Raw genomic sequence first — 138379 nt, 5'->3', positions numbered from 1 at the left:
ACGTTAAATGTCACTTACCGTTCGAACGAAGGCACTTGTTTGCAGAGTAATTTCTATTTATTGTTAAGCTGTCACCCCCGGGGGACCAACTATCAAACTTCGGGCCGATGTCTACTTCGATGTCTCGATGCGAGGCCCTCTTTTGGGTGCATTTATCTTCTTGCCAGCAAATGGCTTTTTGATGGCCGCCGAAGCCTGCTTGATGTCGAGACCGAGCAACGGCGCCGCAGGACCCGTTGCTATGCGCATAGCACCCATCCTAATCCTAAACGATTGCGGTTTTGTCGGCTGCGTCCGCAACTCGGTATCATGGCGGCATTACTCTGCTCGTCTGCCTATCTGCAGCGCTGCCTGTCATGCGTGTAGTTACTCCAATTCGACGCGTTAAAACATTCTCCTGCGCAGCAATAATCCGCCGGCTAGTGGCCAGCGGAATGGCCGACGAGTGGTCGAACCCGTTTCGGCGACTCCAGCGGCCCCGGCGAAGTCTCGCTAATGAACGGACGCGTTGGCATTTGGTTAATCCTGTCCGCGCTAGCTAGGAGCTATCAGCAGCAACTTGGCTAGTATAATTAGATTCATGCAATTGCATGCTACCAATCGGTGGCTGAGTGGAAAAACCGGCCCCGGGGGGGTTCGTGTTGATCAAGGACCGCGCGACGCCTGGCCCCCCCGGCGGGAACGGTTGATGCATTGTTGCCACATTACCGGCGGTTTCGCCGGGTTTCCGAAACTCCGAAACTTCATCACGCATTTTCTGTCAGCCCTCGGCTGTCAGTCCGGCCGGCCGGTCCGCCATAAATAAAACAGTGCTACTTCATTATCGAACGTTATAATGCCTCTTAAAACGCATTTAAATTAATTTACGTTATCTTTGCGACCATATTAACTACATTATGTCGACTACGGGGCTGCGCCAGGCAGGAAGATTCGCAAGGTTGCCCGGTCCAGGACCATTGGGCCCAAACTTCCGAGCAGTGGCAGTGGCTGGCCACTCTGCACCGCGGCGGATGGCTGCTCTACATTTGGCCCCCTTGGCGCTTATCGAAAGTGTTTTGTCGTTGAACAGAAATCAATTTCGCCAAATCTGATGCGGGTCACTTACACTCTACGCTTTGCTCTCTCTCTCTCTCTCTGTCTCATTCCTTTCGTTCGTTCTTCCTTGGACATGCAAGAAAGTACTTGCAACATTAGGACGACACGACAGATACTGCCGGACCCGTGCTTCCCAGTCCCACTTTCGGTCCCATCTTCCCGTGCTTGTCGCCTTAAATGTACCTCCCATTACTCAGCTTACTCGTTCGTCCGTTCGTTCTTGCCCGCCGGGCCCTGGCATGGGGCCTTTATTTTCTCGTGCGGTTTGCCGGCTCACACGAACCCACCCTCGGGGGGCTGAGGCTGAGGCTTTGGCTTCGGCGAAAGACTTAATCCGAAAATGCACCATAATAACAGCCAACCCATCCCGTTTGTTGCGCCGCTCGCCGGAGTGCCGGTGTCGCCTATCTCCGTTTCACGCGGCCCGAGCCCGACGAAAGGATGCATTAACGGGTGTTTAAGTTTTACTGTGTGTGACCCTCCAATTTAATTGACGATTACCTTTTTAACTACTGCTTTTTAAGCCGTCGAGCCGGAGTCGAGTTGCTTAATGCGGGCCACGCCACGCGGTGACGTTTGCTTTAAAGTGTGCCATTAAGCGCGTGTGATACGCGCGCGTGATCCTCGTGACTCTTTCTTAAGCCAATTCCGTCAACCGGGGTTCTGGGCTTCGATTGCGCATACCAACATTACACCGATCTCGATAAAATCCGACAAAGTTTCGCTTACCTTTGCCCGCGGACGGCTCGAGGCTTGCAGTGCGAGTGCAATAACAATATTTGGCGCCATTCGGTGTTATCGTAAGACACAAGCGTGCGTTCGGTTGCCAAGTCGGATCCCAAAAGGACCTAATCGGGCAGGCCGTGGGTATCGGCCGTTTCTTTCCGAAATAATCCTACGGCGATGGCGCAAGAAAGAGCGGATCAAAACGGAAACCCCGAACCATTCCATTCCGTCGTACACACACACACAGAGAGGGACCCCAAAGGAGCCCTTCTTGTAGAGGAAATTTGTTTCCAAAAAGCGTGGCCCGAAAAGGTCATCGGAGCGGCATTTAATTGGGAGGCGTTTCAAGATTTCACCATCGGTCGAGTCTGAGAGTCGAACGGTCGCGGTCTCGTTCGGAATTCCACCGGCCGCCCGCCGAACCGAACAACGACTGGAACATCTTGTAAATAGTTCGGTAATGTTGTTGGGCGCGGCGCAAGATAAGCACGGTGCGTCGCTGACGACGGCAGGCGCAACTGGTCCGCGTCCGGATGAGTCACGGAGCGCACGAGCCCCGGCGCGGCTGTTGCTGGTAGGGGGCGCGCGATCGACGCCCCGACTGCAACGGGATGCGCGCGATGCGATAATGTTTCACTTCCGTTTCAGCGACCTGTTTTCAGCTTCCTTTTCGCTAACCGATGACCACCTGGCCCTGCCAGTCGGGGTCTTCACCGGCGCCCACCTCGTTTCGTGAACGAGAAGACACTTGGCAGTGCGTGTTTGGGATCGAAACAAAGTCAGCACCAGGTCGCCTTGCCTAGTATGTGTGATCAATGGAATCATCCATCAGGGTCCTCCTCAGCGCCCACTCGCTCGCCTTCATTAGGCGAATCGATAAATCATACGTCACCCGGATGTTACGGTAAGGTGGTCCTCGGAACAACCGAAACTCCGCTATCACGCTATCCACCAAACAACCACAAGCCTGGCGCCCAAAGAGGTACAAAGTTCCAAATCTAATTATGCTCCGAGTACCGAGGAGCCACCCCCCCGACGAGGGGGCATCGCCGGCCAATGATGTTCCATTAAAGGCATAAAATCGTTACCAGAACCGTGCCGTCGTCACGGGCACGGGCGGCAGTCGGGTGCAGCTGCTCCAAATTGGTAGCGGTGGTCTGACAGAATGTGCGAAAGTGACGGCCCGGCCTCCCCGGCCGCCCATCTCCCTTCCTGCGGTGGTTGGCCGCGGCTTTTTCAATTTAATTCGCGATTTCACGGCCTTCTCGAGGCCCTCGAGTGGTGCTCGAAAATAGACTCGAAACAAAATCGCCCGACCCGGCAAAGTGGGCTCCGCGTGCTGGATCAGTTCCGCTTCCGTGTAGCCCGAGCCTGAACGGAACTTCTAAACTAATTTAGTGCTCTACGCAAACAATGGCGGGCCCGAATGGAGCTGTTGTTCCCGATCCTGGCTAGGTGTTGGTTTCATTTAAATTTACCCCGGCCACGGCAGGCGATCGGTGACGATGACTCGACGACGCAATTATTCGGTCAACGCTCGTGGCTGTTTATTTGTGGGCCCTCTGTGGCGGTGAAAGGTGGCCATAGCGAATCGCGCGTCCTAAATTGTGGCCCACAATCCTGCGCGATTGGACACGTATCACACGCATCGCCTTCGCGCGCGGGATAATGATGAACGCAATGGCGGCCCGACCGATTGCAGCAGCAGGACACCGCCACAACAGGAAAGGACACCGCCGACGGGGCAAACCATTTTCTAACGGGGGGGGCTTTGTCATTCAACACAGCCCGCCGACAGCCCCGACGGTAATTCAACTGTCCATGTTGATATGTTGCGGGCCAGCTGCGATCAGAATGGCAGAAAAAACATCCGTTTCGTCCGCAGGACCGAACGGCCGTTCACACACACACACCAGCACCGGCAGTGGAGTGGTGTGAAAATTGATTAAACAATTTTCAACCACCGTCGTCGTGCCCTCGCGCTTATCGGAACCCCCTCAATATCTGAACCCCTAAATGCTGTTCCGGGCCAGGGGTCGAAGGTGTTGGCGGGAATGGTTTCGCTAAATTCGATTTGATTTTAAATTTTATTATATTCATTAGGGTGGGGTTGGAAGCGTTTCGTGGCTCGACACGGAAGCGTTAGCTGAGTGTGGCCAAAGTGCTAGTATGTAGCACGCGCACGTTCAATAAACAATTGACAGGCCGGCCGCCTCTCGGCCCGGAAGTGTGTGTGCCGAGTCCTGCAAGGGGTACCGGTACCGGCACCAGGCTGTTCCGATGGGGCCCGGAATGCTTGCCGGCGAACAACTTGATGATTGATTTTCAGCTGGCGTTACGCTGTAGATCTAATTTAATTTAAGAACACCATTTCTGTGGCAGTTCGGTGCCGAAAACTTTACAATACCTCAGCCGCACACACACGAACAGAAGTTAACTAGACATTCGGGCAAAAAATGGCGCCGTTTGTTTGTTTTCAATGTCGTACAGCCCTGCGGCCAGCCGATAAACACGTCGCCATGCTAACGAGTTGAGTAGGCCGTGGAGTGCCTCGCCAGTGTTAACGGAAGATTAATTTAACGCGCGAATATAAAAGATTGAATTGTTTCGTTTCCATCACCCATCGATTACAGCTCGTCAGCATGACCTTTACAGTATTTGCGGCCGACGGAAGCCCGATACGGATACCGATGACTAGCCGGCAACCCACACCCACCCTATGCTACTGCTAAATGTCAACAAGGTGATACACACACCAAAAGTAAAGGCCTGCGCAATCGAACTAATGGCCAGAGCGCGAATTCGTTCCATTCGATCGAATCCGAATCAATGATGTGTGTAATTGTGTTCGAAATGAAACCAATCAAACGCCAACCCAAAAGCCAACGGGGAAACATCAGATGGCGAACATATTCTGTCGACGCATTTCCGACCGGATACCGGAATTGTCATTGTCGATTTGGGGGGGCAAGATTTTATTAAATCAACCACGCAAAACAAACCCGCGCTTGGCTATTTTCGAGCAGTTAGGAAACTACAGGGTGGTTAAATAAGCGTTCTCTTTTCAAAATACTCATTATTTGACTTTTAAAATGTCAAACTTGATTCTGGAAATTGTAGACTAAATTTGAACGTTTAGAAATTTACGAAATGGGTCGCTAAACACTTGAAGAAAACTGAGAAATATTAAAAACTTACTTCCAAAGTGGTAGGTCTTACCTCAAACGGTACGCTATTTGAAAAGCTCATTTCCACCTCGGTGGCTATATTAAAAAGTAGAATTGTCGTTTTTGGGGTTCGGAAAACCCACAAGTCGTGCAAGAGAAACCAATGCATTCAAAACGAGTGACTGTTCCGTGCGGATTTTGGTCTGGAAGGAGCCGTAACCGTAGATGGCGTACGCTGCCGAGCAATGTTGGTTGATTGGTTCTTCGGCGAAATTGAAGCTGAGAACTTAGCATCGAAAAATATTTCGTCGTTTTCATTTTTAAACCAAATAAAAAAGGTAACGCTTATTTGACCACCCTGTGGATTATCGGAGCTACTGCTCGAAATCGATCGAAAGTCGAGAAACAGTGACCTCAACCCGGGTGGGGCATAAATTAGTTTGCGCTGTGCTGGGCGGTGGAAAAACTAGAGATAGTTAAGAGCGTAAATGGGTGCATAATTTTTGCTTAAATGCACCTCACACATTCCGTGCACCTGATTTTCGAACCCCTCTCCCGAACCCTTGAAGCAGGCTCAAGGGAAGTGAACAAGTGAACACTTCTTCGTACGTTCTAAGGGGGTGTTTTTATCGCAGCAATTACCGTGCCAAAGTGCAAACAGTTGCAGCACACACACTGCAGTGTCAAACGGCACCCGGCCGCTTCAGGGACCCCACACGCGAATTCCTGCCCCTGAGCGCTGGGTTTTTATTGCGCCCTCCGCTCGAGGGGCACTCGAGCGTGGCTACAATAAGCATCATTACGCTTTTCAAATGCACTGAAGGTGAGGAAAATTCAAATTATCGGGTCCGTGTTTTTCTTTCCTGTGAATGGTTTTGTTTTTTTGCTGTCTTTGCAAACCCCCTCCGGGTCCATAAAAAGGACCTCGAGGCCGGCTGACGCACAACTTGCGGAACAACAGCGGTCCCCCCCGCAACGAGAAGGGGTTAAGTTTTAAATTTAATTTGGTTTTATCTGCCGGTTGTTTGTTCGTCCTCCTCGGAGGTGTTGCAAAGTGAGCTCACCGTGAACAAGAAGGGCCAACCAGCCAGAAGGGTAATGTTTTGAGCCGTTCAGAATACTCCTCCAAGCTGCTTAACTCGCATCATCGCGGGCCCATGGTGCGTCAGTGCGGTGCGTTATCGAAGCAGCAGCGTAATCAACTGGCAAAATCACTACATAAAACCGCATCGCAAACATCAAGGTTGATGCTCTACGCGTCATAATACGTCACCGTCCGCTGAGTTTAGGGCGAAATCCACTTAAGCAAACATGGCCACATGATAGCTTATCGCACTCGCTTCAGGGATGCGCCCTGCGCTCTGGGGAACCCTTAATGGATCCACCAGTGCTATCTTCTCAATCAGTTCGCGCCTCAACTCTTATCGCGCTAATGAAATAATCTACTGAAAATCGCCAAACCCCTGCTTCGGTGTGTAATTGGAAACACTGCAGTGGCTCGCAGTGCGATTGAATGTCGTTCGCACGAAACGTTCGCTTGTTGATTTAATTGATTTTTCAACCTCGTGCCTCGCCATCCTCATCCGGATCTTCCGGACAGGTGCGCAGAACACTTCGTCGTCCCCCGTCGACCTAATCCGCTTACCCGGGGCCCGCGAATTCGTTTAATTGCGCAAATCCAATCAACGGCAATCGGTTTGCAATTTTCCAACCCATTCCAAGGATCGCGATTTTTGGTCGAATATTACCCGGATGGTGCCCGATCAATGTTCCGACATCCATCTGCGCTCCAAAGGATTCCAGTTTGTCGGCCAATTTCGGGCGCACGCACAAAGCTCAATTGATGGTGCATAAAGTAACCATCTTTACTACGATCGCAGTACGGCGCTAGTGATCCTTCCGCCGGTATCGCCGGAGGCTCCATTATTGAGGCTTAAGTTTCGCTAACAATCGACCGGAATAACGGAAGGGAATTAAAAATGAACACAAACGGGTCGGATCCGGCGAAACGCATCCAATCATCCGGAACACTGTGCTGCGTGCAAGGCACAGGATGACCACGGAGAGGTTCACTCGTTCTCGCCCCTCGTTCCCTCACCAGTTAAGCTGATTAAACGCATCTTTCCGTCCATGCTGGGGCCGACACAAAAAAAAAAATCAGATCTCGACGTCATCGGGGAGAACGGGTATCGATCGGCGCAAACGGTGCGGCAAACAGATCAATTAAATCGATCAGCATTCCTTAACCTAACTTAATTACCGATCACGAGTACGCGCGCCCGACTCTGGCGCGTGTGCTGTGCTTGGCTTTGAGTCTTTCATGGACCTGAACCCGTTTCGAAGGCGTCCAACTCTCCCCCGAGCACCGCGTTTGGTGCCGCGTTTGCTGTCCCAAAACGCGCCCCGGCAAAACAATTAAACTAATTGTCAAACGTTTCCTGCAATTAACCGCGCGCTGCGATTGAAGGTTTAATTTGTATTTATTTATTTGTGTTCCCCTATCGTACACCGTCTTGTGGCACTCCGGTTCGTCCGTAATCGATCTGAAAACTGACCTCCGTGACTCGAGCGGAAACAGCCGGGCGGACTAATGGACCGTGGCGTGGACGTGGACCTCGGTGTGAGCATCATGTTATCAATTTAATATTGTTTTACTTGCTCCAATCTCAAAGGGATTCTCTAAATTTCCATTATTCTCTTCTGATCTTCAAAAAGCTTGTGGCGCTATAATCAATAACCGAATCAAGGTCACGGAATGTTAATATTTGCCTATCATCGCTCAACATCGCACGGCGCCGAAGGCGTTCGGAGTGCAGTCTCCGGTTTCGACCAGCGGAACACGTGTCCCGTTTGCTCAATGCACACACAGAACACCCGGGAGGCCAGGATTTATGCGCGATCGATGATTGTTATCGCGTCGCCCGGGATTGTGGATGGTACGCGTTTCAGTCCACAATTGACCTTATCTCCAATTAGTGCACCGTGATAAGGCGCTGGCTCCGGACTCCGGACGTGCGTACCCTACTCCGACCGCAACTCCGTAATCGATTTATGTCAACATGAGTGATGGTCGATACACACCCGCTCCAGCCGAACCTCTCCCTCGATGGGTCCCTCGATGATTAACTATAATCGACATTACCCGACATTACCCGGCTGCGGTGCGGTGCGTGCTGGGTTCGTTATGCTGGGTCCGTTGTTTTTGTTTATCTGCTTAGCTTAATCCATCAAACAGTCCCCTGGCCTGGCCTGGCTCGGTCTGGTCCGGCACCGATTCGTCACCGACCCCACCTATTGTGGGTTTTTGATCGATTGGGGAGGCCCCAGTTTTGGGGCCCCCACGGCTTATGCTCCCTGGTAACCAACCAATGGCCAGACCGGGGGCCATCTCCGGTTAATCACAAATCGGTGCTCGGAACCGGGCAACGATCGGGTGACGGAAACCGATTAACCGGTGGCCCCCGGTGGTGACCGTTGGCCGATTTAGTTGACTTTTGCTGAGCTCATGTCCGAAATCGAAGTCGCAGCCACCCAGGAATGCGATCAACTCAATGGGGTCCGCTCCGTTTTCGGTGGGAACCTCCGTGTCCATTACACTTCATTACGATTTAATTGGTTTTTGCGTGGCATTTGCTCGCTCCATTGTGAAATACTTGAACAAAATTCAATTTCCCGATTGCGGTGCGATGCGATTTCACAATCAGCACGATGATTGGATTGGATTGGCCTGTGTTATCACCAGCTCGGTGCTCGATTGGCAGGATTACATTACTCTTGGCCCTTCTTTACATTAATCACCCATCCAGGTCCGGCTCGAGCGGTGCACTGGCCGCGTGAGCATCCGGCCAACCTGAAGGCTGTCTTGTGAAGTGAACAGTTGCTTGCCCGAGACCGAAGAGCTTTTTATTTAATTACAAAACTGAAGCCTGTCGCCTTGTCCTTGTCCACCAAAAGGCTTGCGATGCGTGCGGGTGCATCGGAGCTGTCCGTGCCGATTGCCATCGATTCTCGTGCCCGATCGCTTGTTAACGGTTCAAATTAGACCGTTGTCCCGATTGCGTGATAACCGTTCTGCCGGAGCGGAGCGAATGAAGTAAGGACACCAAGCGGTGGGTCTTGTACCAAACTCCCCGTTGTACTCCCCCCCCCGTTGCGGTGCGTCCAAACGTAAACGTTAATTTGATTAAGCGATACCGCGTGTTTTTACGCGATGGCCACGGTCTTTTCCCGGGCCCTCGGCTATCGCGACACGAAACCAGCAACCGCTACCAGACGGCGTCGGCGGCGGCGCTCCCGTTTGGCGTGTGCGTGTGGCTCCTGGCATTCGACCGACCTCGTGCGGTGCACTTGTAGCCTGTCAAAATGTATGCTCCGTGTACAATACTTTTCACTTTCGCCGCCGCCCGACCCAGCAAATCGAAGCCACCCAATCGGTCCGCCATCATCATCGACCCATCAACCGCGCACCGCGCAGGCCCTCCCCTCTCGCGGGGGGGTTTCCGTCTGCACGTGTGGGCTCCGTCGACGGCGGGCCGTCGGCCGCACATTACTGAGTGGGTGCCGTAAATTAAGCAAACAAACCTCGCCGGCGGGCTCGCGATAGCGGATCGCTACTGCCACTGCCATTTCCGAGGCAGAAATTTATTGCTAATTGAGTTAGGAGTGGCCTCGGTAAGTGTTATTGTGCGATTAAACACACGGTTTGTTGCCAAACCGTTTAACCCGGGTCTTGAAGCCCGAACCCGTGGGGTTGAAGGGGTCACTAGGGAATTGACACAAAATCAACAATTTACTCGATGACAGAACATTCGCTTACAATGAGCCGATTAAACACACTGATTCGATCTTCAAACGACTGTTCGATTGTAGGTTTTTCGTGTTCCAAAAACTAAAAAGGCAAGTAAAGAAGAGCTCACCATTAGACACGGCGAATTACATTGAAAGGAGCTTCCGTGTGACCGGCGCCCGGTGGTGTTAGTACCGTAATTAATTAGTCAAGCCCCGTGTTTACAAGCTCATTAGGGGCAAAACTTTATGGCCTTTGCTGACGCGATACTGTTTGCGCCACTGTCTTACGCCCTCGCCGAACGGGTTGTGCGCGCTTAGCGAACTCGCCAGCACCCGCCAGTTCCGTCGCCACATCCCGGCCCGACCCGGCCCAAACACGCGCAAACAAAATGGCTTCCGACAAACGGCGCGGAACGAACGCCCGGACCCCGGACTCCCCGTTGACAGGACGCGCTATTCAGCTCGCCACTGAATGGAGTGTCGGCGCTGCTGTATGTGTGCCGGTGTGGTGTGATGCCGGTGCTGCGATTCAAAACGTGCTCGACTTCTCCGCAGCTCCACGATTCGCGCCCGCGCATAAGCGATTCAATTTAATTTATGTTTAATTAGAATTTATTATTATGTCGTGTGTCCTCACGACGGTTCTATCGGGGGCCTAATTGCTGGAGAAGTTGTGTGTGGGGGGGCCGTGTGCAATCAAAATGGCACCACACAAACGGGTGGCCTCCGCAAATCGCTAAATGAAGCTCTGTGGAGAGCCTCTAAACTCTTCACCGATTCCGTCAGAGCCACGGAGCGCACACGCCAATCTCACGTCCATCTCGGCCCGGCCCGAACACGTGTCGAGAGCCAAGGGCCCCCGTTTCTTTTATGTTATTTAATAATAAATAACGAAAGCAACGACGGCCCGTTCAACAACTCAACCATTGCCTCGAAACGGACACAACGTAAAGGCGCTACATCGCGAGCGCTGCTCCGGGTGCGGGGCACTCGGTGGATGAAAAGTTAATGATCACATTTCAATTTTCGAACCCCCGCCGAGGTAGGGCGCCATTTTCTCGGAGTTTTCCGTCCGCAGTCGCGGACCGCGGACCGGCGGGCGGGAAATCAAGGAAGTTCAAGCCTAATGATGAACATAAAAATGTTATGTTTACCATTTTTGACGGGTGTGATTAATGGCGGCCCATTTCGCTTTTCCCGGCGGCCGTTGCATTGTTTTAGGTGGAGCGAAACGTGGAGCCACCGAGCACCGAGCGGGGAAAATGTTTAAATCCAACATGGACAAGCCGACGTACCGACGAGAAACCGCGACGAGAACGATGGCCACTTCAACACTGTTTCTGAACACCGTGGGTCGGTCAGCACGCTGGGCTAGTTCAGGCATTAAGCCTGATGTATTTAGATCCTGCAGTTTAAGACCACAATTTCCATTTTTCGCCACACGCGGAACACCTGAAAGGAGGAACGTGGCGCGAAGGAGAAACGTTGGCGTCGTCGGTGACAACGAGGACGACGACAATCAATTTGGCTTAACATTTACAATGCTAATACACCCGGCACATCTAATGGGATTTCTCTAATGGATCCTCGATATCGCAGCTCTACTTAGTCACACTAATGAAATGGCATCAAGGCTCCGCTTCCCGGTCTGATTTTAGATTAGCTGGTGTGTGTGTGTGTGTGTTGAAAATGGCGAGCTAAATTTGGTCCACTTCATCCTCTCGATGCGGCGATTCCATTTTGAGGGGATGGCCATTTTGGAACGGGACCAATGTCCGCAGCCACAGCTCACATGTTTACATACACGTTCCTTCCTTACGACTCGGTTGCTCCTCTTTTGCTCTCTGTATCGGGTTGCCAATTGCAAGCGAAGCACAAGTTCTTGTCGTTGTCGTGCATTTTTATGCAGCTGATTTGCGGTCGGATAGCTGGGAACGGTTGTGATTAAGAAAATTGCGTAATTGGAAGGATTTCCGGCGATGATTAACTCGTTCCATTCCGGACGTGCGCCAAACCGCAGGATGAAACGAAAGCTAACGAACGAAACTGCATGTCATCGGAGCCGGGAGCCGGGAGCCGGGAACCGCCAGCAGCAAATATTTACACGGAGGAAGAGCAGTCTTAGGAATATTCCCATTCTTTTAAACTATTCTTACCTTCTTAAGCAAATATAATACGCCGGCCACGCACGATCGGTTTTCACTGCCGCGCACACACACGGAATCCTTCGGAAGTGGTGATAATTGAGCACATTCGTTATCACAACCAGTCAGTAGTGTATCTGGGACTGCATACTACTTCAGTTTGCAGCTCACTCGGTGGCGATAAGGCTCGCGAGCATTTCGCAGCTAATTGCGGCTAATTGAATACCGAAGCACTCGAGAGGGAACAGGGCAATATTTGCGCACCATATAGGCCAATTGCATAATTCACTTGAACCTTCCCAATCTCGCCCAGAAACACACACTCGCTGGCCTGGCTCCTACACACGCGCTTGAAACTAGGCCCAAAGCGGGCTCGCGGGGTCGCGAAAGTTAACTGCTAGCCGGTACCGTAACTGTTGCCTGTTACGAGAGGTGCTATATTTGACACTACTACGCTCTTCGCACCACCAGCGACGCTAACCGGACGCCGGGTTTCGCCACTAGGTACTTGGAAAACTGGAACCACTTTGCTTGCAGAACACTCGACGGATACCGGCAACCTGCCGGCGATGACCAGACACGGTACCAACGGGCTTCCAATATCACTCGGGCTCGCGGGAACGAAGTCTACACGTGGGGTGTCAATTCAATTAACCGCCAGCTAATTGCGTATTTTCTCCCGCTCAAGCGCTGGTGGCAGTCATTCTTTCGGGCGTACCGTTTGATCTCTTTGAGCTGCAAGCTGCCTGACACGCTAAACAGCCGGCCAGTTGATTATCAGCAGTTATCCTTTTTGCGTATGGGTGACAGTCAATGCACCGCGCGCTGTGCAGTGGCACTTTTCCTGGAAGCGCACCGAGGATTTCCGAACCTTGTAGCACTTACAATTTTCACCGGGTGCACCAACGAGCACCTGGAAAACGGTGGGCTCGTCTCCCGACGGGCACAAACGGACGAAACGGAACGAACGAACGGGTTGACGAGCGCGCGTCGGGCAAACTACGCAAAGCGAACGTCAAAAGCGAACTGAAATATTGCCCTCACCTGTAAACAAGGTAAACCCGGCACAAAACGACGGGGGTTTTGTTTTTTTTCCGCGGCCGCGACCGGTCGCGTGCTATCTCGCTCCAGCGCACGTGGTAAATAAAGCACCATGTGTTGTCCGCCATAACACATAACACAACGGGACGACGGACGCACGCACACAACCCTGCGGCGAAGGAGAACTACTAGACCACGCCCAGTCCGCGGCGCCAGCCATCCAATCAACGGCGAATAAATCCGCGAGGAACAATTGAATTGAAATATGTGCCGTGCATTTATTGGCCCCTTCCAGGGAGAGGGGTGGTGGGCCACGGAATGCACTCACACAAAGCCGATTAATTTTGTAGAATGGTGAATGTTTTTTTTTGTCACGCACTTCGTCACGGATCGATCGCAACAAACAGGCGTTTTGATAAGTTGTGATTAATAATGCTGTGTGCTGTTCGTGGGTCCTTCGTTCGTGCGAAGGATCGCAGTCAATCATTCATCGATGCACGCCTCCCATCAACGCACAAATCATTTCCAATCGAACGGCGCGATGCTTTATGGTCCGGTACTTAGGTACCGGCTTTATTTGTTTTCGAATGTATTGCTTATCGTAAATTAAGTGTGGTTGACTGTACTATCACAATTTTATTGTTTCTGATTATGATTTCCTGGCAGGCGACTTTTGAACTATCGGTTCAAAAGTTGTTGGACGCTTCACAAAGCTCAAACAAAAAAATTTAATTTTTCTAAGAGTGTTTTAGACGTGTAGGAAAATAATGTATTTTGTCGACTACACTGCCGCCATGATGGAATATCACTTACTTCAGCATCGGCTTGGTAAGATCAATCACTTCCTTTTATGAAATGAAAGTACGCGTCGCAACAATGGGCAAATGTAAACTATGCTTCTTGCACTGTAAAGCTATTGATGGGAAGGTCGGATGCGTGAATAAACGAATTCGAAGCACTTCTCCAGCGGAAATTAAACGCTCGTCTGATAGCCGCTAAGTGATCTTTTTGATGCTGCCAAACAACAAAAGACGATACATGCTTTGATCGGTGAAGTGCCGGACATTCGTTAGAAAGCGTGAGAAATTGTGAATGACAGGTCGTAAATGGCCCACTTCCATTGTAATGCTTCTGCATTGAATGGGTTAACAATAATTCATCCCAAGTGTTTATAGCGACAAAAACTTCCCGAAACTACATCCTGAGTTTCTTTAGTCTAACTGATCGTTTCACGTTGCACTTCTGCAAATGTTGTAAAACACTACTTGCGAGAGCTCGCGATAAAACCCACCACATCCTGTTTGGATCTATAATTTGGACCGGGTGAGAATTACAGCTCCTTGATAGATGATTAATATCCTGAGAGCAAAGCAGTCCTGGCAATTGATAGTATTCACGAGAAAGCATTAGGTGTGCGTAACCGGACCCAAAGTTTCCACAAATGACCACAAAAGGTACATAGTCCAACGTCGAAGATATTAATGATCAGATAATGAAATTTATTTTCGTCGCATTCCCAACACGGCTGAACATGATTGGTCAGATTCGGTCAGTTCGAGATCCGGTGAGCTTATCACTCTAGTACATCTTAATATATTTTTAATTTGATGTTAACTAACAATCGCATACGCGCGTGTGACCAAAGGCCGCTAATTATACCAATGGCAAGTGGTGCTGAGGAAAGCCCGGTATTGTGTTTTTCGTCAAGGTATGGCTACGAAATCTTTTCAGGTTAATTTATAGACTCGGTTTGTCAATGTTGAATGTTGGCTATGGTGTTTTTATCACATGCCACACGAAGGATGTCAATTAGACATTATATACATATTTTCCATCCAGAGCTTAGGTTTTCGATTTGTATAAGAACAAGCCAAAAGTGTAAGTAAGAAATATAAAAATATATCCATGCTTTTGCTTGACATCACCACCACCAAACGAAACGGAGCGAAAAGAAAAGCATGCGATCTTTTATCCACAAGTTTGATCCACAAACATTGGGCCTTAATGAACTTCAAATTAACGCGATCACCATTGCCCAGCGGTGGTCCCTCAACTGACGCGCGCACAAATCAACAAATATCAAATTATGACAAGCTGTTCGAATGAGAGGGAAAACGAAATAGCAAATCGCGCCACATCAGGACGTTTCAAGCTTTACATTTTCTTGACCACTGCTCCACCAAACGGTGGAAGGAAAAGGCAGTCAATAAAAGGGTCCAAAAGAACAGCAACACCCCAACTGTAAGGCTCGCTGTTTGGAGTACGAGACCATAACGAAAGAACGAATAATAAATGAACAGACCGAAAATAATTAAAATTTGATATAATGTGTCGTAAAAAACACATTAAAGTAAATTTCTTAATGCATTCAACGGGCGACGGTTTCCAACCGCCCATTTCAAAGATAATTTGTGTTCGCGCGTTCCGATGAGGGTTTTTGGGTGAGAGAAACTATAATTGTGGAATGAACTTTTCACAGCACAATTGTTCATTTCAACTCTTCTCAGAACTTCGGTACTAACATTATGTATACTGCTTCACAAAACATACTGAGCTCAAACATAATTGAGCTACGCGATCTATTTTAACTTCATCTTCGTGCAACAAAAGATCGAGGATCCTTCCTCAAACAAGCGATCCTCAAACACCTATCTAGTGGCGCCGTCCTAGCAGCGGGATACGGCCCTAGGTTCCGAATCAATTCGAGCCCGTGAATCGCATCGAATCGCAGGATGTGCACGCTCCGGCGCAGGCGTTACAAGTTAAGCAATAAATCTAAATTACATTAAAATTGGATTCGCTTTCTTTCCACGGCCAGCCAGCAAATGGAATTCTCACCCTGTATTAATGTGTTTTTTTTATCGTAGAACGGTGATTTCTTTCGGATCGTCTACCCGGCCAGGACTCGAACCGATCACCGGTGTACACAAGCACCGACTTAGCAATCATTAATAGAATGACGCAGCATCGATGGGTTCGGGAGCTGTAGCATATATATTGTTGAAGGTGCTACCTATCCGCCCGATTCCTTAGGAGATCCCTGGCGTCTGTCTGGACATACGAACAAGCCCGTGCGTCTGGGTTTAATTTCCTACTTCACCTTCGATCTAATCTCATCAGCAACCAGTCCACACTGGTATAAGATCGAACACGGACTAACCCGAACCGAACAAGCTCGTCAATAATATGGCTAGTTTCCGTTGATTCAATCCATTTCTCTAATACACTGCTTTTCATAATGATAGCCTCACCCGATTTTTTAGACTGAGGCTAAGATAAAATGCTGAACCTATTTTTCGTAGATGAGGAATCAATTAGTTTTGCAAAAAAAATAATATCCATTGTTGGGTTTTCCGAAATAAAATTTTTTTTGGCTTAGGGAGCCGAAAAACGATAAAACGGCTGTTTCAAAATGATAGCCTCGCTTGTAAAAGTCAGTCCTAGTCCAGTCCTACTAAAAGTAGTTGAATTGTCAAGTAACTGAGTTTTGTTATCTCAGTAGTCTCGCATATTTCCTGTAGTCAATTGGCCATTTTGATTAAAAATGGGTCGTGGAACTCAATTGGGAGAAGGCGAAAAAACGAATATTGAAGCGTACCACAGTGTTGGAAAGTCAAATCGTGAAATAGCCTCATTAAACCTCACTAAAACGATCTCCAAAGGCTGTCAATAATTACTTGAAAGATCCATCGGAATATGGGACTCGGAAGTCATCTGGACGGCCAACACTACTTAACCCTCGAGATGAACGAAGAGTAGTTAAAGCTGCGTCTGACACTACGAAAAGTTGTCGGCGTATTAAAAGGGAATTGCATATGAATGTTAGCTATGCTACAATCTGGAAAACTCTTAGTTCCTCTGTCAGCAGAGAAGCATTGTCAGAGAATCAATGAGAAAAATTCCAGTAATGAAGACACACCACAAAGCAGCAAGATTGCAATTTGCGAACGAGCATATGTCATGGATAGATGAATGGAATTATGTAAGCTATCGATACATTGAGTTTTATTTTAAGTTCAGGTCGTTTGGAGTGACGAAAAGAAATTCAATCTCGATGGGCCGGATGGTTTTTGCCACTACTGGCGAGATTTGAGACGGGAACCTCGCTTTTTTAGACGACGGAATTATGGCGGAGGTTCCATCATGGTATGGGGTGCGTTTAGCAGCCAAGCTAAATGTAATTTAGCAATAGTTCCTTCACGAATGAACAGTGAAGGGTATATAGCCATTCTGGAGAGTAATTTGAAGCCATACCTGCATCGTTTCAACCACCACCAGCTAATTTTCCAGCAGGATAATGCAACTGTCCATGCAAGTAGAGCAACAAAAGCTTACTTGGAACATTTGGGAGTAATTTAATGACCTGGCCGGCTGTTTCTCCAGATCTCAACCCTATTGAGAATGTTTGGGGAATTCTAGTTCGACAGATCTATGCGGATGGCAAGCTTTTTTGGCTCCCTAAGTCAAAATAATTTTTATTTCGGAAAATCAAACAATGGATATTATTTCTTTTGCAAAACTAATTGATTCCTCATCTACGAAAAATAGGTTCAGCGTTTTATCTTAGCCTCAGTCAGGAAAAACGGGTGAGGCTATCATTATGAAAAGCAGTGTAGTTCGGCACTGTATTAAATGCATGTAATTTACGTAATAAAAAAAATATCTCTACTGGAATAGTGGTAATTTGTAATGGCAATTACAAACTAGTTTGTCACCGATTCCTCAACTGAACGAAACAGTAGAAGTTAGCTTAAGGACCTATCACGATAAGATTTGAACTTCGATCAAACCAAGATAAATTCCTGTTGAAAGCACTGTGAGCTTCCGCCGGACCCGATGGTGGTGGTCCTTAATCAATAGCATCCCATTACAGGCTCATTCATCTAGTCGCCGGCCGAGACCTACTTTATCCGATTGGCCCCGTCGGCCAACGGCCAACAAACCGGTCAACGGTCGATAAACAAAAATTCAAATTTCTCTTTTAATTACCCGGGACGACGCTGCCGGACCGCTGCGGTCGCTTTGGAACACCAAAACCTCCTTGCACCGGGGCGGGGGACTCCAATCCAATTCCCCAGCATGAGACGCCAAAAATCGCTTTAGACACACTCGCGGAGTCTGTTTGTTCACTGTCCGCGAGCGTACAGGTTGTGTTCCCCGTCGAAAAACGGAACGCTGGTAGGAAAGTAAATCCAATTAACATTATCTTATAATCTAATCAAAACAATGCTTCGAATCATCGGGCAGACGCAGCGAAAGGGCAGCCCGGAGGGGCGATTGTTTGTACAAAATGAAACCCAAACCAAAGTGAACCAACTTACAGACTCCTCCCTGTTCTTTTCGATACCGAAAACGGGCAGCCACTTCGACAGCGCTGAATTGATTACTCGCATTCGCATTTCGTGGGGGGACATAGAATGGAGCACCGGGCCCTGCCGAGAGCCTGCCGAAGCCCGATCGACCGAATAACAAAAAACACGGAACGAGTATCTAATAGGCGGACTTTAGGCCCCAAACGATTAACCGAGGGAAAAATCTAATAATACCGAAAACTAATGTCTATCAAATCGCTTTAATGCGGTTCCGTTGGCTCGCCGTGCCTGAGATTAGAAAAGGGACGGAAAAGGGAAAGGCGAGCGTAGCAGCTACCGACTACGGTCCGGCTACTGTTCGGATTCGTTGATCGAAAACAGCTCAAACGACCCGTCCTGGATCCGGGTAGTCGGGCGCGGCTAAAACAGATCAACTCCGGGTCGGGTCGGCTAAGCGTTTCGCTAGATTAAACGACTCGATGCGCAAGTGCTGCGGCGTGAATAAATAAGCGAGGCCCGATTGATAAATTAAAAAATTCCATCGCCAAATTAATTGCCTACGAAAACGGTGGCAAAATGGACATTCGATTCGTCGGGCGGACCCCACGATCCGAGGCGATCGGGAGACGAAAACAACCCACGGCAGCGTAGTAAGGTAGCCCGGTCACTATCATTTGTCATTTTTACCCTATAGCTTTACACGCACCTAGATTATCCAGGGCCGCCTCAGGCCCTGATTGGTTGGTGAGTGAGTGTGCCTTTCTGAAAGCAGACAGAAAAGTTGTTTACTTAACTAACAAACCAGGAACTCAATTTCCTGCAAGAGTGATATGATCCGTGTCTTTGATTGTACTCTGTGCGTTGGCTTACACGAGATTTTGTGTGGTCTCCTTAACTCTGTGTTCTGAGCAGAGTTATTGAATTATTAAAACCCATTTGGTCGTTAAGCGACCCCAACAGATTCCGTCAGGCCGTTTTGTCAACCAATCTTGCCCAACAAATCACTTTGATCGATTCATTGCCCATCAGACAGTGCACTAAATGTTCTCTCATCACCCACGGGTTCCTGGCCCCGGGAATTGCATCATCATTGAGCTTAACGTTTGTCACCTTTCCGAGGGCGCGTGGGTTGCCGCTGAAAAGCTATTAAACTCACATTAAAACTGCCCGCATGTTCGCGTCGGTACAAGATCCCCCGTTGGTGTGAATATCCGTTTATGTTAATGTCCCTCGGTCCGTGTAAGGCAACACAAAGACAGGGACACAGATTGGGCATCTTCTTCAATCAAAGTCCAAAGTTGGACTCCCATAATTAGACGCCATACCAGTACCAGGCTAGAGGTACGCCACGTTAGTCTGATGATTTCTCTTGCTGGCCGGTAGCACCATATGCGAACCATAACTCGAATGCTCATCAGTGAAACCCGAACAATTGTGTAAACTCCTTACCGCAGATAGCAAACAAACCAACCCATATTCCATTCGCCTCAAACACTATTATCAAGCCCACTAATTTCGCCTTAAACGTTAAACGATTTCGGTTTTACTCGCCTGGTCTGGTTACCGTGGCCGCTCGCCCGGCGAGCACCGGAGGACCTGAGAGTTAATAAACGCACCGGCAGGGGGCCTTTAAATTGCTTAAACTAAATACAGTAAAAAACGATCCCGCGCAACTGAGAAATGATTCCGTATGCACCCCGGGGCCACCATTCAGGACAATACCCGCTAGTGGGGTCCTTGTAAAACCGAGGCTCCATAAACGGAACGCACGCATCAAATGGCTGCTGCCTTGTGAATGGAGACCGCTGAATGGTCGATAGTCGAAGGCCGCTTGGCTCCCAAACATTCGCACCAATTTTCCAATTCATCCTCCGCCGGCTGCCATATGCATGTGGGATAATGTGTGGCCATTTTCTTATTAGCATCCACTAGCGCCGTGGCTTTGTTAATCAGAACCCGGCGGATCTGCCCGGGTTGTGGTCGGCCGGTGGAAAACGATGGTTAATGATACCGCGCACCAATTGAAACCGGTCAAACAACTGTTCGCAGGCAAATTATTTAAACAAACATTGCGGTTTTAAATGTCCGTTTTGCGCCGTCAGCTCGATGCGTGTAATTTGTTCATCCGATCTTTACCATTCATTTGCCGGCCCGAGCGGTGCACCGATCGATTTGGCATGGGGCGAAAAAAAATGGTACGGTAGATAATTTGAGTTTAACAGATTTTATCGTACGACCCAAAACAATGTGTGCCAGCGCATGAGATATCGAAGAAATAATTTATGATCCTAACCGCCGGAACCGGAGCCGGAGCCGGAGCCGGAGCCGGAGCCGGAGCCGGAGCAATTGTTGGAAGGAAGGCTCGATTAACGATGACGGATGGTCGTGTGGTCGCAAACCCCGAGCGGTTAACCCATTTGAGGTGGATCGATCGGCACCAAACGAGATCATTACCGATCCCGGGGGACGTGGTTTGCATTTCCATACGGCAAACGCGGGCAACCACGGGTCCCAAACCGCAGCGCCGGACGAAGTAAATGGTTGACAGATGGAGTTGTGTGGTATGGTAATGGGTAATCAACAAGATATCACGTCCTGGCCGCAAACAAGATGAAAATCACTTATCGATGTTTTATTGCGAACGGTTCCATTTGCCAGTGGTCCGCCAGGTTCCGAGCCTCGGCCGGTCGGCCGGCCGAGACGCCAGGGCAGGAAATTTGATTATTTATAAAACAAATGACGGAATTATCGCTTATTACGATTCCCTGGCGCGTGATTGACCACGGGTGTACGAGGCTCTCGTTTACCATTTCTTGATCGTTCGCTCGCCGTAGCGTCAAATCGGGGAAGAAGTATCATTACCTCAGCGAAAAGGGCTCCACCGAGGGATGGATTCGATCGGACGAATGCAATTGTTGTAATTCGAGCAATGGCAAGCAAAATGCATTGTTCCCCTGACGCCTTAGGTGAACACTGACGGGCTAAACGAATGCACACTCTTACGGGACGCTCAATCTTCGATCCGATCCGATCTCCGACGCTGACGCTAAAAAACCGTAAAAGATCATCCGAGCTAAGGAATTATCAATTACATAAATTATGTCCATCCCGATGCCAAAATTGCCCTTCGCTTTCACTCTCTCCACCCCGCCGAATGAAGCCCGAATGTAAATACGAAAATATTATGATCGGTTCCTGCGCTGTGGACCCCATTAAGTCCGGAGCGCAGCGAACTCGAGAATCACAACCGAGGAGTCACCTCACCAAACGACACCCCCTACGGTGTGAAATTGTAATCGATTTTTGTCCGGCCCGATTCCCCGTGCCCCGTGCACCATTTTGTTTTTTCGGCTCGTGATAAATGACGAATGCGGTTCATTAGGATTAATAAATGTCAAACACAGCCACACAGTCCAACGCTTGCTTGATCCGCGCGGAAACTAATTTCAGTTGTCGAGATCATGGCAACGTGTCAAAGCGGGCTAACCAGGCCCCGTTCGTGGTCCCCCCCGCACGCCTGGATCCCATGTTCCGTTATTTATTGGCTTCGGTCCGGCAAGATTACGGGCGAGATAATTTCCATATCGCTTACGGAGAAGCCATCGAACACGATTTAGATTGAGGTTTCTTCCCGCGTCCCGTGTACCCGCCGTCGCCGGTGTTTGTTTTCCCGCGCGCGGCGCAAAAGGGCCTCGTTAGGGCACGGTGCACAAAACGGAATTCCTAATCAAACACGTGTTAACGAATGGAGCATGTCCATCGCGCGGGACGAATTCTGCCCCTATTCGCCGGAGCGGGTGATGATGGCTTATGTTGCGCTAAAGAGCGCACGTCATGCTGATGAGATGAAGCATTAAACTGGCCACTGGAAGTGGCATACGAAGATCCGATTTATTGTTGAGGTTTCGAAAGTCATGCTCGTGTCTGCCCGGGGTCGCGTGTGGCCGACGTTGCCCGGTGGAAGGTGGTTTTCCTATTTAGGACAAAGTACCCAGCGGACAGGAATGTGTGAAAATTACGCCGTTCTATAGCAAACAAATTTATTTCACTATGTCCCGCCACTGGCCTCCTAATCGGGAAGACGGTTTGCAATTAGCAGCTCCACCGGGAAGCGATCGGTTAAACTGACGGCAACTGTTGCCTATCCGTCAGGGTTGTTTAAAATTGTACTAGTTGTTGATTGTATAACATCTACGTCCGTGTACAGCGGGATCTAACCTTCATTACAGACAGTGTTGTAGTGTGCAGAGTTCCCTCAACTGTTATTATTGCATTAACTTTACTCAGGTTTCAATTACTAGTCGCCTATGGGGCCGAGGACGTTTTGATTCAAACAAACAGTATCTCGTATAAGTATAACTGTGTTCCACGACAATTATTTGCTGTTAGTTCTCATGGTTTCAACAAACACACATGTGATGATCGTCCGTTGGACACACACGCATACCGTAAGGCCCAGCCCACCCAGCTGTGCTCGTTTTAATCGCTCATTATCTAAACCATTGCCTTCAATGACTAGTGCCGCCATAAACGTAGAGATGTTTAACGAAGCCGCCCTACTATTACGTCTATCGACCACCATGCGTTTCCGTAATGATTTAATTTGGCCACCCCGACCCGATTGCCCACAGTGTCCACAGAGTGTGTGTTTTTGGTGATTGTTTTGGGGTCCAAATCAAAAGAAAGTTGCCGTCCGGGGCGCGGCGGTGTCTGTTCTCTGCCGAAACAAGGAAGTTGCCGATAATTGCGGTGCGCCAGCCGGAACTGTGGACGGAACGGAACTGTGTGTGCTCTAAACGCCACAGAACGCCCCGAACGCGCTTCGAACCGCCCGCCCGAATGCTGCGAAGCCGAAGAAAGTCAAAGATCCCGCAAAGCCGCATCGCGCACCTCCGTTTGGCTTCCGGTAAAGGTTCCAATTATACCACACCGGCCGGGACCAAGCTGCGACCCGTACACACTGCATCTGCTGCAGTGGGTTCCCAAAGGTTAGCGACTTCTAGAGAACTCCCGGAAAAGGACCACGGCGAACGAATATGGTCACATATGGCCACAGAAATCGATTAAAAGAAGGACCTTGGAGGAAAGGCTTTCGAAATGGCACCATGACTAATAGGTTGACTCGCAACGCGGCAACCTTTAGTTTTGCATAATAACGGCACACTCGGAACTGCTCCGTATCAGCTGTTAACTATTGGAGAAGGTGTCCGGCTGTCCGATTGTTTTTCGATTGATTGCGATTTGTGAAATGGGTTTCGTGGTTTTAACGGTTCGTAACGTTAACGTGGACCTATCTCAAGCATTGAAACTAGTGCCTAGTTCTGTTTTTAATCATATTTTTCCTGATCACGTTCCGCGTTCCATTCCATTGCTGAACTCCTCCGTCTAGATTGATTGCCTTTCCACACCAAGTGCACGGACGCCAACGAAACAAAAGATGAAGAAATCTACCCGGGGAAAGGCTTCTGTCTATTTATTATGAAAAGCATTAAATAGATCTCATTTGCATGCTTCTCAAATTTCGAATGAGTATTTAGATTTTGAAATAATAGCCCAGCCCAGCTTGTGGGCCAACACATTCCGCCGTTCAAACATCGGCATTTATTGCAATAGCCCTCGGCCATGCTACGCTCCAATGAGTTCCATTATCCTGTCGGTAGCAACCAATCGCACCGTATTGAATTTTCCACCGATCTTATCTGATCATCCTCCCGTGAAAACGCTTCAAATAGTGCATGAATTATGTGTATAGGCTCGGTGGTTTTTAATGCTTTTCAATCACTCGCCACTGGTTCGTGCTACTTTTTATTTGACTTCAATTTCACATTTCCACACCTTTATGCGAAGGGCGTATCATGAAGTTTAGAGAGATGAGTAGCGATAATAGGAACCACGTGGGGCAGATTTTACGATACGATCTCTCGGTTGGCTTTTCATCGTAACTGTCGGCAGATTGATTAGAAGAATTGAGGTCTTCCTGTCCACATTGCTACACTGCAGAATTGTGGGAAGGTTTATTGAATTTCTGGGACCGTTTGTTTTACAATTAATGGCTCATTCTAGTCCAAATTATTATTCACTCCATGAAATGGCTCAAGCTCTTGCTTTTCTGTACCGTCTGCAACTACAACACGGCCGCTTCAAACAGTTGCAACCGTAATCAGTATTTTAAACTGTTCTTCGAACTCCGTAAATTAGCTTCATCGGCTCGTTTTGTTTTTCCTACGGTCGGTGAAACGTGAACAAGCTGCCTCAAAAAACTAACCCTTAGGAAACAGAAACGATCTCACTAACGAACTCCTGCGGTCAACTCGGGGAAAATGCAGCCTACATGAGATTTAACGCTCGTAAGGATGGCCCAAACACTTTTTTATCCGACTCAGATCTGACTTTTCGCATGGGTCGCAAATGGCCGCCTACCTACGTGAAAAAAAAACAAACGGGACCAGTTAACACTCTCGTAACCAGTTCATTTGCTTATGCTCCCGGGAAACAATCAGAGACCCCTTCGAGAAGATGCACCGGTCCGTGCAACAACAGAAAAATGATGGCTTAAATTAAAACAAAACCGAAACTCCACGCTGCACTCCGCTCCGCAAGGAATTACAATAAGCCGCACGAGAAAAAGAAATACTCGCCGTGCAATCATCATAATCAAATGCATTATACTCATTAGTGGACGGTGGATTACTTGTGCTGTCCGTGCCGATTTAATTTGCTGATTGACACAGAGGATCGTGCGGGAAAAAGTGCAATCACTCTCGGCACTGCGTTGCCGAGGATGCCTTCGTGGTCGAGGACTTGTTAATCAGTTTTCAGCTGAGGAAAGCGTATTAGAGACAAGAAAAAAGATAATTTTTACGTATGTTTACGAAATAATAAAGGGAGTTTGCCAGTATGATCGTTATATGTTATCGATCGTTATATCTCAATTTACCCATAGAAATGTATGTTATATTGAAAAAAACCTTTGCTGGACCTTCGACGTAATAATATTGGCGAATACGGGAAGAGCCGGAGTTCCATGTCCCGGTTTTAATTAAATCAGTTTAGAGAAATCATTAAACTAAAGTTTTCCCTCTACTCCATTTACAATTTCATTGTTTCTCTTTTTGCGGTTCGTCGCAACCGCTAAAATGCCAATCATTTGGCCACGCCATTAAACACAAAGCCGCGAATAAACCGCAGCAACGCCTGTAGCCTGCGGCATATTTCTGTCGCAACTTTCTGCGCCTGGCAGCCTGCAAGGTCCTCAATCATTAATCTTGCCAACACCCTGACAGCGGGCTTTCGAAACATTGTCGTCCACGAAGATCCGCCACGGGCCCGGCCATCCAGCTTTTCCGATCGTTAATTTCCCCTTCCCAAGTACGGCGATCAATTTTCTAATTAAACAAGCTTCTGTTCATCAAAGGGCCGGTGAAAACTTTTGCACCGCCGGGCCACGGACGACTGGCCAACAAACGTAAAATCCACTCCACCATGCCACGAGCCGCGCCATTCACGGGAGCTCCACATTCGACAGGCTCGCGGACTGCCCTACTAATGCATGTTTTAATTAGATCCTCACTGGTCGTCCGTCGACGGCCACCGGCTCCGCATCCGCAACGGTTCCCGGGGGCTACAAAGGCTGTCCGCTCGTTAGGACCCGGTTAGGCGGATTCTGTACGATGTGGCTGAGTGTGTTTAATCGAAAACTCAAATATTTAAATTAGAAACACTAGCCCTGTCTCGCTTCTGCACGGCCACCGCACCACCGATCGGTGGCGGATTGCGGTCTATTGTGCCGCGCCACGATTGAGAGGCAATACAGCATTTTAATTGCTTTAATGATCGTTCGATTCGATTGATCCACTCGGCTAAGATGATGCCGCCGCGTTAATGTTTTCCCCTGCCGGGGGTTTTCCATGGTCCGTGCCTCGCATCAAGTTACGTTCTAGGGCGTACGTGGCCTTTCGCTCAGCCACTTCACTCCGGACAAATTGTTTTGTGCGATCCCATAATTTTGGTGACTCCTTCCGTTGTTCTCATAATTAAAAAGACATTCAATTGTGGCGCGGTACGAAACGCGCCGATTGAGGGCATCCATCAATCTCGGCGCGGCAAGCCCGCCTTATGTAAATGTCTCGGAACCCCAACCACGTGGTGGGGCATGATCGCAAGTGATTATTTTTGAATTAACCCGTGCTTGAACGTTTTATTTCGCATGACCAAATTAAGTCAACGCAGTAGTGCCGCAGTGGTGCTTTGCACCCATGGCAATCAGATTGGCCCCGCTCCGAGTTCCACTTTGGGTCGTTGCTCACACGCGGCGGCTGGGCTGCTAGAAAAGGCTGCTATTTGGCAACTTATCAGTGATCAGAAAGCAGCTACCAAATTTTACCACCGAATCGGAACACGGAACACCAGCCAGCCAGCCAGCTAACGACAGACGGCAAAGACGAAACTAATATTTTCATTGTTTTCCGAAAACCGGACCGCGGCACCTTTATTCATCCCCTAACTCTCGCCTCCGCCGCCGCCGGGGGCCCTCTAATTATATTACAAACGAACGATTAAAGAATAATTTGTTTCCTGTTGACATTCGGCGTGGCCGTGTGCGCTTTGAATATGCTCGCTCGACGAGTCAAAGCTCACCACGGCGCGGCTAAACTGTGGGCGCAATTAGGCGACCTCATTATTTCGATGGTAGGATCAATTTCGGCTGAAGCCCGTGGCTAATGACTTTTGATTATGATACTTTCCGAACCAAGCCACACACACACACACCTGTAACGCGCCCCGGTTCGGTTTATGTTTGGGAGGCCGTTCGCTCCACAAAACAAAACACCGGACCGAACCGAACGGGGCATAATTAATGGCCATCGTGGCGCAGCGAATATTCCGTTAGATTTGACATTTTGACGCCGCACGGAAGTTAATTACGCCAAGATCAAACGCCAACCGGTGTGGCAGATGGGCGCCATGGCGCCTCCCCGGGGACCGCGGCACCACAGTGACAAGCGTGCCGTACCCGGTGGTCCCCGGAGAAGTTTGCGGCCGAGTTTCGGAGGTGAAACCGACGTCGGGCCAACGTGGACGAACGTAAGATTCACATCCTCCTCGGCCGAGCCACCGATCGACGGATGGACGTATGATTAAAATATCAATTTCCGATATTATAACATGCTTCCTCGTGGCATTTGAACGGCACCGGGCACTCTCGGTACGCCTGCCCCTCGCCTGCCGCCCCTTGCCAGCACCCATCAATTATTATCTTCCACCTCATTTAATAGAAGCAATTACCCGCCCCCCGATGGCCGCCGGGGCGATGAAACGGGGCGACTTGGGAAACTATTACTAGTTCCGTGCGCTTTGTCGTCACACCGTCCCGGGGATGGGTGGGAAAGCGGCTTCGGTTCTCACATTCTGTTTGGAGCACAACACAAAAAAAACGATTCCATCCCCATGCAGACACAATCAGTGATACGTGATTGAGTTCCATTTATGCGCCTTTCCAGCCCAAAGTGTGGGATGTAATCAGTTGACCCCGTTCGGTACTGTTTGAAACAATTTCGTTCAGAACATGACACCGGTCGATTGGGAAACCCAACAAATTAGTGAATTCAATATTTTTAGGATCCCAACACGCAGCGTGCACTGTTGGGGACGCCTTGGAACCTTCGGATTAAATGTCGTAATTGCCAGCGGCGAGCGCAAATAAAACGAAACAAATTAATTTAGCTGCCCATCCAATTTAGCACACCAGGGGCCCACGGAGTCCCGGCCACGGAAGGCCAGCCCGGGGCCAATTTGCTGTTTAACACTTTAAGCACCCAAAATACCTCACCATAATGAGCAAATCAGCTTCCCCGCGCCCGCTCTGCGGTATTACCGTTCAGCACACACCGATCCGATCGTTGGTTAGAATCATTTCCGTTGCGCGTTAAACGTTCAGGCAAGTAACGTTCGCCGATTATGGTAAATACTTGGGCTGCTCGCCTCTACGATCGCTTTTCATTGATCATCCAGCAGCAGCAGCAGCAGCAGCAGCCCTCGGTGCCCCGGTCCGGGCGGTTCTGAAGGAAAGCTAATTTCCCCATCAGATCAGACGGAAATTGACTTATCTTTGGTCAATTTGGCGGTTAAATGTGGCGGTGCGGTCCGTCTGTGGGGCCGCCGATCGACCGAGGCCCCGGGGTGGAGGGAAGTGGATCGGCACCGTCTCTCACCGTGGGCAGGTGGAAGACTGGAAGCAAACGGGCAAGAATCAGTAATCAAACAATATAAAAAGTGGCTTCTGCTGCCGCCATCCGCCCTGCCCTCCGCTGGCTAAGCCGGGACACGGTCGGACGAACGAAGCCGTCAAATTGAAGCGTTTATTTTATGATCCCTAAGTGCAGCGGCCTGCCGCGAAGCGAACGCGTAATCCAAATGGAACAGGACAGCGCAGGGCGGCTTCAAGCTGTCCCCGGTGTCTAATTGGTTAACGAAATTGAATTCAATTTTAGCCAAGTGCAGCCGGATGCGGCCGCAGCAGGACGGTGGACCCCGGAGCCCGGAGCCCGTGTTGTTATTCGTTCACACTTTGGTTAAACACAGAATTGGGAAGAACGGCTGGCCTGGAGGGAAGCACTGGAGCGGGAAGAGGCCAACACTGCCGCACTGGGACGCGGCTAATGAAAATGGATCATCTTTTGCGTTCGGCCGGCCGGATACGCAAACCAATCATCCCGCGAAGCCACGGTTGATCGAGCGGACTCGATTGCGGGGAATGAGGGGGGGGAGAAAGCACGAAGAAAACACGAACTACTCTCGGGGCCCCTGCGGGATCGCCCGAGTGCCGAGAGTTAATTGAAAAGTGAACGGGTCCTTGGAATCGAGATAAAATTATTATTAACCATAATAAAGCCGAGGCAACCGACCGCCGACCGGATTGGTGTGCCGCTGAGACAGTTGCACCGTGCGACCGACCCGGGCCCGGGAATTCGAGATCGCGAAACATAATTGATAATAAACGCTCATAATATTATCTTCCGATGCGTCTTCCGGAGCGCATTTGAATCATTGCTTCCCGGAGCAGCGTCCGTCGCGTCCGGCGGCAGGACAATCCGCGCGACAGCCTATAATTTGCAGCAATTTAAATAATTCTAAACAATGTAATTTTAGCGCCGCCGCCAAGGGCATGCTTCTGATAAGGGTAATGATGCTGATAATAATAATTTGGTGGCCTTTGTACAGCTTCGTATTGAGTTCAATTTTCAATTTGTTCACACAGATGAGGCTCGGCGACCTGAAGCTAGAGAAACGAGACATTGGTCACTATGGATCGGCACGATACGCACCTTCTAAACATTAAGGCGAGTTTCTGTCTTGGCGCTGGCGCTGGTTCGTGCATGGCGCGGCAACCCCCTAACAGTTGCCGGAATTCCAAGAAACCATGAATGAAGTACGGATGAAACCGTAAACCGTACCTAAAGTGCCGCCTAATCAAAACCAACGCGAAGCAATCATTTTAGATATCGTTTTACGGGTTGCCGACAACCTTGAGGCTGGGCTTTACTTAACTCCGGATAGCATTTCAAACCATTGCTCTTTGCGGGGACGCCATTTTTGCGTACTTGGGGTTCTCACTTTGTGTCCCCCCCTCGGCACCCCAATCCCACACACAGAACATTTTGGTTGGCCAACACCGGAACTCACACACGCGCTCAAAGGCGCTGCCTTTTCCCATTACCAGTGAACTGAGCGGGACGAGTAAATGAAAACCACTCGTTGGGAGGGCCCAGAAAAAGGGCAAAAGATAAGCATTAATTTAATTTTTCCATACTTTAAAACAGCATAAAGATAAACAACACTATTACGAGTTTTTCTTCCATTTCCACAAGCGCCGCTGGCCGGTTCGCTGTACGGCGTTTTAATTTCTTCTCGGAATAGGCATAAAACGCAACTTGGCCGTGCCACGGACCGGCCCGAAGGCGGTCCCTCCGCGGGTACTGTCGATTCGAAATGTCGGCGTAATTACGTTAATGGTCGAGCGAGCCGTCATAATATCGCCATTTGCATCAAAACGCTCCGATTGCTTGCGTTGCTTCATGAAGCCAGGGGCAAGAGTTGATGAAAATGAATTCCTCCTGGGAACCTCCTTGGTTGGGAAGGAATATTTTGCACGCTTTTTACCCGCACACCTTGACCGGTGGTTGGTGACCATCGGCGGGTACAGAGGCTTTATTTTAGTCCTAGGACCATCCGGTATCATGTGACATTTATGGTGCAGCCGTGTCGCTGCGTGTCATTTGTAACGATCGTGCGCTTTATTACTGTGCCAGAGAGACAGAGAGAAGGAAAGCAAGAGAGACCTGCCGGTAATCGGTTGACGACATGTCCGCCGAGGTCGGATCTGGTTTTTCAAAAATTAAATAACGTCCCGCAATTTGCATTACACACACAACGCTAACGCTAATGAATGATAAATTTAAATTAATTACTTCCAATCTCGACCATCAGCACCAGGCGTGTCATTTAGATTTCTGCAACCGCCAGCCGATCGGCGTTGCCCCACGCTTCTTTCTTCAGCAGTTCCTGGGGACCGCCAAAAGCTAAACCGGTGCTCAACCCGCTCCGGCGGTATGGCCATGATTAACCGGTTCCGGAACGAGTGCAATTGATTTAACATGTTGTATTTGGTTTTATTACGTGGCTCCTTCTTTCGCCTGGTTTCCTTTTCCGCGCCGGTTCTCTTCTTCGGTGCATTGTTAAAAGCATTTAATTTTTTAAAACCATTTACAACAAACACTAACACGATACACAAAGTAGGCGGTGCTTGGCATCCCCTCTTCGGTTTGTTTTCTTCCCCTACGCGGAGTGCTTTGTTTTATGTACAACGAATCGCGCGGATGTACAAAAATTAAAGATGGCACCGCTTAGAGCAACAATTACTCGTGCTATTGCAACAAATTGCTCTATTATGATGTTATTTCCGTTTTTATTAACTCGTTTCAGCTCCGGGAGCGACGAGGAGATTGGTCTTATTTAGCACTTTTCTGTAGAATAATGCATGGTGGTCATGCACGCGATAGCCGGCAACAAAGGCACAATAGTTGGATGTTCAAAATGTTACTGAAAGCGCTAGAGGATCGCTGAGAAAATCGCTATCCCTCGGCAAAGATTATTTGTTTCAATGCCCACTTCTCAATCCCAAAATCGGCTTTTCGGATGATCAAACAAAATGCTCTAGTCAGCTGTATTTTGAGGAGGAATTAGACTTTCTTAGATGTTTCAAATCACCATCAAAACGCATCAAAAGTCAGCAAATAAAATCAATAAATTGCGACTAAGAAACGAAAGCCAGAATTAAAAACACAACGCTTACAGACAATAACACACGCGCGCGCGTAAGAACTGCACTCGTTTCTATCATACATACCGTTGGCGAGACTGGCCGGCGGTAGCACGTAGGTAGGAACACATTCAGCGTGGCTGGAACCTTAGCTCCTAGAACAGCGTCGAGAGCTGGTGTCAGGAAACGCAGTCTTTTTCGCGAGGAAACTGGGGCATCGGCAGATCCTTTGCAAAGCACTTACAATTACAGGACGTCACCGGGCACTCGGTGTTTTGATTGAACCACTCGGTCAAGTGCTCGGTGTGGCCGCCGTGGCGGCAAGTCTGGCACCAGCTGAACCACTTGGAAAACGGCTTCGACTGCCAACCGATCTGACCCTGGATCGCTTGGCTCTGCGATATGGCGCCCATCGTGGTACCCATGTGCAGCAAGCAAAGGGCGCACCGCGGAAGTGGCTTGCGGCAGTGTGGGCAGGACGAAAGCTTGTGCATGCTGGTGGCATTGCCTCGCATCCGCGCATCGTCCTGGAGGGCCATCGAAACATTTTTACCACAGAAATTGCACAACAAAAACACGGACCGTGAACTGCGTGGCGGTGTCCGAATGCTGCCGAGTGTGATGTCCAGCTGTGCTCGCTGTTCCCACAGGCCCCACACGTCCAGCATGTCGCGATACGTGGCAATCCAATACTGGACGCGATAGTCGGTCAGCAGTTCGGACGTGAGAAACCGTGCGGCCACAAGCGCCACCGTCTGCACGTCCTCCGTACGGTCCAGGTGACTCTGGAGCAGATTGATCCCGTCGTTCGTTGCACCCGTCAGCAGCAGCCCGTTCAAATCTCCCGTCTCGATGCAGTTCGCCACCATGCCCTTGGTGTACTCGGCCAGCTTCAAGTCGGACAGAAAGTTGCACGCGAACGCCATCCGATCGCTGAGCGAAATCTGCGTCTCGTTCGTCACCGTTTCGAAGCCCTCCTTTTCGTGGGCCAAAAAGGAAAACATGCACCTCAGATACGGATCATCGATCTGCGTGCGCGCAGCACCGCACTGCTTGCGCCACAGCTCGGACCGGTCGGCCGAGAAGCCGGACAACGCGATGGCCGCCACACGCAGCAACGAGCTGGGATCCGACGCTTGATCGGCTCCCCGACCCAAGATGTCGATCGCCAGCCGGACACGAAAGTGAAAACATGCCAACAGGGCCGCCCGGGTGTACTCGCGTTTGGTGCAAAGTTCATCGAGGAACGCACCAAACGAGCCCTCCTTGTCACGCTCGAATGTCCAACCGCACAGTAGTTGGGCAACGTCGCGCTGCTCACTACGGTACACCACCAGCCCGCTGCACATACTGAAATCGATCCACTTGGTATTGACCGGTTCCGACTGGGACATCGGTGGACCATCCAGCGCGCTGCTCACACCGAGAATGGCTTTCAGTCCTAGCTTGCAGTCTTCCTTCACCATGTGGCTCAGCATTCGCCAAACCGACTGCAGCCCATCGTTCTTCTCCACCAGCTCCCCGTTCCGATGCAGATCGGCCATCAGACCGTAGTTCTTCAGTGCCCGGTGTTGCATCGTTTCCGCAATATCCTCCTCACAGCTATCCATCGTCCACTGGTTCAGTGAATCGGTTGGCGTTGAGGAACGTGTCGGTGTCGCAAATTGACGCAGATCGGTGCCATTATTGCCGAACAGATTGTTGTTGTTATCCCACGAAACGGCCACCCGTTGCGGGATACGATAATCGCAGATATTGCCCACACTCGATAGAGCAAGCATTCTCTCTAGCTCGTACGGATGCCACGACAGGTGCGCCATCGACGGTATCCGGCTGGTTGTGATCGTATTGGCTGTCGTTTGAAACGGCGAAACGAACCGTTTAACCGAGTGCGGCTCACCACCGTCCATCTCCGAGCCGGGCCAGTGCAGATCGATGAGATTGATCAACGGCGAATCGCGCTGCAACGTGGACAGGACGGACGATCGCGTTGGGCACCAGGCGAGCTGGCTGATGCTTTTCTGCATCTGTATTTGGCTAATCGGTTTCTCCAGTGACCGCAGGTCCCACAGATTGATAATGTTTTCGACATAGCTTGCCAAATACCGACCATTGGGCGCTACGCAAACACCGTTCACCGTTCGCGTGTTTGCGACCGTCGTCACCGGTGGATTCTCTGTGGAGCAAAAATTCAATAAGATGTACTTTTTGCTGCTAAGGCTTGATAACTATGAGAACTCACGTCTGAAATCCATCATTTTGATGTACTTGTGGCTCATGCCGGCAATCAACACCTGCGGAAAGGTCTTGTCCCAGCAAACGGAATGCGCCGTTTCAGACAGTCCCACCATACTCACGATTGCTACAAAAGGACAAAAGAACATTCGTAAAGACTTTAGAGTTACCGAAAGAACGCTCCTCTGTTACTAACACGATTGATTCGGTACACCGCGCTCCGTGTCCCAAATGGTGATACAATTGTCCGACCGATTGCGATCGTGGCCCATCGCCAGAAAGTTTGGTTCCAATTCGCTCCACGCAATGCACGTGCACGCTCTCGAGATCCGGGGCGCTACGCAGAAAAAACGGGATCCAATTAGCGTCTATCGCTTACGACTCCGGGCCACCGGCAGAACCGGTTTACTTACTGAATTCCACATTGTTCTCGGGAGCAAAGTTACATAACGCCACCTTTCCGTTGGGCAACCCGGCAGCGAAATAGATGTCTCCTCCACCATGGTACGACGGGGCTACGGTACGCACGAACTGATAGCGCGTCTCGAAGGCAATCAACGTGGCAGTGGTCGTTTTCGAGATGTCCAGGTTAATGTCTGTCGAGAGCGATTGCAAAAACTAATCAGTTCTACCGAAACCATTCAGTGACGAGGGGCCCGCCAAGCGGTTACACTTACTTGTTTTCTCTCCATGATCGACGAGATCGCGCTTCACCTGATAGAGATTGATTTCGGAACTGGCCGCTGTTAGGAACCGATCCGAGTACTTCGGGAACCAGTGTAGCTCCACGATAGTTTGTGACATTCTGTAGCAGTGATAATTCTAGTGCATCGCCAGTCCGACCCGTTGTGGCAGTTTTCGTTTTATCAGTCGCGCAGTACAGTGAAACTCAACTGATAACACGGCACGCAGTTTGTTTTTATTATTCTCGCCTCACACTGTTTTTGCGGAGTTTTGTTTTTGGTTCACTGACAGCTGCGAATCGGTTGAATGGTGAACCGGTTTGCGTGCGACAGCGTTTGAATAGGAACCGTTACGTTGCAGGCGAGCTTCAGGTTGGAAATCATTTCGAGTTTACACGTTGATCCGTTTGATTGAGAAAAATGTAACTTCTTTTATTATTGCGATGCCTTACGCTAAGTACTATAATTACAACAAGAGTTAAGAACCACCAACAAAACGAGTCTTTGTCCATTCCCTAAGAATTTTCCTAGCACTTTCTGGCCCATCTACCAACAACGCTGACAGAGCTTCCATTCAACTATTCTATTCGCTTTAAAAATGCTACAACTGAAAGTGACACTTTAATGCTTTTTCCTTCCACTAACGAGGCACATTTTTTAATGTTGGCAATTGATTTCACGACCACCGTCCGAAACAGAAACCGAGACAACACACACTCTGCGGAGAACCGCCACAATCAATCATTGGGGACATTTCTGACTAGTTTAAGCTGTTTAACCGGACACTGTCTGCCTGTTTTTTACCTAAATGCATTGAACTGTAGTGCCCTCGCAAGCGATCGCTGTGAAACGTGAAACTAGCGCGTGTCCGTGTGTGTTTATTACAAAATGAGGAAAATTGAGTGCACACGCTTCAAAATCTTAACTACCGTAACTACCCCACTAGGCCTGAAGGGCGAATAGAAAAGCGATGTACGCGAGAGAGTAAGAAAGTTCAGTCAAGTTTTTTCGAGCCCACGGTTTCGGGTCTGGTTGGCACTTCCTGTTTAACGGCATCGTTCGATTCCTGCGTCAAGCCGGTATCGGCAAGCGAATCGGTTGCTTCCTGCTGTTCAGCCGTTTGCGGTTCGCCTTCCGTGCCCGCCGTATCGCATACTTCGTTCGAGGGTGCTAGTTCCAGTTGTCGCGCTTCTGTGTTTTGAAGCTCCAACTCAGATTCAACTGTGAAAGACACCGGAAGGTATTAGTGCCAACGTGTGCAAAGTGGCCGCGTGCAAAGATCAACTCACTTGGTCCTTCCTCTCCAACACCCGGACTACGGGGTTCGCCCGATTGGGACGAGGCGGACGATCTATCCTCACCCTCCTCTCCGTCGGAACTCTCGCTTGATTCTTGCTTCGCCTGAAGCTTGTCAAGCTGATCCAGGGAGAGCCGCGGGGCCATCGGACGCTGCTTTTTCGCCGGATTGAATGTACCGCAGAATGCACAGCGGAACGCCGTGTACTCGTACTCTTCCTTGAGCGCCATGCCTTTTCGAGGGCCCAAAAACAAATATAAGTCGGTTAAAGTAGGTATTACAACGCCCAGCACGGGCCGATACTCACCATTGTGCATGTAGCATTCACTGCAGATCATCGCGAACCGGTGCGATGGACCATCACCGACCAGATAGTCGACCATTTTCTCCACCACCCCTTTTGCGTTTTGATTGATGATAGGGAACGGTGTCCTTCGGTACGGTGTCGGACTTTGGCGACCCGAAAACGGTTGCTGGAGTGACGGCCGTATCATCATTCCGCCCGGAGCCGTCCGTGACATTTGCATGGCCATTACCGGCCGGCCCTGTGGCGTCATCGGCGTTCCCATTCTACCACCTCCCATCGACGGTGGTGAGACCTGTCTCTGCGGCACGCTAGGTGCGGGAGGGCGTGGCGAGGGCATTCCTACCGGGATTGGCTTCGGTGTGCTGCCAGTCACCGGCGAACGAAGTGCCGTTAGGGTAGCGTTAAACGCTTGCGTCTGCAACCGGTGCGATTTGTCACCGTATTTGTCCAAAATCTCGACCGCCACCTTGTACGTTTCCTTGTCCATCACCTTCTCGAGGATTTTCTTCTTCTCCGTGCGCAAGTCTTTCAGCTTGTTCGAGTTCTGGCGCACCTTCCTCTCGTAGTGCCAAGCGAGAACGCGCTTCACGATGAAGATGCTGTGGAAACGTAATTAAATAAGAACCTAATATTAGCTGGGATGGCAAAACGGCAGAGTATCGTTCATTTAGAGGAGTACTTACATGATTGGACAAATGAGCAGCGGAACCGAGTGGACAATCCGTTCGTTCCATGTTGGAGGAAAGAACACAAAGTAGAACACGAGCGACCCGAGAATGTACAGCACGATGGAGGTAACCAAAAATCGCCCAACAAACCGCTTTCGCCGCTCCTGAGTGGTTATCGTGTACGCTTCGATGTCTTTTATCTTTTCCTCCAATTTATCCAACACTTCGAGCGTAGTTTTCTCTTTCTGCGAAAAGAAAGCAAAAGAAAGAGTACCGTAAAAAATGAAAACCGTGATTATGAGATGAGTCGACTACCGGGACGGTCACTTAGTGCCGAAAGCTGCCACGCTCCGCTAAACACCGATCGGCGTCAATTGCTTAGGCGGCTTAGTGAATGCAGCCACGAGCGGATCAGCGCTGAAGCTAGAGTGAATGTGCCACCGAATGGTGCGGGGCCAAAGTGATTGAATATGTATTTTTATGCCGCTTCGAGCTGACGGCGGAAAATGTCGATGCGAATTTAATTAAATGTCGAATTTTGCCTTTTACCGTACGGCCGGCAAAATACATTCAAAAGTCTCCTGTGCGAACCATGAGAAAATCTTGGTACATGAGGGCAAAAAACCGCCCCGAGGACTATTGAACTGCTTCTATGTTACGCAACATTGCCTTTTTGCTATCACTGATAGTGCAGCTTGATAATTCACTTCTTATTCAAAACAACATATCATTCAACGTTTGCAACGCCATTTGCATCCACTTCCACGGTCAACGCAAGCAACAAAATAAGCGGCACAAAAGTGCGCATACTTTAAACAGCCCTACTGACCCTAAAAAACAGCCTCAAGACCAAAGTCTCCGCAAAAAAGAACGTATAAATGGGCTGGCGGCTAGCTGGCTCTACCAATATCGGCGGCTATTGGTAACACTCCCCCCCAGTACGACGACGCGGTTGTCGGTTGACGTCTTCGTACGATAGCCTGCTAGCGGCTGCCGCGCCTGACAGTTTGTGTATTGTTTACCTGCGCTAGCTTGTCTCGTCTGTCAGGCTGTCTGTTGCTGTTGTTTTCCCGCTTCTACGTTACGTTTTCTATCAACACGTTCGCTATCAACCTCTCTCCCTGCTAATGCCTTTGGTGAGGCCTGATTATTACGTATTTCGCGATTTACTAGTACCTCTCTTCTAGGGTTTTCGTGCGGCCTCGCGGCCTATGCCCTTGCCGGGCATCCCTAATTCTATGCCCTTGCCGGGCCGGGTATCGTTCTTGTTTGGGTTCGGATGGCATCACGTCGAGAACGGCGAGTTTCGTGACGGGTCGTACATAAGTGTTTTTCGCCGTCCTGACGCTTGCTGATCTAACCTGTCCGTCCCGCTTGCTGACGAACACTCGGTCCACCGCGCCCTTCGGCCAGTAGTTTCGGGGTAGCTTGGGATCGGCTATTACTACCACGTCACCGATGGAAGCCGCTAACGGCGTCGCTAGATTGTCCGGGTTCATTTTAAGCTTATTGGACAGCAAAATCACAGCCACGAGCACGAAGTCGAGAACGAAGCGCGGAGTGGTCGCCGTAAACATGCTCGACGCCGTCAGCAGTATAGCATAGTCGAAGACAAACTCGCCGCTTATGATCGAACCGACGGTGGTCGCAAAGATAGACACAATGAACGCCGCCACGATCGCTTGCACCTGTACCGACGCTATGTTGCCAGGGACCATTCCGCCGCTCGGGTGGCTGGGATCACCACCACCTCCGACCGCATCTCTTCCTGCCGCGTCACCATCGCCATCGCCACCAGCATTGTCCAGCTGCGCCCGCTTCGCCACGGCCATCGCGCCATCACCCTCACCGACATCAAGACCAGCCAGGCTGCCGGTCTCGGCACTGCTGATACCGCCCCGGTGGTCCGTCTCCGACGATGCGATCGACGTCGTGATGATCGAGGTTGGTGAACCGCTCGCCGATAATGGATGATTCGGAGACTCATCCGCTCCATCACCGTTGTTGCCTTCGTCACTCCGAGACTGAGCTGCTACTACGTTCTGCCTCTGGTTGGTGCCTCCACAGACGGTCCATCCTAGGCGGGACTTGACCGCTACCGGCGTGTTTGCTGCGCCCTCTCGACATTTCAGTACCAGCCCTACTTGAAGGTGCCCAATTCCGATGAGGAGTCTTGGGCGGGCATTTGAGTACGTGTCCAGTGGCAGGCCCCGCAGGTGGGGGTAATGGGCTTGTAGGGCTTTGCCGTCGAGCGATTGCTCCGGCAGGTCCAGTTTCCGCACCGTCTTCACTCCGGCCAGAGCATACTGGTGCCCCTGTAGCTTGCCCGAAACCGTCAGTGTAACGCTGCGCGATGCCTTCTCCACGCGAGTGACCCCACCCGTCCATTGTAGGTGTAGGGGCTGGCTGGGCCCCTCGAGGCCGAGTTCATCAGCGAGCCCGTCCTCCACCAGCGTGAAGGACGACCCTTCGTCCACGAAGGCCACTGCCGTAACCGGTCCGCTCTTACCGTATAGTGTGACGGGATGGTACCGAAACCGGGGGCTGGCATTGCAATCCTCACAGGTTTGAACGCAGTGCGTTGCGTGCTCTCCTGCGGCTGACGACGGCTCGCTAGCGGTGGCCACCGTAGCCGTTCCTTCGCGGTGCAGTAGGGCGTGGTGTTGTTCCGTACACCCCTGGCTGCCACATGACCGAGCTGTGCATGGGCCCTTATGCCGACGCAGGCAAACGAAGCACAGGCGACTCGCCCTGGCGACCTTCCACCGGTCCTCTATGCTCGTGTTGATGAAGCGGCCGCATCGATCTACCGCACGGCATACCCCTCCGCAACCGGCACACGTATTTGCCGGCGGAGTGGGCGTGCGGTTTGGTGAGGCCGTTCTGGGAGCGGGGAGCGGTCCCTGGCGTGTGGCCTGACTCTCCGATCTCATCTCCGGCGGTGAGTCCTTGCTTTGTGTCCAGGAGAGGGGGCTGAGGGTTTCTGCTGTCGCGTACAGCCATCGGCTGAATGTGGTAAGGTTCGACGCCTCTCCAGGCGACTGCATCACCCACATTTGCTGCAGCGAGATGGGCAACTTCCCCAGCAACTGGTGTAATAGGGTGCTGTTGTGGCAGTACTCCTGTGCCCCGCAAATTCCGATATTTTCTACGCAGTTCTGCACCGCTACCGCGAAGTCGATGAGCGCCTCCCATTGTCCTTCCCGGACCGGCGGCAGTCGGTTCATCTTTTCGGTGAGCAGGTGCACTATCCGCAGGGGGTGACCGAAGCGCATCTTCAGCGTGGCGATCACTCTTTCCACGTTGTCGGGGTGAAGTAGGAGACACCTCACCGTCTCGAGCGCCTTCCCGCGCAAGCTCCTCTCCAACCGCATGAGGTTTTCGTCTGCGGTGAAGCCACACCTCATTGTGCTTCGGTTGAAGGAGGCGAGGAAGGTTGGCCACTGTTCCACGTTGCCGTCGAAAACGGGTAACTCCTGCGAGGCGGCACCTTGTCTCGCGGCCACCTGTGACCGCGACAGTTGGAATTCGCCCGCTGAGTCTCCCCAGTTGTCGTAAAATTCCGGGTCGGTAGCCATCCGGATCGCGGTTGAGCTGGCTGGCGGCCGACGGGCTGGCTCAGCCGGGCTCTCTCGGGGGCTCTCTCGGGGACTCGGGCAGTAACGCACTGGGTGCCGTGGTACGCTGGCTCGGTCGCTCATGTTTGCTCGTGACGAGCCGGGTAAGGATGACTTACACTCTAACAGTGTGCGTTGTCGATCCCGGAGTCTCCGGAACTCTCTCTGGTGCAGCTGGATCTCTCTTTCTAGGCGCTCCAGCTCCAGCAGCTTCCTTTCGTTTGTGTCGCGTTGCTGAGTGCTTGTCGAGCCTCCCACGCTCAGCGCGATCTTCGGCGTGGCTTCTCTCGCGCTCAGCACTGGCCGCTGTTTTGGGGTCAGCGCCCCGAGCTGTCCCTGCGGCGGCGTCTTAACCTTGCCCGCTTTCCTACGGGTTCCTCGTGGTCCTTTTGGCGCCTTCGCCGGGGGTGCTTGCGCCTCTGCCGAGTGCGGTGTCGTCGCGCTCGCCTTCGCACTCGTTCCACTCGCCTTTGCACTTGTTCCGGCCTTCGCCGCACTGCCCGGGAGATCGTCACTTCCCGCCATCGCTTCCAGTTTTAAACTTCGCGCGCGAACTCACTAAGCGTACGCACTATGGTTTGCCCTTACCGGGACTTGGTTGGTTTTTCCCTTGCCGGGTTTTGATTTGTTTTGCCTTTGAGTGTTACTAAACACTCTCGGATATAATTTTGAGTGTTGAGTAATAGTCAAACACCGCGACCGTTCCGTATCTTGAAGTCCTTTATTATCGATCACGAAAGAAGCGATCCGAAAGAAGCGACTCAAAATTAGTCCGTCTGGTCCGGCGTTTCGCTTATCACTCCTGGTTCTTTCGTAATGCCAAGAGTGTCCCAGAGAGTGTCGACCGATGATCCTACCTCTCTCACTCGTGAGTCGATCGGTGATCATCTCTCTTGGCTCGTTGGCTTGGCTTGGCTCGTATGCGGGTCTTCAGCTTGTTTGCAGCCTGGCATGCAAGCTAGCTGGCTGGCTGGCGGCTAGCTGGCTCTACCAATATCGGCGGCTATTGGTAACACCTACTGACCCTAAAAAACAGCCTCAAGACCAAAGTCTCCGCAAAAACAAAACGTAAAAATGGCACAATTGGCAAACGTGCTGCGTCACGAAGCGTCTTAAATGTTTGGGCGCCCCATTGGCGAGCGAAAAAAGGGTGTTTTTAATCATTAAATCCTAGTAGACTAGATCTCGAAGCAATAAAAAAAGCAAAACGTTTCTTATCGTACACCTCGGCCTCTGATACCACCACAAGAGCAGTTGGCGATGGAGAGCGCGCGTCACACAATTCGAACCAAACCGTTCATTGGCGCGCGTGGTGGCCGTGAAAAACAGCAAACGACCCCCCCGGCGGAATACCTACCCGAAATCTTGAAATAATAACCCCCATCGTGCAGCCGTTGAATCAAACGGTCCGTTCCGCTGGTGACCAGGCACCGCCAGTGATCCGTGCGCGCTCTGTAAAGAAGAGAATTTTCCAAACGCATTACGTCGACCGCGGACCAATAACGCCGATCCCATTCGGGCCCCACAAGTGGCGTCTGCTAATTTTAAAATCCAAAACGCGCTGAAACACACGAAAAATCCGCCAAAAATAGACCGAAAGCCGATCACTTGATGCTTACCAATGTCGTTTGAAGTGGAGCGTCGTAGACGGATTAACTGTGGGGCAGGTTTGTAACTTGATCAATTTTTGTCCTTCAGATTTGCGTCACTCAAGCTCCATATGATCCTTGCCAGCTTCCGGTGCACCGAATTGGCCGTCGAAAGGTTAGTTCTGACGAAAGCTTTCTCCGCCACGGAACGATCACCAACAGTTCACACAGCGACCAACGACCCTGAACCGTGTGTGGTATCTGGCCTGGGGGAACGATCACGGTTTACCAGCGCATGTTTACAATTGGAGCACGCCAGCACGGCTCACGACTCGATGATTCGTTCACCAATTATGTGTCCCGCTCGGAAGTGTTTTGATTCGCGATACGTGTTTGCCACCTCTTCTCGCGGTTGCGGTCGGTTTGTTGCCTGCTTATGGACTTGTCAACGCTCGGAGCAACCAAACTCCGCGTCGTCGGAACCATCATTGCCAGGGCAGTGTTGCCAACTTAGCGTAGATTCTGTCAAAACCGGTTCGCTGCAGGTTTTGTATTTGAATGTTGACTTTCAAAGGACGGTTAGAAAACCAATGGGATCAAAAAATTTGGAATCGCAATATCGCAAAATATTTAAAATGGTTACAATTGTTTATCAGAAAAACTAATGAGAACTGTTGTATGAATGTAGGAATTGTACGATAGTTTTCACCGGGCATCCGGTAGATGACGGTTGATCAAACGGCCACGATCAAAATACGTTGCAATGGACTCTAGAACGAATTTATATTATCACAAAAACGTATTTATGAACCACGTTTCTTTGCTTAAGTAGCGAGTATGGTTTTACACGGAATTATGATTGGATTAAAATGTTTTATTGAATAATTTTAATTGTTTCAATGATGGTAGTTTTCCTCGGCCAAGCACTTTGGTATTTTTCTATTTACACTTTATTTTAAAATCGCACACAAATAGGTTTATATCTAACCGCTAACAGTGATCATACATCTTCCAAATATTATTCCCACCAGGATCGACGGCAGGGACACACTTGCTAGGGAGCTTTGTCCACTTCTTCCTATCTGCGGTTGAAACAGTGCCACATCTTCCATCGAAGAGCTCCATCCGATGATCTACAACTCAAAGTTTGGTTAGACCGACCTTGCCACACACTCTATCGGGATTCGTTACCTCTTCTGCTCGATTCTGGACCTCTAACCAAGCTTCGAGGGGTCGGAAAAATTCCAACATAGGATCCACCGTCAGTCGCGATGTTTTCCCACGTGTCAGCAATTTGATGAGCTGAGTCGCCGGTAATGAAGCTCCCTGTTGCATCATGTCACTACAAGGGGACGAGATCGCATTAATCATGAAAACAGGCTGATCCTAATCCGGTTCTTACCTTAAAATGCGGCCCGCTTCACGTGATCGATAAAAATCACACGTGTGCAGGGGACCGTAATGGTGCGCTGCTTGGCACAGTTCGGCGAAAATCTGAAACTGCAGCACCGTGGCCACAAAATACTTGATGTAGTCCTGATCGGAAATCACGTGGAACTTGGCACCGGCATCGAAATGCTCGAAGCCCCGACCTGCCGGTGGAATCACGCCTTGGTACCGCAGACGAAGCTCCCACCAACGGGCATTCATCCCGACTGGTCCTTTCTCGAAAACATACCAACGCCACTGTAGAAAAAAGTAAAAACATTTGGCTTATTACCGGCGACTGTTAACTCTCCCATCTGTGTACCTTTTCCAGTGCCAAACTGAATGCCATGAAGGGCAACTTATCCAGTGCCAAATTAAGCAGATACTCTATGTTGATCATCGTGTTCCCGTTTGCCACGGCCACCGCACTGTTGAGCAGTCCGATTTTCTGCAAATGTGCCGGTCCCCCAACGCTCAGCGTAACTGCGTTCGCCAGCGCCTCGTGAAAAGCCGGGGTCGGTCCTTCGCGGTACAGGAACGGTTGGCTGGCGTATTGCATATAGTACTGGACGTGTGTCATTTCGTGGTGTGCACTCACGAAATCGTCCAACGTCACCTGGGTACACTGCTTGATCCGAAAGTCTATCTTGTTGCAAAAATCCCACGCCGAAGCACTGCACTGTCCCGCCCCGTCTGACGGGTTTTGGAGCATCGAGTTGCGCCAAAATTCCGGGGCAAGCGGCGGCAGACCAATGGAGGTGAAGAACTCTTCGGCCGTCTGGAACATCTTCAATGGTGTGTAACCCTGTCGGACCATCTCTCCCGTCACGTCGGGCGATTCCGGTGGGCCCGGTTTGATGATGTCCATGATGTTGCGCCAGTTCTGGGCCCACATGTTTCCCAGTAAATGGGCCGGTATCGGGCCGTTTCGCCTGATGACGTACTCCCCGTACTTCCGGACCAATCCACTACGGACGAACGTGAACAGTTGCTTGTACAGTGGCTGCAGCTGATTCCAGAGATCGTTGACGGTGAAGAAAAATTCGCCATCCTCGTACACCGATCGCATCTGTTCTCCCGCATCGTGAAACCCGTGTCGTTCGGCCGCCTGATTGGCCAGGTCTAGGTAGCGCATGAACGTGTTCCTCACCGGTGGGCCCGTCTTTTCGCGCCACGCAATCCAATAGTATCGCAATTCGGGCTCCACACGACTCGTCTCCATAATACGCGCCAGATCGGGACTGATCTTCAAGTCACAGTAGTTGCTGCCGTAGCCATTGGCGTAGTTCGAGCTTTCATAGCCAACCGACGATCCCGCCGACGAAAATGTGCCCCTCCCGGTGGAGTCCACCCCCCGGAAAGGGCACACTTTCGCACTGTTGTAGTTATCCTTCAGCAGGCTCAACACGTGCTGCAGCTCTGCGTACTTATCGTCGCCCAATCCACACCGGCCCTGCTGTACGATTCGTCCGATCTGACGCCGGATGCTGGGGTCGATGATTCGCCCCAAATCCAACGATTGCACCCTTCGCCAGCTGATGCACTCGAACCGCTGGGCGAGATTTTGTTGTTCCCGCATCCGCCGCTTGTTAAACTCCGTCCCGTTGGTGGAGAAACGCCACTCGGCGTTGGCCACTCGGTTACACATTTCCGCCGCTTCCCGATCAAACTCACGAAGAAACTGAATCGCCTCGCCCACATTATCGTTGTTCGTCTTGGCGTAAATTTAGAAAGAAAAATGAAATCAATCAATGCCACGTCAGGGAAATTTTTGCACAAATTGTGATCCTTTAAACACAACTAAACAACTGCAAAACACTTCAAAAATTTGAAATCATCAAAAAAACAGTCAATGCGAGTTTCGTTAATTTTTCACATTCTTCTATTGATTCAACAACCACGAACATTTTAAGAGTTTAACAATCTCTTCACTCACTCACGCCAATTAATAACTTTAACAATCAAACATTTAAGAAATATGTAGAACACCTCGAACACCATTCGATACCTCTGTGTAACGTAGATCGCTGATCTGGCCGCTCACCAGCACTCCCAGAAGGGTGCAATAGAACAACGCGCCCACCATGGCTCTGAACGGGGCGTCTACTGGGCGGACTCACGCATCACTGATCGCCCCAAAAAACTCAAGAAACGGCGCCAGCGCCAAAGAGGTTCACGTTGGCCTAGCACCGAGAATGTTGAAGATCGGAAGGCTTCGGTACGTCGTCGACCGACTCCGGTGCGATACTGCGGCGGCCCACGGATGTCGTCAAGCAGCAGAGTGCCAGCCCTAGAAGCGATTCCTTCCAGCCCCGTATAATGCCTATTGTTTCACACCCCCCGGGCTTTGTGCGTCTCGCGGGCTGGCGAACCTTCCGATGGCGAAGTACACATTTGATTACATCGGAGATTATTGCTCCGAAAATCACTCACTGTGACGGCGGATGTGCCGCGCGAAGTAGCGGATCGCGATGCGTGATGAGTGCGGTAATCTTGCCCTCGGGAAAAGAGCGGCTCTCTACCGAAACCACTGCCTGGTAGGGTAAAAGGCTTATTACATTGCAATGAGTATCCGCTGCGACCAGTTTAAAGTTAGAGAAGGGACAAAAACACCCACTGAAGGTCACGCCGAACCCGAGAGTCCCGAATCACTATTGCCAGGCATCTTGTTGTGCTCAGGAAAAGAATTGTCCACCTATGTCCTGCTAAAGAATTCGAATAATCCAAAAGTATTTTATGATCTGTTTAAGGCAAAAAATTAGCATTAACAAAATAACAAACTATTTGAATAACACCATAAAATTACAATACAGCCCGTGGCACGTAATTGCTCGACCGAGGTCGGAAACGCTTTTCGCGTGGTTCCGCACCGGAAAGCGCTCGACTTCACAAACGGTACAAGCGATTAGGAAAATGTCGCTCAACTGAACAGTTCAGCTTGGAGAGATGATGATCATGCTAAGACGCAGCAATTCATAAAAATTTCCTTCTGCATTGTTGAATATTGTGTGGCTGAAACTTTGGACACACTGGACCTGGTTCAGTGTAGCGGTTGGACTAGTTTAGTCAGCTGTGTAACACATCAGGGTGAATCGAAGACGATCAGTATCTCAAGAGCCGGTGAGCTACGAAGGTCACATCCGTAGCCTTTATACCGTGTACGGGTGACGCAATTGCGCTTTTTCCATTATTAAATTTATATTTTTTGCGTCTATTAATATCAGTGCTTAACACTACAGCGATTTAACCGAGAGGAGTCGTTAAAGTTCTCCGCAAAATTTGCCGCACAAGGCGGTCGCTAATTCTACACCAGCTGCGTCCATATTCTAATCGTAGCTACCGAGGAACAATGGATCAATTAGGGATGGTTTTACTTTACCTTTTCCATCTTTCAGCTATCTTCTGGTGACATCTTACGCCTATTGACCTCATAAGCCCCTGTAAGCTGCTCATAATTTTTGTGTCATGCTGAACGCTTCAATGCCGTCACCAGTAACGGCTGCGCCGGTACTTAGCTGCTTAAAGATCTAAGAAGATCCCGCTCAAACCTCGTGGCGGACAACTTGAAACAACGTTTAGATTACACTTGAGGACGCCTCGACAATTTAAACTATGAAATATTAATAGCAAACTTAGTTCGCGTTTGGAAAAAGTATTATTTATTATCGGTTCAACTATATTCAGCAAAATGATCGTACAATCCTCGAATCTTTGAACAATCTTTGATTGTACAATTTTGAAACTAGCTCTAACAACTCTTGACGACGCAGCATTGTTCCTGTTGACGAACTTCAGCTACTAATGCTAGAAGAGTAAATCAACGGTCTTGTGAGGAACATCCCAAATTATTGTCGCCGCTTCCACGATGATTGATCCACTTTCGCTAATATGTTTTAGAAGTTGTTTGTTTCTAATTTGCCGGTTGGTAGAAAAAAAATGTTGAGGCCCGCTTTTTGAATGATTGTACAAGTTCACGCACAGATGGCGTTGCCAGAAGCTCGCGATCGCGATCGAGCTTACAAGATCGGCCACCAGAGTTCGATTGTTGACAATTTAAAGACTGCAAATTTGAATAAACTAAACAAAACCGTTCACGAGAACGGTAGCGCATGGCAGACGATAAGGCTGACGGATGAGGTATTTCGGACGATTGAGAAGATTATTGCTTAGTTTCCGGGGTGAAGTAATTTTGCTCGTAATTTTATTTTCAACCTCTATCACACGTGAGCCAACCACAGTCAGGTTTCGTAACTCTCCGAAATGCTTTAAGCTTCACTATATCTAGTGATTAACGGTACTGATCATATTACTAATCCAACGGTTGATCATCGCCGAATGCCATGAACATTAAGCGAATGTTCAGCCATTTGGCACTTTTCTTGCTTCAATCACGGATTTAAACATTTGTTCAGCTCGTACTCTCGTATAAGATAATCCCGCACCAATTGTTGCACTGACACGGGAAACAGTCTGGAAGAGGATATGAGATGTGAGTCGCAAGATCGTTTACACTACAGTTAGCAGAAAGATACTCACAGCATGAAGCGTGTGAAAACGCCAAACAATCTTGGCACGGTCACGACCACATCATTCCTCAAAATTCCTTTAACCATCTGCTCAGCTGCATCATCGACATCCAGTAGAGGAAACCTAGTGCGAACCACAGAGGCACATGCGTGTGCGAATATTTATTCGAAGGTCGTTCCATATCTGCCGAATCTCCTTACCGTGGTTTCTCCAAAAAGTCCACTACATCCTTGCGCGTCGCCACATAGTAAGGATTTATGCACGTAGTTCGTACCGCTTTCGATAGACCCTGGATGCGTAGCTGCTCCGTGAGTGATGCCATAAAACCAGAAACAGCAAACTTTGTCGCCGAATACACGACGCCCCACGGAAAGGCATACATGCCGGACATGGACGATATTCCAACGATGTGGCCCCTCTTTCGTTGGATCATTTCGTTCAGGAAGACTCTTGTCATCTGTGGAGATATTGGAAGAGGAAAAAACAACGAATGAATGATCAGCTCTGCGCCGGATTAGATATTGACCTTGGAATCGTTCTCGAGTGCATCGCCCGAGCCGATTTTTCCGCCGTTTCGAAATGCCAAGACACGATCGCCGAATCGCCTTCAGAAAACAGGTTGTCGGTTTGTTTAAAAACTGAGCCTCGGTGAAGCAAAGTGGACACCAAATCGAACTCGGAAATCGTGTGCATTAGAAACCTTCACCTTGTTATAATCTCACCGGACCGTCGCGCTATCGGAACGATGAATTTTGAAATCCACATAATTTATACGTAAATGAACACCCCACGTCTGACGTCTTCGTAATGCTTTTGTTTAGTTATATAAAAGTGATTAGTTAGATACTGTCATGCTGTTTCATCGATTCCGATTGGGCTATGCCGAACGGGCTTGTAATCTATCAATCCTTAAGTACCGCCATGATGAATGATCTCCAGTCGATCAACGCTGAGTTTAGCTCCGGTCGCTTCGAATGTTGCATGTAATGGTCGTCTTATTAATTTTGGTCTCACGATTGTTTTGCACCTGAAACTGAAACTTTGCTCATCCAGAAAAAATAGGCTCATTGCTTTTCTCAAGTGATCCATTTCGATACACTTCTGAGCGGTCACTTTTTTTTAAGTCACTTGATTTAAACGATCAAGTCCCACGACGCTGTTCACGTCAGTGGTGTCTCCTGTGTAATTAGAAACACAGAAACTGGAAATACGAAACCTTGGGATCGTCTTTCACGGTTCAAAGGCTGCCTAGGCCGGGAGCAGCATGAGGGCCATCGAGTTGATCGAGAACTGTTGATGTTGGTTTTTGTTTACGACCCGTCCGTGGTAACTAATCGACTACTACATAAAAATCAACTTCTTGTGCGTTTTCAACGGGTTCCCTTGCGCCGGGTCCACCGGAAGCACCGAGACGCGAATAACAAGCCAAGGTGTGCTACAACAACAGTGATTGGACAGTATTTTAGTCCACCAAAAGCGCCGGGCTTTAATCTAACAAAAGCGTTCCAGGCGAACGGCAGCTCGGTCACTTTGAGTGGGAAAAATATTATAATGAACGGTTCCATGGAAGAAGCTTGATTGCTTGCGATGTGTTGCAAGATTATACAATAATTATAGGCAACGATTCGACAAAGGACGAGTTTTTTTGATGATTTAACTTACTTCAAAGGTCGGATCAGCCCGAGAAATAGAAAACGCGTTATGAAACCAGTTTCTTGGCGCGGCGCGCTCCAGCAAAAAAACATGGAAAGTGGATTTAGGAGCCAAGCCATGTGTTCCCGATTCAGATGTGCGACATCTATTCGAGGAATTCGCCCACGGTTGCTATCGAGCGCGTTCGCTGAATTTGGTGCATAAAAATCCCGCCGTAAAGCCGGCACTAAAAGGCAATCAAGCCGATTCGATGCATTTGTGGTGCAATCGAAAGTAATGAAGATCTCATATTATTAACTAAAACCCGCCAGCGTTTGCCAATCACCCCTGAAGCTGGCATATGCAAACGCAAATCGGCGGAGACTGCGTCGACTAGCGTTTGGCGTGACTAAGACCTGGCGCTTCGGGACGGTTGGCCGCACAGCTGATCGTTACGGCAAGGCCACAACAAACGCAAACCCCCAGACACACAAACACACACACACGTGTTGATTCACTAAAACGCGCGGCCCGCACCAACCCTTCCCCTGCCCTGGCGATGGGATGCAAATCAAACTGCGAAGTGTGGGGAACCGCACGGACAACATCGCTCTCAGCGGCCGGAAGTGGCTGTCGGTCGGTGAGTGTGGAATCTATTTACCCAAATGTGTGACTTGATGTTGACGTCCACCACGTTGGCTTCTCGCTCGGGATCCGATTCGCCAAGGAACGCAAACAGTATCAGGCCGGCGTTGTTGACGAGGATGTCCACCGTGCCGCAGCCGTCGCTTTTCATCTGCTCCGCCAGCCGGCGACACTCGTCGTACTTGGACACGTCCACCCGGTACGCCCAGGCCGTGGTGCCCAGCTCCTGTTTCAGCTCGTCGCACGTCCGCTGGGCCGCCCCAAGATCGATGTCCACCAGCACCAGCTTGCAGCCGCGGGTCGCAAACAGCCGCGCCATGCTGCGGCCCAACCCGTTGCCCCCGCCGGTTATAAGGACTACCTGGCCGCGGACGTCTTTCGAGCGGCGCGGTGAGACCATGGAGTAAATTTCCCTCACGAGCACCGGCAATGCGAGTAGCACCACTTTCACCAGATCGATCGTGATCAGTAGCACCGTTAGGAGGGTTTCGATCGCCGCCGAAACCCTTTGATTCGCGAGCGGAGTTGCCTTCGACCGTGCCAAGGGTTGGCTGACGTTCTGGGGTTCGCCCGTCATCTGGCCACTTTCGGTCGCACGGTGCCCCGATGAGCCCATCTCTCGGGCCGGGTTACACGATGTGCTTTCGGTGAGGTCGCGCGAAAGACTGAACGACGGCGCCCGGCTGATCTCTAAGTTTTTCGATGACGCCGATCGCTGATGACGCGCCGCGCCTTTGGGGGATGTTGGGCCCCCCGCCGGTGGGGAGAAGCGTGTAACGCCGGTCGCTGGCCGGCAGTAATTTATCGCGAAGCGACAGGGTCACCGATGAATGATGCTGGGGATGCTTAATCTTTTCGATAATCACTCAAAGTCTTTTGTCTCAGACACGAAATCTGGCGCAAAGACTGGCTAGCGCGGTGGCCAAACGTCACCAAAGCCGGTTTTCTAACCCTTCGGCGGACAATAGCCACGGGGAACGAAATGCGTGCTTACATAATATCTATCAACCGTTGAGCGATCGGTGGAGAATTGAATTGAGGAGCTATTTATCATGTCCTGCCAGCGGGTCTTGTTGATACGTAAAATATATTCCATTCCTCAGGCGGGAAACGAGCCTTCGAATATTTATTATTCAACTGTCTATTGGCACCGCCAACCCAGGTTTGAAAGTATTTATGACCACGACGGCCGAAAAACGTTTGATTTTTAATTAACTCCTCGAGGGTGCCCGAAAAAGTCCGCAAGGGTTGATGGGAACCATGAGTTGTTGAAAGTCTCGTTTTTTATCTCTCCTTCTCTCTCGCTCTCTGTGCCTCTCTCTCTCGCCGCCAGAATGGGGAGGGATGCAAAAACTCTAAACATCTCAAGATCTCTCCGTCAAACACGGTGGCGAATGCTACTCGGTGTCCGATTCAACGACCAGTACCGGAGACAACACAGAACGCTGCTCACCACGACCGATTCTCTCGATGGTGGGCTAAACGGATCGCACATTCACACCTGCTGCCACCTTCGAGTGCGTAATAGACGGAACGCACAATACGTGGTGCATTGTTGAATGTCTCTGTTTGGCCCGTTGTTGAGCCTAGCAAGCTGCAACGCTAGTCGATTGAACGGTATTGGTTTCAATCTCCCTTTTGCTCCAACACCACCACCACCACTGTTCGTTGGTCCTTGATGGTGTAGGAAAATTTTCGGACCACCGATCCGATCGATCATTAACGGCTCGGGTAAGTTCTGACCACCCAACCGCGCTTATTAATCCCGTCAAACCCGATCGCTATGACGTGCGTGTCCCCCCACCACGTATCCCCCTTTTAGCCACCCCGGTCGCAACCCGCGTTGTTTACACACGCCTCCAGTGTGTGTCGCTGTTTACCGATCGCCGTGACGGCAGCTCATGATTTCATGATAGTCATTGCCCCACCAATTTTGCCGCGGAGGCGATCCTCTCTGGAGCAGGTCTTCTCAAACGATTAGCACGCACGGTACTCGCCGTGCTACCATTAACCCCGCGACGGGTAGCATGATTTGGGCAAACGATCCTCCCGAAAAAGGGGTTACTTCTGTTTGCACAGCATCGTTGGCGTCACAGTTCATTACACGCACACGGGCACGCGCAAGGCACTCGACACGATCACTCCACCTGGCAGCTGGGCGGGACATGCTCTACGTGTAAGCAGCTACTTAGTGTACCGTTAAATCGATCGTGTGTTGAGATGGCGATCGGATTATTTTATCATCCGAAATGTAAGTCTATTTGTTGACGGTAAATCATACCGAAAAGATTCCACAAAAAATTCACACTATGAACTATGCAACGTTTTTTCTACTCTACGTCAGTGATCAGTAATGAGTTGCGGGTGAGTTTTTATGGCTTGACCTGTGCGACCGATTCGGATGGATGAAGTTGTGAAGGTGTGTCGAGCTGCAGCCATCTATCGATGGTACTCGTCTTAGCATTATATTGCAAGGCCTGTCCTTGCCTCCAAGAAAAGTCACTTCCTTGGCCAAACTTTCGAACGCCAATAAATGGGGAGCATTGATTTGTGGTTCACTCCATTTATCAGTCTCTAATGTTCGATGTGTCCGGAAAGTTCTTTTTTTTTCTTTTGTATTATAGAGACTTTGAAGTGTCCGGAAAGTGAACACGAATGACGTATGGCGAGACTCACTTTCCTCTTTCACTTTCCACTGTTTGCAGTGGAAAGCTCTCTCAGCCGTAGTGTCTGGCCAAATCTAGTCGACGATTGTGGTCAAATGTGGGTCGCGCTGACCCAACCCCATTACGCATTGACGCACTTGTTTTGGACTTTCTTATAGGCAGGCTTTTGACAAGCTGTAAGTGTGAATAGATTCAAATTCCATTTCCTTCTCTTGCTCTCTCTTTCTTTCTTTCTCTCTTCCTTTTGATCACTGATGAATGTTGTTCTTTTTCATTAGGATTGATTGGTGCATATTTTATCACTACCAACTGGCCAATTAGGAGTGCTACGTTATTGTTTCATTTGGCTATGTTCCGTGACATAAGCGATCGACGGTAAGATCGTTCAATAAAGTGTTGATATGAGGGTAATTCATCTAGTGTTTGGATTTTAAACTACCGAATTCTTGACTGTTAAACCGTCAAACTTCATTCTAGAAATTGTAAACATTTGGTAAAAACTTTGCCACTTACGAAATGGGACGCTATACGCTTTTTAAAATGTGGAAAATAATAAAAACTCACTTCCTAAGTGCTAAGTCTTCAACACAAGCTGTACGAAATTTGAGAAGCTCATTTCCACCTCGGTGGTTATGTTAACAAGCAAGATTGTCGTATTTCGGGATCGAAAAACCCACATGCCTTAAAGCGACAGCCACCATCGATATTTTGCGTCCCATCTTCGGAATCCAAACACCAGATAGACCCTTTATCGCCCTTTTGGACACCCTTTATCGGAAGCTTTAGCAAACCAGTTATCTCCAAAACTCCAATATTGAGATCATCCATAAAAAGAGTCAGACATTCTGTTAGTAGTTCAAAGCAAGTAAAAATTTGGTCTATCTAGCAAAGTTCAAAGCAAGTAAAAAGTTGGTGTTTGGGTCCCGAAGATGGGGCGCAAAACCCAAACCCCATTTCTGGCGTCCCATTTCGTAAATGTCAAAGTTTCTACTACAATTTACAATTGCCAGAATGAAGTTTGCCGTTTTACAAGTCAAGTAATTGGTAGTTTAAGATCCAAATACTTGATAGATCACCCTATAGTTATTCTAGGGTTTTCGTTAGTTAGCTTTCTCGTTCCGGGAACATGTCCTCACCATCAACAGTTTAAGCGGTGGAAATGCTATCTTTTAGTATGTCTCGTCCGACAGCATATTTCTTTCATTACAACCACAAACAAGCCCATCGTTTGATTCTTAAATCAATTGCATTTCAAATTTCATTTGCATCGTGTGCGAGTTGGCGCGCTGAGATAACATTTCGGTTCATTTCGTTTTTGTCTGATGTCTGATCGGCTGTGATTGTTCTCCAGCTTCTACAGCTTCTCCAGATCATAGTGGATCGTTCTGCGGATGGTTCGCATTCTTCGCACACACACACACACACACATCGAGGAACATCGACTAAGTGGCAGTGGGAGTTGCATGGGAACCATTAACCTACCCGGAACCGGAACCATTATTTACAACCATTGGGCGTAGGAAGGGGGGTGGGAGAAAACGGGAACACAGTGGGTAGAACAGGGCGAGAGAGTAGGCGACCGGCGGGAAGGAAAGCGAAAAGGAAAGCAACAGAACGGTCATCCGACGGTCGTGGCGGGGATTTAAAACAGAGGCGTAGTAGTAGTAGTCGGTGAGGGACAGAGAGCGGAACCTGGTGGCGGTCAGCCGCTTAGCAGTACGGGAAGTTCGGGCAGGTGTGCGGGGACACTCCGGCGGGGTACTGGCGCGCGGTGTATCCTGGCAGAGGGGCGGCGTGCGGCACGCCAGCCGGGGCCGAGTTATCACAGTACGGGTAGTTCGGGCAGCTGTGCGGGTCCACTCCGGCGGGATAGCTAGAGGGAGGGACAGGGACGCAGGGAGAGAGCAAGGTTAGTAAAACTCCCGACTCTAGTGCTCCCGAGGGTTGACCTACCGATCGCCACCGGCAGTTGGGGCCGGAGCTCCGAGGTAGTTGTGGCTGGGGCCGGTCAGAGCCTGGTACGAGTGGGGCGCCCCGTGGTAGTACGAGTTGTGGGCCGGGGCCGCGGCCGGAGCGTGATTCCAGCTGGGCTGGGCGTTCCAGTTCGGGTTCCAGTGGTTGGCGGCATGGTTGTTGTATGGGTTCGGGCTGTGCAGGGCCGCGTTGTCACAGTTCGGGTACGACGGGCAGCGGGACGGATCGACGCCGGCCGGGTACTGGGCGGCCTGCTGATGTTGGGGCTTGGCGGCTACAACGGCGGCAAAGGCCAAAACAGCGATCTGCACGATAGAGCAAACAGACAAAGGCATAAGACGCGGGCACTCTCTCTCTTTCTCACTATTTATCTTCCGGGATTCCAGAATTTCCGGACTATCTGCGGGCGTTGCACTCTGACACTCTTCCGGATGTAGATCACTTGACTTCGCTTCCGGTTTCTCTAGAGCCCAAGCACACTCGCACACCCGGCACCGTCGCCATTGCTTACCACTTTGGAGAACATGGTTTTCAGTGTTGAGTTGGGATGGGGTTGTTGGGGCGACGTTGCACACACAGCAAAGGTGGACTTTTATGCTACCGTAACGCAGATGGTTTCGCTTAACACAAAACTTCCAAACCGAGTACCGAATACTGAACTCCGAAAGGACAATACACCTCTTTTATACCAGAACCGCCACACCCAGCGATCGCCGATCGCTGCCGGGTTGCCATCGGCTCGCGCCCCGAAGCCTCGGCCAGGCGGCCGTTCTAGCGAGGCCCTTTCCCGTTCGCGCCGCGTACCGTGGCCACCACGCACACGAACCACACCACGAACCGCGGTTACAGTTGAAGGGAAGGGTTGCTGCGCACCGAGAGCCTGGGCCGGAGTTCTTTCTCCACCGAAATCGACCAAGTACCCCTGTAGTACGAAGGCGCCCGATGACGACTACGAACGGGGCCGACGAATGGCCGCCGACGAGCGTTCTCCGTCTCCTTCAGTCTGTCGCTCTGTCGGCGAGGTTCATTAGTTCAGCTACTAACCCGATCGGTTCTTGAGTTACGCGGTGGCGATCTTTCACTTCAAGCCCACTGCCCACCTCGGCGGCTGCCCATAATAGGTAATCGCACCGACCAACCGAGCATGTCGGCCACATACACACACACACACGCACTGGTAGTGTTTACATTTTTTTTGTTGGTGCCTACACTGAGACCGACTGCGGAAATCCCGACGACGATATGCGCACGGCGGTTCACATCCTGTCACCTCAAATTCCGGCCCTCAGAACGCACCGACCGACCGACCGAATGTTACGCCCACCGACAAAGGCGCCTCGAGCGCCTCGCCTTGTTGCGGAAGGCGGAAAATATTAATAAAACCCGCTGCGAGCGAAGTTCAGCGAGTTTAAAAGTAACTCCACCGAACCGTCCTAAAAGCGGTCCGCGCGTTAGAGAACGGACAGTGCCGGCCAACAGTTGGGGTTGGGGCACCCCATTTGGTGCAATTGAAATGGAACATTAAAACTCTACCTTGTAAGTAAGTTAATAAAATTTGAGAAATTAAATAAATACAAGAAACTATCCCACAACGTAAAGTGTTCAACTGTAACGGGCCTGGAACCGGCCGCGGGTGTGAGGTAATGCGCCAATCTTGCCACGGACTGTCCACGGCTCAAGGCACTTTACACCTTCCAAGCGAGGAGGCTGGCCGGAGGTGGTGGCTTTACCGACATCATTCGACGCCTGGCCCGGCGTTGCACGAACGAGCGGTGCAAGTAATAACAACAAGTTGCCCTTGATTGCCGGCCCGGAAAAGTATGATTCTGCGCGGACTGCGCGGTTCATGAAGGGTCCGGTCCGGGGGCGGAAGGGAGGCGTTAGTGCGCTCGCGCGCGCCTCAGTTTTCTTTATTATACTTAAGTCTCTGTGTCTTTCGCGCGTCACGCCGTTTTCGACGCCATTCCGCAACAATCCGCAAGGCGGAGGAGACCAACAGCGAAACAGCGAAAGTGAGCGCCATCGAAACTGAACCCGGGAACCCGGGGTTCCGGAGCGAGCACGATCTACGGCCATAGACCGCACTTCACACTCCTGTGGCCTGTGGCGGACGAGTGGAGCGCAACATTCTGGTCAGCGGAACACGCGGCTTGCGGAACATATGGCTTCTTTACGGTCGAGCCTCGCGCGAGGTCCCCGGAGGAGAAAGGCGGCGGCGGCGAGTCCGTTGCATTCTTTCCCACGGGCCCCCTTTTCACAGTCGATGCTCAGTCGCGGCACGCTTCGCCGGTTACGATCGCGTGCCCGGTGGCGTTGGCGCGCGATCCGCGTTGCATCGAGCGACTGCACTCCGGGCCGTTCGATTGGACTCCGAAAAGGACGTTACGAGATGGTACACAATCGTTAAAAAACAATTAGAAAACTCCTCCAAAAACTTTGCCACCGGCCGCGGGTCGCGAACTAATGAGGACGGCCGCCGCCAATTATCGGTCCTTTCCCGGGCAGGGAAGGGTCTGCTCGGTCAGGCGAGAACTGCTCGCGAACCAATTCCAATCACTTTGGGCCAGTGGTTTGTTGGGCTTTTCAACACGAGGCTCAAGAAAAACGAGGTGAAAGAAAACGAGGCTCAAAGGTCCAGAAACCCATCCAGCGACATTTCAAGGCGCGGACACACATTCCGGCATCGGTTGTCAGGGGCAACACCTTCCTGCCTTCCTACGAAAAAAAAGCGGCCTGACCTTGAACGTTTCATTAACGACCGTTTCGCATCCCGCACTCTATTGGTTTCCCTTTTCTTTCGATTGATTCACACCTCCAGCTCGTTTGCATGTTTTTCGATGCGATCGTTAATTGGAGAAACATCCATTTCCTGTACGACGAAACGCCTTAATGGCGTGGGCAACCGCAGCGTAATGGCGCACCCCTTTTTCGTCGGTCCGATGCCGCAAATGCGATCGATTTGGGTTCGACACCCCGAACAATCGATTGGCCGCGGTAGAGCTCAGCTTCAACTACTTCCTCGAAAAACCCGGCCATTCCAACGCCACGCGGCACCGTTACCCAACAACGACGACGGCGTGCCCATGAACTTCGTGCCTTCGATAGTGCGCGATCAGAAGAGCGCAAGAGGTGAAGCGGAAATCGGGGTGGACCCTTTATGCTTCAGTTACGCAGCAGACTGCGGAAAAGTGTCTCACTGCGGTGCTTCCTACGGACCGCGTTCGGCATTCGCCTGGCGCACAAGTCACCGCCAGAGTCGCGATCGCTCTCGTTTTCGCCCGACCGCTGGTATTTGTGACGGGGTCAGCAAGATTTGCGCCCACCGATAAACGCCGGAACCGCTACCTGATCCGCATGGCCAGAGAACCGGACCGGACAAAAAGCTTTTCCATTTGCCACCGCGCAACCGGGGCGCATGAAGTAACGGACACTTAGCACCAAGGCGCACGGTGCGATTCGGCCAAGAAGGAAACGATGATCGACCCGCGGAGATTACAATGTGTTCACTTAGTAACACTCCCCATCGCCGGGCGCCGAGGTCGCAGTACAAGAAGTGGCCGTCGGACGACCGAGCGCCAGAGAGAGACATGCTGGATTCTTGTGGCCGGGGTTAACGGGGTCGACTGATCGATCGTTCGATCGATCGATCGGTCGCTTGACTCCTCATGGTCTCGGAGGAGCCACAAAAAATAGGACCACACGATGCAGGGTGGACAAAGAAACAATAGTCCTTTCGGTGGGCCGAGATCGATCGCGAGTCAGTCGCTCGGCGGGTACTCCCGGGTGACGACGTGCCCCACGGTGCACCGTGGTGGCGCTACCGACCAACCGCGGTGGCGCTACCGAGCAGTAGCCACCGCGGCGCAACAGCTTCTGCGGATTTTATTTAATAGGTTTCAATGAAGAACCTCTTCTGTGGCGCCCGCGCGCCGATCGACGGATCGAGCAGATCGATTAAACGATCTACCTTACCGTGCGCTCCGGAGCGAATGTGAAGCAACGTCGGTGCACTTTACCGCTCTCGCGGGCCCCGTTTCTGGTCGGAGCCGGTGCAGCGTTGCACCAGCAGTGCGCTTGCGGTTCCGTCTATTGCACCACTTCTTCCACGATGCCTTACGAACCCGCACTTCGAACCTGATTCTTTGGCGTTCTAGCGGCGCTGGGAACCGTACGCTGACCCACAAGTAGTGAAACCACGCACTCATAGATTTATTAAATTTAACTAGGCTAATGATGCTAATGACAGATAATGAACCATGCAAATGGGCCATATTCTGCACCGGCTTAGTTCTATTTGATTGTGTCTAATTTGTGCCCCACGATATTTTGGAACATTAGCCGCTTCGCCAGGCCTCAATGGACCGGGTCGTCTTTTCGAATTACCCGCGCCATTAGAACCGTTCTCTCAGCGAGGCGTAACTTAATTAGCTCCCAATTCGTGCCTCGATCTTGTCGAACGGCTTTACCTAAGACTGAACACCTAGTGCACCGATCAAGGTTACGCAAAGTGGCTAGAAAATTGTGCCAGCATCCGTTACATTGTTCACACAGCTATTAATTATCATTATCGCTGCGCTGCCCAAACATTAACCCTCGATAATGCGGCGGCGCTCGTGAGCGGATTGATATAATCGTTCATTGATATTTCCTTCCGCGATCCCCGGCCCGGTGCAAATCGGGGCCCACGCCACCACCACCCCGTCCATTTGCAGGTCCCCGTGGCACGGTAATAACTTTATTGTCCGTTCACTTTCGTTCATTCCGAGCGCGGACGTAACGCCTGCCTGGCCCAGGGCACAGAGCCTGCGCACGGAATGCGAAACATCCGTACGGTTCACACTGGTTTGCACCTTGGCCCACTGGCTACAGATTCGACGTCCCCGTGGGGGTTCAGTTAAATCACCGACCACCAGTGGGGCCCGTTAGTCCTCCGGGATGCGATAGTTTAGCGTTCAGGGTCGGCTGGATGAAGCTGTACTTCCGAGCCGGGCGCGCGAAACCAGCTGGCTAAAATCGAAAGTAAGCCACGGTCAACGGATCGGTCGCTCGGAGAAGCCTTCGAGGGACCGACAGACCCCACGCCGAGCCGACCGGCACCCGGGCGGTACCACGTTCGTTCCGTCCCATGGCGGCGGCGTTGTCACCGTGAAGTCAGGAAAATTACAGCAATTGTCTTTGACGCGAATGAATTCGATAGATGATTGATCGTGTCCTACACGCCCAACATTACGACGGCGGCAGCCGCCGAGCGAGCGATTGTGAAGCGAATTTTGCAAATTGAATTCCTCCGTCCCGGTAATCACCCGGAGCCGGATCACTTTAACCTTTGCCGATGGCCGCTCAAGCAGTGGACGCACAATTTTATGCAATCGGAACACAGCAAAGAGATACCAGGATTGATCGTAGTTTAAAAAATGACCTTACGAATATTTTAGCCAATTTTTATTTTCCCATAAACTATGTTTTAGGTAACAGATTCTGCCACAAACCCACATCCACCACTTAATCTTATTCGGCTTTCGCACTCTCCACAGGTGAATGGTCCTGTGAATGGCTCCTCCTGTGCCCGGGGAAGCGGATGCCCAAGAAACGGTAAACCAAATGCAAAACCGGGCGAATATTAAATGAGCGTCGGGCCGATTGCATTTACATTGAATGTAACACACATGCCATCGGGAAACGTTTAGCCTCGCCTTGGCTAGGCCCGCTCAATGACTTGCAGGATCGCGTCACGCAGATAAATCAGGTTCGTCGCCTGCACGCCACAGTCATCCGCAATGGGCTCAAGGATTTGATGCAAAATCGGTTTACTGTGACGAACCGCCGGAATCAGGTGAAGCACCGTGAGTGTGATTGATCCGGCCAGAATCAATTTGCTCGCCTTAAAGCGACGGAACGAGGCCTCATCTTTGATCGAGTTTCTCAAACTGAAACGAAATCCGTAAGAAAGATGATCAACGGCGCAGCTCAGGAGCTGGACGCTGGCCATGCTTAGTCACCTGCCGTAAATTGCCGCTCGTTCTGCCGTGACCAAGCGCAACAGCTTCAACCCAAGGCGAGAAATCGTTTCCTTTTTCGTGACATTCAGAGGTAAGAGGTACTCCTTGGTGAATCGTTCGACCGCTCCCAACAGCAACGAAGAACGAAACTGCAATGGAAGCGGGGCACGAGAAGCGTGAAGGAAACGTGCGCCAATAAAAGAATACTGCCACGATCGGGTACGTACCTCGTTGCCCAAAATTTTTATAACTTCAAACTCCACCGCAAGCATGCTGTCGCTTGGACCGTTCGCATGCACCAGCCTTCGGAGCGCAGCGAGATCGAGTTTGATCGATGCGTCCATATACTTGGCCGTGATGTCGAGCACGGCCACGATGTACGTTGGAAGTTGCTTCAGAAATCGGCCCTTACTGACTTCAAATGCCCCTGGCTTAGCAGCGACCGGTTCCTTCCAGGACTGGAACGCTCGAACCAGCAGCAGCTCTAGTGCGTCAATGGCCGAGAACTCGACGGCCGGCGAAAGGCTAAACTTTTCAGCGAGGAAACAGATCGTTTCCACAATGGCCCGCATTGCCGAATCCGTGTGGTAGTCGTGCGATGACCAGAAAAGGATGTCCCGATTGTAGATGCTTTTCCAGTCGCTATGAAACCCGGACTCGTAACTCAAGTTCAGTCCGTCGTCCATATCGCCGTCTTCGTCGTGAAAAACTGCAAAATAGTTAACAATGAAAACGCATTACACATCAGTTGGTGGTACGAATGAGTTTCGAAATAAAAAGCCGTTCCGAATGGCAGACCACTAGTGGTTCCCAGTTGCAAAACTATTGTTTGCCGTTGGTTTTCCTCGCCATTTTGGTGACATTATCGGCCAAATCGACCCACGGCGACGGCGTAGTCAGCCGTAGGATGACAAATGCATTGCACACCGGTGCCAATGCACGGTGTAACCGCCAAGTTTGCGACATTTTAATTATTTACTATACCAGAGGCAGCTGGCAGCATTATGCTCCCTCAATCGCATGATCACCCACTCGTGGTGTGGTGGCGACGTTGAACCCTCCAAAGGTTGGCCGCCCGGGTCCATGTTGTCTCGGGCGGGCATGTTTGGGGAGCGCACAAAAACGCGAAACCGAAACACTTCGCACAGCATCCGCACACTGGGCAGCTCGCGGTTCACCTTTCCGGGCAGCGTCCCGTTTTCCTATGACATTTAAACTCGGACCGAAATAGACCGACTTCAAGCGCCAGCCAGACACCCCCGCAAAGGCGCACACGGAACATGGGCATGGGCAAGGGAAAGGGCCAAAGATTTCCTTCCACCCAGGGTATATTTATATTTATTCTTCCTCGCCGTCCACGGCAAATGTTCCACTTCTTACGTCATGCCTGCGGTTCGAAGGTTCGACGAGAACCCGACCTGGACCTGGTCCGGTGCTGCGAGTCTATCATATCCTGATGTAGAAATCGTGTTCGAGTGCCCGGTACGCTAGATAAATGATTACCGATCGTGCATTTGCTGGGGAGAATGCTGCGCGGGTTGAATGCGTTTTCCACTCGCATGACGTCTAATGAAGAAATCGTTGGCCGTAACGATTATTGTCACTTTAGAGAATGTTAAATCACTTCAGCGGGTGGAAAAGCGGCCACAGTTAAATTACTGGCAGTATTGGATAACTACAATAGCGCTCAATCGGTAACATGGCCAATCCCCCATACGCCGTTGATTGAATAACAAATTGGAGCTAATCACGTATTAGATTCGCAAAGCGGTTTGTGTCGGTGCAATCGGAGCGAGTCGCTTTTTCCTACAACAAGGCAATGATATCACCATCCTGACCTGCTGCTGGCTGGTACAGGATCCTAAGGGTCGCATCGGGTCGGGTCGGGTCGGGTCGGGTCGGGTCGGGTGTCTGTAGAACAGTACCGTGGCTAATGCCTTTCAATTTACAGTTATTATTCGATACTCGGCGGGAATCCACCGACACCACCAAGGCAGGCGCCGCCTACCGTTAAATGCCTCGGGACGTGAAAACGGCTTTTTCTAAGTTCAAATATCAATTAGGCTTTCGCATTATGCCACTACTAATATGATAATGCATGGTAATCGGGATTTTGCATGCCAACGGTATTAAATCACGGCCGAGCCCTACCGGTATTGCGGAGCGCCCCATAAAGCGCCCGGCGGCCATAATTGGAACGATTGCAGCTCGGAGTGCCCGGATTTCCACGGCCACCGTCAGCGGTACAGGCGACGACGACGCGTTGTATTTGCTTACGATTCGTGGCGAACGGAGTGATTTAAGTATCGGCCACCCCACTGGCCGCGTGTGGGTGTGTGTGGCTCCGGAAGCCCGAGTCCGGCCATTGGCTGCCCGAATCATAAATATTTACCGATTAGCGCCATCATTCATTTGGGTTAAATATTTCACTCCACGTAAGTGACATAATGAGCGCTATAAATAAGCTGTAAGTTGTTAGGAAACACTCTGGGCGCACCGGCCACGGGGTTAAGCCAGAGTGCACACGCATTTCACCGGCTCCCGCGTGCTGGCCGCCGGTGGTTGGGTTGCTAATTTGCTGAAATGATCGCAATGAAACGGAAAGGCTTACCCCGCCGAGCCCTTACCTTGTGCGGTTATCCTTCGGCGAACTATGAAGATTGTGAGGGCGATGGTTGGTTCCCGTGCGGCCAGTGCCGTTTCAAACGGTCGCGATGTGATCTCTGCACCGGAATCAATACACAGCGGCCGTCAGATTTGATCTGCCAATTTCACGCCAGCCTGATGAGCAAGCTGTTGGACGACTATCGGCAAACTATTCGCTGATCGATCAACACAGTCACCCGGGGTCAGTTTTTTCCCCAGCACCTACCTACACCCGATCTGTTGACAAAGAATATAAAACGGCACCGCAATAAAGCGTACCGTTTCGGTCGGTCGACCAGAGTTCTTTTACAGTTACAAATCAAGAGCAAAACCGAACCAAACCGTTTATGGCTGCTCCGTGAGCAAAGTGACCGAATTATGCGGTAACCATGGGCGACCTAGCGTGCTTGGAAGTGCGAGCCTTATCTTTAGTACCGATTGCACAATCTGTTGCCCGGTGACATACGGCATGTAATTTTACTACCGATGTGCGGTCCGGTCCGGCGCTGAACCGGCGCCGTTGGGAGTTACTAATAATTGAGATATAAAACCATATAACTACGAGATAATCAATAATCAGAATGAAGCCCGAGATAATCTCCCCGGCGCTTCGCTGACGCCGAGAGGTGAGATCTCGAACTGTAAGTGAGCGTCACAGCCGCATGCTGTGCCCCAATGCCAAGAGCCCTGCCCGCCCGGTGCAACGGTACTGAAAACCTGTCGACGCTGCCGCAGGAACCTGGCCTGGTGCGCCATAGTGCAAGATAAATTTATGTTTATAGCCAATAATTAAGTGTCCCCGCACACATTAGAAGCTTTGCTCGTATGACCTAACGCTGTCACGGCCTGTCGCCGGGTTTTTATTTCTTTCTTCCGATTTCCTGATGCCAGCGACCACCGTTGGCAGATATATGACGAAAACAACGACTGTCACGCTCGCAGTGATTTCCTAATCCACTTCCGAAGAGATTTTTTGCAGTAAATTTTATGGCGCAACTTGAATCGTCAGAGCTTTAACTGCATTAGTTAATCATATCTGATGTTTTATATTTAAAAACCTTTTCTTGCCGAACCAGGGCCCAATGGAGGGTGCACTTAGGAAGTCACTGTTCGAATCTGCCACTAACATTGGCATTGATTTTATTTATGGTTGGTTAGTAAGTATCGCGAGCGGTCAGGGGTTTGCCATCGTCCACTCTGCATACCACTCCATCCTTGGTGTCGGTGCACAAGGGATTGCCCGCGCACAGCACACGTAGGGACCGTAGGACCGGTTCTGATGCTGGCACGCCGCACGGGCGGGCCTCGGGTGCCCAGTAAGCCAACCTGTTTCCACAATATTCAGGAATTGGGCTATGGTACAAACTGAACCAGTTGATTGGTTGTCGAACGCTGATCAAAAGAGAGAAAAAAAACAAAACGCAACACAGTGCAACGTCTTCGCCCATGGCACCTAGCCATGACTTTCGGAAATTGCCGATGGCACATGATAGACGTTGAGTGTTTAAAAGGGGTAAATCTTGAGATCTCTTGGCCGTTAGGGGTGTCGTTAGATCGGCACGCATAGAACATGGTTCAAATTAATAATCGCCATCGGGGAGCAGCAGTCTTTGTACGACTTTTGCAGCGAACGTGTCATTTTCAAGGTTGTCGGTAGTTTTGTTTTAGTGTTTCTGTACTAACGCAACTTCTCTTGCCAACGAATGGTGTTACATTTTGACGGAATGATAAACTGTGCTCTCCGATCGACGGACATCGAACACGACACACTCCGGCCGGCATGGGTGTAGTATTACAATGCGGAAGCGAACCACGCTTCCAGCGGACAAAACACAGCTGCACCTAAGACATGGCGACCAGCCTGCACTTATACGAAATGTGCTATATTAATGAGTCATGAATTTTTACACCACTTATCAACTTATAATCAAAGGTTAAAAATTCTGGCAATCGATACACTTTTCTAGTAATAGGAATAGCTTCCAAATCATTCACAGAAACTTTCACTTACTACAAAATATCTATTTGCTGGTCCTTCATCTGATGCCTATAAAAGATAAATCATTCCACTTTTCACTTTTATTTTTCGTCTTCGATTTCTCCTTCTTCCCGAGTTCTTCGTTACGGGCGACGTCTTCAGAGGTCCGGTTTTGACCCTATACGCCTTTCGAAAACTATGCAAATCCGTACAAAGGTGCGTGAATGAATCGAGTGTTTAGAAAAAATAACAGCGGATTGAATTCCCTGCGGCACGGATTAAGCGCCGAGGCATTTAAATAACAAAAAATATGAAACACGAAAATAGAATGTTACAACAGACAAACTGATGGTGTGATATACCGTTCGTACATTTGAAACCCGTGACGCAATGGTTATGCAATAATTTAATGTTTTATACAAAAGAACAATACAGATAATAGTTTCGTTTGAGCCGTGTTGTTTCAACTAAGGGTTTGTGCGAGGCAATAGTTCAGCCCTTTAGTTTGGGACTTATTTGCGTTCTATTTTTTTATAAGCGTGTTTTCCTTTCGGTATTGCTATTGGCGCTTCCGCATCGAGTTCTTTAGGCCTGATATGAGACTAGATAGAGAACCGACCCCAAAGCGTAGGATGATGTGGAAGCTCGTGGCTAGCAGACGCAGTTTCAATAGTTAAAGTTTTTGTTGCAGAATTAGTTAGTTTTAGATTTGCTTCGTTCGCCTCGTGATGGGCGACTTTCTAGCCCAGCAAGAGCCGGCACCCAGCGCAGATAGCCGTAAGTGAATATAAAATGAACCAGAAAAGTGTAAAGATAGTAAATCACAACCCCATAAAAGCGTGGCGTGTAGTCCAGCGAAATCCATTCGAATGCCATCATTGCCATCACCATGGGAATACTGAGTTTTATGTTGAGCAGCTTAGCTCTACAAATAAAGAAGCAATATTTGATTGAATGCTTTCATGTGGTTTTGCTAGAGAACAAACTACCTCTGCACCGGACCCACTACCGCGAATGCAAGAAGTGCTCCAGTAAGGCGAATGATGCTGAACACCAACGTTGTAGTAGGTTTTAGGTAGAACGGATCGTCACACCATTTAAAGGCCTGCGGAGAAAATGGACGCATTTTGGGTAACGAAATATATGTTTAAAAATACAAAACAGTTCACCTACCATTTTGACCGCCCATTGAGGGTCGATTCCCATTAGTTTCTGTATCCAGTACACGGCTAGCAGGATCCCACAAATGAGTCCCACAAAGGCAACCCGTCTCCGGCGTGATTGCTTCGCGATGTATTTTTCCAGGCGATGCGATAAACATACTCTGCTCATGCCAATCCCCAGCAAAATGCCAAAAATGCACTGGTGTAAAAAGTGGCAACCGAAGTACATTCGCGAAACGGAGATCAAAAGCAGTGTGCTGTAGTATACTATACGAAGCGCAATTATTGCCAATTTTCCGTAGCTCCTGAGGAAATCAAAAATATTGATCAGTAGGACGTTGGTTAAGCATGCATATTCTAACATACCTCAAACACTCCTCCAGCACCGAGAATATAACAAACAAGTAAGCTGTGGAGGTCATTAAATGACCGGAGGGATTTCCCGGGCTTGGCTCGCACGTTAACTCATTTTGATAAATCTTAGGACGGTTCAATGTAGTGAATTCGTTCGTTTCGTTCAACCACCAGAATGGCCGATCCTCTGCTAGCACCCTGTTTATGACGAACGACATTAATTTCAACCCGTTTGGAAGCAGTAGCCTGGGACGGGGACGTACCATTTTACAAAAGTATTGGCGTATTCCGTTAACAACACACTAAGGAGCAGTTTGGAGTACAGATTTGTACTGAGACCAGCTACAACCGGAATAACGGTAAGAAACAGAAGCTTAGGGTCGAACGCTTTGCTGACGATGGCCAACAAATCTTCGTAGCGTGAAAAGCTGCAATAAGACCGAAGCAAGCAATGCATAAGATCAGCTGCCGGTAATGTGTTCTATTTTGGTGGTGGAGATCAACCGGAACCGACGATTCTTACTTACACATCCTGGACGAACAGAATTTGATAAATCTCTCTCTTCAGAAGCCAACCAAAATAATTCATTACTTTAGGCTAGGAAAACACGCAAAGCTTGATTGCTCCCGCTGCTTGCATAGGAACAAAAGTGCCACCGGTTTTGAGCTAGAAGGTTTACAGTTTGTCCGGACACAAGGAAAAACTTTCGAAGCCTACTTTAATTGTACAGAAACTAAAAAGACTTAAATAGGTGGAAAACTAGTTAGTAACAGACAGCAATGGAATGGTTTGTGAGAGGAACTACAACAGGAATGGAAGCAAACCAACTATTTGACGTTGAGAAATCGATACGATTTCGTTTCGTGCGCATGACCGTAATTTTGAACGTTGTGTCGATAGGTCACTAAATTAATGCATCGAAAAGAACCAACGACAAACAGCAACGGAGCAGCGAAACGAGAACAAATAGGTGCCATTTTTAAATTAGTACTGTTCATATCTGATAGTCTTTTTATTATGTTACCATACAAGCTGAAATCTACTAGGGGTGTGCATTGAGAATCGGAATGTTAAAAAGATGGCTGTACCTGCCGATTGGGACTTCCCAGTTTTGCTATTCATTCATCATTACCTTGTTTTGACATCAGGTAAATGAGTACAGGTCGAAAAAAAATATATTTCGGTTTGCAACCCATCATTTAAAGGGTTAAACTATGTCAACTTTTGTGCCTGAAAATTACGTTTTGCGGGGATTATTATTTTTCTGCTCCTCTTGAAGAAAGCTGCTTCGGAATCGCACCAAATGCTTGTCGGGACTTGTGTTTGGAAGATCGCAGTGCTTTAAGTGGTTTAAAAAATTTCAAAATGGCGATTTTGACTTAACAAAAAAAAGCGTCGAAGGACTCCAAAAAACGGACTTTCTGATGGGACCAGAAAGGTGTGGTGTTTCACAAGCTCCTAAAACCTGATGGAAACGTTAATTCCGATCGCTACTGACAACAAATGATCAATTTGAACCATGCATTGATCGAAAAACGACCAAAATGCAATTCTAGTGGGCTTCAATGGAGACGCCTGGTGGCCCGTGGCAACAAGCACCAGGCGCTCCAAAAAACAAAAATGTTTCAGGATACTATCAAATCAGTTGGATGGGAGCTGCTATCCCTCCCCGCGTTATTCACCAGACTTGGTTCTTTCCGAATATCATTCATTTTCATCGATGGGACACGTATTGGCTGAGCAGCCCTTCGTTTTTCCACGAGGAAGTCGAAATTGGATGACTAATTAGTTTACTTAAAAAGTCGAAGCATTCTTTCGTCTGGGAATCCATGATTAAGCAGAGAGATAGGAAAAATGTATAGCTAACGATGGCACATACTTCGAATAAAAAAGAAATTTGCATAAAAATTTTAGAAACATTTTTTGTGTGTTAAAATATTTCACTTCTCAACGCACACACCTAGTATCGTTGAAAATGCTATATCAGAAACCCACATCCAAACACATTCCAAAAACGCAGCCTCGTGATTAGAACTTTCACCGGGCGTGCTTACAACAGCTGTCAAGGGCCGTTTACACGTTGCGATATATCGCAGCAATCCCTTGTATCCATTATTCGTAGCGATATATCGCAGCCAAGGTGGAGCGTCTACACGCCACGATGTATCGTTGAGATTTGCAATCGCAGATCTCAGTGTCATGGAAACAGCTATGGAAGAAACACTGTGCTTGTCTGCCTTTGGATTGTGCGTTTCGGTTACAAAGCAAAAAATAGAACGTACCAAGAGTACTAATCGGTCACGGTGGTCAAGAGAATGGCTTTTAAAGCGAGGCAATTATTCTCACGTTAAACTTTTGCTTTAAAACATTCAAAACAACATGCCAAACCGCCATCAATACACGCACACATGTATATCCACCGTCAGCACACGCACACATGTATGGAGATTGGACCGAAATTGATGCTCGGCGCATTCAATTTTTTTGATCTGCCAATCTGGTCGTATACAAGCAATTTGTTCCTTTTTTGCTGTCTACACGTAGCGATATATCGTGGCAATTGGTTTCATACAAGGCATTGCTGCGATATATCGCTACGTGTAAACGGGGCTTTAATGTTACCATACAAGCTGAAATCTAAAGTTCTTAACCCACCCAAGTAATTTTCACAGAGATGTCAAGAACTCAGGGCTAACAGTAATTTTGTTTGTTCAACAAATTATATCTATTATCATTTCAAAATATCGTTTAAAATGCTATATCAGAAACCCACATCCAAACACATTCCAAAAACGCAGCCTCGCGATTGATAACATTAGTAATGCTTAGAACTTTCACCGGGCGTGCTTACAACAGCTGTCAGAGTTGCCGTTTGATGATGTTGTTTTGCCGATGGTTTGGCTTGTGATATTCTTTCTGCGTGCGAGCGGCGATAAAATCTCGTGCGATTCCTTTAACTTTCATTTTTACACAACCAAAATAGCAAACTGGCAAAGATTAGAAAAGAAATGGATTCCGAAACCGGCGCGGACAGTGCAGTTCGTGATAAGGAGTTGGATGTGAGCACCATTCTATTAGAATCCGATGAGGAGACAGAAACTAGCAAAACCGAAGAAAATGTCCCTTCAATGTTGGAAAATACTACCAAATCGAACACAATGGAACCAAAATGCCCTACACCTACAGACGGTAAGAACATTCGCTGGTAACAATCGTAATTTCTGTGTGGCTCACTCGGTCACTCAATTTCAGAGTCACCTAAGACGAATGCTCAGACGAAGCAAGACGAACAATGTGAACTTTCGGAAGCTTCTTTAACGACCATGGAACGGAGAGATGATGTAATTCTGATAGACGATGACGACAAGGACGCTTCCCAAACATCCAAGTCCAACCCACCATCTGAATCCGTTGCGTCTCCAAGGGCAACTCCACCAGCGCAAGATGAAACTGTTCGAAAAAACGTTCCCGATAACCCCAACGCTGAAAAGACATCGGAAAACGAAGCCGCACAGCTCGCAGATGGCCATGACAGGGCACAACCGGCAGACAAACCTTGTGTCCAAACGGAGGAACTTGACTTGATCGGCGAAAGTACAAATGGTAATAGAAGTGTACAAAGTTTTTTAAAAGCACTTGAATAGAAATGGCCCGCACTGACTTTTGCTGTATTACAGAAAATGGCAAAGACGATGAACAAAGTAGCATTGTAGCAAACGACACAGACAAACCGGAAGATGTAGATAAAGAAGTTGACATACCGGCACCGGAGGAAGATACCGTTAAAGAAGCCCATGACATCGCCAATGTGGAAAAAGTAGCTGAACCAGATGTGGAGAAGTCCACAAATGATTCAAACGGCACGGTCAAAGAAAAAGAGATCACCGAAACTGCAACTTTCGAATGCTGCAATACGGAGTGTCCCAAACTTTGCACTGAATTTATTCCAGCAACTATGTTTGCAATGAAGTTCTACGATACTTCGAAGAAAAAACGTAAACCGTACGTGTGCAACGATTGCTTTGAAAGTTGCGTGCATCACTATGAGGTGTGGTTCGGTAACAAATGTTATGTTCACAATTAGATTTTCACGGCCTATACGATCATGTTTTCAGACTTTGTGCTCCATGATGCTCGATCACCAGCCGTTGGCGAAGTCCATTAGGAAGGCGAAGGAGTTTGTGGAAATATCTGACAGCAGCGATGAAGAGGACGAAAAAGAAATCTTTCAAGGCAATGGTAGGGCTGAGAAACAGGAAAAGGAAATTGCGGACATTTTGCTATTTGAATTATGTGTGAACATTACAGAAGCACCGGTGCCTGAAAACATAATTTCGTTTATGGAATCGGAATTGATGAATGTGCTGGGCGCAACACTCAAGAATACTCGGGCCGACAAACAGGTGAACTGGACCATGTCAGCGATGAAGAAGAACATTGAAAAGAACAAAAGTAAGATCCTTCGGATGTCCTTTTGAATAGATAGGATATACATAACTTCCTTGAGCCCACAGTTGCGACCGAAAAGATGGAGACCGAGCTGAGAGACCTGCAAAGAAGTGTAGACACGATATTTAGGGATCTTTACTCGTCGAAACAAAGATACGAGACCAGGTTACTGCCCGATCTTCACATAATCAACGGTGAAGAACAAATGATTATGCTTCGTCGCCCGGCCCCCGAATCCAAGCAAACCTACTACGGGCTCACTGAAAAGCTGCCAGGAATATGGCAAAAATGTTCAGTCGTCAAAAAGGTCCTGGAATCACACGTAAGTAGCGGGACCTGTTCAGTACGGATGAAGACAGCTACACTAATAAGTAAATCTTTTATGGTTGTGTGTGCGTGTGTCTAGGGCTATGCCTTCTGGGTACAGTTTCCTCCCGAGTCCGTGCGTCCTTCCAACACAACGTTCAATCTGAAGCTACATTCGGCCACACATCTCGCCTACCTCGATGCGCCCGATGTGAAGCTTCAGACCGGTACACGCGTGATCGCTAAAATCCGATCACGGGACAAATCGGATGGCACGGACTCTAGACACCGGGGCAAAGATTCCTTCTACGCCGGCATAGTGGCCGAACCTGTTGGGCTCGCCAATAACTACCGGTATCTGGTTTTCTACGATGACGGGTACGCACAGTACATAAACCAAGAAGACGTCCGGGTTGTGTGTGAGCAGTCGGAGAATGTTTGGGACGATGTCGCTGAACTTTCGCGGAATTTCATCAAAACCTATCTGGAAAACTATACCGCTATGCGGGTAATGGTGCAGGTTAAGCCAGGCCAACGTTTGCGAACGGAGTTGAACGGGAAGTGGCACGCAACTACGGTTGTGGAAATCGATTGCAGCTTGATTAAGCTACAGTTTCAAGGCATGAACCACACGGAATGGATTTACCGTGGATCGAGGCGGCTCGAAAAAATGTACTTCACAGAAAACCCGCGGCAGCAACGGAACGCAAAGTTTTCCAAGCTTCAGAAACGAAACGAGCCATCGATAGAGTACATTATTACGATCGACGATGATAAGGAGGAAGAAAAGGTTGTTCAGAAGGAAAAGGTCAAAAAGGAACTTATGTCCAAAAACGAGGTATTGGCGGGGCGAGAGGAAGACGGAGCAAAGCAGACAACAAGTACAAACGTTGCCGACGCGACGGTCACCCGCCCACGGTACATGAACCAGAACATTATCTACTGTGATAATGATAAACCCGAAGGAACGGTCTCGACCTTCCCTTCCACGCGGTTCCCAGAACCGAAACGCTACACACCACACACGTGCAATCGGTCCTGTTTGTACGAAACCACATACGACTTGCGGGTTTACAGTTTCTTGGGCCATCCCCTCCTATGCGGCTGGGAGCGCCAGCTCTGCACAATACGGAACAGAAAATCGATCGTTGTTTATCGGGCTCCGTGCGGTCGCCGTCTGCGGTCCATGGACGAGGTGCACCGCTACTTGCGCCGCACGAAGGCCAAGCTGAACGTAGACAACTTCGATTTCGATCCCGAAATACGCGTACTGGCGGAGTACCGCATGAAACAGATGGTGGTCAAAATACCGGATCTATCGAATGGTCTCGAGTATACACCGGTTTCGTGTGTGAACGCTTTCGACGACACCAAACCGCCACCGTGCGACTACTCGGTTAACCGCATTCCCACCGAGGGCGTCAACCTGAACCTGAACCCGGAGTTTATGTCTTGCTGTGATTGCGAGGACGATTGCTTCGACAAGAGCAAGTGCCAGTGCTGGCAGTTGACGATAACTGGGGCGCGGTTTTTGAATCCGAAGCAACCGATCGACTCAATCGGCTACATCTACAAACGCTTGCCAGAACCGGTACTCACCGGAATCTACGAGTGCAACTCGCGATGCAAGTGCAAAAAGAACTGCCTCAACCGGGTCGTGCAGCATCCACTGCTCAACAAGCTACAGATCTTCAGAACGAACAACCGAGGCTGGGGCATCCGCTGCCTAAACGACATACCGAAGGGCAGTTTCATTTGCCACTACTCGGGCCATCTTATCACCGAGGACACCGGCAATATGATCTGCGCCGAGGACATAGGGGGCGACGAGTACTTTGCCGACCTGGACTACATCGAAACGGTTGAGAACGCGAAGGAGGGCTACGAAAGTGACGTTTCGGAGATGGAACCCGAATCAAACGACGGGGACTACGAGGAATCAAACTCTTCGCCAGAAGACGAGCTGGAAGTTACTAATTCGAAGGAAGACTCTGATGAAGATTTCACTATCAACAGCACACCCTCCAATCGTGCGGTCACAACGCGATCTCAGCTGAGACCCCGCAAAACCACGACGACGACGACGACAGTATCTCTTGACGACACGCCGGATAGCAGCGAGCCAGAAGCAACAGGCGAGAATCGAGGTGTGTACGAGATGGCGAGTTTTCCACTGTAATTCTTTTAATATTTCTATTTTTCATGCAATCACGTATCCCCACCACGACGACGACAGTAGCTCTTGACGATACGCCCGATAGCAGCGAGCCAGAAGCAACAGGCAAGAATCGAGGTGTGTACGGGATGGCGAGTTTTCCACTGGAATTTCTATATTTTTTTCATAAAACGAAACGTGCCCTCTCGCAGATTGGCTTTAACAATGTTTCTATTACAGCTACGGATGTATTATTGCATTCCTTAAGGCGTTTAGGGACTTAGAGCGTTTTCCTACCGTTATTGTTTTTTTTTTGTTGCAGTGCGCGAACCAATGAACTTCATGCCACGAACCGAGATGTCCCGGGGGGATCGCCTGGGCCAAAATGGAGACGAAAAGAAACCACTTCGCAGCTATTTCGGTGCAAATGAAGCAATTTACATCATGGATGCGAAGAAATCGGGTAATCTGGGACGGTACTTCAATGTAAGCTTAATACGGCATCAATTCGCTGGTCATCGCCGGTCTCAACTTTGGCATTCCCTTTACCGTAGCATTCCTGTTCACCGAACCTCTTCGTGCAGAATGTATTCGTCGACACGCATGACGTACGGTTTCCGTGGGTAGCGTTTTTCGCCGACAAATCCATAAAGGCCGGTTCGGAGCTAACGTGGAACTACAACTACGACATAGGATCCGTGCCCGGAAAGGTGCTGTACTGTCACTGCGGAGAAAAAGAATGTCGTAAACGTTTACTTTAAGTTCAAACATTCTATGGAAACGATTGTCTAGAGCGTTAGAAACAATAATGGCGTTAGTAGAAAAGAAATACAATTCAGCTTTGAATAAAGACTTTCCCACTTACCAGCCCAGCATACGTTTCTGCTAGTGGTAATAACCACACGTGATCGTGTGTAGGTTGTTGCCAGGGCCCTACTTCCTAACATTTGACTATCTCAACGAATCGATCTTTTTGGAAAAGATCCTTGTACGACGCAACGAAGCGCAGCTCCATCTGCTGGCCATGTTTGGCGAGAAACTCTTCGATTACCGGCGGATGGGAACAGTCCACTTCTAGCCACAGTATGCCGTCTTTGACCAGATGCTTTGCCGCTAACCTTAGGATCGCCTTTATCACAGTGAGTCCATCGCTGCCACCATCGAGGGCGCGTAAATCTTCGTAAACTTTCACCTCAGGCTCGAGTGTCGGAATCAGCACCGACGGAATGTACGGTGGGTTGCTGACAATCATGCCAAACTTTTCATCTGTCAGCTCCACCGGAAGATCGTTAATCAACTTGTGCTTGAATATACGCAACCGTTCCAGAAGCCCAAGCGAGGCCGCATTTTCCTGCGTCAGCTCACAAGCCAACCGGTTCTGGTCGATCGCGATCGCCGAAGACTGTAGGACAAACGAAATGGCAACGGTTAGTACCACGTGCGGATGCAGGCATCAGTATTTGCTACCTTTGGGGCGTGCTTCAAAAGTGAAAGGGTTATGGCGCCGGTTCCGCAGCCGATCTCGAGAAAAAACGTTTCCCTCTGCGTGTCCATCTGCTGCAGGATCAGTTCGACAAGTTCCTCCGTTTCCGGGCGCGGTATAAACACAGGTGGGACCATTTTCAGCGTCAAATCACGGAAATCCCACTCGCGGATAATGTACTGAAGGGGCATACGAGCCAGTCGACACTGGCAAAGTTCCTCAATCTTCGAAATTTGTCCTTCGTCGAGCGGAGAACCGTGGTGATGATCCACTTCGGCCGGCCCCGAGAGCTGCAGCACGTGCGCTATAATGTTCGTGATCGACGTTTCCGGTTCGGGAATGTTTTCCGATTGGAAACGCTGTGTCCATTTCTCCTGCGCCGCACGAACCGTTGTCGGGACCTTCCCGGTTTGTGCCGCTACGGGGCCACCACTGCCGTTGCTGTAGAACGCCTTCGAAGGTTCCGTCGTGTAGACGGGCTGGAGTCTCGAAGCACAAAGCGTCGCACGTAAACGTGCGGCAGCACGCGATGTGGACGATATCATTGCGGTGTCGACGCAGAAATTACGCAGAAATTCACGGCCACAACGAGTATTCACATCGTGCAATCGATCCGATTTGTTTCCCAGCTGACAGCACCATCGCCAGTGGTTGCCAGTTAGTGTTTCGATCATCATTCGTCCTAGCAATCCTTGCAACATTTTGGCGGATTCGGACGCTTTTATAGATTAAAACCCAAATTTCGTAACGTTGCTAATTAGGTAACAATAAAGAACGTCTTGAAAGGTCATGGGTAGGTGTTTCTCAAGTGAAAGTAGTTGCTCGGCCATTTCTCTTAAGCTGGGCGCACGGTTCCGTTCCGTAAACGTAAACAACGCAAAGGGCGTGCGTCGTCGTCGAAACCAAGCCCAAATAACTAAATAACAACCCGTGCGGCAGCATTTTTGGTGGTCATGGCCTATCTTTCGAACTTTAACGCCGAGACGGGCAAAACGATCCTCGTGGACATTCTGAAAACGGTGACCCTGCCGGAAAACTCAAAGAAACTCGGCGAAGCGAAAGCCAACTCGGGTAAGGAGATGATCAAAATGATGCAGCTCGTTTTTCCGCTGGTGATGCAAATCCAGATCAGCGTGATCAAGGACTACGGATTTCCGGGCAGCCGCGAAGGGCTCGTGCAGTTTGAGCAAATCATACGAGAGTTCGAGCGCGAGGATGTGGAAATTGCACGTTTGCGGGCTCAGATCCGCTCGATCTATCTACCTCCGATCAACATCAACAGTACGAACGATATACTGATCTAGGAAAGACGGACCTCTTGGTGGCCAACAAAAAATTGCGGCGTTATGCGGGCGTGATTTTGCATTTTAAGTAAGACTGAACCCTAAGTTACACAAATAGATAAAGCCATTTAAAGGATTCAATCGAAAACGCCGGCCAAATACATCACGAGCAACAACAATGCACTGCCCCCTGTGTCTCTCCGGCTGTAGATAGGGCTTGGGAGTGAAAGTAGTCATGCTTTAGGGCTAGAAGAAGGGAAACAATTGGACAAACGTATTGTGTAGTATTAAAACTCTTTTACTGTTTCATCTGCTTTTACCATACTCTATAAGCCTCTCGCGTGGAAGCTTCAGAATTATACAATAGAACTTATTTACATTATAATTGCAAATTAATAAATTGAATGTAGTCTACAACGCATTTCAAACGATCTCATTTTTTGTGAAGCACCGTAAAAACACATTCGATTTTCAGTAGCCCGGGCCATGATCAACGTTATCCCAAGGAACGTCCACTTTGAGGAACCAGACAGTACAGACAGTATTGAAACACTCGGTACATTCAATTGAAGGTTTAATTCACACATAAAGAAAAAAACGACCAGCCCCAACACGCTGGCCGATTCGTTTACAACGGTTTCGTGGCCGCGCTACGCTGTTCTTAATTCTCGTCGCTTTCGATTGTACAACGGTTTTATGCAGTAAATATATTCATTTATGCGAAGAATGAAAGTAAGTATTCACAAGTACTTCGATTTGGTAGTGCACTGCTATGCCTTTCTTCGCGATTGCCACATTAATGCTGCCGGGGGGAGGCGGCGGTCTAAAATCGATTCCTCTTACGCACAACTTCCGCACTTCGCCGGGTCCCTGCTCTGATAGTTTACTGAAGTGCTGTGTCTCACACTTTCTCACACTGGTAGTGGACATGGTCGAACACAGAATCGGTCCTAACTTAAGGCATTCGGGGGGGAAAGGGGGTTGGTTTGAGATACGAGCTGTACCTATGTCGCATGCAGGCACCAGTGTTGAGTTCGGTCTCCGTGGAAGGGCCTTCGGCGCCAAACACATTTCAACAGGAGTGCAGAGACAAACGGTCTTGGTGCGGATAGATTGTGCTTCTTTTGGTGTGGAAATTAAAAACAAATCAAAAAGATGCACGGCATCGAGTGCAACCATCCCGAAGGTGGTCACAGTTAGTTGCAGCTAGATTTGAGAAAGGCCCTACCAAACTACGCGTCCAGATCGGCCACGAATAGCACTTCCCGGTTTTTCAGCCCCGACTGCAGTAACGTTGGACCGGGACCTTCGCCGGGTGCCTGCGGAACACACTCTAGCGCGCGCTTCGGATAGATTGTCGTTATTTCGAAGCAATCCGGCGCGTTAGGGTGGCAGAAGATAAAGTTGTAAATATCCTGCGAAAGTGGAAACGGGAATCGGGCATGAAAAGGAACCGCCAAATGGGCACCACATTTCTTCGCGTCGCTACCCACCGTCATTGTGTCGGTATTGTGAAATCGTCTCTCCAGCCGCAAACCGCTCGGAAGCTTGAAAACTATGCTGATCGAGTCCTGCGCGCCGGCTTCCGGTTCCGAAGGCACTTGGTCGGCCAGTTCCAGCTTCAGCCGTTCGATGTCTTCCTTCCGCTGCTGTTCCGCCCGTCGCTCCGCTTCGATCGCCTCCTGAATGCGCCTGGCCTCGTCCTGTTCGAGCTGTTTTCGTCGCTGTTTCTCCTGATCGGCCTGCAGCGACCGCTCGTACGCTTCGTCCTGCTGCTGGCGCAACGTTTGCGTTAAGTCACGTTCCAGCCGATCCTGGCGCGCCTGGCTCAGCCACACCTCGTTGTCCGCCACAACCGTGTCCATGCGCCGGATGAGCTCTTCGGCCGAGCAATCGCCCTCTAGCCTGCCCATGATGATCATCTTGCTGGCGCGCATACCGATGATGAGCAGTGTGGGGTGCGTGCGAACGCTGAGCGTGGCGGCCACCCGCTTGCCCTCGTGCGAGGCCATATCACAGGCCCAGAACAGCATTCGCCGGTTGACGAACTCGGTCACCTCCGGGTCGGCCAGGGCACCCCGGCAGAAGGCCGTTGCCTCGGCGGTGGCTTCGGAATGCAGATAGACTAGCAGAAAGCGCAGCTCGTTCTTGGCATCGTTCAGGGCCTGCGAGTAGGTGCCCTGGTAGAACACCGGATGCTCCGGGTACTTTTCATTGTACGTCTGAATGAACCGCAGCACATCGCCGAGCGGATCGGCCGGAATGCTTTCCTGGTCGCGGAAGAGGCCCACAAATGTCGACACCAGCGACGAAAGGGCACTGTACCAGAAGTTGACGATATAGTTAAACATATACCCTATCAGCCCCCCGATCCCGTTCGGAGGCGGCGAATTGTTGGCCCGGACGCTGGAGAAAACGTGCTGCAGGAACCGATCATTGACGACGGCGGGTGCTCGAGATTCCGTCGCGTAAGCGGAGGGCCGACCTTCGCGGATGTTCAAATGCTCCTGGAATGCTACCTCCAAGTCCCACTGGTGCCGTATCAGAATGTCACGGCAAACGTTCATATCGTCCAGACCGGTTATGTCCTGGAACTGTAGGACTTTTTCCGTTTGCTCGTTCGACAAGCCATCGTTATCCATGGTGCGAGCGAATCGGCGGGTTTGTCACACCGTGGCTAGTTCCGAGGAAATCCGTGTTTTGCACCTGCTCCAACGCCGCTGTCGTAATTCGGTTGTTTCTTTGTACCTTTAGGCGATTTGTTTCGGTATCGGCGTTTCCGGTGGCGGTATGGTGGAATCGAGTTTCGATGACTTTCTAAACGAATAGTGGGTGCTTTAATCAGCACGTTGCTTAACGCCACCGCTGCCACAATCGTGTGCACCACCCATCAACAAGTTAGCAGGGTTCGTCGATCGTTCCTTCGACACTGTCCGGTGCTACGAAGAAGAATAGTACAACTTTCCTTACGTAATTTGGTATCCTTCTCGGGTTCGGTCCCGGAATATCGGGTGACGAGACTGGTTTCGATTCTTCCGCCACGATTAGTTCTCGTGGGCTTAACTCAGAGGGCAAGTTGAAGCCTCAGCGGCGAGCAGATCTTTCTGCCCGTTCGGAATCCGCTTGCTTAGTTTTGAAAAGCTTCAACCGGTGCCGTGGTTCGTATCTGGGAAAAGTTTTGCAAACAATAAAGAACCGGATATAGAAATGTTTTTTGCTGCACTGCTGCTACGCGGTGCAAACTGGCGAACTGGGCCGTCTTTTTCTTTTTGTGTGTAGTTGATGATTTAGAAATTGTAACCCACTGACAGCACCATCTTTCTGCTCACTCTGGCCAGCGTGGTTCTGGGCCTGCGCTCTCCCTCTCTCACTTTCTCATCCGCTGAGCGCTGCTGTGACAGCAAAACGATGAAAACGATGGAAACGATGACACGATATGTTCGTAGAACAGAATTTGTTCTACGTCTACAAGCTGTTATACGTAGGTCGAAGAAAATCGTAGAACTCGTGACGACGCAACGACTGTTTGAATTAGTCGGACCACTCGTTCAGTTTTAACCATTCAACAATTCTGTGTTGGCTTCATATAAAATCTGTCCATTTTATCGAGTTTAGCCGATGATTATATTTTGAATTCCCTAGAAGATTGAGTGACTTCGAAGCTACCCGTCAATTACAGTTTATAAACTGCTCGTGAGTTCCTGTGATGACGTAATTAGACCGAGTAACGGAACCGAGACTGTCAAAACTCACCGCAGAATAGAAAACAAATCCAACGTGGACGAATTTAGAAAATTTCTGCACAGAACTAGACGATTGCAGTGAAAATGAAACCTTCGGCATTTATCAAGAAGAAGAATGGTGTTGAGTAAGTTGGTGTTTGATGCATAATAAAAGGTATAACGGCACATTATTTTCCAGAACCCCCAAAACATGCCGATGGTGCTTGGCGGCGTGTGACGATTTAGAGCCCCTACCGAACGACGAATCCGGACAATACAAGCTTCAACTACTCTTCGATTGTACCGGTTTTCAGGTAGGACGATTAATAAAACAAACATCTGAACCTGTTCCACAAGAAAGACTGTTCTATGAGACTCATATTTTTACAGGCCGATACATTACCTGGAGTTCCGACGTTTTTGTGCACGAAGTGCGAATCGCGCTTGGATAAGATGTATACGTTTCGCTGGCGATGCAACGAAAACATTGCACTGGTCAATCGATTTACCGAAAAGCAAACCACAGTGAAGAACGAGGCAGACATCAGTAACGACCATCTTGGCCACTCTGCTGAACAAACGGTTGGTACAGAACTATTAATCAAAACTGAAGTTACCGCACCGGATGTAGCGAACGATGCGGTTCAGAGGAGTTGCGCAGTTCCTCACGTAAATGGGACACATGAATGTTGTGGCAACCAAGCTGATGATTTGTTCGAAGCAGAGGAAAATCCATTTCCGATCAAATTGGAGAATGACGATGTCGATGAACAGGATAACCTCCAAACAAGTCCTTCAGAACTGATCTGCCGAGAAGATCCCTCTGTGACAACTAACACGTGTATTAATGATCCGGCATCAGAATCAATTCGAAACGGAATTGCTGCCATCGATGCCGGAAAACACCTCAAAGGTGGTCGAAAACGTAAAAACGATCAAGAGAAAACGCTACGTCGGTTGCGCTCGTATAAACGTCGGAGTGATCAAGGGGTTAATCCTACAGAATTGATCTGCCAGGATCAAGAAGATCGCCCTGTGACAACTAATACGTGTGTTAATGATTCAGCATTAGAAACAATTCGAAACGAAATCGCTGCCGTCGATGCCGGAAAACACCTCAAAGTTGGCCGGAAACGTAAAAACGATCAAAACAAAACGCTACAGCGGTTGCGCTCGTATAAACGTCGGAGTGATCAACGAGATCACAGGAAAAGTCCTCGCAATAAGCAAAAGCACCATTGCTCTCATTGTTCAGCAACTTATATTCATTCAAGCAAGTTGAAGATTCACATCCGGACACACACCAACGAAATGCCTTATGCGTGTAAAATCTGTGACAGATCCTTCAGATCATCCAAACTTCTGCGGAAGCATTCTGTGCGTCACAACAAGGATCATAAGTGCCCGCATTGCCCTTCCAAATTTGCTGTTTCTTCAGATTTAAAGATTCACATCCGCACTCACACTCTTGAAAAGCCGTTTGTGTGTGAAGTATGTGACCAAGCATTCAGGTTTTCAAGCAATCTGGCAGAACATAAGAAAATCCACAACAAGGACCAACAACATCAGTGTCCGCATTGTCCGTCCAAGTTTGCACAGTTATCCAATTTAAAAAATCACATTCGCATTCATTCTGGTGAAAAGCCTTATGTGTGTAAAATTTGTAAGAAAACGTTCCATTCATTATCTGCACTATCACTTCATTCGAAAATTCACAACAAGGACCAATATCATCAGTGTCCGCATTGTCCGTCCAAGTTTCCACGGTTATCTTACTTAAACGATCACATTCGCACTCATACCGGTGAAAAGCCGTTTGTGTGTGAAATATGTGATCAAACATTCAGTTCTTTAAGCAATCTGGCTCGACATAAGAAAATTCACAACAAGGACGAATACCATCAGTGCCCGCATTGTTCGTCCAAGTTTGCACAGTTACCCTACATAAACGATCACATTCGCACTCATACCGGTGAAAAGCCGTTTGTGTGTGAATTATGTGATCAAACATTTAGGTTTTCAAGCAATCTGGCTCGACATAAGAAAATCCACAACAAGGATCAACATCATCAGTGTCCGCATTGTCCGTCCAAGTTTGCACAGTTGTCCACATTCAAAAATCACGTTCGCACTCATACCGATGAAAAGCCGTTTAAGTGTAGAATCTGCAGGAAAGCGTTCCATTCATTATCTGCACTATCACGGCATTCAAAAATTCATAAAAAGAATCAATAGCATTTGTTTGAATCAGTACAATAAAAGTGATTGCTCACAAAACATTTTCTTTGATGGAACATAGAAAACTGGATATAGCGAAGACAACGTTGCCACAAAAGGAAAAGGATTTATAGCGTTAAATTTAACTTTTCCAGTAACTGTGCAAGTTTAAGCTTATGTAGAAACATTGCTTCATATTTACTCTTTTGTTTTAGATCGAAGTCGCATGTTTGATTGTTTTTTTATCCCCTTGATTTCTCCGTTGCTTTTACGTAATAATAAAAACTTAAAATTGATATAAATATGTCACTAGCCACGTCTCATTTCACACTTATTTCTCGATTCGGGCCGTTTCAGAGGACTTCCTGGTGACGTATCCGATCAGCTTCCCTTCCCATCCCATTTCCCGTTACTCCTTTCCCGCAAAACCACGCTCTGCTAACAGATATGAAAACGATTGACGAGATGTAAGACTAGCCGAAACTTAGTACAGAGATATGAGCAAAAACCAATGAGAATCTAGTACCTGAACTAGTAAGTACGAACCTAGTGATCATGCGTGATCAAAAGCACTGTTACGCAGCACAGTTACTCTTTCATCACTGCAAGTATTTGACCGATCAAAATCATGATTGACCCTTCACACTGGAGCACGTGAGAATTTTTTCGAGACACTACTGCTATCCGCTATACTCCGCGGATCGAAAGGCAGGAAAAAACGTTATCATTGTTCTAATACACTACACTTCCTACCCGGCAAACTTTCAGCGATGTACAGATGCAGCATGATTAGCCACATTTGTAGCTTCTAATACTAGCGTGCCCGCGGCTGATTTAATGACTGTCGTGCTTTTCGGTGAAAGTTACGAGTCATCGTTTCAATCACAATGCAAAATGCATTTGCTGTTATTTGACTAATCCAGGCTTTTGAACTGGTACTCAAATTAGCTGCGGTGCAAATTGTCTGGTCAACGAAACTGAATAAAAAGTCGATGCAATCTTCAATCAACGTTCAAACACCGTTCGCAAGATGTCGCTTGCTCGTAACAGAATGTACTACTCGTTGGTAATTTACTTCGTGGTAGTGGCATTTACTCACCGAGTGGATTCGATGGTAAGTATTGAGCGCCATTCCATTTTGCAATTGCTGACCGCTGCGACTGCTGATATTCATAGAGAATCAACATGACGATGTTTTCCAACTGCCAAGATGTAAATCTGCCCTACGAATCCGTCCCGATCTCCGTGGAAACTGTTAGATATGATCGCGATGCGGACGGAGTCTGCAACACACTGCACGCGGAATATGAAGTGCGTGAATCTTCGGACCACGTGGACTGGGAACTGATCATTACGACCTATAAATGCCCGTTACAAAACTCGGTAACGTGTCTCGAGAATCCCAGGGAACATATCGAACCCATGCACTGCGATCGATTTCACAGCGATGATAGTGGCCCGTGGTTTATGCTGGCAAGCGCCATGATAGATGGCGACCGTTGTGGGCGAGTTACGGTATGTGTGGTGCGCTTAGTGGCGAGATAGTTTTCCCTCAACCGGCCAATTACCTTTTTTTTCTACGATCAATACAGGGACGGTTCAACCTGGATACGGCGGTTATGAAAATTAAATATCTGGACCAATACGTGGCGATGGGTGAGGGTACTTATCGGGTCCGTATGATGTTCCACATTCCCGGAACAAGTGTGGAAACCTTGAACGTACGTGGATGCTGCGAAATGGACTTCGATGTGATCCAATAAGTTTGTTAGCACAAGCTCACAAAACATTTTCTTTGATGGAACATAGAAAACTGGATATAGCGAAGACAACGTTGCCACAAAAGGAAAAGGATTTATAGCGTTAAATTTAACTTTTCCAGTAACTGTGCAAGTTTAAGCTTATGTAGAAACATTACTTCATATTTACTCTTTTGTTTTAGATCGAAGTCGCATGTTTGATTGTTTTTTATCCCCTTGATTTCTCCGTTGCTTTTACGTAATAATAAAAACTTAAAATTGATATAAATATGTCACTAGCCACGTCTCATTTCACACTTATTTCTCGATTCGGGCCGTTTCAGAGGACTTTCTGGTGACGTATCCGATCAGCTTCCCTTCCCATTTCCCGTTACTCCTTTCCCGCAAAACCACGCTCTGCTAACAGATATGAAAACGATTGACGAGATGTAAGACTAGCCGAAACTTAGTACAGAGATATGAGCAAAAACCAATGAGAATCTAGTACCTGAACTAGTAAGTACGAACCTAGTGATCATGCGTGATCAAAAGCACTGTTACGCAGCACAGTTACTCTTTCATCACTGCAAGTATTTGACCGATCAAAATCATGATTGACCCTTCACACTGGAGCACGTGAGAATTTTTTCGAGACACTACTGCTATCCGCTATACTCCGCGGATCGAAAGGCAGGAAAAAACGTTATCATTGTTCTAATACACTACACTTCCTACCCGGCAAACTTTCAGCGATGTACAGATGCAGCATGATTAGCCACATTTGTAGCTTCTAATACTAGCGTGCCCGCAGCTGATTTAATGACTGTCGTGCTTTTCGGTGAAAGTTACGAGTCATCGTTTCAATCGCGATGCAAAATGCATTTGCTATTATTTGACTAATCCAGGCTTTTGAACTGCTACTCAAATTATTAACATTAGCTGCGGTAAAATTGTCTGGCCAACGAAACTGAATAAAAAGTCGATGCAATCTGCAATCAACGTTCAAACACCGTTCGCAAGATGTCGCTTGCTCGTAACAGAATGTACTACTCGTTGGTAATTTACTTCGTGGTAGTGGCATTTGCCCACCGAGGGGATTCGATGGTAAGTATTGAGCGGCATTCCATTTTGCAATTTCTGACCAATTGCAAATTCATAGAGAATCAACATGACGATGTTTTCCAACTGCCAAGATGTAAATCTGCCCTACGAGTCCGTCCCGATCTCCGTGGAAACTGTTAGATATGATCGCGATGCGGACGGAGTCTGCAACACACTGCACGCAGAGTACGAAGTTCGTGAATCTTCGGACCACGTGGACTGGGAACTGATCATTACGACCTATAAATGCCCGTTACAAAACTCGGTAACGTGTCTCGAGAATCCCAGGGAACATATCGAACCCATGCACTGCGATCGATTTCACAGCGATGATAGTGGCCCGTGGTTTATGCTGGCAAGCGCCATGATAGATGGCGACCGTTGTGGGCGAGTTACGGTATGTGTGGTGCGCTTAGTGGCGAGATAGTTTTCCCTCAACCGGCCAATTACCTTTTTTTTCTACGATCAATACAGGGACGGTTCAACCTGGATACGGCGGTTATGAAGATTAAATATCTGGACCAATACGTGGCGATGGGTGAGGGTACTTATCGGGTCCGTATGATGTTCCACATTCCCGGAACAAGTGTGGAAACCTTGAACGTACGTGGATGCTGCGAAATGGACTTCGATGTGATCCAATAAGTTTGTTAGCACAAGTTTAATCTCAATCGAGCACTGTACGAAAGCTGAAATGGTACATTTAATCAAATAAATAGGGTCGTTTTGGTGGCTGATAAACATTGAGAACCAAACGGGAAGGGTGCACTAGCGATGACTCATTCCACTAGTTGTTTGTGTAATCAATGCGTTTATTTATCCTTTCAGACTGTATCATTCCACCGTTCATTCTTACCCATTTACATGAAAAGATAGGCGTACGTTAGATACCAAATGAATGTCACAGTTTAGGAGTAGGTAGTTCTGCACAGACTTTGAGACTGATTGAGATAACAAATTTCGCCTTGCTGATAAGGACAATTTAGACAGTAATTCGCATGAGTTTTCGTAATAGTCTCGCAATTGTGAACCTAATGGTTCGGTCTCAGTTCAATGAATTTACACAGCTTTTCAGATACACTGGCTAGATGAATCGCGAGAACCAATAAATAAATTTCATTTATTTCTGGATGTTAAAACAGTAATAGAAGCGCATACAGGAAAATAGAAACTATAAAATAAGATCTTGTTCAACAAGAGGACCATCAGCAATTGCTTTGTCTGTTGTTCTCTAGCGATATTTCCAATTCACATGTGACGTTTGATTTTGTTTTTTTTTTTCAGGGAAAATTCGATAATGACTAACTGTTCTCATTTAGGGTAGATTCTTCATTTCACCACTCCCGGGTAACTAAATGGTGACGGATTACGGGCAGTGGCTTCACTGCGCCCTTCGTTTGTTCATCCTTCACTTCCACTCGCCTAAGGTGTGTTCTGTGCGAACCGTTTGGTGTCCTATTGTACAGGGGGCTTCTCTCTCCAGTACTCCCTAATGCCTAACACTATGAACAGGTTGAGTGTGTAAAATTGGCCCTTCAGGTGCTGACGACACGTCTTTCAGAAGGGCCCATTTCAATGCGGAAGCTATTTACTAACTTTGTTACAACGGTGGCTACGCTAGACTCTCGACAAGTAGTGCAGCGAACTGGGCAGTTTACGTTCACCGACAATATGTTGGAAGAACAAACCATTCGACCTAGGATCGTTCGGGAGAGCGCTGAAGGGGTGAAATGGACTCGTTTGGCGCTACACTGACTGTACATGACACGGGTGAACTAGTTGAATTTATCTATCCATCATACGCGATTGCGTTTCCTGTCCCTTGTTACGATTTTGTGTGTGTCCCAGTTGTAAGGCATGGCCGGCCTGCAAAAAGGGAGAATAGCGTTCAGGGCGTCTCTTGACTTTCGAGGACATAGTAAAATAGCAGCATTTACCATTAGGGGTGGTTGTTGATTGATCAACACTTTACAACAGCATCGAATTAGGGTCCTCCAAAAACTTGCGGAAGTACTGCAACCAGCGGGCTCCGACGGCACCATCCACAGTACGGTGGTCACAGCTGAGTGTCACCGACACGTAGTCACTTTCCTTGAATCTGTTTCGAAAAGAACAGTTTGCGTTTCAATTATCGATCAGGAAGCAGGAGCGCAGATTCTTGACATATAGTTATAGAACCGAATAATTACCCGGCTTCCGAGTCCTTGTCAGGTACGATGCGCTTCTGGGTGCCACCCACGGCCAGAATGCACGATTGCGGTGGGTTGATGATGGCGCAGAAATGGGTTACCCCGAACATGCCCAGGTTCGACACGCTGAACGTTCCACCCTGGAACTCTTGCGGTTGCAGTTTGCCATCGCGCGCCTTCGCCGCCAAATTCTTCACGTCCTTGCTAATATCGGCAATGCCCTTGCGATCGGCCGAGAACACGATCGGTGTGATGAGTCCACGGTCGGTCGACACGGCAACCGACACGTCGACCGCATCGAACTGTCGGATAACGGTGTCCATCCACGCCGAGTTGGCTTCCGGCACCTTTTTGCAGGCCATGGCCGCGGCCTTGATGATGAAATCGTTGATCGACAGCTTGACGCCCTCCTTCTCGAGCTGCTTATTGAACCGGGCGCGTAGCTTCGAGACCGCATCCATGTTTACGTCCACCGTGAGATAGTAGTGCGGAATGGTGGTCTTTGATTCAAGCAAACGCTTCGCAATGACCCCGCGAATGTTCGACACCGGAATATCGATGAACGCTGCACCGGCCGGAATCGTTGGTGCTGCTCCAACCGCTCCCGCAGCAGGGCCTGCTCCGGCCGCCTGCATACCTGCAAGATCCTTAGACGTTAGTGACCCAAACAGCCCGGAACCTTTGCCTGCCGAGAGAGCACCGATGGGAGGAACATGGACAATTACAACATGCGCGTTAGTGAGACGAAATGACCCACGGCTGGTGGTGCTTTCTCACCTTCCAATCGAAGCCGTTGCTGTTCGGCAAGCTTTTTTGCCATAGGGCTGGCGTAGACACGCGGGCCCCGCTGTTCGACGGCAGTCATGGGCGCGGCCGAAACTGGCGGAGGTGGTGGCGACGGATGCGCAGCAGCCACCGGCGGCGGTGTTGGTGCTGGCGGAGCTGCAGCCGGTGCGGCTGGGGCCGGTGCCGCAGCGGCCGCTTTGGCCGGTCCAGCGCCCGTGTCCTTGAAGTCTTTGAAAGCGGCCACATCGGCCTCATTTTCCACAATAATACACACCAGCTTGCCGATCGGTACGTCCTTTTGTCCCGCCTGAACAAGAATTTTGGCCAAGTAACCTTCCTCCGGTGTTTCAAAGCCCATCGTGGCCTTATCGGTTTCGATTTCCGCCAGCAAATCACCTAGGAAACGGACGAGAAGCGAAGCCATCAATCTACCACCGCAAGCGATAAGCCTTGTGCACTTGTGTGTCACGCCTCGGGCTACTCGATGAAAGTCATCAAAGTCATCCTGGGATCGTAGCATATGTTTCGCACACACATGCTAAGTACTAGCCGACACGCGCTGACGCCTGTGCATCGTAACGCAACGTAAACAAACCTTCATTGAGCTTGTCGCCTTCCTTCTTCTCCCAGCTGACGATCGTGCCCAGCTCCATCGTCGGCGAAAGGGCCGGCAGCAGGACCTTGGAGTGTGCCGGAAAACCGCTGCAGTATCCTCGCACGAAACTCACCCTCCATGCTACCGGTTTGAGATTGTTGCCGGCTGACAGATGTGACTTGCTGGAAGCAATCCGATCGAAAGCAGATTATTTACCATTGTTCCGTTCTGATCGTAAACAACTACTGTAACAGTACACTATCAACACAAGTACCGCAGTAGCCGAGTTCTCAATTGCTCGTCGTTCGTCACGCGAGTAGCGAGTCCGGGAAGTCGTCGTCGCTTCGCGCACAAACACAATCGCTCGCGAAGCGGCAATGACGTTTTAGCGCCGCTCTTCGGCAGATTGTTGAGATGGTGCTTCGCGGAACAAATTGATCGATTACACAACGCATCACGTATCTGAGATTATTATCGTCGCGTTCTATCCGATTTGGAGGTGGCTCTCAACAATCCAATGATTGTTCGCGATGCACCGGCTCCGATCGTCAGTGAACTAATGTTTTCTTGGCTACTTTGTATGTAGACCGATAATGCCGACAATATCTTCGGATTACATAATACGGAACTACGAGAAGGACCTACCTGCGATGACTGGCCGCCGACCGTTTGGTACACTCGCTACTGAGGGCGCGAACCGCGTTACCCTTCAGTATCTTTCGGACCGATCCCTGCAGCAGGAGATTCTCGTTTCGGACGATGATTGTTCGTAACATTTTGTTCAAATGTCCAGTCGTTTCGACGTGCGGAGGCCCTGCTGGCGGTGTTCGGCTCTCACTGGTATTAGATGCAAAGAAAGAGGTCCGTGAATCGCCGAGGCAAGTGCAGCTGTTACACGGCTTCCGTTCGCCGTGGGTCCGGCACACGTACGGTTTACTGATGCGGCGCTACTGGAGCTGGAAGGATGCAAACTACTTTTCACTTTCGGACCGACCGCGACCTTACCAGGTCACTTGCTGAAAATCGGATTTGATCCTCGCGAGAGAACGTATTTGACAGCTCGCGGAGAGAAAACAAGCGGCGAGAGTGTGTGTGAACGATAGCTTGACAGTTGGCTTGCATGCAATAGGCGTTTCAATCATTTTCTTGGACACTAAACCCTCGTTCAGACTTGGTAAATTTTTAAACAAGAATCGAATTGTAACGTAGAAGTTTGAATGAACTCTCTGGAATTGGGTGAACTCTCTGGAATGAACTCTCTCGAATTGGGTGAACTCTCTTTAATTGGGTGAACTCTCTGGAATGAACTCTCTCGAATTGGGTGAACCGATGAAGTGACGTTTCGCATTGAAGGCCAAACGCACACACACACAAATTTCCACTTTTTCCACACACGGAATCCTTCCAAGTGGAAGGTATACTAAAGCCATAGAAGAAGCCCTAAAAAGTCTTGAAAACCTGCCAGCCAAAATTGTCAACATTAGATTAAATATGGCCCCGCCAAGGTTTGCAAAGTCGCCATTACTTTCGTACCACAAGCATTACTTTAAGCTTGCCCATATATGGCCGAGAACCTTGATTAAGTCGTTAATATTGCTTCTATTTTATTGGAGTTTCAAACGAAACCGGCACCGGCGGGATGGTACCGAATGTGAAGGAGACGAAAACAAGGCAAAACTTGCCGGTATCGACGACGGGAAACATTCCCGCCAGATTCTGAACCAATCGAATACGTGCCTACCATTGTAAGGTGGAGTTTGCGCGGCCGTGGCTCCATTTGGGACTCCAAATTACTCCGCCTCTATATTTGTGCCCCCAGGGCCTAACTTATTGTTATTGTTATTGTCTCGGCCATCCTCGGCTGCCGCGGTGGCGTCCCCGATGGGGTGGAATTTAATGCTCTTGGGTTTCAGCTTCTTTTCGCTGATTATAGCTTTTACGTTTTATTTTTTCCTCCGAAGCTTTCGCGCCACCTCCGTCGGCTCGGATGCTGGATCGGGTGGCGTAGCATCCTCTCGCACCCGACAGACAGTGATCGCCGCACCCAGATTCAGTCACGATGTTTGATTTATCAATCGTTTTCCCTTCGAAACCCGTACGGGTCTCGGGCCTCGATTGCCGTCATTTGCGGTTGGCTTTTTCCGATCAATAATAGCTATTCGTTATTTACTGCGATTATTTACTTATCTTGCGCTATCTCTCCGAAAACAAGAAAAAATACCAACCAAAGATTTTTGTTAAATTCAACCCTTTAAACTACAACGCCAAGAACAGAGATTGCGGTTGTTTCATGGCAATTCACAAATCTTTTCTTTGATTTCCTATTAAAGACTTAAAAAGCAATTTTTGTGTACACTACAAAGGATCACAATATTATCTGCTTCATCGAACACAACATTATTGATAAGTAAAGTTACCAGCCAATAATTAGTAAAAGGATCGAGAGGTCCCTTCTTTTCTCGCTAGAATAGGCCACCTTCAAAGATCACTTTTAGGTGGATCAGTTTCCAGGGCAGCCTCCGCCGGTGTAGTAGTGTTGCGTCGCGTAAAGGATGGCCACCGCGGAAAAAGGGGACTGCGGACGCAACGGCCCACCCATTCCGGGCGTCTGTGGCCCTCCCATTGGGCCTTCACATTCGAGCTTGAAAGCTCCATGCTCGGTGCCGGGGCTGGGTTTTGCCAAATTCCGATCGTACACGTCGCGGTTCGGTTGGCGCGCCGAGTGCGCAAGCTTTCGCAGCGCGCGTTTGGCGCGCACGCCGAAAGGAGGTAAACACGAGACATTAGAGCACACACTCCTCACTACCGTGCATTTCCCACGGTATTCCCGAACGGTTTCGAGTTCCTTTTCGGTGTTCTCTTTTGCGGCCCCATCAGGATCGGATCGTTGGCGTGTTGGCGACGGACGTCTTCTCTCGCGCCTTCTCTCGCTTTGGGGCGCGCTCCGTGGCTCCGTGGGAGGCGCTCGTCGGTCGTCGGGACGCCGCGAGTGCTCAGCGACAGCAAAACGGCCTCGGTCAGAGCCGCGGCCACTGCAATTTAAGATCGCCCCCGTGGATCGGCTCGGCTCGGCGGATAAACGCGGGGACGGAATTTGGCCAGAAAATTCCCGAACCACGGCACGTTTGGTGACGCCAACGCGAGCCTGGCGACCACTGAGTCCGCCTACCGCGCGGGTCGGCAGGGCGAGGCTGGGGCCGAGGCGGAGGCGGCACTGTAACCGATGGGGCGAATTGTTTTGCGTCCTTTGCAGCCCAGCGAACGCTGTGCGTAGCTGGGCCCCTGAGCCTGATCGGCGTGCTTAGCGCGGCGATGATGGCTTCGGTTGGAAGGCTCACTCTACCCCCGTTGTGGCCGCCAACGCCACCGCCGTTGCTGACTGATGTTTTTGCACATCGCGACGCGAACATTCCAGCGAACGCTTTGCCCGTAAATGGCCACAAAACGTTGAATTCAAATGTGCGATCTCACGGTGGTGCCACGCCACGGAACCAATCTTTGTGTCGCTTGGTTCGAGAGAAGAAAAAAATGGCGTTATTACGCTTACCATGTACGGGCGTTGAGGAGCTGTCGAGTGGCCGAACCTGAGCCACAGTTCATCACGAATTCGTGTGTGACCGAGCGGTGATTTTTTTGCGCGATTTAGGGCTGCAGATGCACAGGCTTTGGACCGGACTCCAATTTGTGATCAGGTTGAGGATCGAAGGCCAAAGAAATCGAATTTTAAATATATTTTAAAAGAAATTATGTAAACTTAACGCACATGCGCTGAGCAATTGCACGGTTTTAATAAGGATCAAGCCTTTTTGAATATCACTGCAGTTCGAAGGTGGTCTTGGTCTAACTGCACCTTATCGTTAATATTTAATCTCTTTCTCCTACGTAGAGTGACGTAAACAAAGGAAATTAGGTAACCGTGTGCTTTGTACACTCTATTGATCGATTATTAATACATACGGGCTACAACAAAGTTTAAAGTGATGTTTAATTACAGTGTTTTGACGATAATAACACTTATTAGCTGTGGGCAACCAAAAATTATTTCGGATTGATGCCATTATTAGGTTAGTAATGTTTAATGGCTTGCGCGCTCCGCCTTGTTGTTACACCAAACCGAAGCCGCCCGATGGGTTAAACTTTCCTACTTCCCAATAATCATGAATGGGGCGCAAAACAACCGCGCGGCTCGTTGGTTTCCCATGCCCGTAGGACACAAAACAATGGGCAGATAACTAAATGGGAAGATAAATGTGACGTGTGGGTCACAAGCTCTACACACAAAAAATGAAATAAGTTTTTTTCGTGTGTGCTGCAACCTGAAGTCACATAATGATCATCCACACAGAAAAAGGCTCCTCTCTGATTAGAGGCGAAGGCGCCATTCTCACTTCTTCCCGCGACTGACTGCCTGGTTCGGTAACTAGTAATTTGGCCAATGTTACGGCATTGGAAGCTGGACACACAGGGAGAAAAAACAGGCACAACTGAACCAAAACAAACGGGAGACTAATTTTGTTTCGTCATAAATCATCATCTCTCCTAGTCCGATCGGCCCTCGGGTGATATTTGCCGTATGGTGGCAACCTGTGCCATTGCGTGTGCTCCTTGCTAGTTGCGCCAATCCATATGTAGCCCAGATCGATCTCCAGTTGGCACGGCGGCGTTTAGTTTATTGCCTAGCTTCTTGGGATTTTGCGAAGGGAGAGCTTACTTTGTAGAGCACGGAGCGCGTTGATTGATGAGCCAGGGCAAAGAAACATAAACTGCCCATTTTGGGTCCCCGTCCATCCCAGAGCCGAGCCGAAAGGGTTTGTCTAGCAAGCGAGCCACATGGTTTTTAGGCACGACACAATCATCACGGAATGGCGAATTCTTGGCAACGGTCACACTCGTATCGGACTTGATTTTACTGTATTCGCTCCTTCTACACTTATGATCCGTTGCATTTTTTGTCGGTTCGGTCGCTCATTCATTATTCGTTCGCGATAATTGAAAAAATCCTCCCCTTAGCCACAGGCAGATCAAACGATGGCCCGGGCGATTGTTAAGTGTGCCGAACCTGTAAGGATCCTGGGGTCCGCGATCGATTCTCTGTCCGCCCGGCGTGATTAACCAAAACTGTCCCCCAAATAATAACCACAATGAGTTCTGGAACCAGCTTGCGCATCTTGTTTGCATCTCCGCCGTTCTCGTTGAGAAACAATTCGGGGCTGCGCTGCACGGCCGTAAAAATAAAAATATCAAACTAATTGATACATTAAAATCAAGCGAAACGCTCGTAAATAATATTTAACTCCCTCCGAGCCGTAAATGGTCCGCATCGGCACGGGCAGATTCCGATGGCGGGCGGGAAACGAATGGCAGCGAAAGGATGGTTTGTCTCCCACCGGGACAGTTGGATATCGGGCGAGGATTGGTGGATTCGGTTGAAGTATTCAGAATGCACCGGCACCGTGGTCACCTACCGGATGTACAATCACGGATCGGATGCACCTCACCGCACAGCCAAATGTTATCCTAATTGCTTCGGACGACCCTTGGTTCTGGAGTGCATGGTTTTGATAAATAACTTTGGCGACAATAACGTGCAGACACATGCAAAATCTTATAATATCCATTGTATAATATTGTATTATAAATATTTTTAATTTAAATCACAATTTTCCCTACCCACGCTGTACAGGTTGCCGTTTTTCGGTGTGCAGCATTCCTGACTTTGGGACGGGCTTTTTGGTCTTCTGGTGTCACAGCTGATCAAATGACACTCTCCGGTGTCCCGCACCGATCCAGCGGGAATCGGAAAGCAATCGTTTCGCTTCACCGTCGTCGTCCGCGGTGCGGTGCATTTCGCCAAAAGCAGCAGGATCTCGCCTCGCTGCGCCACCTGAACGCAGCACAGGGATCGCAATCGTCGCACCGCACGATAACGCCGATCGGCGGGGCGACACGAGAGCATAATTAACCAAACGAAGGTGAATATTTTGATGCTTCTATAAATAGTAATGATCGCATTAACATATGAAGCAATAATTTATGCCTCGCGGTGAGCCAAATGAGCTTGCGGGCTCAACTTTCCGCCGCTTTTGCTGCTTCGCCAATGGAGCAGTTTCTGGAGCTTTTGAATGAATGTCGGGAGTAGCCGTTTTGTTGTTTTGGTGGGACCAGCAATTAAAACACGGCCCGGTTCCCTTCCCGGGGCCCGAAAAAGGCAATGGCAGAAGAGGCCCCGCCGGTCAGTCGAGGCCGGGAGTAGGAGTTGCACCGTTTGAAGTTCGTAACGCTAACTCATCCCGATATTGTGGCCATTCCAGTCGGCCCACGGTCGGTGCGAAATTAAAAACAGAGCATCTTGTTATCGTTAACAAACAACCCCAAACGAGCGTGCGAGCGAACCATTAGAATAGAGTCATCAGAATCAGCAAAGCCAGGATTGGTTCGTTTGCTTTATTTACAATCTTACGTGTGTTTGTTTTAAAATAAACCCGACCGACCATAAAAGTCCACCCTTTTTGGAGGTTTTTTTTTTGGTTGTCAACGATCAATCCTTTTGTTACACAATTACCCGCCCATCCGATGGCTCCAAATTACGATCATACAAAATTTATGCGCTGTTTGACATTTTAACTTATCGCTCAGCTGGGGCCACTCGGGGCGACCTGTGGGAAGCGACCGCGAAGAACGGACACGGACAATCCGCGGACACTTCGAGAGCGCGCCTACTCACGCCGGCTCCGCAGGATTAGAGGTTGCTGCGCATAAGCTTCGCTCCGTTCCGACCGCAAAACCCGTGGGGCCCGTTAATTGATAATTAAAGGTTTTTTTGTGCGCTTGTTGTGCCGTTTTATACCCCCGCGCGTGTACCGGTGCTAAACGACCCCATTTGGTCGACCGGCGGGCAACCCGGTCCGTCGCCCCTCTGCTTCCCTGCCACCCTTCGCCGGGTTAACACACACGAAAAAAACGGAAAAATTAAGGACCGGGTGAGTTATTGATTGTAAAGTTGTAGAAGTTGAACACGAAAAAAAAAATGCCACCAACGAGAGTCCTCGCGACTCCCATCCGTCTAACGCGGCCGGCCGGAGGGTGCCCCGGAGCATTAACATCATTATGACCGTACATCGTCACTTCGGGGACCACAGCCTTGTACCGCACAGCTCCAGCGCTGTGCCGGGTTAGATCGACGAATGCTGATTGATATTTATGATTGAGAGGGATTTACGAGCGTACCTGGCCATCGGACAACTCCGGACTCCGGCGGGCCGATAATGGGCCGGCTGTTGGGACGCTGTTCGGGAGTTTGGAGTCCGTGCGAAACCGCCAGCCCGGGTCGTGTGGGGGGTCTTTGTCCTCTGTCCTTTGGGTCGAGCAACATTTGAATTGAATACCCCTGGCCGCCCCTGGTGGTGTCGCCGTTTATTGTGGAAGCGTCCGCCTTGAAATGAATAATTTATTCATTTTTTGGAGAACAAGCTGCTGCCCATTAAATCCGGGTCCTTTAGCGAAAGGAATCGACTTTTTGGGATTTGGTTTGTTGGTTGTTCAATGATTTCGAAGGTTTTAAAAATTAATTTGAAAACGTGACTCATGAATGCGATACTTTAAATATCAAATATAGCGACTAATGAAGAATACACGCACTATCAACTGTTCCTCTGGAGTTCCTCTTGATTTGTCGAGGTCGGCACCAATCAGTACCGAGCTTTGGGTCAGTGAAATTGAAGTGATAAAGTACGGAGAATCAACAGCAAACCAACCGTGCCTTTCCACGGTAAGTCACGCCGATGTCAATCATAAGCGGGTGAAAAGCATCCGATATTCATTCGTTTATAATGATGATACCGCAGCGAGCCTCGTTAACGAGCCACGGGATCATCGGGGCCGGGCACCCGGGTGAAGATCTGGCAAGCGATGACCCACAGCAGTGGCCATTTGATCGTGTGCTCCTCCCGAAGGGCTGCTTCCTCCAGTCACGGGAAAAAACGGGTCATTCAGTGAAATGATGATGATTTCACTTCGGCCTGCCGTCCAGCCGTGGCCTGCCGTCAAAAGGATTGGCTACCACCTTCCAGCAAGGCTAGTGGAGCCGATTTGTGGATTGTTATGGGCGATGGTAGCCGTAATGTGCCATTAAAAGAAGCTCTCGGCAGCGCGGCGGCATTAAGCCACCACATTCTACTCTCCACCCGATCCCTGGTCGGTGCATTATCCCGGCCGATGATCGATGGAGCGGCCAACGTACTGTTCGAGTGCTCTCACGGCATGTGTGCGGCAGCGTGATGATAATAATAACATCATAATTTTCTGCATTTACTGTCATTGAGCGCAGGACGGCGTGCGGGTCAGCTTATTCAATCACGGCACGATCGAGTGCGGGAAGAAATTCGCATTGGTCTTCGCATCTGTCGACTTTACCGTGTTACAAATTACACAATTCGAAATGCGCTTGAAATTTATATGAATCCCCTTGCCGCCAAGATAACGAGTGAAAAATGTTTTGGACGGAACGGACCCGAATTAAATCATCAACCGGGGCCGGGTGATCATAAAGCAGCCGCGATCGCGGCTAATCTGAAACGAGAAAACTTTACAACACCCCGACGACGACGACGGTGGCTAGACGACGGCCCTCATGACGGCCGGTGGTTGCGTCATGGTAGTCATCGCAATGCCTCGGCCACGCACGAAGCGAGCCAATCGAAGTCGAACCCGGTCGGCGAAAGCCGATAAATCCGACAGCGCGGCTGGCCAGGCTAACTGACCAACCGTAGGAAGCCGTTCGCCGAGATAAAGCCCGATTCAGCGCGATACCTCCCCGGCGGTCACCCGGCGGGCCGGGTCGGATCCTGGCCTTCCCTGCCGCTGCACACATAAAAAAAACGAAAGAGGAAAACGACTTCAGCAGTGCGTCGCACGGTAGCGACATTTATGTTTGGCCTGCCTGTCTCACCCACGGTGCCCCCCACCAACGGAACGGGTGGGGCGAGAGCAAGACGGAGCGACCGGGTTGGCTTCGATTGGCCGAAGACGCAAAGACAGGCAGCTCACACTTAACCGTTTTGCTGACGACCGTGGATTACCCGCGCGGTGGCCACTGGAGCTGGAGCTGGAGCGAGAAAGCAGCATCATGTGCCCCCGGATTGAAATACATAAACATCCCGGTCGCGGCCCCGGGCGCGGGGTTGGTGGAATGTGTCACGCGCGAGGTAGCAGGGCTCTTATGTGCGGCAGGAGACCATGTACCCGAAGCCGGCGGAAAAGAGACGGAACGACGGATCGTGTCGGTGCGTAACCGCGGTGGCCACAGCATTTACACAATAAACATAAAAATCGGCCAGCGAACCCCTGGGCGAAGGGCGAAGAATGGAATGTTGAATGGGAGCGGCAGAAGAATGGAATTAACATTAATAACATTATAAAGCAGAAGGCGTCCTCGAGTGTGTGTGTGTGTTGCGTGATGATCACGATGATGATGACGAGGATCCTGGCGCAGGAACTCGTTGGTTTAGGTACTCGGGCGAATGATTTGTGTACGAAATTGAATTAAAAAAGGTTAATAACACAACAAAACGGGTCCACGGGTGATCAAAAAGAGGGAGGTGCCTGATCGTTCGGCTCTCGTTCTCCGATCGGGTGATCTCTCGCTCTCGCCGCTTCGCAGGTCCGGTGCGGCACCATTATCGCAGGACTCAGCGAAGGCGGAGTCAGTCAGGCTTCTTATGCAAAGTACTGAGCTTCCGAACGACACCAACACCAGCACACGCGATCGCACTCTCTCTCTCCCCCTCTCGCTCTTGCGCAAAGGCTTGCGATCGTCATCATCATCGTCATCGTCATCGTCGGGAGCCGCGCGTCGGTGCGTCATTTGCGTGTAGCTCGGGTGTCGGAGCCACGGGAGTGAGCGGGAAGCCAATGGGCCGCTAATGGACCAGAGGCACTCCCCACCGTCCCCCCGCCGCCAACCACCCCGCGGGCCACAACAATGGAGTGGCTTCGCGGCTACTAGTGTCTAGAGTTCGGGTCTGCTGCTCTCTCATTCGCACCCGTCCCGGGGTTTCTTCCGTCCTACGCACGGTCCGGAGTCCGGAGTGGCTCCGTTCTCACACCTCCAACGGCTCCCTGCCTCGGTGGTGCAGTCTGGCCGCGTTTATTTCGCCCTGCCCGTCAGCTGCCAACGGCAGCAGCAGCAGCAGCCATTGACTGCTTCTTCGCCGGAACCTTTTTCCCACACATCCACAAACCGGTGGCCGCTCTCTCTCTCGCTCTGTGTCCGGAGTGCCGTGTGCCTTCTGCTTCTTCTTACCCGTCGACCGCTCTCCCTCTCGCTCGCCTTAGGGCGCACCCGGGCTGTAAAATACCCACGGTGCCGATATACATCAATCGGCCGAGGGAGCCCCCGGAGCTCGGTCGTCGCTCACTCGCCGTCGCTCCGGGGGTTCCTGTCCCGCCTGCACACGTTGCATCTTTCCGTCTCGCTCCGCTGCCACCCCGGCCGTCCTCGGACTCGTCCTTTCCGGGCACCTCCGCGCCACCACAACCGAACGACCGACGACCGACGGGGTGAGACAATCTCGGATCGATCTCGTTCCGGCGCAAGGGACGAGTCGTTTTATGTACGTTGCCTTCTCGCTCGGGCTCGCTCGCTCGCTCCCGCTCTCTCTCTCTCGCCGGGAGCAAGGCCATCCCGCTCGCACAATGGCCCCCGGTGTTGTGTGTATATTTCTCGAGTCTCGGCTACTATGCCAGAAAGTCTTTTGACTTCTGTTACTAGAAACGCGCACACACTCGCTCCCAGTCCAGCGTACTAAACAGGCCGCTTTTTTGGTAGCTTCCCGAAGCCGTACCCACCGACCGAACCTCTACCGAGCCCGATTCGCATCTCGTGTCGCCGCCACCGCCGCACGCTCAATTCAGTAACCAATCCCATCCGCTCACGTACGGAAGTACGGCAGCAGCAGCAGCAGCAGCAGCAACAACGACCAGCGTCGGGAGCAGGAGCCAACACGCGACCTATCGATATACCAGCGCCGACACCGGAGCGTTAAACGATCATCCGAACTCGAGCGAACTGGAACGCGATCCGTCCGTCGACCCAAGTGTGGAATCTTCGGCTTTCGTTCAGCTCGACAGTGCTTAGCGACGTGCGACGAGACGAGTGATTAGCGACGAAACCCTGGAACCTAGCTAGTGAAAGTGAGCAGCTAAATATCGAAAGGACTCGTTCGCATAACGCGTGTGAAAATCTAAAAGACGAGAACCGAGAGACGATAATAAGTGAGCGCTAACGAAAGCAGTGAAGCAGTGAAGCAGTTTGAGGACGAGAACAGCAGTGAATTCCGCCGTTTAAACCACCTTCAAAAATCGTTCCCGAAACGGTGGAAGTCCCGGAACGCCAACACGTTGCGAAGCTTGCGGAAAAGGTAAGTGAACACAGTAATATTTTCTTCATTTATTAGGGAAGGATGTTAGCAATTCCATTTCGACTTCCGGCTACCGGGCTTTAGACCGCCCACTTTTTACCTCGCCTGGTCGGTCCTTTTTTCCCAATCGGGCAATAAATAAGAAAAACACCACCAACATTTATGATGGCGCGCGTGCTACGCAATTGCCATGCGCCGACGGCCGGAACCCCCGCGGAATGGTCCGGATTGCCGACGGTCTTTTTGCGCAATTATGCTGTGGATATTTACAAATGATCCCAGTAGTCCGTTTTGCGTCATGGCTAACGTTGATCGAAACACGGGGCGAGAAATGGCGCTCCCGGAATTACCGTGCTACCGGAATTACGTGCCGCGAGTCAGAAAGAGATGGAACTGGTTGCGCCATTGTGGAAGGATCACGCAGACGGGAGAGAGAGAGACGAGGCGCATTCGGTAGCCGCTATTAGGGGATGGGGCGTATCGAGTCGCTACCGGTTTTTGATTTCTATTCCCGCATTCGCATTGGGCGTCGGCCATCGCGTAACACGGCAGCTATTTGGGGGACCACAGCAAAATGGCGTTCTTCACGCGGATCGCTAGCGGATGGTCGGTATTTTTGCAACGTTTCACCGACACACACACAAGAGGGTGCTCTTATCGGAGGTGGCACAATCAGCAGCACCGCCAAAGGGGCGACCGACCAAAACCAATGTTTTGTAACATGTTCCCTCAATTAACGGCTCGTCGGCCGCCGTTATCGCGCGCGCTGTGTCCGTGCTGGCAAAAATCTTGTCCATCAAGCGAACCGCCGAATAATCGCCGGGTGTCGTCCTCAAATCGGTAGTCGCCAGCCAGAGGCACAAGGTACGAGAGGTGTGCGCTCTAATTTGTGTTTACTTTTTGGCGATGACAGCATTCGACAGCGAAATCACCAGACTGATAGAGTGGCCGTGGGTGGCCGTGGGGAGGGGGGGGGGATGGGTTTGACAACGGCTGCTGACAGTGTGTGTCACTGCACGGCGGCGCACATCAAACGGTGCTACACGCGGGCGGCGGCGGCGATGTCTGTGGCCCATTACTTCCGCTTTGATGAACCGAAACGGTGGGATTGGGGTGGGAAAGGGAACCAGTTCGGTCCCGTTACGGCCCGGTCGGTTGGACAAGGAAGTTTGCCCGGATTCGGCTATGCGGCCACGACCTGGGGCCGGCCGGTTTTCACTCGATCATCATCCGAGCCGCGCCGCGCCGCGGAGTCGACGAGCGGATGTCGTAAAAATCGCCGCCCATCCTGTCCGCTCGCTCAGCCGGGGTGTCTAGTTTTTTTTTTCGTGTTGGTGGTCTTCTTCCTGGCACGGGGTTCGTTGATACGTTGCCGCTCGTCCCGTTTGTAATTTATGCGTGGCACTCGTGTTTTCAAACGCGACGTCCAAAATTGGCACCGATGAGCGATGCTGACGCGGCCAATGAGAAAATAAGATTTATTGCCCGTGGCTCCGAGCGTGTGAGTCACGGGCCATGGTTTAGGTTTGTGTTTTGGGATTGGGAGAGAAACGTTTCTAGCGCAAATCCAACCAAGCCGGCATGAGAGTGGGATGAGTGTGACTTCCAAGCTCCAAAAACGCTCTTCACTACGAGCGGCTAGCGATCGGGCTAGGCGCAGTACAGGGTGCGCCATCCAGAGTGCCGTTTGTAATTTGGTTATAACGGCTTAATATTATATTTTTCGATGCTTAAACATTTATTTGAAAGGTTAATTATTTTATGAAAAACAATTTCGGTGAAATATCCACGACGAATGACTTGGCAGTAGCCCATTCGGTCGACCTATTTTTGAGTACATTTTCGATTGTATTTGGTCCTATTTCGGCAATAGCAACTTGAATTTTGGTGGGAATGCGCCTCAATAAAATGTGTTTTTGATGAATGAGTTGACTAACTAACTTTGGAAGTAAATTGTCCATATTTCCCAATTTTCTGCAATCAAAATTATATTTTATACATATATTTGGTGAAGCGACCTTTCAAATAAATGTTCAAGCATCGACAAATATTGATCCGTTTTTGTTTTATACCCAAACGATAACTCTCGATGGCGCACCCTGTAAAAGATGCTGGGGAAAAGTTGGAAACTCGCGCGCCGATCGGCGGCTTTTTGGTGTGGGCTTCGTGGACGAATAGACATGTTTCGATCATTTTAAACTCCTCGAAAAATCTTCAAATCGTCTCAATGATCTCCAGCCAAGTGCCTTCAGCGCGGTATCGCTGTCCACTTGTCCGCTGCGCAGGATGCGACGGGACCACGGGTGCAATTTGTCGAGTCATTAGAGTCATTTTTCATGTCGTGCCCCGGAGGACGACCGATCTCTTCAGCCATCTTCTCACTCACCAAATCGGATCCTCCTTCAGCGAGCTCGCAGTGACAATGCCGAGCTCGTCTAGGATCCCTGTCGTATCCTGCGTGCTGTTACATCACGGTCCTCTTCAACCGAAGGCCCGCCGAGGATCGGCTTTATGAATGGGGGCTTCAAAAAAAAAGGAGGCGAAACCAAAGACTGCACTCGGCACTTGGCGCTTTTTGGTGGTGGCGGTTGGCGGAATGCGAAAGAAAAGAAATGCATCGTGGCCCTCACCGGGCACACCTTTCGCTCAATGAAAGTGCATCATCATCATCGTCGGGTGCCATCGAAAAACGGTCGACTGGACGACGGGACGACGGCGGCACATCGGAATGTGTTGGGCCAGAATGGGAATTCGGGTCCCGCTGACCCGTTGACATTGCTTGCACCGCTCAATCGGAGCTTCTGGAGCAGCTGAACTGATCGATGAACCATTAATATCCTTTGGCCGCAATCACAATTCCTATCGAAGAAGCGCAAGAGAGGGTTGCATTGGTCGGATTAATGAAATGAAAGCCTCTCGCACCCTTCAAGGATGCTGGGACCGAATGAAGTCGAGACCGATACGCAACAACCACCACCACGGCAAGGGTCACAAGTGTGCTGTAGGTTGGGGCCAACGAGCTAGAGAAAAATGGCCACCATGGCGAGGACCGCACGGCGGATGACAGCGCTCCGTACGCAACGCAACACAAAAAGCGGCCTCGTTTTCTGCTCATTAATCACCGCTCGCCGTCGGGCCACGTCGGTACACGCTTCTCGCAAACGTGTGGCCGGCAAGTGCACCGGGCCGGGGAACAGTTTAAAGAGACCACCCGAAAGTACCTCTTCCCGCTCGGCCGACCAGTCCTGGCCGACCTTTTTCTGCCCACCAGTATCAGAGCGTTGGCCGAAGAAGACAACTCCGCGCGCGACACACACGCCGAGAGAGTGTGTTGAGCGCTGAAAATTACAACAGTAGAACGTCGTGTTTAACACTGTTTGCAACTCTGCACTTCCATGTCGGCACCCGCCCCTCCCTGCCCCGACCGTTGTTCCGATCGCGTCCTGGGTCGATCGCGTCCGCGGAATGTGTGTACAGAATGTAGCTGGCGTTGGCAAGTGCGCCGGCACCGGCCCCGGATGATGATGATGACACCGTGGTGAAGACAAGGGTGTGCGAAAAGTGAGCCGCTCTCTTAGGCCACGGCACGATTGGGACATTTAGCGGACTGGCGACGGGAATTATGACGCTCGGAAATGGCCCGTCCCGTGGATTTGCTGTCCACATTTTTTTTTTCAGTGCCTGATTTGTGCACAGAAGTGTTTTGCCGGAAGGAACCCAGTCTGCCACAGCCGTGTCCGTGTCCTTTTTGGATTTTCTTTTGCACTGAGCGTTTCTTTTCGCAAACTGCAGGGTCCCTGAATTGCGTCTTTCGGTTTGGGTCAGTTCGGTTGGTCCCTGCGAATTCTTCGAACGATCACTTTTGTGCAATAGCCTGCGCCATGTGAGCCAGAGTGAGTGTGACTTTCACAGCCTTCGGTCGTCCGCCAAGGATTCCGCCAAAACAAACCGATGTACCGGCGGGAGGTGATCGAGTGTGCGATCCGTGTTTTGACCCATGGAAACCACATGATCGGCCTGGGAAGGGTAGGGTCGCCTGTCAAGTTGTGTGACCCGTCGTCGTCCCACAAGTACCGAGGGACTACGGGGCCCACCGAACAATGGCCAAGGACTCGGCTCTAGAGGGGTGCCTAGCCGGTTCAGGGTGGTCCGACCGAGCGAGATAGACCCCGCTTGGGAGAAAGGGAGAAGGCTCTACGAAGGTGCTGCGGATTATTGTGGCTCATGTCAAACATCTGCACAAACAGTCGGAGGGCGTTCGAGGTGCCACTCGACACACACCGATCGATGACTCACGACGGCCATTCGACGGACCTATCGCCTAGTTACCGAATAATGCTACCAAGTTCGGTTTAATGGTCTGCGCCGGTGCGCTAATGGCAATGGTAATGGCGAATTACTTCGCCGCCACCAAGAGCTTCGCTAAGGCGTCGGTCACGAGCACCGAGCACCGTGAATCATGGGCCGCTCGGTGCCCAAGACCTTTGCGCTTGCGTGGCCGATCCCGTGTGGGGTTGAAAAATGACACACCAGCGGGACGGGAAAAAAACCCCTTACGTCAGTGGCAGAAGGTCAGGACGATGGGTCTACTTCGCGCGGGGGTCGCCGTTTCTTTGTCCGCGGATCGCCAATATTCAGCGCAGCGTGTGATCGGCGCAGGACAAAGGGTAAAGTTCTGCTTGACCGTTTGACCGCTGCCGAGCCTCGGCTGAAAGTGAACTAAATCAATCAACGCGCTGCGGTTTGGTTGAACCGGGGCCGGATTGAAGTTTGATCCGGATCCGGGCAGAAGGTGTTTGCGGTTTTCTGTCGCGCGGCACGCGGGACAAAATCCGACTGTATCGTGTTCGCGAGGCGCACCGGACTCTGCCGAAGGCTAGTAATTGATCGATTAAAGGCGAGTGTGTCCATTCCAATGTGTGTGTGTGTGGCGCGATTCGTGTGCGGTTTCGGTAACACGATGCGCCGGGCCGGGGATTCGGTCGGATCCATCAATCATCAGTGTAATGTTGCGCTCGGCCTAGTTGCGTTGTTTGCATTGCGAATCGCTCTCTTTGTTGGTCAATTGGGTGAGCGAAGTGTTGCTGAAGAACGCCCAAAAACCGACCTGATCACCGAGCAGGTTGTTGATCTTCACAGCGCAGCAGTAGGGCCAGCCCGATGCAAACGCTCCTGGCATCCTGTTTCGAAATCTGACATAAATTATAAGCAACTTAATTTCCCACCCACCGAGTTTTTTGCAATAAATTTCAATTAATACATCCCTGCGTTGCATCCCGCGGGGTTCGTACGATCCAGACCCGTGACCGGAGGGGCTCGAACGCGGAAGCTGAAGCCGCTCGGTCGGGCAGGACAATTGAAGTATCACGCGTCTCCATTCCGGTAGCAGCTAACCGGCTGCAGCATCTGACAGGAAACAGAATGGAACCGCATGGTGCTGCTGCTGCTGCTGGATCCCTGGGCTGCAATCTCCCACTGTGCACCGTTTTATTTATTCTGTTCCGTGTTAAATCAATTATATCGGTGGCACTTTTGGGCATCCCGGACCCCGCGGGTTCGCACGACTACACGACTGCTACCCGTGATATTTAGCAAACGCTTTTTTAATTCTACACCAATCGGTGTCCCGATTTTTGTTGCGCAAATTAAAGATTTACTCACATCGCCGTGATGGCCATTTCTTGAAGCCAATTAAAGACATTGAACGGTAGTTGGTGGCAACAGTAATGTACTGTTGACGCGCATGCGTAGGAAAGTCGAAACGAGTTTCCGGCTCGGACTCGACTAGGGAGCACCCCACCGGAGCACCACGCAACACTTTGATGGCCTACTCGATTACTCGGTGTACGACGGCAGCTTCCCACGCGGAAAAGGAACCCCACAATCGTCGAATCGTTTTACGGCCCGGACCGAGCTTGGCCACACTTGGTCACACTTTAACGAGCTGAGGGGTGCGGGAGCCTCTGGGCGATCATAAACGGCGGCGATCAGCGATATCGATTAAAAGTCTCCAGTCCAGATGGCGCTGTGGACGGTCGTCATTAGCCGCCGTCGGACAAGTGGTTATCTGGCTGCCGAAATGCCGCAGCTTCTGGCACCCGGGCGTTATGCTAATTGGTGTCGGTGCCGGTGGCACAACAGCATCGCTTCGGCCGCTATCCATGAAAGGGATCTTGGGCAATGTGGGGGGCGATAAGCTCGGCGCCACCGTAGACTGTGGCGGGGTCCGAAATTAGTCACCCCAAACCCTAACAGACAGACAGAAGGAGGCCGACGTCGGTGTGCGTCAATTCCGAAGTGCATAAATCCTGCGCGACCGCGACGGCGGAATTGTTTGCCATAAAACGTCAAGTAGCCACTGACGGACGGACGGGGCTCTGACAAAATACGGGCCATTCCGCTGTTTCCGGCTGGCGGCGGTGTCCGTGTAATTAAGTGTGTTTTATCGCCCGACCTGCCGACCGACCAGAAGTTACGCCGCGCGAAGGTTCGCTTAGTGGTGGTCGTCGTCTGGTGCGTCATTGAACCGGTGCTGCTGGCCGTGGAGGTCACAACATGATCAGGTTGAGCAGAGATTTTTATATTCCCTCTCGTGTGGTTCCCGCAAGAGATCCGCGGCAAAGGTCGTTGTTGCACGTGTTGTGCGCGCGAGAAAGCGAACTTCCTACACCGTGACAATGACGCATAAAGTTCGAACTCGAAGGAATTCACTTTCTTCACTTCCGTGAACCGTTGGCAGTTCCCACCGTTGGCCGTTTGATCGCCATCCGATACTGTAAACTAAGCGCGCAACATAAATATGTTTCCGAGGACCCCGCTCGGTCGTGGGCGTTGGGCGAGCGCGCCGTACGAAGTCACCCGGAGGCCAACGCACATACAGACACACACACACACACACACACACACACATGTGACTGTGGTTCGTTCGCGCATAATATAAATATTTACGATTTATTTGCCACGCGGTAAAAGCCACTTTGGTGGCAATTTAGATAAACATTCGACCGCGGCCCGGCGCAGCGCAGAGGCCCTATTTTTAGCACAGCACCTACTCCGTTTGACGTTTGACTTTTATTTTTCTCTTTGCGCCTTGCAGTAGCAGATTCAGTTGCCTCTTACTCATCGTCGGAGTAGGCGTTATTGCGTCCAATCCAACTTCCCGCGAGAGAGAGATACGGAGACGTCTTCGGAGCGTCGGAGTGCGGGTGGCCATCGTAGCGGCCTTCAAGCGGAATCAGCGGCAGCATCCACAGTGTGTGTATCGCGACGTGCGGTGCTACACGTAAAAAACATCCGAGAGCCAGTACACCGATTGCGAAGCGGAGCAACATAGGAAGCCATCATGTTTGCGGTAATGCGCATTGACAACGACGATCGCAGGGCCGACTTCCGTCGCAAGATGCGACCAAAGTGCGAATTCGTGTGCAAATTCTGCCAGCGGCGCTTCACCAAACCGTACAACCTGATGATCCACGAGCGCACGCACAAGAGCCCGGAGGTGACGTTTTCCTGCGAGGTCTGCGGCAAGTACTTCAAGCGCCAGGACAACCTCCGCTCGCACAGGTAAGACCCAGGGGGGGCTCGGGGAAGGGTTGGGGCTCAAAAGCACGCCAAAATGGGATCGATCGATTGGATGACGGTCCTAAAATTGGAATTGGAAAGATTGGATGACGGTCCCGCAATCCCCGGAGGATGGCCACTTGGAAGCCCGAGAGTGCACCGAATGTTGGTCCGAGAGAGCCGTTGTATCGGCGGGACCGCATCTTGAAGGCGGCACGCCGCCTATTCCCATGGCACCGAACACCACCACCGATCCATCGCCTGCTACGATAAACAAACCGACGAGCTGCACGCGACCGGCGTGTCTCGGAAAATCATTACCCACCGCTCGATAAGAGGTCTGAGACGGAGAGAAGAAAGTGGTTTCGACACCGACGACAACGACGGTGCGGAGAGTTCTTTCGGAGTTTTGTTTGTTTATCCAAAAAAACGCCGAGAGCGCGGGCCCCTTTCTTCGGGGCCTGGGGCTTATTTGTACAAGTCAATATTGACGGACTGTTGTACCGGATTATTGTTTGGAAAATATACACATCCTCTTCAAACGCGAGTCGCGAGAATCGAAGTCGGCCCGACAACTTCACGCCCGACCGACACCGACCGGAATCCGGCCATTAAATTATCGGCCAGCGATCGGAAAGGCCCTCCAGGAAGGCCCTCCGCCGTGAGCAAACAGAACCCTGAATCCTGAATCCCGAAACCCTCTAATGGGGTCTCGGGCCCGGTCGGTCGGTCGGGATCTGAAAGTTGCAGAATTGCAGCCCCGCGTTATCAGTGGCCGCTCTATCCGGCGTCGCTGCGGCTGTCAAACATCTGGCCAGCGCGGGCTCCGGTGACGGATGTGACGTCGGTTTTCGCGGTGACGACGGCGGCGGCAAACTTCAAATGTGCCGTGAAAAGCCGTACCGTGTGATGGCCGACCGGCTGGCCGGCTTATCAGTGCCAAGTTTTACGACCTTACATCATTACCGTGGCCACGACGGCGGCGGCGACGGACACTTGTCGGTGCGTTTGCCACGGGTTAATATTTGCCCAATGGCAGCTTCTTTCGGGCCCGGGGTCCGTCAGATGGGGGGGGCGAAGATCGCATACCGTACCGTCGCTCCTTCGACGATTGAAACATTTACGACCGCCGTGCCGTGTTGGGTGTTCGGGAAAGTAATTGGGTATAGTTCGAAGCGAAAACACACACTTTTCGGGTGGCGAGGACCATTGATGATGCGTCGTTCACTCATTCATGGCATCGGAACGCGATACCGGACTCTGGGCCCATAGGCGTCTTCGACGGGCGTGAAATAGAGTAATAAAATGAGCGTCGGGATCTGTCGATAAGTTACGACCGAGCGTATCGTGTGTCGCTAGGCCTAGCGAGCCTTAGCCTAGGTCCGAAATCTTCGTTGGGCGCGAGTCAACCCATCACCGGACCATTACCACCGGCGTCGGCGACGTGTTCCTTCCTTTTTCGTTTTCCGTTTTCGGACCGAAAAAGAGATGTTTAAGGAACAACCGGCTCGTGTCTCTCGAGCATCGTAGGTCCACTTTTTCCCACATTCCTTCCATTTCTGCTCGCATCACGCGGTGTGGGGCTGCGAACACGGCGTTGTCACGTCGCGCCATTCCGCTTGACACGAAGATGGATCTTTTCTCACGCTTCTTGATAGCTTCTGACACTCGATCGTAGCCAAGGACCGGGGCTAGGGATTCCGGTGTGTCGTGATTGTCCGCTTGAATGAGTCCGTAACATAATCACGTGCCGTGTTCGGGTCTCGGTGGCGCGGCGGGAAGATAATTGGTGCGTTTGTGGCATTTTATTGTTATTTATTCAAAAGAGGGCTCTCGATGGCAGGTTTGGCGGCGAGGGCTCCACACAGAAAGGGGTTCCAACTAATTTTTGCACATTGTTTCTAGGCCCAAAACAAGGCATAGGGCTCCCCTCTAAGACGTCAGCCCACATTTTAACCAACCCATTGTTTGACCCTTTTCTTTTCTCCTTCTTTGCTCTTCATTTCGTTCACAGATGCAGTCAATGTATTTGGCGGTAAGCACACTTTGACAAAATTCCACGATGTACACTCATTACTCCTTTGCAACACATACTTATTACACAACAACGAACCACACTTATTACTCAAGTAAAACCAACAATCCAACCAACATAAACATTCTAAACCTATGGGTGATGGAGAATAGAACAAAAAAAAAACCACGTACAGCAAACAAACAACAACAAATAAATGAACAAAGTAAAACCGTGGCGGTAAACCCGTGAACACACGCACCCCAGAGCCAAACGGGGCGGGCCCCAAACCTAGAGCACAGAAAAGCGACGACAAGCGTGAGTGTGAGCAAATGTATCGAACGACTAGTTGAGACCCGTGAAGTGCCGGTGAAAAGGTTCCGAAAGGACACACATTTCGAATCTCGAAGCATATCAGCTTTTGAAGGTCCATTAAACAGACCAGCCATCGGAAGCCGGGAATGGTAAAAAAACGGGGCCTACGAGCCTCTATTGGCAGTCAGTGAGAGTTTCGGAGTCGGAGTGTCAGTGAGACAGACAGACAGGGCGATGGTAGTGCATGGAAACAAGTTGTTACACGAACCGTTCTGCGATAATAATTGTCTGTTTATGCTAAGAAGAAGCGCAGGGCGCACTACGGAACTCCCAAAATCCTGTTCGATTGCGATTCATTGTCATTGTCAAGTCCCCGGCTAGTTACAGTTTTACCCATCAAAGCCCCTTGCGCCATTGATGCACGTTCGTTCCTTAGCGTGTTTCGATGATTTGTTTCCTTTCCGCAGAGTTTCTCCCTGTTTTCCCATGCCAACGCTCTATCACCGTCCGCTGTCAGAAGCCATTCGGTCTCATTTGTCGGTCCCATCACTGCAGGCTGGATGCATTTAGTTAACCGTTGAATGTACGAAATAAATATTTTTGGCCAAATCGACCTTCAAATCACACAAACACACATACACACAACCCAAGGACAAAGACGGACAAACCTCCTTTTCCCGTGCAGGTCCCGAAAACATTCGGCCGCTCCGGGAGCCGACCACCGTACTATAAAGTCTGTTTCGATACAATCCGAGAAAGGAGCTCAAAATCAAAATTTTACCGACACGCACAACGCAACTCAACGCACCACGCACAGCAGCTCGTCCTCCCCCCCCCGCGCAGAGGCAACATAACGTCGCGATGCGTTTCGGTCTCAAAATTTGGTTCTACTATTAGTTTGTTAAGGTTATGTTTTGTGATATAGTTTGGTATCATCGACGTACCGGCGCCTCTGTTGCCACCTCTGTCCTGGAGGGGCTGTTGTTGCTCTGTGCTGGAGCCTTGAGTTGTGCGACGCTGTTGTGATGTGTGATGTGGTTGACCCCACGGCACCTTGGTAAAAGGGTAGTAACCAAATTAATCCCACGAAACCAACGCACCCTGCACTAAGAAGCCTAACCGGTTGCTCGGTCAAGCTAAGATCGTAACAAAAACTACACCAACACACAAACATACGAACCACACACAAACACGCACAACGAACGCAAAATTATTAGTTGAACATAAACGTAGTCATCAGCATAATATCACGTAGATATCATAAAGCAAACCCATCATAACCCCGCGTAAGGATCGCCTAACCGGTGTACGATCAGCGCTGCTGTTTGTATCTCTTTCTCTCTTTCTACGCTACGCTTTCTCCTTTCTACTACTGTTTCTACTACTTTCTACGTTTGATGGCCTACAGGTTGAGTAGTCACAACGTTCGTACACTATTTAATACCGAGGTCTTCTTTCACCTTCTTTCCCACTCTCTCTATCTCTCTGACTATCACTGATAGACTGGAACCACTTACCTTCCCACTTGTTGTGCTCCCTTTCTTCCTCGTATTGGTTTGAGTTCCTTCCAGAAAAGAAGAAGCAAATTAGAAAGCAAATTACCATTACCCGTTTCGTATTTTTCTTTCTTTTTTTCTCTTTTTTCCCCATCCACGGACAGATCGATCCATATGGATAGAACAATGAACGGTAACAACAATCGAGCATACTGATCTAGTTTTTAGCGGATTGCCCTTTTGCTTGTCTGTTGTACTTATTATCGTACTCAAGTTACACACATTATGGTTTTTCCTCCCCCCCATCTTATCTTATGATTTCGATTTCGAATTTTACTCTTAATATATTATTTTTATCATTATAATAATTATTATTACTATTATTATCATCACTATTTTTGTATTGCTTTTGTCTTGAATACACAACAACGCAACAATATAATTACTCAGGAGTTTCCGCTCTTTGTGCTGTTGACATTTCTTGAACCGCCTTCCTGAACGCAGGCCCCATGGCCCCGTAGCCCGGAAGCGAACAGTAACGGACTGTCCGCCACAGTATAGGAACGAAAGATGAGAAGAGATGTGTGTCCCGAGTTCGAATAATCAAACAAAATCGCTGGCCCAACAAACACCGGAGGGGTGAAATGGAAGGATTCGGAAATCAGTGCAACAGTAGTCATATGAACGGTTTCGTTGGATAAGAGCTGCAGCCCGATTCGCATTCGCGTGCCTTACAGTGATGCGGTGCGTCGTTACGACTTGTACATAGCTTGCGCATTTCCTACAGGGAATTAATTAACTTTTCACACATCATCCAAACGCGCTTGCGAGGACCTAACAGGTGAGCGCAAAGCAAGCGCAAACCAGGGTCACCGAAATGAGAAGCAATGAGCGAGTTTTATATATATATATTTTTGATCTATTATAGAACGGTAACTAATTTATGTTTGGAACGCGCGAGAAAGAGGAAAATTAAGTTCGTAATACGTTAGCAAGATAAAATGCAAAATAAAAGTCATCGCGAACCCCGGAATCGGAGAGCAGTAAGCCTTCTTAAACCGTATCGACCATCCGGGCGGATCGGCGGGTTTTAGTTAAGAAGATTGAGCAACATTCCAGTAAACGCTTAAGATGAACGCACATTTTTAAACGCTTTTACTTTCCTGCTATATTGGAATTTCTTCCCAAAATCATAACACTACGCTGGCGCAACGATCTGCAAACATCACAAACGCTGCGAACCCGGAATGAGTATTGGAGTGAAGAATGTCTGAAGAATGGCAACGCACTCGTATGATGATTGAAAAACACAGATAGGAAGAAGAGAACACGCAACGATTTGGCCATGTTTCCGCCCCAGTGACAAAAGGCGTATAGAAATTTACATTACAATAAAAACTGTCATTAGCATATCGTTAGCGTGAAGAAAAGGTCTTGTCATCGGTACATTAATTCTTGGGCGTTGGTGGTTGTTGTATTTGGTGTTCGCTTCTTACTCCGCCATGTTGAATGCCATTTGCCGTTTGTTTGCCCGGGCGGCGGGAGGTGGTGGTGGAATAAAAGCAATAGTTGGCGAAGGCTGATGGGGATTAATTTGATCGTCATTCATAAATCTGTTGGTTTTTTTTGTTGCTGCTTGGCCCAACGTCCAAGGCGTCTGACACACCGAGCCGTGTGTCGCTAATCTGACACATAAATACTTTACGGTGGCTTCGGAAAATGGTGTGTATTAGCGTATTGATTGATGGCGCACACACACACTCGGAGCAGCATTTTTGAGCCCCCCACGGAAGGATCGCGAAGGAGGCCACATTTTCTCGTATTCTCGTAGCATGTAATGTACGTTAAGCCGCGCTTAGAATAGATTCTAGTCTGCTGTAATTATATGAAGCAACAAGGCACCCGCAGGAGCACAAGCAACACCAGTCCCTGCGGGGGTGCGTAAAAAGAGAACGGATCACTTCGAACACACAAACACACATACATACAGACACACAGATATATCATATATGATGCGAATAGGCAAATTCCGCGGATGAAACCACGGAGTCGGCCCGAGCCCGACCTGGAACCCGAACCCTGCGGCCCACGGGGTGTTTTTTGATTTTTTTCTGCAAAGACAAATGTAACAGAAAAACAACTCAAAATGGACACAAACCGGCCCGAGCAGGGCTGCTTCGGAGAAGCATAATCTGATCCGTTCCGACCGTCTGCTGGAGCGAGTATCGAGCGATAAGCGAAATTTCAGTGTGCTCTCAAATCTCGTCTTATGCGCGGCGATACGTGTTATTATTTATTACGCGACAACCACCTACAACTAAACGAAAAAACAAATGGAAGCATCATCCCCATTGGCTCCGGGCTCCGGGCAAAAGGTTAGGCAAACGCATCGCACGTCGATAACGATCACCAGCATATCAGCAGAGTGAATGCGAAATTGAAAATGCAAAAATCAATGAAGGCACTGACGCGCGGAAAAGGAAGAAAAGCAACCATTGTATTTTTGACAGAGCAGCAAACACACACACACGCACACACAAATACACAAGTGTTCAGGAACAACTAAATTGAATAAGCATCAGTAAAGAAATGGCGGCTATACCGTGAATACAAAACATTTAAAAAAAAAACCAGGCGCGTTGTAATGGAGTTTCGTTCTGTAATCGATGATGACAATGTTTTTAATTTAGCTCCCACCAAAACGAAAAGGTAAGCTGAACACGGGATGGGCTGCTATGATTTGCTTCCACCCGGTTGGCCATTGTGCGCCGAGAGTCCCAGAGCGCCCAAAACGATGAAAAGCAATTTACCAACGAAAATCGCGTCACAGCGGGAGCTCTTTGCGCGGATCTGCAATAATCGTAACATAAATATTTTTCCATTTATGTGCCAACCGGCGGAGGAGCACCGGAGCTTCCCCGAGCGATATCGGATGCAATCTCGGATGAAACCGTGCCGCAACCGTGAAATCGCAACCGATCGGCCACCGCTGGGTTTCTCGGGCCCGGTTCCTGCCCCCCCCCTCCCCCGGCCGGGCGGATGTTTATGGCGGGCGTTACGCGAATGGGCATTTGGCCGGCGGCCGCCCCGTTGGAAGTCCGTTTAAATTAGATCCCAGCCGAGCCCATATTTCATCCGCCGTGGCACCGGGCCCGTGGCTTGGCGACCGGATGTGGGCGACAGTGGGCCTCGAATGGCATTTCGATGAATGAATTCCTGCAAAAAACCTCCCTCAAAAACCTGTTCTAGGAACGTACGTGCCACGCCGCGGTGCTTGCAGCGGAATTCATTCACTAATCGCACAGCTTTAAGCAGTCTCAGCCTCCGAGAACGGTGTGCCGGTGCGTTACGTCCAAAATAAGGGGGGCCCTTCTAAACCATCCTCAAAAGCAAAAGCAAACGCGGCCCGTTGCCAAACGGTGAATGCGCCCGCTGGGTCGTAAAAGCTTCACCAGGCTCCGATGCAGCGCCCGGAGATGGTCGGAAGAAAGTGGAAACACGTCGTAAATCTTGCGATTGATTGGTCCATTGGTTCGTCTACAACTCTCGAGGATCGCCCGTGAAGTGGGCCAGTGTTTTATTAACCGCAACGAATTCGCACCACGCGGTGCACCGTTTGGGGTGAAGTTTTCTAAAGAAACCCTGTCTCTCTCTCACGCTCTCTCTGTCTGGCCAGGATTGATATCGCCACGTGAAGTTTATTGAGGTTCACGGTAGGGTGGCCGGAATCGGAACAAAAGGGGCTCAAGAAACGGCTACCGAATTCGCGCCCTCGAACACTGGCTTTTGACGAGTTCGCTCGAAAGGAGCTTGTTTTCGTTCGCTTGCGTAAATTTATGGTTCATCCCGCTGGCCGCTCGGGTCTGGAAGGTGCGTATCGATTCGTGCCGCTCGGCAGGATGGTTCGCAGAGTGTCAAAATAGCAGCGGGCCTAAGGACCCAGTGTTTCTGATTGACATATCGTGCCGTTTCCGTGTTAGAGCCGAAGTTTGTTCTATTTGTTTTTAGCAAGAATGTGCAATTTATGATGCCTGCAACACTGGCGCAAACCAGAAATTTGTCGTTGGCAGTAAATCAAAAGCAATTCGCTTCGCCAGTCCCGGAGAGCCGAAAAAAGATATCTCTACTACGATCGGAATGCCGGACGTCCATATACGAAATGCGCGCTCTTCGGACAGAACGGACTCTCCCTGAAGGATGCTTTAAATTTAACAAAAAAAAAAAAGAAAACGAACGAAACGACCATGAAGAGGTTCCGCTATGAGTCAGCCAAACTGGCAGTCCGGCGGCCTAATCAATTGTCAGATGCAATCGTTCCTGGTTTCTTACCGGTCCGGGTCGTCAGGGCGAAGAATTTCGCTGACCCATCAAAATCGAATAAACCACGCGGCGGCTCGCCAATCGGCAGGCAGGAGTCACGCGGACAGCTGCATCAATGCGGCCCTGGAAACATTCCACAAACTGTAAGTGCGAGCATTATCGATCGGGGTGTCCGGGCCGGGCCGGGTGGACGGATCTACCGCCCGAATGTCGGACACCGAATGCCCACCGATCGGATCGGATCGATTGATCCGCCGAATTGTTGGCTTCGATGAGAGAGGGAGAGAGAGACAGAGGGTGCGAGCGGCCAGTGTCGAAAGGCACCAACTGTCAGCTGTCGGCAACGAACCGTGAAATCTATTCAATCCTGAGCCCGATCGCCGGTCCCGGTCTGCGCGGTGGTCAAGTACCACCGGGCGCAGTGTAACCGATCGCGACGCGTCCCGCACCCCTCGTGTCGATCGGCACACACCCGGGGTCCTTCGGGCCACGTCACGTTCCGCTTACAGTGCAACCGGACTACAAAGTGCGAAGTGTGATAAAATAACACAATCCGACGGATAACAAACGGACCAAAGCCCACTCTTAACGAGGGCGCGCGCCTGCTCCGGCTTTCCCCTTTCGGCTGGGCCGGACCGTGCCGGGTGTTAATGCTCGCCGGGCGCAAGTGACCACCATCACGACACCCGTAACCGATACGTCTGTGCGTTCCGTTCCGAAGCCGTTCCGGCGCGCACGCCACGTTTCTCGATATCGGGTTCGTTTCTCATCTGCCCATTGAGATCTTACGTTTTTGATAGCAGCGCCGGTGTGAAGGCGCGAGCAATGTGTTAATATTTCTATTATTAAAAATGACACACGATGACCAATCGGTCGATCAAAACGATCAACATCGTCATCACCCTCCTCGGCCTCGGCATCGGCCGGGCGTTGTTTGGTGATCGATCGATGGGCCGCATTCTCCGTCCGGCGAGTTGATCGCCTTTCAACTGACCGTTTTTTTGATGTTCAGATCCCACCGCGGCGGCGGCGGCTACATTGTTGAGTCCGCCGGGCGGTTGAGGCGAGACTTTTCTCACGATACCCTCCCGAACGCTCAAGAGCCGCTTCGAGCGACCAGTCACCGCACATCACACACGTTTCGGGTCCCCGCGGGTCCCCTGAGTCATCCTGAGGCTGCGCGATCACGCGGAACTTTGATCGCTATCAGCAGCCCGAGGCTCCAACCTTCGCCGGGGATCTCCCCGATTGCCCGCTTCTTGGGGTCCTTTCTTGGGGGCCCTGAAAAGTGGCCCCAGCTACTGGTTGGTGTTAAAAAATTAGCTTAAAAATTTGCTACCTCTCGGCTTCGACCCGGCTACGTCTTTTGGCCAGGCTTTGGGCCGAAAGATCACTCGTTAAGATTGCTGGTGGGGGGGGTGATTAATAATTTCGGTGATTCCATTTCACCGATAGCGCCCAATGGTAGCCCGGCTCCGGGGCCCCGGCGGCCAGTAGATTTCTCGGGAAACACTTGCTCGTTAATGATCACTCGCCTCACGGGCCCAAGATTCGGCGAACGCGTCCTCGGCGGCGATAAAGTTGTCGGTCGTCGTCGTCGGGCTGCATTGTCTTGCGCGTCACGTTGGCTGCGTCGCCGGTTGCTGGGTTAACAAATGAGACCATAATGCCAGAATCTGGGACGGTAGCTTGCTGATAGCGATCAAATCGGTGAGCGCCGAGCAATAAATATGCTTTCCGCTGGGAAGCAGGCAGTTCGGGAGCGGTCGCTACTTTTTTCCTCAGAAAATTGTGATAAAATGTTGAATAAATGTGGGGCTTCGTGCAGTCTGTCCGCTGGTCGGACCGTGATACTTTGTCTAATACCGGCCCGAGGTGAAAGGGATTTCCGAATTTTCTCTGCTAATTAAAGCTACTGGCCATGTAATAACGAGCAATGATGATCTGGCAAAACGGGGCACGGATCGTCCAGGAAGCTGGCTGATCAAATTCTCAACCCTTTTCGGCCTTCATACTACGCGGGGCGACCCGTTCCGGGGACGGATGTGGCTTCTGGTGCGCGTGGAGTCCGTTCCATCCGTGGTTGACGATGAGTCCAGCATCTTTGGGGTCCGCCCAGATGAGTCGTTCGTCGCCCATCTGGTTGCGTCATCTTCCGCAATCGGTGCCGAGCGTTCGGAAGCGGCTACCGGGCAGAAGGGTGCACGATAATGAAGCGGGAAATTGATTACCAGTAGCGCCGGCCGGCTGGCCGGCTCGGCGCCTTTTGGTGAGAAGTAAATTGAAAAATCGAGCTAACTACAAATTAATCCACCCTAATTAGTTACGCACTCACGGCGGCGGCAGAAACATTGTTTTGGGGCAGGCGGTTCTGAGTTTGAAGAAACGCCGCCCGACAGATGCGGATCTGCCCCTGCAAGGAGAGCATCCCCAGAAGCCGGCCGAATCGATCGGAAATGGCTTCTAGCTGGGGTCACCTGACACGCTTGTGGTCCGTCAGAGTTTATTATTTCGTCGAACCCGAACCGCGAGAGTCCCATCTCCGGCAGCGAAATACGGCTGCCTGAGTTCGACTTCGGCACTGATTGTGAGTCATGTGATTTTCCGGTGCCCGTCATTCGATGCGATGCCACTTCTGAATCGTTACCACCGATCGAGTGAGTCAATCCGGGGTGCAAATCTCGAATTTCCCCATAAACCCCGTGAGTGATCAATGCGCGGTACCCCCCAAAAAAAACTCAATGGGAGCCAACCATGCCACCGCTGCGCTGCATATGCCGATATTCAGTGTCCAATTAACTTCTAAAAGCTTACATAATTCCGCATCAGGCGCAGCCACGGAGGCGGCCACGGCCAGTCTTTCGTTTGAATTTTTTAAATTATTATCATCCACGTCTTCATTTGACGGTTCCATTTTTTGTTCCGTGTCTTACCGAGCTCGTTGTTGTTGCCCCTCCCCCGGTTGTCCCGGTCGCCGGGCTGCATCGGGCGCGGGAGGTAGGAATGTCTCGGCGGCGGTTTCCGGCGATGGCGACCGAAACACCACCCAAAACGACACGGGAAACGGGTCGCCGAAAGGAAGACACCGTGCCCGTGCGACGGTTTCCGTATCAAGTTTCAAGTACGGTACCAATTTTAATATTTTATCATCCACGAAACATATAATTTTTGACATTTTAATAATATATCTCTCCGGCGGACAGGTCGCACCGGTCCGGCGCGGTCGGCACCATATGGGCGCGCGGTTAGAGCGTGCCCGAAATTGGTCCCGGCAGCCGGGGGGGTTTTGAAAGACGCGGGACAGCGAAGAAAAACAATCGGCCAGCCGGATCCGACCAGCGCAATCGGGCCATAGACCGGCGTGCCGTGGCGTGTGTGCCGGAGACATAAATTTCGCACCCGGAATGTTCCAACCCGAAACCCGAAGCTTCCGGATGATACACGGGCGCCGCCCGGTGCGATGGCTGGTAAGAGGGCAAAAAAGATGGGGACCCAAATCGTCCTGCCGGGGACCGGGAGCCGCGAACCGCGGAGTGGAACCGAGACGAAAAAAAAAACAAAACCAATGCGGCAAGCACAGGAAGCACCGGACTGACGTTTCGGGAGGAAAATGAGACCCGGCGCGCATAATTTGACTACTATTTTGATAAATTAATTCATACAATCCTGGGTAATATGAGCCGCGCAGCCACGGCGCCGACCATCCCGAACCGGCCGGCCTGTCTCATTTTGGGCCTCATCTCTTGGGGTTGGTGGCATGACATTATCCGAAAATATGTCCAACATGTTTATGGTTCGGTTAATGAAACAATTCCAGCACGATCGTGATTTTGGCTGTGCCGGACGCACTGCGAGGCGTGCTTTGATCATTACTCGTTGTGATGGCGTTCGCAGCACATGGGATGAAAAGTCCAGGGCCTAAGAGGAAAATGGCGTTTTAGTTTGTTCAAAATTGGCTTTATTCATCCACGTAACCTCCATCAAAAGTCGCACAACAATTTCAGCATCGTTCTAACATTTCAATACCATTTTGGTAGAACAATCTTTTGCCTCAAAATATGGCTCAGTTTCAACCACTATAATCTCTTCATTCGAGTGAAATTTCTTACTGAAGAGCATTTTTCTGAGGTCGGCGAACAGCCAGTGTGATAGATGCGGCAGCAAATTGAGCTATTCGGTCATTTCTTGGCAATTTTGGCCTTTAAACGCTCCTATAACGCTACATATTATTCACTGTTGATGGTACTTTCCTTCTCACGATAGTCAATGAATATTACACCTCGCACATCGCAAAATACCGAGGCTACAATCTTTCTAGGCGATTGTTGTGCTTTCGGGCGCTTTGGACAAAGTTCACCATTTGCTTTTTACTCAGATGACGATCGTTTTGATTCCGGACTGAAATGATGGATCCAAAGTAACTTCACTCCAACGTAACGGACGTAACTTCACTGTTCGATCATTCAAAACGATTTTCTTGGGTTTTTCCTATTTTCTGGCCATTTGACGTCCACAAAAGTATAGTGTCACTCTTAACAGTAGAATATCATGAAATTTGAACAGTAAAATAAGCGATGAATGCAAAAAGAATAGCGCCATCTATGTGTTAGGCCCGAGACCATTCAGCCCACTTGTTGCAAAACAAGATCAGCAAGATCTTCTGCTATCAAAACAGTAAACGCACACCCGCTAACCGTGCTTCCACCGAACCGAATCGCATCGCCTTGCGCCGCTCGGATTGACGCTCCTTGGATGTGATCGAAATGGTCATAAATTTCGAACCATTATCGGTGACGACACTCTCGGCGGGAACCTTATCGACAGTCGTAGACCCGCGGCAAACCAAGCAGCGCTGCGATCGGGCAAATTTGAAAATTGGGCGCAAGGACAAAACAGAGAAACAGAAAACAAAAGTTACATTAACAAAGGTGGACAAAAAGGAAACGCCATTACTTGAGCGACGGCACCGAGGGCTGACCCCCAAAAACCACGCCGAAGCCGAAACAAAATGCAGCCTGTTCGGAGCTTCGGAGCTTCGGTAATCTAATATTTATAGATCCAATTATGGTCGCACGGGGTGTCCCCGACTGCGCGGGGACTCGTTCGCTCGCAGTTGCGTGGGGGTGTCGGACTCCATACGGCGTAGAAATGGCCCCCCGGGAGCCTCCCCGTGGCGCGTCTGGCGGCGTTGTCCAGCAGCGATTTGTAATTGTCACTTGGGCCCCTTGGGCCGGTGTTTGTTGGGGAATAAAATACGCCATCGCCATCGCTCGCCCGGACTCGGCTCCGGTGATCGGGCCTAAACGGGTGCGCTCATTGCTCCGATGGTCCCCATGGGCCTAGGACCAGGGCGTTCTAGGATCGGGCGCCCCGAGAACGGAATCCAGTTAACCCCCTGGCCAGAAGCAGTTTGTCCGGTAGAGGGTAGCAAATGATAATTTATACTTCTGATTCATTCCCGCTAATTGTGGACCCATCTTCGGGGCGATTAATGGCGATTGATGCCCCGCCGGTTGCCTGTTTTGAAATTATAATTATGAATAATAATTTTCCGCTCCGATCTCCGATCCGATCGGATCGGAGCCGCGGCCTTTGCGGGTTTTTAGCATAATTTATGAGCGGAGCAAACTTCTGTTTCTTGGCTGGCCAGTACGGCTCCGGCGGGCACCGGTAAACGCCCCCGGAATTGGCCCCATCGAAATCGGACCCAGCCCAGCCCCCCAAATGCCATAGTTTACCCCGCGCCCGATGGCCGGTGACGGTTTGCACCATTTTCTGGGAGTTTCGTTCCTCGCGTGGGGCTGTGTTTTCGGTCGATGCTTATTCATATTTAAATTAATACTCCGAACGGGCGCGACAGAGAAACACGCCGAATCGGCGTTCAGCGTCGGGGCGCGTTCAAGCAGCCAAAAAAACCGATTCTCTTCGATTATCGGATTAAACGGCACCGAAGAATCCGAAGAAACCGATTCAAAATTAATCTTCCCAGAAACGATTCAATTAGCAGTGTCGCTAAACGGTTTTCCAGTTCTCGGTGGCTTTCTGGGGGTAGCAAAACAAAAGTTTTTATGGTTGATCGTTGATGCTTGAGGGCCGAGGTTAGACCACAACGGAAAATTGTGCACCAAAGAGCCTCGTGATTTCAAGCAAGAGAATCGAATTAGGACGAGCCTTTCAACCATCTCACAAGTGAGCCATCATCAGCCCGTTAATTTGTTTTTCTCAACGCCTGCGATCACGCTGCGCGTTGCTAGCCCACTGATCCTAATCGAGCATTCCGATTTACCCGCCCCAAGAAGTGCCACTTCATTGACGACATCCACGACGACGACGATCGCTGATTAATGATGGGACCCTTGATCGTATCGATCGAACTGCACGGTGTCCCTGTGTCGATCCGAAAGCGTGAGCACATTGTGCCATCACCCACCGAGTGTGGCGGCGAGTGTCAACGGGTTGACTTATTGTCACGCATCCACACACACACACGGAGAGTGAGCGTGAAACCCCCCGTAGGCCTCGCCTACGGTCCGGACCGTCCGGAGTCCCCCACCGGGGTTCCCGGGGATCCAGATCGTATCGGGGACCGGGCCATTTCGAATGACAAATCGTTGACAATCGCCGACGAGCTGTGTTTACCTTACGTTTTACGATCATCGAATCGCGCCCTGGTACCGCCCATCGGCTTTCGGGGGGCGAGGATCAGCCCGGACAAATTGTAGCCACAGCCACGTGGAAAATCATTACCCACCTTTTTCCGTCCCCACCACAATCCAGCCTAGTGGACCGGTGGACTCGGAAATTAGCATTTGCATTGGTCAGTGAACCGCCCGAGCAGCAATCGCAGCAAGCTTATGAATAATGCAACGCACACACACCCGGCCTGGCTTGGCGATGTTTACCGTAAATTTCCGTCCTGCAGCTGGGGCTTGCTAATGGGATGTTAACGGGCTGAAAGTACTCAGCCGGTCGCTTCTGTGGGCCAGTGGGTGAGCTAATAAACAATTAACAGTTGGCCGAATGGGCGACCAGATTGCGCCCACTACCATGCGCCTCCATCATGCGGCGTGTCCTAGGAGGGCGCCTAACCGATCTGCCGTGAGTTGCAATGAGATTGAATCCGATTGACTGGCAACTGGAAGCTGAGACTGAGTAAACTGTAAAATAGGTTAGGTTAATAGGAGGGTTAAATTTAGAAATATCCTGACCTTTTGCATAAAAAACATTTCGTGTTACGTTTAACGTTGGACTTGTCTTATACTTTCATGAAAACCAAGTCCCAAGTGAGTCACAGATCTTATTATCCGTAGCTGACAGATCAAAACGCCTCTTTGAAAGAATGGAAAATTTACTCCTAATATAGTTAACGGCCTAAATCATTTCCAAATCGTTTCGGGACTACGATTTTTATCTATCCGAATCAGTATTGAAGCTGTTGCATTTTTCGTTCGATTCCGATAAAAATAATAAAATGGCAACCTCAATTCAAGGACATGTGACAGAGAAAAGGGAACCGATCGCGAAGATCGCGGCCCCCCCAAAAAGAGTTTGGGGTGTGCGTGAAAAGGAACGAAACAAGGAGGAAAAAGGGTCCGAAACACGCCGTAAGCAGCGAGTGCACATAAATGGAAAGCTGGAACACAAACACACACGCGGGCTCAGCAGAAGCAATAGCAGCGCGCGCGCCCGCGAGAGGTGGAGCAAAAACAAAACCAAAGCCCAACAACAAGACAATAAAAATCCAATAAATCACCGTGATTTATGCGTGATTTTTAGTAATATTTCCCCGCCGGCGACTGCGCGCGCGGCGGTCGCACTTGCGCTGTGTGGCCCCGCCGTCGTTCGCGTCCTAGGTCGCCTGCCAGGTATACCGGGACCGGGGACCCGGGACCGTCGTCCAATTCTGTCATCCTCCGATCGCTCGTTCCTTTTTTTTTTTCTTCCGCTCGGTTTGGTTTGTTTGCTTTTGAATGTGCGCTGTTTTATGCTCTGTCCGTTTAAAATTTCGCGCGTTTTTCGCCGCAACGCCGTTGGAATTCGAACCCCCTGGCTGTGAGTAGTGTTTCGGTGTACGTAGAGTTGGTCCGATCGATCGCGATCGCGTTGTAGACCGTCGTACGAGATACCATTTCCGGTCCCCGGGTTCATGTCACTTTCTTCGGGACCTTTCCTTCGATTTAATGTCAATCGGATGAGTCGGAACCAACCTGGCAACCTGGTGGACGGGAACATGGGCAGTGGGCATCGCCGAACGCTGGCCAAAATTTGTTGTCCTCTTGTCGGAGAGACAGTTTTATGTCCCTCCCCGTTCGGACGGTCATTACCGGATGTTGGCGGTAAACAAATTGATTGTCCCCTACGCAACGACCCCCCGCCCTGTCTGCGTGTGTGTCGAAATGGAGAACGCCATCGTTTTGGCAATGTTTTGTCGAAACATTCCCCGGCGCAGCCCATTTCCGTTCCGTGGGGCTCGCGTGCCTTGTACCGCCCGAAGGGTCCTTGTCGCTGTAATCCATTTAGCGAAGGCCACGGTGCACACGGCACACGGCACCACCAACATGCACAAAATGTCCGCGGCTCTCGCGCGGCGCACAAGATTTATCTTGTGCGGCGCGAGGTGACATTGAAGAGTGCCGCAATCGGTACGGTGCACCGCCGCCGTCGACGACGATGCATCTTCATGCAGATGTTTCGTCGTCCGGATGGAAATCCGGGATGAATTTGTTGCCGTTGAGATGGCGAGAAGATGAATGGGGCCGGGACTGACGACCGAGGGCCCGAAATGGAACAAAAAGACCCGTGCAAGATGGATGCCGCTGCCTCCGGAGCGAAGGCAAAAGCGCATATAAATTAGACGCAAATTTCATGGATTAAGACCTCCGGGGGGACGCGAATAAAGAGCAAACAGAAAAAATATGAACCCCCCTCAAAACCGGCCCCCAAATGGAATGCATCTGCCTGTTTTCCACTTGACCTCGGCGTGTTAAACATTTCGCAGGAACGGCGATGGCAACGGCCCCATTCGAGAGGGGGGGGGCCGCCTAATTGGAACGGTATGTTTTCCGTTCTAACCGCGGGCCAGCTCGGAATGCCAACAGGTACGGCACCTACCATGCGGAAGAATGCAAATGGAAGGAAGCAAAAAAAATGTGCCGGTAAATCTCAGGCCCCGGCCGCAAGTCAGGTCGCGCGTCGCGTTGCGGTCGGCTCGGGATCGAATTGCAACGTACTAACAACGTTCGCGCTTGTCGCACCGGAGGCTACAATTATTTACTGTCGAGCGCCGCCGCCGCCGCCGCGGCTAGGTCCTCGGGGCCCCTGGGGGGGGCCGAACGGTGGTGGTCGACGATTGGCGCAGTTGGTAGTTGGATGAAAAATAGTGTTGCAGCAGTGTAAATTGGCTTCGTACCCGTGTGTTTGTGGGGCTACCAACCGGAGCCTGGCCCCGCCGGATCGCATCGGAACGGTACTACACGTGAAGTCGTGCTCATTACATTGCAAGTCAAATTTTGGCTCATTTAATGTTTTCTTGGACTATCGTGGATTGGTGGTCATGAATTCCTTCCAAATGGCCAAACTGGGTCAGCAAAGAATACAGAAGTGAAGAAAAAAGAACGGATTTGTGGAGCAACAATTCTTGGTCCAACTCCACAAATGATCATGCCACAAACTCGACCCATATCGTTCCGGGACCACCGTATTCACCTGATTTAGCACCCGCTGATTTGAGGCTGTTCGCTTAACTCAAGAGGCCGCTCCGGGGACAAATTTTACAGTAAATACAGGGTCATCCATTCCGTAGTTTCAAACACAAACTTAAAAAAAAATATATGAAACATTAAGCTTTTGATGAAATTTTTAGGTCGCTGAAGACCGTTTGCTCGAAAAATTAGCATATTTGAATCCTAATTACATTGTTTTAATTGGCAGACATTCAATTCAAAGTTTGACAACTGGGGTTGACAGATATATGGATGACAGACAAAGATGTATTGCATGGAGCAGGGATTCTTTTAAGGATGTTGACATAGATTTGAAAGAATAAAGAACAGTTCTATGAGTTGAAAGCAAATTCCCGATCATTTTTGGCAACTCTAGTACATTGTAGCAAGGTCCCGCATTTTAGCGCATCTCAAGAGTGACCCAGTAATGACGACATCATCAGCTATTTATAGCGCCGGTCCTTTTCCGGAACAATGTTTATTTTTGCAGAACCTCACAGAAGAGTTGGTCACACGCTATCGGCTCGACAGACGGCACCACGTCATTTAATGTGGCTTGATCAATCGACGACGACTTCGACGAGCTTCGTATTGGAGATGATTTGTTTATTCGCCACATAACCACTACCAATCGGGCGTGGGGGCGTACGTCCCTGTTCCACCAGTGCACCGAGGTCAACCGCGTCCTCGGAACTGGCCTCGGATTCCCACGACCGTTTCGGGGCTCCGGTCATGGGCGGTGCCGCTCGCAGAAGCACTCCCGAACGATCCCATTTCCCATTGTGTCACGGCACACACAAGCGGCAATTCGTAAATTGATTTCTTGTTTGTAAATGGAAATTCAAATCAACTTAATCCCCACGCGAGATGATGATGGACGTGGCACTCCGAGGCAGAAACCGCCGAGGCTGCCAAGAAGAAAACGAAGAAGAAACAGCCATTTGGGTGGTATATTGGAATTTTTCGGTGGTCGTTTCATCGATCGGCTGGTAAAATAAATAAACCTCGCCTCGCACGCCTTCGAGAGGGCGGCTGAGAATGACTAAAACCCCCGCTCAACGACGACAACGAACAACAAAAAATCGACATTTATAAAAATGACGGTGACAACATTCTCATAAAGCCTTCGGTCGGTGGACGAAACATGCACGGTGAACATGCAACATGGTCCGGGCCCGGCTTTCCGACGAACGGTTTTGTTCTTCTCGCTCCGAGAATAAAGTGCCGGCCCAGCTGAGACACTGAGGACACACAGAGTCCACGCCACTAAGGCCCGGGCAACTAACGAGCGCGCTGCACCCATAGTGTGATGGCCAAAAGACGACAAAACCACACACACACGCACACAGAGGGAAACTTACGATCCCAAGCGAGTGATCCGAGCGTGGGTGACATTTTTATTAATATATCTATTTAGTGTCCACCAGATTGTCATAAAATTGTACATTTAAAGATACATTTTAATATATTTTCCTACCTTGCGTGCCTCGTTTGCCACGAGAGAGAGGGAGAGAGAGAGTGAAAGAGAGAGACAGAGTTCGCGGAACGCGATGACGGCCAAGGCTGGCCCTGGTCCGGCGTTGGACACCGTTGCTGGGGCCAGTCGGCCTGGGTTGGCTGTAGATAATTTATTGAATTGTTTCTTTCGGTTTCTTTGGCCGTGCTGAAAGATGTTTATGATGTTCACGTTTGATAAGAGCCAGCGCGCAGTCCTCGGAAGCAGTTTCGGGAGGCTGTGCATGGACGATTGAATTACGGACGCGCCCGGGGCCGATCTTAGATATTAGCGACTGTGGCCTTACCGACCGTCCGAAGAAGGATGTGCAACCGACGGCCCAAAACTGCAACCACGGGAGTTATTGGCACAGCGGCAAGGTTACTTTTCGTCGTCCGTCGGTTTCGGACGATCCTCGGGTTCAGCTCTCTAGAGGGGATGTAGCCGTTTCGGGGGATGCTCCCAAAATTACCATACAAATGATGGTTCGTCCCTACGATCATCTGTACGCTTCGCCTGACTTCGGACTTCGGATTTAATCCTCACCCAACGGAGGTGCTACAGATGGGATTAGGCTACCAGGGCAGTCACTGAACGTGGGCGCAAATCTAGTGTTGGGTAAATATTTGGGACGTTCATCATCGAGGCTTTGAGGAGGACGTTACGGGGCGTTACTTCGGTCACAGGCCGCCGACTCGAGTATAATCGCATTACACCACGCACCACGCGGGGTGCTTGCCGCTTATCGAGCCACCCTGCGGAACTCCTGCTGTTCCGCAGGCTCGTGATGTCATGGCCCTTTCAAACGGTTGTCAACGGCACATCCTTTTCCGTGCGTCTCACGAATGTGGGCCGAATCGATCACGGTGGTCAAACCAAACGAAATCCTGGAATCCTTTCCGCAGCTGACGAATGGACCTGAACCCAACCCACCATACTGGCGGCTGTCACAACAGAGGTCGCACAAAAAGGACACACCATGGGACACACGAAAGGTGGCATTGAAAAGGTGTCATGTGCGGCTGACAAGATAGTGGCAAACGTCGGGCAAAACAAAACAGGTATCATCCGAGCCGGGACGATCCTGGAACGAGGATCCACGAGGACCCGAACCCGGTTGGACTGACGCACTTTCTGGAGCAGAGATGCTGTGAGGTCCTGCAGGTGACGCTAGTGCGGCCAGCGGACCGTGTGGACCGCATGGACACAGGGAGCAGCTAATAAGCTTGTTCGTAGATACGGATCCTGCGGCGATGATTATCCTATTATGTCTTCGGAGAGACGGCCCCGTGCGGTGCGCCTGTATGCGGGTTTGATGGTGGTCCACGAGCAGGGCAGCAGTACCGTTGCTCGCAGGATCCCTGCCGGCGTGGGTTTTCTTAATTAACTTCTCCTTAGAAAAAGCAAGCAGCACCTCATACACAACTGTGAGTACAAGACTACGACCCCGGTGGTTGAGCTGGGATTGTAGACATTGGTACATGCTTCGACGCGTGTATTCAAACGGTGCCTTTATCAACACAAGGTTGGCGTTCTTGATTTCAAATATCGCGTCGTTGACCGTTGATCGTTAGAAAGTTAACATTTTGTTAACAACATCTTGGGGGCTCGCGACATCGCCTACTTAAAAATCATTTACAGCTTTGCCTACTCAGTAATCTGGTACTGAAAACAAAACTACAAGTCAAACTCGGAAATAAAACAATAATTCATCAACCGATACACCCAATGCATCCTCAACATCTTACCACCGAGCTAGCCCAAGATAAGGCTATCCTGAAGTGGAGGAAATGCCACCTGTTTCTTACGCTGGTCTTAGTAAATTAGATTAAGTTAAATATGATGTAAATTTAATAAATACGGCCCGGTCCGTTTTTCTAAGATAGAAAACCAAAAAATAAAGATTTAGATGGTTCGTTCGTAGATCATCCGTCTGCGCTGTACCGATGAATAGGTTTCTAAGCGAAAGACGTCAGTTGGGTTGGAATACAATATCATCAACTAAGTGCAAATAGGTCCTTAATACGCCCGTTCAGTTGGAAAGTTGGTGCTCTGCTCGTTCTAATAATAAAAAATAAATAATAAATATTTAGAGGCACAAAATACGGTCTACACGATTAAGGATAAGTGATAAAGTAAACAAATCAGTCCAGATTTCAACACAATGATGGTGATTGATGGAATTGATGGAATATAAACAAAATATAATAAGATAAATAAGAACTATACTCGTACATCCTTTTAAAAATATGTTAAATTAAAAGGGTGTGCGTCACAACTGTAAATCAACCTAGAAGAACACTATGAAACTTAAGAAAACAGAACTTAAGAAAACAAAACATATCCGTTGTTTGTTTAAATGGTACATGATCAAATTGTAGAAAAGATTTCAACCTATTTACTCAATTTTCTATTGTACTGGTTATGAGTGGAAACAATTGAGGTGAAGAATCGACGGTTTATTTTTAAACACAATGATTTCAAAAGTCTTTTGAGATTGGCCAAAAACTATGACCTCAATTATGAAACACTATTGTGATCTTTTCAATACGATCGCCATCCCCTTGATGATCATATCTTTGAAATTGCAGGCCGTTGAGTCCTTTTTAAAATCATTTCTTCTGGAAGCACTCGAAGCACCCGTCTCAAGATCATACAAACTCTTCAGCCGGGATTGTACGGCCCCAAAAGTCAACGTGGCAAACGGTCCCCGAGGTTCTCCTGTCCGCCACCAGTCACGCGTTTCGCGCCGGGGGAAGAAATGTTTTCACACTCGAAAAACACACCGTGTCGTGCCACCCACCGGTACCGCAGCGGTAGGCAAAAGATTTAGGAAGAAAATTGTATCTTAAACTAGACGACAACTGCCTAATTGACTCGCGCGGGACACGGCGCGAATCCCCACTCCGGCCGAGTGGGTGTTAACGAGCCTCTGCAGGAACTGGCGGGATGTGTCCCCGGAGCATGGCGGCTGACCGGCGAGTGTGGAAAGGTCTTTTGATTCTTCTTCCTGACGATTACCCACCGGTTCGGTTCGGTTCGGTTCGTTTCGGTTGACGGTAGAGTGCCGTGCACCGCCGTGACCGCACCCAACCGGTCGCAGTGCCCTGGGAGTGCTGAACCGGCTATATTAGACGCAGACCCATATAGATTAGATTGTGTGGCACGGTCCCGGAGCGCAGGCCACCCACATGCCCAGGGACGGGTCGAGTTCCAGGGTTCCGGCGGCGTGCCGTACCGGCCCGACGGCTGGTGCCGCCTTTTTTCTCCGAAATGTGTCACCTCCTCCCGGGGCCTGGACCTGGGCGGGTGTGTGCGGTCCCGTGCGGTCGTTCCGAGGAAGGCGTGCACGAGGTGTCGGTCGGACACCTTTGCCGGATAATGACGATGACGACGGCGGCAGTGGTGGTTCCGGAGGCCCTCGGATCCTCGGCTGCGGTAGCGTCGGGCCACAGGCACCAACCGCACGCACGCACGGCGACACCCTGCACCCTGTTGCCGGTAGGTTATCTTTAATGTGACGAGCTAACAACTCTCTTGTTTTCGTCCGCCGTTTATTGGCCCCTACGCCGTTCCCCAGGCCGCCGACGGCCTGTATCGGTGTCCGTAAATTAGGCTCTGTCAAAATATGCATACACAGATCGTTCGGCGCATTACCGCAGATTACGCCCGGCCCGGAGCGGAGCCCCGGGGTGGCCACGCTCTCCGGAACGGACCCACCCGCAATGGGACGCCCTCTGCCTTCGCCGATGGCGAACGAAAGGTGCGAACGAACAGCCCGAACGCTGAACGACATGGTAAACATATCGATAATGTCAATGGCCGGATATAGGGTCTGAGGAAGTCTTGGGTGTCGAGATAAAAGAAAAATGTTTCCTCTTTACCGAGACGCTTATCGCAATCCATAATGCTCTCCGCGGCTCCACAGGACGGCTCTCGAGGTTGCGGAACAGACGGCGGTCGTTCTGGCAGCAGACTTTTGAAGCTTCTCCGGTTGCGTTCCGGTATTGGGTCGCCATTTTACAAACACCATCCACCATTCAGGCATGCAAACGAAGTGACCGGATACAGGATTACGGCGAGCGGATTGTTTTTAAAATGCTCGTCTACGGTGACGGTGATGAGAACGTGAACCTGCGGAACCGCCTCGAACATAAATTAGTTATTCGTTTGAAACGCTACCACCGTTAACTCGACCTGTGGCCACGCGCGCAGCGCCACTAATGGGCCATTTGAAATTGACGGCCATGTAGCTCGCCCGTGTTTTACACGTGTAGAGAGCCCTGCCCTAACTACCGCCATTCGCAGTCGCGTGTTGGATGCAAATGGAATGTACCGACCACGGGAGTGCGAAATGTGAAGCACTATACGGGGCAAAGCCTGTTTGGGGCAGTTCGGTCCCTTCAAGGTGGCACGTTCTACATTAGACCTGCTTCCTGCTTCTATCTCAAACTTTGGCACGGCGACCGGTCAAAGCACGGTGCACACTGGAACCGTGTCACGAGTGACCTGCTTCGGATCTGGTTACCCAACTTGTCCGCGTGCCGGACCGTTGGCAGCACCGTTCCGATAAGGTTCTGGTACGTAGTTTAGACCTAACTACAGACCTACACACTGCGCTCACTGTGGACATTTTTGTTCTATGTCAGGTTCCATAAATGCTTGGCCGCTGCGAGTTTTGTTCGATGGAATTGGGACGCGTTTTTCGTCGCCAACCAGCGCAGACGACGAGCTGCGCCACTGAAGGGGCTTCGGGGCTTCGGGACGAGGTGGCAATGGCATAGGCACCTTCACCAGCGTTTAGTGTAATGTTGGACATGTTCATGCCGCTTCAAGAAATAATTAAGCTAATGGACTCCGTCGCGCTGACGGATTGAACGGATATCTTTCCTAATTCCACACTTAATCGGCACCGGAGCGGCCTGCCGATCGCTGCGGAGGGCAATTTGTGTCTCGGGCTCTGTCTCGGGACCAGTCGACCACTCGACAACTCAAGTGTTGTTGGGTGAGTCTGGTAAGAACCCCATTTACCCCGCCGCGGACCGCATGCAATCGGTGAGGTGGCGTTCGAAAACGTGCAATACGTGCGAGGCACTATAAGAGTTAAGTTATTGGCCGTGCGGGAACGGAAATCCTTTAACAGGTTTGTGGTGACGTTTCTTCGCTTCAGTCTGGGGCTTAATGCACGGCACGGTGCTAATGTCGTCATTTTTCTACTAATTGAGCACCTATAGCATTATGCGCAAAAAAAAATAATAATAATCAGCATAGATCACCGTGCGCGAAGTGCTTGTCTCGTAATGACGATTTGGAAGGAAAATGGACGTAATAAAAGGAAATCAAAATAAATAATCCGGTCCGATTTAGCAAGAATCGAAGGAGCTTAAAAGAGATTTTGTGGGTTACTGTTTTTGATTTTATTTCGTGTTTAATGCTCTCGTACAAAAATACGGCACAATTTTAAAGAAATCGCGCAACATTTTTAGTCTGTTTTGGAATACCAGGCTGTTCAATAAGCTTTGCGGTTCGATAAGAAAAACACATTTACACATTGTTTAAAATACACTTTATTATTCAGTATGGTCTCCCTGCACATCAATACAATTGTTCCAACGAGACTCTAATTTATGAATTCCTTCCCGCTAGAGAGAATCTTGATGGGCTGCCAAATACGTTTCCACAGTTGTTATGACCTCAGCATTTGATGAAAAAGGTTTTCTACGCATGCATTTTTTAAGGTCTAAAAACAGATGAAAGTCGCTAGGGCCCCCATATCTGGTGAATACCGTGGATGTTCCAACAATTCAAAATTTAATTCATGGATTTTAGCCATTGTCAAAATGCTCTTGTAACACGGTCTATTGTCCTGATTAATAAAAATTGAAATTTATTGTTTTACCAGTTTGCAATTAATCAACAAACAAAATTGCTTTCCCATTCCAAAAAACTAATGGCAGCACGTTTTTGGCCAATTTCTGGACACGAACTCGTTTCAGAACCGATGAACCAGGTTCACACTACTTCTTAACCTCTTGTTTTGATTCAGGATAATAGTGATAGACGCAAGTCTCATCCATACTGATGAGTCGACGCACAAAATCCACTTTAAACTTTCGAAAACGCTCTAGAAGTGGCTGCAGTCAAAATATTGCTTACAGTGCCCAATGAGATACCTTGCGCTTCTGTAAAAGCTCTTTCTGTCACTCGACGATTTCCCAATACGATATTCTGTGTTTTTTCTACGATCTCAGGTGTTGCTACTGTTTTTGGACGTCTTTGACGTGGGTCAAAACTTGTACGATCGGAACGGAACTTGTAAACACAACGGAACGAAATGATACTACACTTACGGTCATATAAAGAGTGTACATAACATAACATAACAAAATAAAATGAGGCAACTACCAGCGCCCTCTGTTATTGAAGCGCAAAACTTATTGAACAGCCCACTACTATTCTGGTAACTTTCGTGAGTGTAATTTAGAATAAGAAGTTGAGAGTTTCTCGAACACTCTTTCAATTTTATTTCCGACGTTATTATGTTCCTAATCTGAGTATGTTCCATTTCACATTCAGGCATTCCACGTGCATCAAAAGGCATATCAAACACAAACGCGGCATTTGCAAAAAAGGTATTCGAGCACGCGGCATGTTTGGCGAGAACAACATAATTTGCAGTGTTTAAAAAATGCGCCATCTTCCCTATCGTGTGGCAAGGGCAAATGGTTCCTGGAGCAGCAGCGCTGAGGAGTGTGGAAACAATTAACCCCGCGTTGAACCGACGGCGTTTCGCGAGGCTTAAGATCGCTGATAGACTTGTTTGGTAATTGTTACATCTACCCCAAGAGGCGTTTGGCGCTTCGACGGTATCCCCCGTTGTCTCCGCCGTTTCGCGTGCTTTCGTCATTCAGAATCCTGCCAGGTTCCTGCGCTCCGGGGGTATTGTGTTGCGTGGATTGTTTTCTCGACCCGAGAACACAACCCGTCGGCGTAGCGTCAAAGCCACACACAGGACCGGGCCACGAGTTTGTCGCCACTTTGACGCACTCGGCCCGATGGTTTGAGCTTGACATTTGAATCCCCGGCTAGTGGTCTGGTGGCGGAAATCTCTGATTACGCGGAATTGTTGAAATCTTGGTGGGCACGTCGACGGATGGTTTCAGATTCCAACGGCGGCGGCACTTTTGGGCAACGTGCAAAAAGCGGAAAATGTCATCGCCGCTGTGGAGTTTGCAAGTTTTTCCTAAACAAGCTAAAGGCTTCCAGCGTGTGAGATGGGAAACTTTATGATGCAACGATCGTGACTTTTATGGTGTGATTCTGACAGGTCGTTAGCCCGCCAGCGAAGGGATGCGCTCGGCCTCACGGATAAGGAAACGGATACTCTCCAACGTCGAGTCGCGCTCAGCGGCTGCGCGGGGTCACTGCGGGTTGACCCCAACAAATTAGCGGCAGTTAAGTACGTGCGCACCACCGTGGTCGATCCGTGCCTGGTGGATTGGCCATAAGTTTACGCTCAGCCGGTGGTCAACCGGCGGACTCGGTTGTGTTCCGGGCGGTCTCGGCCCCAAGCCCGGGGGGGCAAGAATTAAAACAAAAAATTAATATGTTCCAGCCCCACGCACGCACGGGGATCACGGTACACCGACCGACAACTACCGATGCGCCTTCGTTTTTGCGTGTCAACAAATGTCCTGCCGCACAGCCCGGGCCGAGTATTTATTTGTGCTCGCGCCCGTGGTTGTGGTTTTTGGCTGAAAAATTAGCTTTTAAAAGCATTCATAAGTGTGTTTCGGTGTTGTTTCGAATACTCTTTTTTTTCGTCTCTCGATGTTTCATTCTCCAGCTGCCGGGCGATCGGACATTTTTTGTGTGCCAAATCGAACGCCCGCTCCGGACCGAACCCTCCACAGCAGCAGCAGCGACAGCGGACAGGAAGGTATCGAAGGTATCAAATTTCCTTCGCTCATATTAAATGGAGGAATTTATACGCGCCCACCGCGGCCAAAGTGCGTGATTTTTTTTTTTTAGGAACGTGAACGGAAACGAATGCTTGGGCCCGGTGCGGGCGAGCTAATTGAAGTTGACTTTGACGACCTTGTCGCGGGGAACCGGAAAGGACAAAGGACGCGCCACATTTCCGTGGAATGATTTCGAGCTCTCGGCGGCCCTTAATTGCAACATTTCGGTTTATCTCGAACGATCGAATCAGATCATCGGAGCGATACAGACGCCCGATTCCTGATTGAATCATTCAAACGCCATCCAATGTGTACTTACAAAACCTTAACCGACCAACCGCTCTGCAACCGACATCGTCTCTCACGCACGAGCTGGCCAGGATCGTGTGGGAACCCGGGTGGGGACTCACTTTTGCCAAACGAAGTACCCAATCGACGGGCGCAAAGTGCGTGAACGTGTGAACGTGTGTATTCAGTTACATCGCATTATGATAATTAACTGCCTAACGCCATCGCGGGCGACAGCGTGAATCAATAAAGCCGCCGACGACGGCCTGTCCGTGAGTCAACGGTCCGAGGTGCAGGATCCCGAGTGGGCCGAGGCACGATAAAATCGACGAATTCCCCTAAACGGGGAATTCAAACATAATTAAGTGCTTTCGTGATAAGATTATCTCACCTTTCGCTGGGCTCCCCCGTTCCTCCCCGCGGTTGGTTGTCGTATTCACGCCCGGTTCAACCTTCAAAAGGGGCCCAAAGGCCGCGAAGAGGTAGCGCATATTGCTCCGGCCCGGCGGCCCGGTGCGATACGATCGATTCGGGAATGTCTGTCGCCCGGTCTGTCGCCACCTGTCGTCCGCGACTCCTTCGGCCAGCGACGACGACGACGCTGACGCTCACGATGATGATGATCTCACTTTGTTTTATCAACGCGTTTTAATAGTTTCCGCCCGACACTACTAGACACGGTCCGTTTCGTGCTCTTTTTTTTTGGAAGGGCCCGCTGCCTGGGTGGGTGTGTTGCGTTGCGGCGAAAAAGCGGTTGGGCTCGGATTTGTTGACGAAAATTAACTTGTATCGGCCTCCACCAGGGAACGTTCGCCGCACGCAGGATGCAACCAGGCGAACGAGACGATCGCAAGACGATCGCGATGCGCGAGATCATAGGTTACCAGCAGCGGGCGGAGCAGCCAGGCCTGGGGCCCAGGGGGAGGGCGAAAGATTAATTCTCTATTGTGTGCCTCGGAGGCCCCCCTCCCTCCGGTGTGTGCCGCGCGTAATGGGGCTTCCTTTGTTTTGCTGCGCGAAGAACGCGTTGTGTTGCGTAAAGGAAAAAAAAATCGGAAGAGAAACAATCCGTCATCAATTTTTGTGTGCTTTTGCTGGGGTTTCGCTTCAGTGCAACATCATCACAACATCAGCGCCCACCACCAGCCCCTGGGGACGCTCGGCTACAGGACCTCTCGGTGCTCCGTGCGATCATGTGGCGAAGGTGATCATCGACACGCCGGAAACGCAATGGCGCCTCGGGAAACGAAAGTATGTCGAGATTTTATTACCCCAGCGACCTCGGGACCTAAAAATACCCGCCTGACGTAAAGGTATACACCGGTAAAGGTAATAATCAATCGAGCAAATAATGCACACGAACCCGGGCCGCTGGAAACCAGTTCCATCGGCGTCCCGGATGGGTCGCCCCAGTGAATGAATGAACACTAGAATCCGGAGGAGGAGGAGGTCGACCGCCTGCAGATCGCGGCCACGGCGTCTTTATCCCCGGTTCCATCGACACCGGCTGACCTATTGGGGGCGCAACACGGGTGGGGGTGCGGCCAGCTCAGCCCACCATCACCAGCTTGAACTTTGCTGACCCACGGTGCACGGTTTTTACTGCCCTCGCAAGCGGTTGCTCACGGGTTGTAAAAGTCCGTTGTGCCTTCGATTGTGTCGCGAGGCGTTGCAACCCCCTTACTCAGGCAACTCCCTTCTTCAACCCCTCCGGGTGACTAATACTGTCTGGGGGAGGGGGCTAAAATTGAAACATTCAATTAAATTCTCCACCAACGATCGACCGTTAGATGAAGTTGATGAAGTTTCCATTTTATGGCCACCGGGCGAAGGCTGCTGCTCCTCGATCGCATCACGATCGGCCCGGCATCCGGTAGCGTTGCCGGGCAGATGTTATGCAAAATACTGCATCTCACTTATGGATGCAAATAATAGCAATCTATTGCCGGGTATTTCAATCGTCAATGCAAATTAGCGCCTCCGATGATCGATACATGCAGGGTGCCGGTTTGTCGGTTGCCGGTCATTTTGCACGCTGTAATCGCCATTAATAGCTGCCAGGAACTCATCGTCGTCGTCGTCGTCGTCATCGTCGGGGTCAGGTTCATTGATGTCTGTCAGGCATCTATTTGATGAGCAGCGAGAAGTGAGTCATGCGGCTGCGGGGAATCCATTTTTCCCATCGGAACCGCCGGGGACGGCCGGAAGTGTTCTTTGGGCGTTTCCGCCGATAAACAAGAACAATATCCGATCCGGGCAAAGTTGTCACCAACGAAGGGGTTCGTCAAACAAATCGAGGACAACAAATCGGCCCATTAGTGGCGAGTTGGTCACGTAACGAACGTCGCGTGTGTCACATTCTCGGGTCAGCCACACATGTGTCGGCTTATCCGGGCTCTCCCGAAGCCGGCTTAAGCCGCACGGCCACCACCACCAATCCGTGTTGAGCGGCGTGTGAAAAGGCACACCTTCGGGCGCGGTGTGGCCGGGTCTACTAGAAAAGTGGCCCCACTAGGGCCCCGGTGGACTGTAGTGTTTACTGACCGCACATCCAGCCAACCAAACAGAAACCCTTCGTTAATCGGTTCGCAAACAATCCCGCCGCCAGGTCGTGTGCCTTCGCCCGAGTCCCCGAAAAGGGGTTTTTAGAAGGCGACAAAACAAGGAGACAGCAAATCGTTCGGCCGATGTCTTAGATTTACCGGAATGTATCGGAACCAACACAGGGCCAGGGCCAGGAACAAACAGAACCTGCAACCGGAAACC

At 50.1% G+C, this 138379-nt stretch overlaps 14 protein-coding genes and 1 pseudogene across 15 annotated transcripts; 5 read left to right on the top strand and 10 right to left on the bottom strand.

The window, feature by feature from the left end:
* Positions 1-31586: 31586 nt before the first annotated feature.
* Positions 31587-34676, bottom strand: LOC128272619 (GATOR complex protein MIOS). The gene is made up of 5 exons (XM_053010456.1): positions 34504-34676; positions 34240-34422; positions 34023-34163; positions 33834-33953; positions 31587-33767 (listed from the first exon to the last, which is right to left on the bottom strand). The coding sequence occupies exons 1-5, from the start codon at positions 34628-34630 to the stop codon at positions 31771-31773; spliced, it is 2568 nt and encodes an 855-aa protein (XP_052866416.1). The 5' UTR covers positions 34631-34676; the 3' UTR covers positions 31587-31770.
* A 285-nt stretch (positions 34677-34961) lies between these two features.
* Positions 34962-42392, bottom strand: LOC128271855 (endoplasmic reticulum junction formation protein lunapark-B). The gene is made up of 6 exons (XM_053009521.1): positions 42018-42392; positions 41756-41850; positions 36797-37026; positions 36114-36712; positions 35799-36038; positions 34962-35730 (listed from the first exon to the last, which is right to left on the bottom strand). The coding sequence occupies exons 2-6, from the start codon at positions 41780-41782 to the stop codon at positions 35504-35506; spliced, it is 1323 nt and encodes a 440-aa protein (XP_052865481.1). The 5' UTR covers positions 41783-41850; positions 42018-42392; the 3' UTR covers positions 34962-35503.
* A 578-nt stretch (positions 42393-42970) lies between these two features.
* Positions 42971-45501, bottom strand: LOC128270997 (angiotensin-converting enzyme-like). The gene is made up of 5 exons (XM_053008425.1): positions 45424-45501; positions 43738-45129; positions 43390-43673; positions 43179-43329; positions 42971-43120 (listed from the first exon to the last, which is right to left on the bottom strand). The coding sequence occupies exons 1-5, from the start codon at positions 45499-45501 to the stop codon at positions 42971-42973; spliced, it is 2055 nt and encodes a 684-aa protein (XP_052864385.1).
* A 2152-nt stretch (positions 45502-47653) lies between these two features.
* On the bottom strand, positions 47654-50860 carry LOC128273150 (17-beta-hydroxysteroid dehydrogenase 13-like). Its single transcript, XM_053011073.1, has 4 exons — positions 50236-50860; positions 48143-48399; positions 47952-48065; positions 47654-47885 (listed from the first exon to the last, which is right to left on the bottom strand). The coding sequence occupies exons 1-4, from the start codon at positions 50833-50835 to the stop codon at positions 47804-47806; spliced, it is 1053 nt and encodes a 350-aa protein (XP_052867033.1). The 5' UTR covers positions 50836-50860; the 3' UTR covers positions 47654-47803.
* Positions 50861-54135: 3275 nt separating this feature from the next.
* On the bottom strand, positions 54136-55526 carry LOC128272026 (cuticle protein 1). The gene is made up of 3 exons (XM_053009738.1): positions 55371-55526; positions 54839-55164; positions 54136-54758 (listed from the first exon to the last, which is right to left on the bottom strand). Exons 1-3 carry the CDS (start codon positions 55383-55385, stop codon positions 54596-54598), a joined length of 504 nt encoding a protein of 167 aa, XP_052865698.1. The 5' UTR covers positions 55386-55526; the 3' UTR covers positions 54136-54595.
* Positions 55527-60475: 4949 nt separating this feature from the next.
* LOC128274056 (uncharacterized) lies at positions 60476-63537 on the bottom strand. Its single transcript, XM_053012142.1, has 4 exons — positions 63486-63537; positions 61086-61567; positions 60859-61007; positions 60476-60786 (listed from the first exon to the last, which is right to left on the bottom strand). Exons 2-4 carry the CDS (start codon positions 61542-61544, stop codon positions 60558-60560), a joined length of 837 nt encoding a protein of 278 aa, XP_052868102.1. The 5' UTR covers positions 61545-61567; positions 63486-63537; the 3' UTR covers positions 60476-60557.
* A 2291-nt stretch (positions 63538-65828) lies between these two features.
* Positions 65829-67756, bottom strand: LOC128272819 (glucose-6-phosphatase 3). The gene is made up of 6 exons (XM_053010700.1): positions 67527-67756; positions 67263-67427; positions 67012-67197; positions 66656-66950; positions 66472-66587; positions 65829-66407 (listed from the first exon to the last, which is right to left on the bottom strand). Exons 1-6 carry the CDS (start codon positions 67586-67588, stop codon positions 66176-66178), a joined length of 1056 nt encoding a protein of 351 aa, XP_052866660.1. The 5' UTR covers positions 67589-67756; the 3' UTR covers positions 65829-66175.
* Positions 67757-70118: 2362 nt separating this feature from the next.
* Positions 70119-74779, top strand: LOC128270995 (histone-lysine N-methyltransferase eggless). The gene is made up of 10 exons (XM_053008424.1): positions 70119-70189; positions 70253-70603; positions 70678-71048; positions 71116-71239; positions 71309-71452; positions 71515-71771; positions 71856-73902; positions 73992-74048; positions 74233-74396; positions 74465-74779. The coding sequence occupies exons 1-10, from the start codon at positions 70129-70131 to the stop codon at positions 74669-74671; spliced, it is 3783 nt and encodes a 1260-aa protein (XP_052864384.1). The 5' UTR covers positions 70119-70128; the 3' UTR covers positions 74672-74779.
* LOC128275623 (MTRF1L release factor glutamine methyltransferase) lies at positions 74065-76000 on the bottom strand. Its single transcript, XM_053014186.1, has 3 exons — positions 75378-76000; positions 74776-75312; positions 74065-74634 (listed from the first exon to the last, which is right to left on the bottom strand). The coding sequence occupies exons 1-2, from the start codon at positions 75936-75938 to the stop codon at positions 74851-74853; spliced, it is 1023 nt and encodes a 340-aa protein (XP_052870146.1). The 5' UTR covers positions 75939-76000; the 3' UTR covers positions 74065-74634; positions 74776-74850.
* A 339-nt stretch (positions 76001-76339) lies between these two features.
* LOC128271650 (protein C10) lies at positions 76340-77091 on the top strand. Its single transcript, XM_053009262.1, has one exon. The coding sequence runs from the start codon at positions 76347-76349 to the stop codon at positions 76695-76697; it is 351 nt and encodes a 116-aa protein (XP_052865222.1). The 5' UTR covers positions 76340-76346; the 3' UTR covers positions 76698-77091.
* Positions 76991-79623, bottom strand: LOC128271649 (FAS-associated factor 2). Its single transcript, XM_053009260.1, has 2 exons — positions 78170-79623; positions 76991-78091 (listed from the first exon to the last, which is right to left on the bottom strand). The coding sequence occupies exons 1-2, from the start codon at positions 79316-79318 to the stop codon at positions 77909-77911; spliced, it is 1332 nt and encodes a 443-aa protein (XP_052865220.1). The 5' UTR covers positions 79319-79623; the 3' UTR covers positions 76991-77908.
* Positions 79624-83666: 4043 nt separating this feature from the next.
* On the top strand, positions 83667-84378 carry LOC128270994 (uncharacterized; annotated as a pseudogene).
* Positions 84379-85375: 997 nt separating this feature from the next.
* LOC128274825 (uncharacterized) lies at positions 85376-86575 on the top strand. The gene is made up of 3 exons (XM_053013144.1): positions 85376-85458; positions 85514-85852; positions 85930-86575. The coding sequence occupies exons 1-3, from the start codon at positions 85396-85398 to the stop codon at positions 86098-86100; spliced, it is 573 nt and encodes a 190-aa protein (XP_052869104.1). The 5' UTR covers positions 85376-85395; the 3' UTR covers positions 86101-86575.
* Positions 86576-86671: 96 nt separating this feature from the next.
* Positions 86672-90065, bottom strand: LOC128274823 (dihydrolipoyllysine-residue acetyltransferase component of pyruvate dehydrogenase complex, mitochondrial). 2 transcript variants are annotated; one of them, XM_053013141.1, is made up of 7 exons: positions 89956-90065; positions 89671-89862; positions 89026-89207; positions 88422-88826; positions 87645-88329; positions 87393-87553; positions 86672-87321 (listed from the first exon to the last, which is right to left on the bottom strand). In XM_053013141.1, the coding sequence occupies exons 2-6, from the start codon at positions 89799-89801 to the stop codon at positions 87424-87426; spliced, it is 1533 nt and encodes a 510-aa protein (XP_052869101.1). In that variant the 5' UTR covers positions 89802-89862; positions 89956-90065; the 3' UTR covers positions 86672-87321; positions 87393-87423. The 2 variants fall into 2 exon arrangements, with proteins under 2 accessions (XP_052869101.1, XP_052869103.1); XM_053013143.1 differs by having other exon boundaries at positions 87645-88281.
* A 17719-nt stretch (positions 90066-107784) lies between these two features.
* On the top strand, positions 107785-110131 carry LOC128274826 (protein drumstick). Its single transcript, XM_053013145.1, has 2 exons — positions 107785-108005; positions 110017-110131. Exons 1-2 carry the CDS (start codon positions 107785-107787, stop codon positions 110039-110041), a joined length of 246 nt encoding a protein of 81 aa, XP_052869105.1. The 3' UTR covers positions 110042-110131.
* Positions 110132-138379: the final 28248 nt, after the last annotated feature.

This window comes from Anopheles cruzii, chromosome 3 (genome assembly GCF_943734635.1).
Source record: "Anopheles cruzii chromosome 3, idAnoCruzAS_RS32_06, whole genome shotgun sequence".
Taxonomy (NCBI): Eukaryota; Metazoa; Arthropoda; class Insecta; order Diptera; family Culicidae; genus Anopheles; species Anopheles cruzii.
This window is presented reverse-complemented; position numbering and strand designations above follow the sequence as displayed.

What these genes read in the sequence shown, in the direction of transcription:
- LOC128272619 (XM_053010456.1), bottom strand. Translation starts at nt 34,630, where the DNA reads ATGTCACAAACTATCGTGGAGCTACACTGGTTCCCGAAGTACTCGGAT. An exon ending in CGATCATGGAGAGAAAACAA is followed by an intron (nt 34,423 to 34,503) that starts GTAAGTGTAACC and finishes CGCTCTCGACAG; the next exon opens with ACATTAACCTGGACATCTCG. An exon ending in CAAAATGATGGATTTCAGAC is followed by an intron (nt 33,768 to 33,833) that starts GTGAGTTCTCAT and finishes TTTGCTCCACAG; the next exon opens with AGAATCCACCGGTGACGACG.
- LOC128271855 (XM_053009521.1), bottom strand. Translation starts at nt 41,782, where the DNA reads ATGGGGGTTATTATTTCAAGATTTCGG. An exon ending in TTATTATTTCAAGATTTCGG is followed by an intron (nt 37,027 to 41,755) that starts GTAGGTATTCCG and finishes TTCTTTTCGCAG; the next exon opens with AAAGAGAAAACTACGCTCGA. An exon ending in TGAATGCTACATGCACAATG is followed by an intron (nt 36,039 to 36,113) that starts GTGAGTATCGGC and finishes GCCCTCGAAAAG; the next exon opens with GCATGGCGCTCAAGGAAGAG.
- LOC128270997 (XM_053008425.1), bottom strand. Translation starts at nt 45,501, where the DNA reads ATGGTGGGCGCGTTGTTCTATTGCACCCTTCTGGGAGTGCTGGTGAGC. An exon ending in GCGATCTACGTTACACAGAG is followed by an intron (nt 45,130 to 45,423) that starts GTATCGAATGGT and finishes ATTTACGCCAAG; the next exon opens with ACGAACAACGATAATGTGGG. An exon ending in TCAGTTTGGCACTGGAAAAG is followed by an intron (nt 43,674 to 43,737) that starts GTACACAGATGG and finishes TTTTTTCTACAG; the next exon opens with TGGCGTTGGTATGTTTTCGA.
- LOC128273150 (XM_053011073.1), bottom strand. Translation starts at nt 50,835, where the DNA reads ATGGGCTCATCGGGGCACCGTGCGACCGAAAGTGGCCAGATGACGGGC. An exon ending in ACATCAAGTCACACATTTGG is followed by an intron (nt 48,400 to 50,235) that starts GTAAATAGATTC and finishes ATATCTCCACAG; the next exon opens with ATGACAAGAGTCTTCCTGAA. An exon ending in GTTTTCACACGCTTCATGCT is followed by an intron (nt 47,886 to 47,951) that starts GTGAGTATCTTT and finishes ATCCTCTTCCAG; the next exon opens with ACTGTTTCCCGTGTCAGTGC.
- LOC128272026 (XM_053009738.1), bottom strand. An exon ending in CCAACTGCCGGTGGCGATCG is followed by an intron (nt 54,759 to 54,838) that starts GTAGGTCAACCC and finishes CCCTCCCTCTAG; the next exon opens with CTATCCCGCCGGAGTGGACC.
- LOC128274056 (XM_053012142.1), bottom strand. Translation starts at nt 61,544, where the DNA reads ATGGACGACGGACTGAACTTGAGTTACGAGTCCGGGTTTCATAGCGAC. An exon ending in TAAAAATTTTGGGCAACGAG is followed by an intron (nt 61,008 to 61,085) that starts GTACGTACCCGA and finishes CTTCCATTGCAG; the next exon opens with TTTCGTTCTTCGTTGCTGTT. An exon ending in CGAGCGGCAATTTACGGCAG is followed by an intron (nt 60,787 to 60,858) that starts GTGACTAAGCAT and finishes ATTTCGTTTCAG; the next exon opens with TTTGAGAAACTCGATCAAAG.
- LOC128272819 (XM_053010700.1), bottom strand. Translation starts at nt 67,588, where the DNA reads ATGAATTATTTTGGTTGGCTTCTGAAGAGAGAGATTTATCAAATTCTG. An exon ending in ATTCTGTTCGTCCAGGATGT is followed by an intron (nt 67,428 to 67,526) that starts GTAAGTAAGAAT and finishes GTCTTATTGCAG; the next exon opens with CTTTTCACGCTACGAAGATT. An exon ending in GCCAATACTTTTGTAAAATG is followed by an intron (nt 67,198 to 67,262) that starts GTACGTCCCCGT and finishes CGTCATAAACAG; the next exon opens with GGTGCTAGCAGAGGATCGGC.
- LOC128270995 (XM_053008424.1), top strand. Translation starts at nt 70,129, where the DNA reads ATGTTGGAAAATACTACCAAATCGAACACAATGGAACCAAAATGCCCT. An exon ending in GATCGGCGAAAGTACAAATG is followed by an intron (nt 70,604 to 70,677) that starts GTAATAGAAGTG and finishes GCTGTATTACAG; the next exon opens with AAAATGGCAAAGACGATGAA. An exon ending in AGAAATCTTTCAAGGCAATG is followed by an intron (nt 71,240 to 71,308) that starts GTAGGGCTGAGA and finishes TGAACATTACAG; the next exon opens with AAGCACCGGTGCCTGAAAAC.
- LOC128275623 (XM_053014186.1), bottom strand. Translation starts at nt 75,938, where the DNA reads ATGATATCGTCCACATCGCGTGCTGCCGCACGTTTACGTGCGACGCTT. An exon ending in TTTTGAAGCACGCCCCAAAG is followed by an intron (nt 75,313 to 75,377) that starts GTAGCAAATACT and finishes TTTGTCCTACAG; the next exon opens with TCTTCGGCGATCGCGATCGA.
- LOC128271650 (XM_053009262.1), top strand. Translation starts at nt 76,347, where the DNA reads ATGGCCTATCTTTCGAACTTTAACGCCGAGACGGGCAAAACGATCCTC.
- LOC128271649 (XM_053009260.1), bottom strand. Translation starts at nt 79,318, where the DNA reads ATGGATAACGATGGCTTGTCGAACGAGCAAACGGAAAAAGTCCTACAG. An exon ending in ACAATACCGACACAATGACG is followed by an intron (nt 78,092 to 78,169) that starts GTGGGTAGCGAC and finishes CCACTTTCGCAG; the next exon opens with GATATTTACAACTTTATCTT.
- LOC128274825 (XM_053013144.1), top strand. Translation starts at nt 85,396, where the DNA reads ATGTACTACTCGTTGGTAATTTACTTCGTGGTAGTGGCATTTGCCCAC. An exon ending in CCCACCGAGGGGATTCGATG is followed by an intron (nt 85,459 to 85,513) that starts GTAAGTATTGAG and finishes GCAAATTCATAG; the next exon opens with AGAATCAACATGACGATGTT. An exon ending in ACCGTTGTGGGCGAGTTACG is followed by an intron (nt 85,853 to 85,929) that starts GTATGTGTGGTG and finishes CGATCAATACAG; the next exon opens with GGACGGTTCAACCTGGATAC.
- LOC128274823 (XM_053013141.1), bottom strand. Translation starts at nt 89,801, where the DNA reads ATGTTACGAACAATCATCGTCCGAAACGAGAATCTCCTGCTGCAGGGA. An exon ending in AGGCGACAAGCTCAATGAAG is followed by an intron (nt 88,827 to 89,025) that starts GTTTGTTTACGT and finishes TCCGTTTCCTAG; the next exon opens with GTGATTTGCTGGCGGAAATC. An exon ending in GCAACGGCTTCGATTGGAAG is followed by an intron (nt 88,330 to 88,421) that starts GTGAGAAAGCAC and finishes CTCTCTCGGCAG; the next exon opens with GCAAAGGTTCCGGGCTGTTT.
- LOC128274826 (XM_053013145.1), top strand. Translation starts at nt 107,785, where the DNA reads ATGTTTGCGGTAATGCGCATTGACAACGACGATCGCAGGGCCGACTTC. An exon ending in GACAACCTCCGCTCGCACAG is followed by an intron (nt 108,006 to 110,016) that starts GTAAGACCCAGG and finishes TTTCGTTCACAG; the next exon opens with ATGCAGTCAATGTATTTGGC.